At 44.6% G+C, this 144,179-nt stretch overlaps 5 protein-coding genes, 4 long non-coding RNA genes and 2 pseudogenes across 11 annotated transcripts; 10 read left to right on the forward strand and 1 right to left on the reverse strand.

Moving 5' to 3' along the window:
- Positions 1-5,230: 5,230 nt before the first annotated feature.
- LOC115543096 (uncharacterized) lies at positions 5,231-8,300 on the reverse strand. Its single transcript, XR_003976662.1, has 3 exons — positions 8,116-8,300; positions 5,455-5,518; positions 5,231-5,271 (listed from the first exon to the last, which is right to left on the reverse strand). It is a non-coding gene; the product is annotated as an uncharacterized LOC115543096 (long non-coding RNA).
- Positions 8,301-35,038: 26,738 nt separating this feature from the next.
- On the forward strand, positions 35,039-38,141 carry LOC115542136 (uncharacterized). The gene is made up of 3 exons (XR_003976469.1): positions 35,039-35,373; positions 37,443-37,575; positions 38,081-38,141. It is a non-coding gene; the product is annotated as an uncharacterized LOC115542136 (long non-coding RNA).
- Positions 38,142-42,391: 4,250 nt separating this feature from the next.
- Positions 42,392-73,540, forward strand: LOC115542082 (zinc finger protein 271-like). Its single transcript, XM_030354177.1, has 3 exons — positions 42,392-43,617; positions 60,018-60,976; positions 69,613-73,540. Exons 1-3 carry the CDS (start codon positions 42,470-42,472, stop codon positions 70,752-70,754), a joined length of 3,249 nt encoding a protein of 1,082 aa, XP_030210037.1. The 5' UTR covers positions 42,392-42,469; the 3' UTR covers positions 70,755-73,540.
- Positions 48,510-49,876, forward strand: LOC115542087 (uncharacterized). Its single transcript, XR_003976459.1, has 3 exons — positions 48,510-48,686; positions 49,188-49,301; positions 49,394-49,876. It is a non-coding gene; the product is annotated as an uncharacterized LOC115542087 (long non-coding RNA).
- A 1,857-nt stretch (positions 73,541-75,397) lies between the features above and the next one.
- On the forward strand, positions 75,398-86,093 carry LOC115542074 (piggyBac transposable element-derived protein 4-like). Of its 2 annotated transcripts, none has more exons than XM_030354168.1 (5): positions 75,398-75,698; positions 80,728-80,794; positions 81,390-81,673; positions 83,408-83,571; positions 84,109-86,093. In XM_030354168.1, the coding sequence occupies exons 1-5, from the start codon at positions 75,645-75,647 to the stop codon at positions 85,922-85,924; spliced, it is 2,385 nt and encodes a 794-aa protein (XP_030210028.1). In that variant the 5' UTR covers positions 75,398-75,644; the 3' UTR covers positions 85,925-86,093. The 2 variants fall into 2 exon arrangements, with proteins under 2 accessions (XP_030210028.1, XP_030210029.1); XM_030354169.1 differs by having other exon boundaries at positions 75,399-75,698; positions 80,731-80,794.
- Positions 86,094-87,605: 1,512 nt separating this feature from the next.
- LOC115542076 (zinc finger protein 431-like) lies at positions 87,606-91,935 on the forward strand (annotated as a pseudogene).
- A 2,265-nt stretch (positions 91,936-94,200) lies between these two features.
- On the forward strand, positions 94,201-104,922 carry LOC115542075 (piggyBac transposable element-derived protein 4-like). Of its 2 annotated transcripts, none has more exons than XM_030354171.1 (5): positions 94,201-94,385; positions 99,570-99,636; positions 100,232-100,515; positions 102,249-102,412; positions 102,938-104,922. In XM_030354171.1, the coding sequence occupies exons 1-5, from the start codon at positions 94,332-94,334 to the stop codon at positions 104,751-104,753; spliced, it is 2,385 nt and encodes a 794-aa protein (XP_030210031.1). In that variant the 5' UTR covers positions 94,201-94,331; the 3' UTR covers positions 104,754-104,922. The 2 variants fall into 2 exon arrangements, with proteins under 2 accessions (XP_030210031.1, XP_030210032.1); XM_030354172.1 differs by having other exon boundaries at positions 99,573-99,636.
- A 1,921-nt stretch (positions 104,923-106,843) lies between these two features.
- On the forward strand, positions 106,844-110,011 carry LOC115542077 (zinc finger protein 84-like). The gene is given in 3 exon segments (XM_030354173.1): positions 106,844-108,288; positions 108,291-108,442; positions 108,444-110,011. Coding segments are annotated over 3 exon segments (1,578 nt in total). The 5' UTR covers positions 106,844-106,934; the 3' UTR covers positions 108,516-110,011.
- A 5,814-nt stretch (positions 110,012-115,825) lies between these two features.
- LOC115542084 (uncharacterized) lies at positions 115,826-120,580 on the forward strand. The gene is made up of 3 exons (XR_003976455.1): positions 115,826-117,597; positions 120,088-120,220; positions 120,517-120,580. It is a non-coding gene; the product is annotated as an uncharacterized LOC115542084 (long non-coding RNA).
- A 3,940-nt stretch (positions 120,581-124,520) lies between these two features.
- LOC115542079 (zinc finger protein 271) lies at positions 124,521-126,494 on the forward strand. Its single transcript, XM_030354174.1, has one exon. The coding sequence runs from the start codon at positions 124,536-124,538 to the stop codon at positions 125,937-125,939; it is 1,404 nt and encodes a 467-aa protein (XP_030210034.1). The 5' UTR covers positions 124,521-124,535; the 3' UTR covers positions 125,940-126,494.
- Positions 126,495-140,842: 14,348 nt separating this feature from the next.
- The window catches only part of LOC115542078 (zinc finger protein 226-like), a 4,083-nt pseudogene continuing 746 nt past the window's right edge, over positions 140,843-144,179 (forward strand).

A 144,179-nucleotide genomic window follows, 5' to 3' on the forward strand; every position in this document is an offset into this window, starting at 1 on the left:
AAGAAATGCACTATTCAGGTTGACCCAGAGAAGAAGATTAATCCTAATTAGAGTATATTATCCAATCAGCAGCCGGTTATTATTAGTAGGTATTTGATTGAGGAGGAGGAGGAGGAGGAGGAGGAGGAAGAGTTGGTTGGTGAGGAAAGAGATGTCACGGGGCTGGTGGTAAAAACAGAAACAGACCCCTATCAGTGCTTACGTTAATTTGTAAAGTGGGAGGTCCCGGAGCGCAGAGGGGGGGTGGATCCAGTGACTCAAAACGGGGGTTGGTAACGGAATACACTGCCTACGTAGCTTCTCCGACTAAAAAAACCTAAACAACGCTGTGTGTACATCCGGGCAATGTTTATTTTAATTACAGAACATTTAACACTAAACTGCATGGGTGGGAAATGCGAAAAAAAAAAGAATACAAGGCAGCAATTATCTATGAGACTATTAAATTAACCAGGATCACTGGATTGTTGCGTGCGCGCCGCGGTGCACCGTCTACGACATGCACACTGCCGTGCACGGACAGTAATGTGCACGCCGCGGTGTACGGACCCGGACCGCAAGGTGCGCGTCTCAGCTTGTATTTTGGGTTAAACTGCGTTTCTTTGATGTTGTGGATTAGAAAATAATCCATTATTTGACCTTTATTATCAAACTAAATTAATCCACTGTCAAATATGGATCTTGTTAAAACTCGAACGGGAGATTTTACTGGGGCACAGCAGGTCAATACTGGGGCACAGCAGATCAATACTGGTCCTCTGATGGGGAAATTGTGGTGGAACTGTTTGACCATTGAGTGAAACTGACCTGAGAGTTTCCAGTGTACATTGTGGACTCCCCAGTCCAGCAGAGAGCAGCTTCACTCCTGAATCCTTCAGCCGATTGGTACTCAGGTTTAGCTCTCTCAGACTAGAGCTGGAGCTGAGAACTGAGGCCAGAGCTTCACAGCATCTCTCTGACAGATGACAGCCATTCAGGCTGCACACACAATAAACAGAACACGTTAAAGTAACTTAGATCTTTTAATTTCAACATAATGAAGGACTTGTGTTGAAAATCTTAAATTTGAGTCGATGTCTTATTAATTTAACTAATATATACATTAGATCTTTATGTTTATTCAATATTGGAGTTTTTTGCAGTGTTTGAGACTCGTATAGTATATTAATTTTACTTTTTATTGAAGTATTATGTATCTTTTGTGTTGTATTGTAATACATGCTATAGTTCATCTACAGAGATGTTTTGTTTATTAGGGTTACAACCAGCGGCGGTTACAAGGGGAGGGGGCTAGCGGGGGCTTGAGCTCCCCTGAAACAGGCCAAGCCCCCCCTCCCAAAACCCCAAGTCATTTTGTTATGACTAATATTTAATTTAATTTTAAAATATGTTTTTAATAATAATGTGGCGAGAAGCACGGGAACGACCAGACAGGAGCCTATGTTATAAGAGTCTGACACTCTCGTGTCCCATTATCCACACCACCCTGAGAGAGACTTTATGTAAACACACACACCTGAAACACACATCCTATCGCCCACAACCACGACTGCCTCAGTGCCGCCGACCCTCCCAGGATCAAATGCGGCACGTGGTGAAGCCGGCCATGATCGCCACAATAATATAATAATAATATATATATTTATATATATCATTAATGAAGACATCGAACTGACTTATATGTAACAAAACTGAACGATGAAATCATGTTTTTCATTTGTGTAAGTGTTGATGACCGTTGCTGCTTGTTGTGTGATTTGAATGTTTGATTCGTATCATATTGTAGTGTGTAGTAATATTTTTTGCGTCAAAATATATCAGCCTCTGCTATAAACAATCTAGCCCCCCGTAGCTCCTGCAATCATAATTATATGGTGCTGCTACTGGTTACAACTAATAAGTAAATGCTTAAATATCATTTAGCTGGGCGATCTCTACAAAGGATTAAGTACCCTCCTCCTTTGTCTCTTCCCTCTCTCTCCTTTTACCTGCTCACTCATGACCTCTCACCCTTCCCCCAGATGACCCGGACGTCTCTGTGTCAACGCATCCTACCGGTTAAACCCAAACAGTGTCCATATAGCCAAACGTAGTGAACAAGGTTAAAATGTTTTAAAATAATGGGTTACCTGTTATTAATAATAAACGTATATTTATGAATCTATGCGTATCAATAATTATTTATATATATAGCTACATATTTAAATACAGCTGTATTTAATTATTATTAAACAATATTCATTTTTCTTTCCTTATTTCTTAATTCATAATAAATAGTTTTTGAGTTTGACTTTTCAACCTTGTTACACGATATAACGTTGTGCATATTGAGATACATGGTATAAGATAACCTCAAAAGATGTTTTCTATGTCATCATAACTTTTATATTCTACTATAAGGTATAATGTGTTGGGAGTATTGTGATACATGTTTATAGTGAACCTACAGAGACGTTTTAAAGGCTTTGACCACTGGCAGCAGCCTCAGAAGACCCTTCTCTGAAGCAGAGTATTTCTTCAGGTCAAACACGTCCAGCTCCTCTTCTGATGTCACTAGGATGAAGGCCAGAGCTGACAGTTGAGCAGGAAAGAGAGATCTTCCGGAGAAACTTCCTGATGTCAGGTACTGTTCGATCTCCTTCACTAGAGAACGGTCGTTCAGCTCACTCAGACAGTGGAACAGGTTGATGCTTCTCTCTGGAGAGAGATCTCCATCTATCTTCTCCTTGATGTAAGACACTGTTTTTGTATTGGTCACTGAGCTAGTTCCTGTCAGTCGCAGCAGACCAGTTTTAATCTGAGTGGTCAGTGATCTTTTTTTCTGTCCCAGCAGACCTCGTAGGACAATCTGATTGGTCTCCAGAGAGAGGCCAAGGAGGAAGCGGAGGAACAAGTCCAGTTGTCCGTTCTCACTCTGTAAGGCCTTGTCCACAGCATTCTGGTAGAGGAGGAGGAGTTTATCTTCCCCAGAGGTGGGTTGTTCTTTTGAGAGCAGATTGACACCATCGTTGATGAAGGTCAGAAAGACATGAAGGGCAGCCAGAAACTCCTGGAGGCTCAGATGGACAAAGCAGAACACCTTGTCCTGGTACATCCCGCACTCCTCTTTAAAGATCTTGGTGAACACTCCTGAGTACACTGAGGCTGCTCTGATATCGATGTGACACTCTGCCAGGTCTGCCTCGTAGAAGATCAGGTGGCCTTTCTCCAGCTGGTTAAAAGCCAGTTTTCCCAAAGAAACAATAATCTTCTTGCTCTCTGGACCCCAGTATGGATCCGTTTCAGCTCTCCCATGGTACTTCCTGTCCCCCTGTATCGACTGAACCCAAAGGAAGTAGCTGTACATCTGAGTCACGGTCTTGGGCATCTCTTCTATCTGGGATTTATTTAAGATGTCCTCCAGAACTGTAGCAGTGATCCAACAGAAGACTGGGATGTGACACATGATGTGGAGGCTTCGTGATTTCTTGACGTGGGAGATGATTGTGTTGGCCAGCGTCTCCTCTCTGAATCTCTTCCTGAAGTACTCCTCCTTCTGTGGGTCAGTGAACCCCCTCACCTCTGTCACCATGTCAACACACTCAGCAGGGATCCGATTGGCTGCCGCAGGGCGTGTGGTTATCCAGATGCGCGCGGAGGGAAGCAGGTCGCCCCTGATGAGGTTTGTCAGCAGCACGTCCACCGAGGACGGCTCTTTGACATCAGTCCAGGTCTGGTTGTTCTGGAAGTCCAGAGGAAGTCGACACTCATCCAGACCATCCAAGATGAAGAGAACTTTGAACCGGTCATATCTGCAGATTCCTGCTTCTTTGGTCTCAATAAAGAAGTGATGAAGAAGTTCCACCAAGCTAAACTCTCTCTCTTTAAGTAAATTCAGATCTCTGAAAGTTAAGAGAAATGTGAAGTGTATGTCCTGGTTGGCTTTGCCTTCAGCCCAGTCCAGAGTGAACTTTTGTGTTACGATGGTTTTACCAATGCCGGCCACTCCAGTTGTCATTATTGTTCTGATTGGTTGATCTCGTCCAGGTAAGGGTTTAAAGATGTCTTCACATTTGATTGGTGTTTCTTCCTTGGCTGGTTTCCTGGCAGCTGTTTCAATCAGTCTGACCTCATGCTCTTTGTTGACCTCTCCACTGCCTCTCTCTGTGATGAAGAGCTCTGTGTAGAAGTCATTCAGACCCGTTTGAGTTCCTGCTTTAGGGATTCCCTCAGACACACACTTTAACTTCTTCTTCAAATGAGACTTGATTTTACGTTGGCACTCAACAGCAGCAGATCCTACATGAGAATGAACAGAAGACATCAGATAGTGGATGGTGACATCAGTTGAAGCATGTTAATATTTCCTGTAAAATGATCAACTTCATAATATTTACTGACTTCATTACTTGTGGTTCGAGAAGCTGGACGTGACAAGGAATGGATACATATTTTTTTTTGTTTGTTATTTACACATCAAAATCAATGGTCCAATGATAATAACAATGATAGTGAATCCGTGGAAAGAGACTTCATATGCTGATATAACAAGATAGTGCTGCATCTCTTCCACTTATTCCACTTATAATTATTCTGCTGTTGATTTGCCATTTATTCTTTTAACATTTTTTATCCTGATGGACGCACCATAACCTTTCATATCTGGATCAAACCATTTAACTTCATACCCAACCATAACCCTACATATCTGGACCAAACCATTAACCTGATCGAACCACAATAACCCTATATATCTGGATCAAACCATTTAATCTGATCGACCGACAATAACCGTTCATATCTGGACCAAACCATTAACCTGATCGAACCACAATAACACTATATATCTGGATCAAACCATTGAACGCCCAAGAAGAAAGATATCTCCACATTGATGAATTATTAATGAAGAAATCACTGAACACTAAATTAGATTATGTTATTTCTAAGCAGAACAAAGAAGAGGCTCATACTACTCTAAATATACATATTCATTCTGTTTTCAAGATAAGAGTCTTCCGCGCTTCAAAATAATAGTCTCCTCTGTCTTCAAAATAAGAGTCTCTTACCGCCCCACAGTGTGTCAGCCAGTTCCTCCTGGTTCATCTCCATCAGGCAGAGCTTTGTGATGTCCACCACTCCCTGTATGGCGCGCCTCCTCTGCTCCTCCTTCTTACCATCCTCCTCCTCCTCCCTCTGACTCTCTGAGCATTGTGGGTAATCTGAGAAGAGATCCCTCCAGAGCTTCTTCAGCTCCTTGTCTAGGAAAGCGTGTGCGTTCTCCTCAGCCCTCTGGAACAGAACAAACATCAAGGAGAACTTTACTCTGAACTCACTGAGGACATCAGAAGCATCTGTCCTGGATTCACGTCCGCTGGTCAAAGAGGGAAGCCTGGAGACTATGAGCTCCACAAGAGATGCTTTCTAATGATCATGTAGAGCTGAAGTCAGATGTCTTGGTGGACATTTACACACCTTGATCAGCTCTGTTTGATGCTGCTGTACAGGCCTGGTAACCTTTGAATTCTTCTGGTTTGGTCTGTGAGGAACACAAATACACACACACTCACAAACTATTAATTGTTCTTTCCTGACCTGTACACACAGTAGCGTACCGTGGGGTTTAAGTCAGGGCCTTCAGTGATGAACTCCACCAACGGCCAACCCCCAAACACTCACACATGCACACAAATTTCATATTAGGTGCCAATACAGCCAACACAACCACAATATGCGCTGCTGCATAACACCCACAACAAGACAGTTGATCTTCAGCAACAACAACAGCGCACACGGACACCACTTTGCATTACCGCAGAGCTAGAGTAATGCAGCATCACCATCAGATCTTTCCTTATGTCACTCTCACACATGACACAAAAACAAAAAAGCCGCAGTAGTTCACTATCAACTCTCTCACTACCGCCAACGATTCAAAATTCACTGATGACATCACCGGGGGCCAGCTCCGGCATATTGCTGGGCCCTGGGGCCGTTCTATTACTACACATCAACCATTGATTGGCTGATTACACACGTCAGTCAAATGTATTATCCAATGGGAGGAGGCCGCTTCAGCGAAAGGCTAGCAATACTTTTAGAGCTGCCCCCACTGGTCCATGTAACCGAGCTGTGAGGCGTTATTCACCTGAGCTCAGCCTTACAAAAAACGGTTTTCCTTATGGAATTAATTATTTTGTTGTAAGTTCTGAAATACATATGGAATTAATATGCACTCAGACACAAATTAATGTAACTTTAAAAAAATAAAAAAAAGTATATATAAATTATTTAGATTTTGTCAGGGCCAGCAGAGAAGGCCCTGCTGGCCTCACGGCCCACCACTGTGTAAACATCAGTATCAGTAGAGTCTGATTACAACCAACCGCTCTGTTTTCATCGTCTGTTTGAAACTCCTACCTCTCCTCTCTGGAGGGGCGTCGTTTGAAAGACATTGAACCTTTAAACATTAAACCTGTAAAGTCTGCTACAAGTCGTCTTAATATTAATTTCATGAATTTGATCGCTGGGTCCAGGGGAGACACACACACACACACACACACACATGCACACACACGGACACGCACGCACACGCAAACGCACACACACACACACACACGCACACTCTATTGTTTCCTCCTGACCTGTAAACATCAGTATCAGTAGTCTGATAACAACAAACCGGTCTGTTTTCATCGTCTGTTTGAAACTCCTACCTCTCCTCTCTGGAGGGGCGTCCATCTTGAAGGTTAGGAGGTATACCTATAGACCAGTCACTCTTCATGGAGACACAGCTGGGTCCAGGGGAGTCTGCTCTCTGCTGCTGCTCTGGGCTTCAACACAACACACACACACACACAGCTGTTACCAAGACTAATGATGGAGTCATGATTAGGGATGGGGATCATTAAAATTTATTGATATCGATACCATTTTCGATACTCCTTAACGATCCAAGTCTTTATCGATACCACTATCTATACGTTTCTATTAATTGGTGGAAATATGAAGCGTTTTAAGTGATGAGGAAATATTTAGGAAATAAATAATTGCATTTTAAATGAAATATGTAATTCTTAATAAATATTGACATCAGTAGTTTTAGTTATATAAACTAAAATGATTAGAGCACTATACAACTGTATTAGTAACACAGAAACATGAGTAATACAGTATTACTCATGTATCTCACCAAAAACTCAATTACCGTTTCTTTATGCTACATTTGAACGCATCATGATAACAGTCGTCTAACTGAGCCAACCTCAACACATCATCACGCAGCACAGCTGAAACTTTATTTACTATTTAAGATAACTAGCTTGTATGCTACCGATTACAACACCGATTTCACGATTGGATTACTATTTTTAACTGACGGGACTATAGCGACAATGTCTGTGTGTGCGATTACCGCTGGTAGTTTGAGTGGATGATTGAGACGGGCCCGTCTGTGGTGCGACAGGAGAAGGAGACAGTCTTATCAACTCGGAGACAGTCGAAGGTACTTCAGTTGGTCTTTATTTGATGCACAATGCTAATGTGCTGGGCCATTGAGGTTGTGTTCCCCCCTTTACAATAAATGATTTTCGCCCGTTCAGCCATCCTCGCGAGCAAAGTTAACCGCCAGACTTCACTTGTTTTACTTGTAATACCTGTTTGCTTACAATTCCATTCAAAAACATTGGTGGACACGCTGCAGTGATTGGATTGATTTGATTTAAATGCTGTGACGCGACTGAAGGGACACAACATTACGTTACAGGACCTACGGGACAAAAAAAGATATAAATGAAGGACGGGACTCGATAGTGGTATCGATAAGCACAAACACTAAAGAGTTTCGGGTTTTGAAAACAGTGGAACCGGGTCTTTGATAGAACCGGGTTTAGATCCCCATCCCTAGTCATGATATATCACTGCTGAGCTCTGAGATGGAACGCACGCACACACACACACACACACACACACACACACACACACACACACACACACACACACACACACACACACACACACACACACACACACACACACACACAATATCTATTGTTCTTTCCTGACCTGTAAACATCAGCATCAGTAGTCTGATAACAACAAACCGGTCTGTTTTCATCGTCTGTTTGAAACTCCTACCTCTCCTCTCTGGAGGGGCGTCCATCTTTAAGGTCAGGAGGGTTATCCATGGACCAGTCACTCTTCATGGAGACACAGCTGGGTCCAGGGGAGTCTGCTCTCTCCTGCCTCCTTCTGAAAAACAAGAACCATCAAGTTACGATTTGTGGATGTCGTTTCAATGATCATTTATTGCAGGACTACTCAACTACTTTCTCATGACTTTTGATTTCAATAACCTTTGTCATCTTATTGAAATGGAAATTTAAGGAGGGGGGGGCAGAAAAAGTTATTATGGCACTTAAGCACTTACATGTCGACATAAAAGCACACAAGTACCCTTCGTACTGTGCATACAGAGGCGCCGCATCCCATTAGGCATACCAGGCAACTGCCTGGGGCCCCGCAATTGTTTGGGGGCCCCGGGCCACAGGGGGGGCCCCCTAGAGGCCAAAAAAAAAAAAAAAAAAAAAAAACCCCCCCCCCCCCCCCCCCCCCCCCCCTCAACAATCCTCTGCCTAGGGCCCCCACACTACCTAGAATCGCCCCTGTGTGCATAGTGTTTATTCACAATGTGTTTAGCTAACATAGAAAATAGAGCAGTACGTTTCTACATTTCTACACAGACCTGTGTTATTCTTCATGGATAATTTGTTTCAACAAATCACTTCACCTCCAAAGTTAAATTCAAACAGATTCAATAAATGGGCCGCTGTGTGTGTGTGTGTCGATGCTTGCACTGATAGTGGCCTATTGGGGCATAAGTATGTGACACTCAAGTTGTTTCAGGGTGTTTTGATGAACTACAACATCGCAGGATGGGATCATTATGTGAATTGATACAAATCCACCAGTGGCAGCATTGGACTTTGAAAGCTGGTGGGCAGCATGTCTTGGACTACAAGGGCAGAAGGAAAGGATGCAAAGCCAATTAGTCAAATCAGGCCTACTCTTGATTTGTAAAACTAAATAAAAAATCTGGGCCGATCATTGGGCCTATTTTTGCCCTCAATGACTGAAGCTATTGGTTGTTATTTGGCTATGTTTATTTTCAGCTACAATTGCTTTAAGAAAAATAAAGAAACAATACCAAAAGTGATGCCACTTAAAATGCAACATGCTCTGAATCATTCACGTGCATCCATTACATAATATCAAACAGAACGGTCAGAGTAACGAACAATTAAAAGAACAACAAGAACATTATTTCACAACTATTTACATGGGTTGCAAGCACACATTGGCTGTTATGTTACGTCCCTCAGAGAGTGAACGCTGATTGGCTGTTATGTTACGTCCCTCAGAGAGGGAACGCTGATTGGCTGTTATGTTACGTCCCTCAGAGAGTGAACGCTGATTGGCTGTTATGTTACGTCCCTCACTGGGTGAACACTGATTGGCATTGTGGGAGTTTTCGTCTTCAATCCACAGCTATCAAAAAGTCTCTGTGCCTTTTCTCGGTCAAGAAGGCACAAAATTTGAAATTCGTGTGACAATTTGATTACATATATGACCCACTTTCAATGCAGATTAATTTCTACACTGGTGTAATTCTCCTTTAATAAAATGTGTAATTTTACTTGGATACATTTCCCCTTTGCATCTCCGTTACTCGCTACAAAATAGAAGCTGAATAAATTAGAACTATCATGTTGTGGGAAGTGGGAACAGCAGGTTTGGCCAATCAATGGTAGTCCTAGCGAGATTGCTGACCTTGATTGACAAGCGCTCTCAACCCACCACAGTTACATTTTGTTCAGACTCAAGGCAAGAACAGCATGTTGCCAGATTGGCAGGTTTTCTGCCCCGTTTCAATAACGTTAGTATTAAGGGTGGGAGAAGGGCACCTGTCCAATAGTAATTTGGGGCGAAGGAGGGTCTTCAGACGTGTCACTCAAACCTCCACGCAAGTTGTGAGGAGATTTTATTCAAGACTTATAAGTCGAGCTGGCATTGACTGGTCATAGTTCTTGTACGATTCTTTCGAGTTGAAGTTCTACAAAAAATGTAATGTTAATGTAATGTTAATGTAAATGTTGATTTATTTTAGCTCATGTACCGAACATACATTTTCTGTGGCTGTGTCCAGGCACACGGAGCGTGCGTGCGTGCGTGCGTGCGTGTGTGTTTGTCTGTGTCTGTGCGTGTTTGTGTGTACGTTAGCTAAATGGTTAATATTGCTAGAACGCCTTATCATCGAATGAAATGAAAGATAAAATTAAAAATTAAACGATGATGTCAATTAAGAACAGGGTCGTTACTGTAAGCGAAGGAGGGAGGATTGTGTGGATTCTGGGAAACAAAGGTTTTTGGATGTAGGAGAGACAATGTATTTCTATAATTTCTGATAAATCCTTACCTTTGTCTATGCATTGGCTTCTCCTTCTTCCTCTTTGTGAACAGGTTACGCATGCTATTCATGCTGCATGCACAGCTGGGTCCAGGGGAGTCTGCTCTCTGCTGCTGCTCTTGGCTTCAACACACACACACAGCTGTTACTCAGACTAATGATGGAGTCATGATGTATCACTGCTGAGCTCTGAGATGGACAACAGTCACAGACAGAGAGATCCTCTTCTTACCTCTTAGCTTTGCTCCGGCGGCCATGTTCCCCAGACAGAGTGGTCTTAGAGGTAGGACCCCTCTCCTCTATCTCCTCATCCATAGTAGACTGGAGACCTGGACACAAACACAACTACATATTGTTTCTGTGGATTGTATTTTGTACCCGATGGGAAATTCTTGTGGAAAAGACTGTATATCCTCCTCCTCTCTGACACACACACACACACACACACACACACACACACACACACACACACACACACACACACACACACACACACACACACACACACACACACACACACACACACACACACACACACACACAATCTATGTCTAGATAAGATAGATACACTCGATCACTATCTATGCCTAGATTAGATAGATACACTCTATCACTATCTATCTCTAGGTGACATAGATACACACTTTATCACTATCTATGTCGAGATCTCATACACACTCTATCACTATCTATGTCTAGATTAGATAGATACACTCGATCGCTATCTATGTCTAGATTAGATAGATACACACTTTATCACTATCTATATCTAGATCAACACACTCTACCACTATCTATGTCTAGAACTACACACTCTACCACTATCTATGACTAGATCTACACACTCCATCACTATCTACCACGAACTGATGGTCTACCCAGCCCAAGAGACAATCACCCATTGTTAACTCTCCGTGCGGAGATTAAGTAAGAGCTGGGACATACTGAATACAAAGTGGGGATCCATATTAAGGTATGAATACCCACATCATCTATTATTGCTATTAAATAAAAAGGAACCATTCACAAAGTAAAAATATTAATAAAACATATTTCCATTTTTGAAGTAAATGCAACATTGAAAAAGGTCTACCGTTCCCCCCTTTTATCTGCCGGAGGGTACAGTCTGACCATGACAGACTGCTGACCTGCGAGCAGTTGATAACACAGTGTCCTATCAGAGATGGCCGACTGTGATTAGTGTGGGAGGAAATGTTGGCCCCTCACCAGGGCCGGCTCTGACCAATTTGGTGCCCTAGGCAAGATTTTTGCTGGTGCCCCCTACCCCTTTTAACTGCGGTCATGCCAGCCGACTCATCGAGATCGGCGGTCATGCCAGCCGACCCAGTTTTTTGCCGTACCTGTATATACTAGCCATTACGGTAATAGCGTCTCAGAACTAGTTTAAAATAAAAGCATTCGTCGTGTACATACAAAAAGACAGTCAATAAAAGCAAATACTATCAAAGGAAGTGTACGGCCGTTGTGGTATTTACTTTAAAAATAAAAGCCCATCAAACATTCACCAAACATTGGAATTCTTGGTGGGCTTTTATTTTGAAACTCCACATCAGAATGTTCTGAAACTTCGTGGGTTACCCTATGGGGTTATGAACTATAGCCCTGAAGTGAAATGAGCCTGGAATAACAGGGCGTTTTTCTTTTAAATTGAATCCAAAATCATTGTAATATGTCTCATATTGGAATCTGGGCTTTTATTTTGAAACTCCACATCAGAATGTTCTGGAACTTCTTGGGTGACCCTATGGGGTTGTGAACTATAACCCTGAAGTGAAATGAGCATGGAATAACAGGGCATTTTCTTTTAAATCGAATCCAAAATCATTTGTAATATGTCTCAGATTGGAATGTTTGGTTGGCTTTTATTTTGAAACTAAATACCACAACGGCCGTACACTTCCTTTGATAGTATTTGCTTTTATTGACTGTCTTTTTGTATGTAGGCTACCCGACGAATGCTTTTATTTTAAACTAGTTCTGAGACGCTATTACCGTAATGGCTAGTATATACAGGTACGGCAAAAAACTGGGTCGGCTGGCATGACCGCCGATCTCGATGAGTCGGCTGGCATGATCGCAGTTAAAAGGGGTAAGGGGCACCAGCAAAAATCTTGCCTAGGGCACCAAATTGGTCAGAGGCGGCCCTGGTGAGGGGGCAACATTTCCTCCCACACTAATCACAGTCGGCCATCTCTGATAGGACACTGTGTTATCAACTGCTCGCAGGTGAGCAGTCTGTCATGGTCAGACTGTACCCTCCGGCAGATAAAAGGGGGGAACGGTAGACTTTTTCAATGTTGCATTTACTTCAAAAATGGAAATATGTTTTATTAATAATTTTACTTTGTGAATGGTTCCTTTTTATTTAATAGCAATAATAGATGATGTGGGTATTCATACCTTAATATGGATCCCCACTTTGTATTCAGTATGTCCCAGCTCTTACTTAATCTCCGCACGGAGAGTTAACAATGGGTGATTGTCTCTTGGGCTGGGTAGACCATCAGTTCGTGGTAGATAGTGATGGAGTGTGTAGATCTAGTCATAGATAGTGATAGAGTGTGTAGTTCTAGACATTGATAGTGATCGAGTGTGTAGATCTAGACATAGATAGTGATAAAGTGTGTATCTATGTCACCTAGAGATAGATAGTGATAGAGTGTATCTATCTAATCTAGACATAGATAGTGATAGAGTGTGTATGAGATCTCGACATAGATAGTGATAAAGTGTGTATCTATGTCACCTAGAGATAGATAGTGATAGAGTGTATCTATCTAATCTAGACATAGATAGTGATAGAGTGTGTATGAGATCTCGACATAGATAGTGATAGAGTGTGTAGATCTAGACATAGATAGTGATAGAGTGTGTATCTATGTCACCTAGAGATAGATAGTGATAGAGTGTATCTAGAATCCCATATTTTCGGCGCCCCCGGCGGATGGATGCGCCCGTAGAATTCGCCTATACTGCCTATGCCCAGAGCCGGGCCTGCCCCTCACAACGGGAACCACTGAAACGTCTCTTCCACAGAGTGGAGTCACTGGCATTAAGAGTGCAAAGATCAGGGTACTGAACCGTTATCGATGCTCATAAAAACAACAATAAGACACTTATGTTACCAATAAACCTCCACAACACACTACACGCACACAGTCCAAGAGATTGTCACAACTCGTCCTTTCTGCACAAAACAGGGAATGTTTGAATCCAAACCGTTTTCCATTGGAATCCAATGTGAGTTCTGTTCCCCTTCTGGACCAGAGGTTCCTTATGAAAACACCCCCAACACATTGAAACTAGTTAATGATGTTCCGACCAATATTCCTTTATTCAGACAGATTGTCTCTCTTAGATCAATATCTCTTTTACAGCAGAAACTAGGGAACACTTAACTTGGACTGGAAACTGATTCATTTAGAATATATTAATACAGTGAGAAGATATGACCAACAATCTTAAGAAAACATGAAATTAAGCAAACTGTACCTTAGCCTCTCTTCGATGAAAACGTGTGCTGCCCCGTGTCGTATGAAAATATAAAAGCACAAAAGATGGAAAGTAAGATCCGTTGAATGAAGAGATTCAGGTATTCGCCAAATCACAAAGGAAGTATTCTGTACCGAGACAGAACGTGAACACGGTTCTAAAGGTTCTGAGAGTAAAGATTGAGCTGCTGGGCTCCTTAGTGAAGACCGATGGAATGAGGAAGGAGCCTTAAACAATATCTAACTACACCTAAAACCTTTATGATGGTCAGGGCTGGGCTTCACCAGAACACACACCCATAACCGTATCAAGTGATAAGATAAGAGGAGCAAAGGTTTGAGGACGCCACTATAAAGCCATAAATCCAACATGTCTCAGTAATGAGGTTCGAGGTTAAAACAGCGGAACTAAAGTTACGTCAAGGGTATTAAGTTCTGCTGTACTTTGTATCGTCTGCTGTGAACTCATGTGACTCCCAACAAATCAAAATACAATCTGATGAAAAGCTAAGGAAACATTTGTATTACTTTGAAGAAGAAGAAAACGACCAAAGACTTTTCAGAGTTAGGAAAAAGACATCGACAACAAACCAAATAAACATAGTAAAGACATCTTATCCACGCTGTCAGAAACACCTCAGATCAGGACCCGACCCGGACCTGAGTGAGAGCTGTCAGTAAAACCATCAATCATTAACTAACTGATTTACCTGTACCAACTCCACGCGCACACACACACACACACACACACACACACACACACACACACACACACACACACACACACACACACACACACACACACACACACACACACACACACACACACACACACACACACGATTAACTGTATTAATCCTAAAAGGGGGATCTTCATTGTTCCAGCGAATATTCGACCAATCATCGAAAGAAAATATGATTTAGCAAGCTGTACCTTAGCTTCTCTTTGATGAAAACATGTCGTGACCCGTGTTGTATGAAAATATAAAAGCACAAAAGAAGGAAAGTAAGATCCGTTGAAGGAAGAGATTCAGTTGTTCACAAAACACAAAGTAAGTGTTCAGAACGGAGACAGAACGTGAACCCGGTTCTAAAGGTTCTGAGTGAAGACTGAGCTGCTGGGCTCCTCAGTGAGGACAGATGGAATGAGGAAGGAGACTTCGAACACAGCTCACTACGTGTAAAGCCGTTATGATGAGGCCAGGGCAGGGCTTCACCAGAACACACACGCAGAACCTTATCAAGTGATAAGATAAGACGGAGTAAAGGTTTGATGAGGTCCCTATAAAGCTATGAAGCACCAGGTGTCACGATGTTGGAGGTTATAAGAGTGGAACTAAAGTGACTTCTGGTCTACAAAGTACAATTGTATCGTCTGCGGTGAAATCATGTCACTCCCAACGTATCAAAATACAGACAACACCTAACCCCTAACCCTAATTGTGAGAAAAGCTAAGGGAACACTTCTAATTTGAAGGACAACAAAACCACTTTTCAGAGTTAGGAAACAGACAGGACAACAAACCAAACAAACATAGTAAAGAGATCTTTAGGAGAGTATCCACGCTGCTCGGATCAAATCAGGAAACGAGCTGGACCTGAGGAAGAGCTGTCAGTAAAACCATCAATCATTAACTTACTGAGGAGGACAACTGGTTTACCTGTAGCCCACAGACTCTCTCTCTCTCTCTCTCTCTCTCTCTCTCCCCCTCTCTCTCTCTCTCTCTCTCTCTCTCTCTCTCTCTCTCTCTCTCTCTCTCTCTCTCTCTCTCTCTCTCTCTCTCTCTCTCCCCCCCCCCCCCTCTCTCTCTCTCTCTCTCTCTCTCTCCCCCCCCCCCCCCCCCCCTCTCTCTCTCTCTCTCTCTCTCTCTCTCTCTCTCTCTCTCTCTCTCTCTCTCTCTCTCTCTCTCTCTCTCTCTCTCTCTCTCTCTCTCTCTCTCTCTCTCTCTCTCTCTCTCTCTCTCTCTCTCTCTCTCTCCCTCTCTCCCTCCCTCCCTCCCTCCCTCCTATTAATCCCAAAGGGATAAGAGTCAAAAGTAGAGCAAAGAGAGATTTAGTGATAAATACAAGTATAAAATATAATAAAAATAAATTAAAGATTCAAATAAAGATAAAAAACGATGGACACTGTATACATATCGTTTATATGCTCGGTATAATTGCATATGATCATTTGTGTATGCATCAATATGAATAAATCAAGTTAAACATAGACTCCTAAATAATACCCCACCAAACAGACAGTCAGTCATAGTTAGATATTATAATATCAACCCCACCTAAATAGAAAGTCAGTTGTATCGATTATATTATAATATAAAGTAAAGACAAACAGAACAAACAGGCCAAACAAAAAAGAAGGTATAAACAATATACATTTAAAATGAGTGTAAAATGTAAAGTGTAAATGATAAAGTCGCAAAGCACATGGGCGTCAGTTTGGTTTGAGGGACAGAGACGCATTCGGAAGTGCATTTTCAGAAGTGCTGGGTACAAGGAGGATGCCCTCTTATTTCTCTCTCTCGTGCCGGTAATGAAAGCTTCTGAAAGACGGCATACCCATGGAGCTAATTACTAAGGAATGAAATGTAAAATCTGTCTGGCACGCTTTATGAAGAATAAGTTTCCAAAAAGCATCGGACATATGACCCTCTATGTTCTGCTCCATGTATCCAATGTTGACAACGTGACATGACATGGCTAAGCTAACAACATAAACAAGAGGAGTTATGAAAGGATATTAACGGCGTGTTTAAGTTCAGAAGGGCCAAAGGTGTGGCTACACACAGCACTACAAAAGTCGTCAAGATTGAAAAATAAAAATATATTTGTTGCACAGCTGAACGCTGTATCACATCGTGAGCTGGCTGTTCTCAATTCACAACACGCATTCCATCCAATCTAGCCTACATCAGGCCTTCTGACCAAACCTCATGCACTCCCCCCCAAAATTATTCCAGAATTCAAGCAAAGCAAGAATGACTAGAAGCAGGGGTCATTCTAGGGTCAGAGGTTTAGGGGTGCTGAGCACCCAATGAGCCCCACTGCCACCACCCACCATTTTTTCCACACAAAAAAGAAAATATGTCAAAAAATAACTTTCATTTTAACATTGGTTAAACTAACTCCAAAATACAGATTATTTCTATTTTTTTTAGCCCTTTCCAGAACACCAGCTTTATTGTGCCAGTTCACACAGACAGCCCCCTGACCGTTAACTCCAAGTGCCTCCTTTTGTATCAACAGTCATTCGATTAGATTATATTATATTCAACTTTATTGTCATTGAACAAAGTACTATGTACAAGGGACTTGGACAACCAATCTTCTGTTAATTATTTACGGATGGCCATCTCTATTCTACTTGGTTGCACACCTATCTGAACTTTCATAAACCAATATAAGTCATCAATAATTGATAATAATACATGCTTCACATCAAGAGCAAAAAAAAAGAATAAAAAGAAGGTCAACCCAAAAAGCCCAAAAAATCTATGTCGCCGCACTTTGAGGGTGGCAAACCTGTCAATGACCCTTTGGTGTTCAATTCTTTCAAGCAACTCCTTCGCAATGGACATCACAGCTAGGTGCTGGAGTCTGCTTTGGCCTGTGGTCCTCCTGAGCCATGTATGGAGCCGACGCAAGGCACTAAAAGACGGCTCACATGTACAGCTGCTGCGTCTCTTGCGGCGGCGCCGCCTGCGCCTCCGCAAGAGACGCCGCCGCCGCCGCCGCCGCAAGAGACGCCGCCGCCGCAAGAGACGCCGCCGCCGCCGCAAGAGACGCCGCCGCCGCCGCCGCCGCCGCCGCCGCCGCCGCCGCCGCCACCGCCGCCGCAAGAGACGCAGCCGATTCTAGGTTTCATAAACATCCGGGACTTAGCCCAGAGGGAAAAGAAAAGTATCCCTTTGGGCATACAAAAAAGCAGCTTTAAATAGCTACCTGACTGCTTTGCTGCTTATCCCCAAAGATCTAAAGTTCTATTCAATCTATTTCAGAGTAAAATGAATGGAAGTGGGTCTAATATATATATATGTATATATGTATATATATGTATATATATATATATATATATATATATATATATATATATATATATATATATATATATAGAGAGAAAAATATTCTTTTATTTTACTTATTTTACCCAAAAATTATGTTCAGGGCTAATTAAATAATATCCGGCGCTTTAGCCCCGAATAAAACAGCCTTGTGACGCCACCGAGTATAAGTACACAGGACACCGCCTAAGTATGAGTATAAGTACCCAGGATACTGGCTCAGTATGAGTATAAGTACACAGGTTAGTGGCTCAGTATAAGTACACAGGATACTGGCTCAGTATGAGTACAAGTACACAGGATACTGGCTCAGTATGAGTACAAGTACACAGGATACTGGCTCAGTATGAGTATAAGTACACAGGTTACTGGCTCAGTATGAGCATATAAGTACACAGGTTACTGGCTCAGTATGAGTATAAGTACACATGTTACTGGCTCAGTATGAGTATAAGTACACAGGTTACTGGCTCAGTATGAGTATAAGTACACATGTTACTGGCTCAGTATGAGTATAAGTACACAGGTAACTGGCTCAGTATGAGTATAAGTACACAGGTTACTGGCTCAGTATGAGTATAAGTACACAGGATACTGGCTCAGTATGAGTATAAGTACACAGGATATTGGCTCAGTATGAGTATAAGTACACAGGATACTGGCTCAGTATGAGTATAAGTACACAGGATACTGGCTCAGTATGAGTATAAGTACCCAGGATACTGGCTCAGTATGAGTATATGTACACAGGTTACTGGCTCAGTATGAGTATAAGTACACAGGATACTGGCTCAGTGTGAGCTGGAGTGGGGGGCGTTGGAGGCCCTTTGTGGCCCCCTGTCATCGGTCGGACCCCGTCCTCCGCCAACTGACGTCCGGCCCGTCTATGGAAACGCCGTCGACGGCAGGGGTGTTTCTAGGTCTCATAAACATCCGGGGCTTAGCCCAGACGGAAAAATAAAAAGCCAAAATTATTTCTATGCTTTAATTTGCATGAAAAAAAAATCATAATGCTTCACATAAATCAACAAAATATGCAGTTTATTTTAGCATAAAATAGCTACCTGACTGCTGTGCTGCTTATCCACAGAGTTATTTGCAGACAAACAAGACCAGCACATGAACATTTTAAAATGTAAATACACAGACATCCCTGTATAATTAAGGTGTATGACAGCTCCCTCTGCTGGACAACAGTCTCGCACCAAACTACATTTTCCGTTTGAACCAACGTAGCTATAGTACATTGATGTGAGATGGGTTGGTGGTTTGAAAGTGTTGTAGTAGCAGAGAATGGCCTGCAGGGCAGTATGTACATTGTTAAATACATGAATAGGCTTGAATTTTGTAGTAATATTGAGGTTTCATATTTTTACTAAATGGATTATGTGAACATTGCTGAATATCAATCATGTATATTAAATGTATTGCAGGAGTTTAGCTTGACATTAACCAAGTTAAAGGACAATAAAATGAACCGCACCAAACATGTAGAAGTCAATGTGGGATTTTAATATATAAACAAAAACACTTGACAGAAGTTAAATACAATTTTGTAAAGGGAAGCAGATGAAAACATTTTCCCGAATGAATCTTTTCAAAATGTCACCACCATTCCGAAAGCAAGTGAAGAGGTTTGTGTAAAAGCAGTCCTCCCTGACCAGCTCTGTCCCTGACTCTAAACCCTGACTCTCAACCCTAACGCTGAACCCTCTGAGGGCAGGATGACGTGCCTTCAGTGTAAAGGTTCGAACCACAGAGAAGGAAGAAAAGAGGAAGCAGTAGAGAGTAGTGAAGTAGTGAGGTTAGTGACAAACGTGAGGGAAAGGCGTGTGGAAGCACACGGTTACATGTGGGGTCAAGAAGATCACTCCCACTGGAGGTCATTGATCCATCAGCCTCAGACTGCTGAGCTCAGCAGGTCTTCTGGAGGAGGAGGCTCAGATGAACTGAGGAGACGGGACCAGCAGGATGTCAGGATCAGGGCGGGTTCAGCTCAGGTGTGTCTGCCCGGACCAAACAAGGACATTGATTAGATTCAATATTCAAAAGATGCAACATTTTCTGAACCAAAGACAAGTAATTAATGAGCAGGCAGGCTTTAGGGCGCCTTGCTCAAGGACGCATCACTGTATTCTGAGGACTTGAACCCGGCACCATTGGTTTGAGAGTTTAACCCCCAACCCCCTACCTAGTCCACTATGTCCAGATCTTGCAAACTTACGAGGAATCCTTAATGGTAGAGTCCTGGTGGTCCTCAGGATCTGCCTTCTATATGTACGGCTTCTCCATCAGTCCTCCAGATTCCTGTTCTGGTTACAAACGTAATTGGTCTCTGATGTAAAGTAACAAACACAGTAGTAATTTGTAATTAGAGTGATGTCATCCTCCAGATTTGCGGCTCCCCAACCAACTTGCCTCCGCACCAGAAACACATTCTAGTAAGAAAACACAGCGGTAGTTGGTTAACGCATGTCAAAGTAACAGCTGTATTTTGCCCTTTAAGTCAACCATGTAAGTAAATACAAACTTACAAGGAATCCTTGTTGGTCGATTCCTAGTCGTCCTCCAGCATCTCTCCTCAGACAGAGTCCTGGTCTGGAACAAACAGCAGAAGTCTTGCTTCAACATGTGGTAAAACAGATGTAGTCGTCTGGTATATATGGTACAAACGCCGGTAGTTTGTGGTAGCAGTATTCTACGAGAAGTGGCAGTGAGTGTGATGATCACTTCAGAGTCAGGCTCCATCTACCCCACGACGGACGTCCTTCACCAGGCAGGTCCTTCACCAGACAGGGCCTCCACCAGCTCCTCCACCAGGCAGGGCCTTCAGCACGGCTCCTCCACCAGGCAGGGCCTCCATCAGCTCCTCCACCAGGCAGGGCCTTCAGCACGGCTCCTCCACCAGGCAGGGCCTCCATCAGCTCCTCCACCAGGCAGGGCCTCCATCAGCTCCTCCACCAGGCAGGGCCTTCAGCACGGCTCCTCCATCAGCTCCATCAGCCATGGATTTCTGGTCTGGTTACAAACACAGAAGTTTAATACATATTTTTGTAAAGGAAAGCAGAGGAAAACATTTTCCCAAATGAATCTTTTCAAAATGTCACCACCATTCAGAAAGCAAGTGAAGAGGTTTGTGTAAAAGCAGTCCTCCCTGACCAGCTCTTTCCCTGACTCTCAACCCTAACGCTGAACCCTCTGAGGGCAGGAAGACACTCCTTCAGAGTAAAGGTTCAAACCACGGAGAAGGAAGAAGAAGGAGAAGGAGTAGAGAGTAGTGAAGTAATGAGGTTAGTGACAGACGTGAGGGTAAGGCGTGTGGAAGCATACGGGTACATGTGGGGTCAAGAAGATCACTCCCACTGGAGGTCATTGATCCATCAGCCTCAGACTGCTGAGCTCAGCAGGTCTTCTGAAGGACGAGGCTCAGATGAACTGAGGAGACGGGACCAGCAGGATGGCCGGATCAGGGCGGGTTCAGCTCAGGTGTGTCTGCCCCCGACCAAACAGGATCAGGTGAGGTTCAGCTCAGGTGTGTCTGCCCTGACCAAATGGACATGGATTAGGTTCAATATTCAAAAGATGCAACATTATCTGAACCAAAGAGACGTCATTAAGGAGCAGGCAGGCTTTAGGTCGCCTTGCTCAAGGACGCATCACTGTATCCTGAGGACTTGAATGCCGGCACCATTGGTCTGAGAGTTGAACCCCCAACCCCCTGCCTAGTCCACTATATCCAGATAATGCAAACTTACGAGGAATCCTTGATGGTAGAGTCCTGGTCGTCCTCAGGATTTGCCTTCCGGATGTACGGCTTCTCCGTCAGTCCTCCAGATTCCTGGTCTGGTTACAAACGTAATTTGTCTCTAATGTAAGGTAACAAACACAGTAGTAATTTGTCTCTAATGAAAGGTAACAAACACAGGAGTAGTTGGTCTCTAATGTAAGGTAACAAACACAGTAGTAGTTTGTCTCTAATGAAAGGTAACAAACACAGTAGTAGTTTGTCTCTAATGTAAGGTAACAAACAGAGGAGTAGTTGGGCTCTAATGCAAGGTAACAAACACAGTAGTGGTTTGTCTCTAATGTAAGGTAACAAACACAGTAGTAGTTGGGCTCTAATGTAAGCTGTAGTTTGTCTGGTAAACAACCACAGTAGTATGTCGTAACTTTTACTGGACAAACTAATCCTGCGTTCCAACAAGTCCACTCTTTTTACTTTATGCAAACTTACGAGGATCCTGTTTGGTAGAGTGATGTCGTCCTCCAGAGTCTTGGCTCCTCCATCAGCTCTCCTCAGCCAGAGTCCTGGTCTGGAACAAACAGTGCAAGTCTGGCCCCAACGTCTGGTAACAAACATGTAGTTAGTCTTATTTTTAAGCCCTTTATTTCCACTTTGTTAGGTTAATACAAACTTACAATCCTTGTTGGTAGAGTGATGGTCATCCTCCAGATTTGCGGCTCCCCTACCAACTTGCCCCCGCTCCAGAAACACGTTCTAGTAAGAAAACACAGCGGTAGTTGTGCATGTCAAAGTAACAGCTGTATTTTGCCCTTTAAGTCAACCATGTAAGTAAATACAAATTTACGAGGAATCCTTGTTGGTCGATTCCTAGTCGTCCTCCAGCAGCTCTCCTCAGACAGAGTCCTGGTCTGGAACAAACAGCGGAAGTCTTGCTTCAACATGTGGTAAAACAGATGTAGCCGTCTGGTATATATGGTGCAAACGCCGGTAGTTTTTTAACCGTATTCTACTAGAAGTGGCAGTGAGTGTGATGATCACTTCAGAGTCAAGCTCCATCTACCCCACGACAGACGTCCTTCACCAGGCAGGGCCTCCACCAGCTCCTCCACCAGGCAGGGCCTTCAGCACGGCTCCTCCATCAGCTCCTTCAGCACACCTTACCTCCTCAGCTGAAGAGCACACTAGTTGGAGTTCCCAGATTGGTTCTGATTTAAGGAAACCAATCGTTCAGCTAGTCCTGTCCGAAACAAATACAGTTCAGCCTGAGAAGACATGCAACTGAGAAAAAGACAAGATCCACAGGGCTCTCCATCAATCCAGCCTGTTAGGAAGAGCCGTCTCATTACAGGTCTGAAGGTCATCTTGAATATCCAATTAGGTCCCTTTCCAACATCAGAGTCTCCTTTTGGAATTCCTTTAGGTGTCCATCCTCCATTGATCCTGATTGGTGAAGTCCTAGATTGAAGTCACTGATCTGAACATGCCGCTTGCATCCTTTTGCACTTGAGTTGGATACTCTCCTTCCTGCCCAGTGTGTTGCATCTCGCTCCGCAGCGTCGCTCTGGGCTCTTCATGTCTACTGGAGGCCCTTAAATAAACATGTGGCCGTCCATCAGGGATGATTTATTTGACCATTCCAATATCCCAAGCCAATCACACAGACCTCCGTATGAACATTATCACTGTCAAAGCAAGCCGGACACACACACACACATAGAACCAATGATTCGCACGTGGAACCCCATGCCAGGTGTGAGTGGGAGACACACACAGTAGAACCCTTGCGATGCTCAATAATCATCCATCTCATGTCAAACCCAAACAAACACACACCACTGAGCCACAAAAGGCCAAACAATCATGCAGGGTAAAAACCTCATGCCAAATAATAGTCCATCATCCAACCCCAGCTCTCCTGCCAGGGCACCCAGAACAGAACAACCAATGTCTCCAGAGAAGTAAATGATGTGCAACATTCTTCAGTGGCGTCCCACATTGGTGATGGATTATGCTTGGCGTCTCCAAAATGTCTCCAAGGTTGATTCAACGTCTCTGAATTCATGTCTTTGTAGTCCAGTGGTTTCCTGAATGAGGGGCCTTCACAGATGCAAACGGTGCAGCTTTAGTCAGCTTGAGGACAGGAAGGAGGTCATCTGTTCAGAAGACCACCCAGTGGAGGGGGTGGCTCTTGAGGAGCAGGATCCATATGGGGATGGCCCCTAAAAAGACCTTCTTGGAAATGAAACTGTTCCTGAGGAGTCACGATGCCTGGAGGGGCTGTTGAACGTGTTCCATGGTTCTCTGTGTCGGAGTGAAGTTGTGTTTTAGTCGTTGAGAAGAGGAGTCCCCTCATCTCCCCCTGGTGTTTCTCCTTCTGAATCCCTGTCTCCATCTTAAAGAACATTCCAGTCCATGTAACTGACGTCACAACAGTTTCTCAAACACTCGGTTTCCCTTGAAGGGGCATATCTACAGACCTGTAGACTTCAGACAGCTCTGTATCCCAGTATGCACCTCTGCTCACTCAGACCACACCCTCCTCAGTCAAGCAACACTCATTTGATGAAGATGCAGAGCTCAGGAGAGTAGCTGGAAAGAAGACTGAAGATATCAGAACCCAACCCATTACTCCAGCTTACAACAATAACTTGGAGCCTGTAACCATTTTAACAATCCATTAAAACCAACATAAACCAAACACCTCAGTAACCCATGAACTAATAAAACATTTTTACTACTCAGATCAAACTTCAGGTAACGGGTTAACTCGCCAGGAAGCCAAAATACATCAATGTGCCCAAGAGTAATGAGAAACGTATGACTTACAGTTTGCAGTTCAACTTCATGGTCAAGTTGGGATACTCACAGAACTGCAGTTACATGTCCATGATAGACCTTTGAAGGAAGGAACAGTTTACTCATGGTCCCCAAACTTGGGCACTGTCCCACAGTTCAACATCTACCATCTCCATTAAATCAGATAAATGAATGACAATACAAATTCAGGGCTTTTAGGATCATCCAACCTTTAAATAATGATTAAGATAATTACCTAATCCAGCTTTTTAATATAAGTTATACTAATTATTTGACTGTCATTACTCAAGAGTGATCTAACTCTTACTTTGACAAGTTTGAATGTATAGTCTCTAAAATGTTACTTTCAGGTAGAATCAATGCATACATTTCAAATGAGAGTTAAACAACCACAATCCCCGATTTCCTTCACTCATTATCGGTGATTTATATAAAACATACAAGTCACGTCAGTTGTGCTTTGCCACACAATTCTACTCAAATCAGGAGCAGTTGGTCTCTAATGTAAGGTAACAAACACAGGAGTAGTTTGTCTCTAATGTAAGGTAACAAACACAGGAGTAGTTGGGCTCTAATGTAAGGTAACAAACACAGTAGTAGTTTGTCTCTGATATCAGGTAACAAACACAGGAGTAGTTGGGCTCTAATGGCGCGTAACAAAGTAGTAGTTCGTCTGGTAAACAACCACAGTAGTATGCCGTAACTTTAACTGGAAAACTAATCCTGCGTTACAAGTCCACTCTGTTTATTTTATGCAAACTTACGAGGATCCTGGTTGGTGGAGTGATGTCGTCCTCCAGATTTGCGGCTCCCCTACCAACTCGCCTCCGCTCCAGAAACACATTCTAGTAAGAAATCACAGCGGTAGCTGGTTAACGCATGTCAAAGTAACAGCTGTATGTTCCCCTTTAAGTCAACTATGTAAAGTCAATACAATCTTACGAGGAATCCTTGTTGGTCGATTCCTAGTCGTCCTCCAGCGTCTCAGCTCCTCCAGCAGCTCTCCTCAGACAGAGTCCTGGTCTGGAACAAACAGCGGAAGTCTTGCTTCAACATGTGCTAAAACAGATGTAGTCATCTGGTATATGTGGTACAAACGCCGGTAGTTTGTGGTAGCAGTATTCTACGAGAAGTTGCAGTGAGTGTGATGATCACTTCAGAGTCAAGCTCCATCTACCCCACGACAGACGTCCTTCACCAGGCAGGGCCTCCACCAGCTCCTCCACCAGGCAGGGCCTTCAGCACGACACCTCCATCAGCTCCTTCAGCACGGCTCCTCCATCAGCTCCTCCATCGGCTCCTTCAGCACGGCTCCTCCATCAGCTCCTTCAGCCATGGATTCTTGGTCTGGTTACAAACAGTTGGTCTCAGCAGTAAATCACCTGGGGACGCAACACACCCCACCTCCTGCATCTGAGGTTCACTTGTAAAATTGAAGTCAAATTTAAACACTTAAATTAGACAACGTCTGCAGAATGTCACGTTCAGCAATTCATCCACTACGGTCGTAGCAGCACTAGTAACATTAATGGCTATTATTACTACAATAATTTAGAGGAATAAGATGATCAAAACCAGACCTAAACTACCGTGGATTTTAGTGTTTCAGATGAGCTTGGTGATGGTTACCCTCTGGTCCGGTGCTGCAGGCCCCTGGTCTCCAGCCTCAGTCTCCGGTCCATCCTGCCACCACAAGCCTCCGGTCTCCAGCCTCTCAGCCTCGCCTTTCAGCTACAGCAGGAGGTTTAGATCAGCATTTGCCCAACAATAAACTTAATTGACTCATCCGAAACCAAGTTACACGATTAATTTAACTATTATTTTATAACTCAAGGCTAGAAAAGACTTGAGACCAGACATGAGCATGCCGTTTTTGGGAATGAAGACAGAGCAGTCCATAAGTTTAAAGAAGTGGTTCAGCCCAAGCATTGAAACTGACCTGAGAAGACTCTACTCACAGAGCACTGACCTGTTCTGGAGGACTTCTGACAGGAGGTGGAGGTCTGGCTCTGGGTGAGGAGGTGGAGGTCTGGCTCTGGGTGAGGAGGTGGAGGTCTGGCCCTGGGTGAGGAGGTGGAGGTCTGGCTCTGGGTGAGGAGGCAGACACCTTGGGAGAAACTACACGTTACCTTTTTAACCTTGTACAGTTCTATAGTATCTTCTACTGTAACATGTGGGAAGGACGGCCATTATTTTAGCTTTGATATTATCCAGTTGGTAACTCTGCACCAAAGTCGTTGTTTAGCGTCATTCCATTTGGTAGGGTTTAACTTCTGTGGCAATTAATGACAGCAGATTTTTAGAACGTACAAAAGCTGAAGTAACGAAGAACACTAAGCAGTATCGATATTAAATTAAATATACTCAGCCATATTTAGGTGCTGGGTTCCGTTGAAGAAATGTCAAATTGTCTTCCACCTTGAAACGATTTTCAGCCTTCTCCGATGTCAAAAATGGGCCCCAAATAGAACGCCGTTTTGTACGCAGCGAGAGTCCGGTCACGTCATTGTGGTTAAAAGTACGGCGCAACCATCGGAAATTATCAACATATTGTACGACGTACGTGTCTGTCAGTATGTATTAAATATCAAAGTTAAGTTGTTTAAGATACGGGGAAACAATTCCCGATGGAAACGACTGAAAAAAAAAATTCCGTTGGCAACGGCTCAAGGTTACGCAAATACAATCGAGAACGTTCTGCCAGATTCCCTCAGGGGACTCCCGTCCAACTAACTGCCAGGTGGTTTCTTATGGTCGTCAAGACTACAACGTTCTATGCTAACCATTGGGACTAAATCAAGTGACCCCACTCAGAACCTTCCACGGCGGGAAGCACAAACCGTCCGACCGGAATCCGAACATTCCGGCCGGAACCAACCAAAGAAAAAACAGAACCAGCGCCTCACCTTGAGTTGAGCGGAGGAAGATCCTGAAGTCCCGCGATGATCTTCATTAAAACACAGCCAACAGACTTACCTTGAGGAGATCTGTTTGTTGCTGTTGGTCATTACTACTATTCAATGTACCTTTACATTATTATGCACCCAGTGTGTACAAGTTATCACTCAAAAACGTAAGAAGAACCAAAACTACCATGTACGTCCCACAACAACTTTAAAGCTAAAATCATTCAATACAAAACGGTGTCTACATTTTACAATTATCTAGATTATTCAGGGTACAAACCATACAGAGCAAATCTAAACGTTGAGCTCACAGAGAGCCGACCATAGCCCTGCAACGTCACCCTGACTGACACATCACCAACAGCAAATCATGCCAGCCAGCCAACACATGTACAGGTCCAGTGAGAAGTTGGCATCTGAGCGAAAGGACTGCCCATAATAAAAAGAAGCCCAATTCCTGAACTATCCAACCATCCTCATGGTTTAAAGATTTACAGACTTTACATGCCATTGTGTTCTAATCACCTTCGTCTGCTCCCTCGTTACTTATAAAATTCTACATCTCCATCACTAGAGCGTTGCATCCTACTCATTGGGGTGCGGTCTGAGTGAGCAGAGATGCATGCTGGGATACAGTGCTGTCTGAAGTCTTCAGTTCTATAGACACGCCCCTCAGGAGAAACCAAGTGTTTGAGAATCTGTCGTGACATCAGTTACATGAGCAGGATTATCCTTCAAGATGGCGCCAGGATTCTCAGAGGAGAAAGGCCAAGAGGAAGATGTGAGGGTTCTTCCTCTCAGCCAGTGGAACACAACAACGGTCTTTATCAGAGTACCATGGAACACTTTGAAACATCCTCCTCTTTACACCTTGAAGCCTCAGTGAGGGTTTCCTTACCTCCTCAGCTGAAGAGCACAACTTCAGCTCGAAGAGGGCACTAGCTGGAGTTCCCGGATTGGTTCTGATTTAAGGGAACAAATCATTCAGCTAGTCCTGTCCGAAACAAATACGGTTCAGCCTGAGTAGACGTGCAACTGAGAAAAAGACAAGATCCACAGGGCTCTCCATCAATCCAGCCAGGTAGGAAGAGCCATCTCATTACAGGTCTGAAGGTCATCTTGAATATCCATTTAGGTCCCTTTCCAACGTCAGTCTCCTTTTGGAATTCCTTTAGGTGTCCATCCTCCATTGATCCTGATTGGTGAAGTCCTAGTGTGAAGTCACTGATCTGAACACGCCGCTTGCATCCTTTTGCACTTGAGTTGGATACTCTCCTTCCTGCCCAGTGTGTTGGATATTGCTCCGCAGCGTCGCTCTGGGCTCTTCATGTCTACTGGATGCCTTTAAGTAAACGTGTGGCCGTCCATCAGGTATGATTTATTTGACCATTCCGATATCCCAAGCCAATCACACAGACCTCCGTATGAACATTATCACTGTCAAAGCAAGCCGGACACACACACACACACATAGATCCAAGGATTCACACGTAGAACCCCATACCAGGTGTGAGTGGGAGACACACACACACACACACACACACAGTAGAACCCTAGGGATGCACAAAAATCATCCATCTCATGTCAAACCCAAACACACACACCACCGAGCCATAAAAGGCCAAACAATCATGCAGGGTAAAAACCTCATGCCAAACAACGTTCCATCATCCAACCCCAGCTCTCCTGCCAGGGCACCCAGAACAGAACAACCAATGTCTCCAGAGACGTAAATTATGTACAACATTCTTCAGTGGCGTCCCACATTGGTGATGGATTATGCTTGGCGTCTCCAAAATGTCTCCAAGGTTGATTCGACTTCTATGAAGTCATGTCTTTGTAGTCCAGTGGTTTCCTGAATGAGGAGCATTCACAGATGCAAGCGGTTTTGCTTTAGTCAGCCTGAGGACAGGAAGGAGGTCATCTGTTCAGAAGACCACCCAGTGGAGGGGGGTGGCTCTTGAGGAGCAGGATCCATCTGGGGATGGCCCCAAATAAGACCTTCTTGGTAATGACACTGCTCCTGAGGAGTCAGGATGCCTGGAGGGGACTGTTGAATGTGTTCCATGGTTAGGTATCAGACTGAAGTTGTGTTTTTGTCGTTGAGATGAGGAGTCCCCTCATCTCCCCCTGGTGTTTCTCCTTCTGAATCCCTGTCTCCATCTTAAAAGAACATTCTAGTCCATGTAACTGACATCACGACGGTTTCTCAAACACTTGGTTTCCCCTGAGGAGGCGTGTCTACAGACCTGTAGACTTCAGACAGCTCTGTATCCCAGTATGCACCTCTGCTCACTCAGACCACACCCTCATCAGTGACGCAACCCTCATGTGATGAAGATGCAGAGCTCAGGAGTGTAGCTGGAAAGAAGACTGAAGACATCAGAACCCAAACCATTACTCCAGCTTACAACAATAAATTGGAGCCTGTAACCATTTTAACAAATCATTAAAACCAATATAAACCAAACACCTAAGTAACTCATGAACCAATAAAACATCCTTACTACTCAGATCAACCTTCAGGTAACGGGTTAACTCACCAGGAAGCCAAAATACATCAATGTGCCCAAGAGTAATGAGAAACATGTGACTTACAGTTTGCAGTTCATCTTGATGGTTAAGTTGGGATACTCACAGAGCTGCAGTTAAATATCCATGATAGACCTTTGAAGGAAGGAACAGTTTACACATGGTCCCCAAACTTGGGCACTGTCCCACAGTTCAACATCTACCATCTCCATTAAATCAGATAAATGAATGACAATACAAATTAAGGGCTTCTGGGATCATCCAACTTTTAAATAATGATTAAGATAATTAACTAATCCAGCTTTTTAATATAAATTGTACTAATTATTTGACTGTCATTACTCAAGAGTGATTTAGCTCCAACTTTGAATGTATAGTCTATAGTATTTATTTATTTATTTCCACAATGTCTTGTTTTTTAAACGATTTATGATCACTATATTCTCTGTAAGGTGACCTTGGGTGTCTTGAAAGGCGCCTCTAAATTAAATGTATTATTATTAATTAAAATGTTACTTTCATGTATAATCCACACAATTCTACTCACATCTGGTTCAGATGAGATGCTCCTCTTTACTTCAAAAAGTCTTTAACCTGTGAAACAGGAAGAGCTGTCAAATAAGTCACAACAGACTTTTGCCAAACAGTGGAGGACTCCAACGTGCTGTCCGGCTCCCTCTTAAGTGAAACGCACCAGATGCAACCAATTAACTGATTAAGAAAACCACTTTGCAGGCGAGCTGCGGCAGGGGAGCTAATTAGAAAAACTCAATGCAGGTTCGGCGCCCTGTGGTCGCACTTGGTAACAGTGCGAGGCTATTTCAGCTCCGTGTTCGATCTTAAATGACCTCCCTCATTTTAATTAAAGGGATGAGTCTGATTTGACTGATTTAGATTCATACATCAAAACGAAAAAAGTCTTCATTCAATTCACCTTACTGTCTGTCTGTCTGTGTGTGGTTAGATGTGAAGTTGGTGAAAAGGTATTCACCTGCGATCTTGCGTCCATGTGTGTGTAGTGAGCGGATGTGGACAGCAGAGGGAGATGTTACCACACAAGAATCCGCTCTGCGAGATACCGTCTCCATTGGAACCGTAACTTGGCAGCATCCTGAACGGCCCTTTGAGGAGTGAGAAGGAAACTTTCATCAAAGAGACCAGAGAGACTCGTTCACTGGTGACACACACACACACACACACACACACACACACACACACACACACACACACACACACACACACACACACACACACACACACACACACACACACACACACACACACACACACACCTTCTCCCCTCTAATCCTTTTATCATCTCCTTCCTCCCTTCTCCGTCTCTCTTCCACGTATATCGCATATTTATTGCCTCTACTCAAGAGAATAGATTTGGATGGGGATTTCTAGGTTTCATAAACATCCGGGGCTTAGCCCAGAGGGAAAATGAAAATGCTGGGCGCCAAATTCATCTGTATGCTTTATTGTGCATGCAAACTTTTTCATAATGCTTTATCTAAATAAACGAAATACACGGTTTATCATAGCTTTAAATAGCTACCTGACTGCTGTGCTGCTTGTCCCCAAACATCTGAAGTTCCATTCAAGTTATTGCAGAGTAAAATGAGTTAAAGCGAATTCCCTAAATTATAGAATAGGCCTAAGGCAGGTTGGACGTATTATTATAGGACCCTATTGTTTCTGCAACGGTTTTTTTTCAGACGCATATAAAACCCCTCTAATCCTAAATGAGCTTCGTAGTACCATTTAACTCTGATCGTGAGTTGCGTCTCTGGCTGGGTATGTTCAGCGAGGTTCGTAGTAGGCCTATACCCCGCCGGTCTGTTGTCTGGCCAGGCTCCTGCAGCACCGTCCGTCCACACCTGCAGACAATCTCCTAAGTAGGAGGGGGAGAAACACACGCATACACACAGCAGGGGCGGGGTCAAAGACCCGACTGGGTCCTCACGGTGCGTGTGCGTGCGTGTGCGTGCGTGTGCGTGCGTGTGCGTGCGCGTGTGTGCGTGTGTGTGTGTGTGTGTGTGTGTGTGTACGTGCCCCCTAGTGGTTCCACATGCAATAACAGAGCCTCATCAAAGAGGAACCTGTAAGTTCAACAAACCACCAATAAGAACCAATGCAGAAGGGTTAAAAAAATAATGGAAAGAAAACAAGGTATTATTTGCATCAAGCCTGTATTTCTTGCTTAGGATCCTGAGGATCGCATTGCATCAACAAGTTCAAGAAAAAATACGAGTTGGGTCTGTCTGCGTCCTGCAAGACGGAGGCGTAACTTGTAGTAGGAGGCGTAACTTGTAGTCGGAGGAGGCGTAACTTGCACTAGGAGGCGTAACATGTAGTCGGAGGCGTAACTTGTAGTCGGAGGCGTGTCTAGTACTTTTCTAAATCGCGGAAGTGATCTGTAATGTATGTAGCAGTGGTGCGCGGGTACATAAATGCCCTCAACTCGGACCTCAAATATTAGGCCTTATATAAAAATAATGCACCCGAACCGCTCATTTAAAAATATGCTCTTGATTAGCTTAATCTTGATATGCTCTTGATTAGTTTAATCATAGCCTTACGTGAAACTGACATCCCGAGTCATATGCATTTAAGAAAAGAAGCCTAAAATTACAATTTTACAATGACATATAATGCATATAGCAGTTTAACGTGGGGAACCTGCTTAAGTTTAGCCTACTTTATCCCTTTAACAAAAAGACAGCAGATAAATAATTAAAGAATTAAAGACAGCAGTTTAATAATTCAAATAATTTTATTGAATACATATTGAAATTGATCGCTTGCTGCATGTTTTCAAGGTCCTGCATGAGATAGAAAACAATGAATTAAACTAAATATTACTGATGGAAACAAGACAAGAACAATGCCAATAACAGGAGGATAGTTATGAGAAAGCCTTCATATTATAGCGTTCACATTACAAGCCTTCATTTTATATATATTTGCCGGTCTTCAATACATGGATTTCTCAGGGACGTCATCACTGTTGCACTGTTCAAACTCGGGGCAGAAAGAAGCAAGCAACATCTACTAGCCTGAGTATTAAGTGACTGTTCAGTGTGCATCTCAAACGTGTGCATCGCAAATGTGGCAGGTCGTAAAGTAATGTAAGCACAGCTAGCACCTTAGAAAGCAGCTTTCATCTTAAAGTCAAATAATTAGATAGACAAAGGCTCAAATATCCAAAAGGTATGTTTGGGAATATGTTGAGGGTGTGTCTGCAAGCCTTCCTGGCTATAGACGGGGGATTAGTAGGCTAACCACAACTAATAAACAATACATTTAAACGGGGCTTTCTGATAGTCATTCTATAATGGTAGATGACTTTCTGCCCCGGATTGGCGTGCCCAGGCGCAAAACCTGCTCAAAGCCTGAAACAGACAACACAAACTTGTTTGAATTTTCAGAATCTTTTGGACTAGAAACCTTATTTGATGATAACAAAGAAAACTGACATTGGGGTCTGGCTCGGATCCATACGGAAGCCGAGAACGGCCATCGATTATTTATTTTTTTTATGCACTGTTATCTCGTGATAACGACTTATTATCTCGTTATCTCGATATAACAAAGATCGTTTTCTCGTGATAACGAGATATTTTAAATGTCGAGGACTAATCGGAAAGCCATCTCTTACAGAAAGGCACAATGCAATTTCTGCCTGTGTTAGACCTTGGTTGAAGTAGGCATGATGCGTTGATCAATAATGTGATCTGCCATTTTCACCTCCCTGGGACACACCTGGATCAGACAGTGGAAGCTCTCGTAGGCTGAAATCAGCACGATCACATTAACCGGCGCCAAAAGTCTGTCTGTTATATCGAGATAACGAGATAATTAATTCGTTATCACGAGAAAACGACCTTTGTTATATCGAGAAAACGAGATTATTAATTCGTTATCACGAGAAAACGACCTTTGTTATATCGAGAAAACGAGATAATTAATTCGTTATCACGAGAAAACGACCTTTGTTATATCGAGAAAACGAGATAATAAGTCGTTATCACGAGATAACAGTGCATAAAAAAATTAATAATCGATGGCCGTTCTCGGCTTCCGTACTTCCACGCTCATGTAGTGATGTTATGGTTTGCGTCGAGGCATCGGGGCGTGTGTCGAGTAGGCCTACCTCGGCTCCTCCCCCAGCGAAGCTCCGTATCGAGTAGGATTCACATAGGCGAAATGACGTAGCGTGTGACGTTCGAGGCTTCATCTCGGGCTGTTCCGCGATATGGCACATTTTTACAAAAAGAAGACCCTACCCAGTTCCAAGATCACTTTTATGGCTATGTAATTAATCACACTCATTCCCAGTCATCATGCAGTTCTATTATTACAATTATTAGTAGCCTACTGTAGTTATAAGACAATCTATTTTGCCCGCGATGACTTGAAATCTTTGTCAAATGATTTATTCTCTACCATGAGCTCGGGAGATATTTATGAACGGCACACTCACACGTATCACTGAAATGACTTTAATTCTTAAACGTTTTGATGTTGTACGAAGCAAACATCACATCATCACAGGAAACTCTTTCTTTCATCATAATTTCATTCACCACTAAGTGTCCCTAGCGTACTCATTTAAAGCTTCGAGGTCGAACCACTTTGATGGTTCATCTGGCTGCGAGGCTTTGACGTTTCATGAGGCATCATCTCGGCACCACTACGCTCATGGCCTGATAGAATACAAAGGCATAGTTACAAAGGCAGAGTTACAACAGATATGTTCATGTTTAAGACCCGACTTCAATGAAGCTCTCGTGTGAACCGTGATTTACAACGCATTTTGTTTACCGCGAAAAGAGAAAGATCTCGCGTGGACGCGATTTAGAAAAGAACAAGTTACGCCTCCTAGTACAAGTTACGCCTCCTACTACAAGTTACGCCTCCGTCTTGCAGGACGCAGACAGATACTATTGGAGTTTACAGGGAAAGGTTACCTCCCCTTTCTCTGCTTTGCCCTCCCACAGAATTTGTCCCGACCGCCCATGAGAAAATGAGCTACGGCCGCGTGAGCTCAGCCCACATAGTTCTTTCCTGGAGAGACATCATGTCTTGCAAACGAGCGAAGCATGGCAGTTGCTCAGTGTTCGGATGTAGTACAAATGAACACAAAAGTTTATTTGTACTTCCTTCATCCGAGCCTCTGAAGAAGCAGTGGGTTGATTTCATTTTCTCTGGAAATGAGAAAGTCTGCGCCAAACATTTCACCGACGACTGCTTCCTCAACTTGGTCCAATACAAAGATGGACTTGCTGAACGTCTGGAAATGGAGTCCGGTTCAGTACCAACTCTCCTCGGCTCAGCGACAAATCTCGAACAAGTAGGTGAACTACCGCTATATCATTGTGTTGCTTTACTGTATATGGTTACCTTGTTACCCTAGCATTAGCTCTACAGCTACCAGCCCAGTTACTGTGTCTAATGTAAGGTAGATGGCATCAGGTATGTTTGTGAATACACACACTGTAATGCGAGTGTTGTACACTTCTTTCTTCGTTGCAATATTGAGGAACCTTATGTCGGAGAGTGGCTTAGAAAAATGTATTCACGCTTTCATTTCAAGCAGGATAGACTACGGTAATGCCCTTTTAACTGGGACTCCCCAAAAAACTATATAGCAACTATAAACTATACAAAATGCTGCTAACTAGGACTAAAAGAAGTGAGCACATTACCCCTATCCTAAGGTCCTTACACTGGCTTCCAGTTAGGCCTATTTATAGAATTGTTTTTAAAGCACTAAATGGCATTGGACCATACTACATACATGACATGTTCACACAGCACAACCAAGCCAGATCTATGAGGGGCCGCATGGGACATTATTCAGAATAAGCATGCACATACACATATGAAACCAAACTCATTCACATACTATACTGAAAAACTCGAACACATACAAGTGAAAAGCTTTTACATACACAGCTGAAACACTCTCACACAAACAACTGAAAAATGATATGCTCACATACACAACTGAAAAGCTTGCATAAAACCCAGTGAAACCTTTTACATGGACTACTGAAATGCTTTCACACATACTGGTAAAATGTTCTCATATACACAGCTGAAAAATGTCCTCTCACACATATGAAACCATTCACATACTATACTGAAAACCTCACACATACACAAGTAAAAGCTTTTACATACACAACTGATGCACCTTCACTCAATCAACTGAAAAGCTCTTATAGATTATTTGAATGGTTTCATATGTGTGTATGTGAGAGGACATTTTTCAGCTGTGTTTATGAGAACATTTTACCAGTATGTGTGAAAGCATTTCAGTAGTCCATGTAAAAGGTTTCACTACGTTGTATGCAAGCTTTTCAGTTGTGTATGTGAGCGTATCATTTTTCAGTTGTTTGTGTGAGAGTGTTTCAGTTGTGTATGTCAAAGCTTTTCACTTGTATGTGTGCGAGTTTTTCAGTATAGTATGTGAATGAGTTTGGTTTCATATGTGCATGCTTATTCTGAATAATGTCCCATACGGCCCCTCATAGAGATCACTGGGGTCTCAAAACAAACATCTTTTGGTTCAAACTACGGCCAAAACAAAATGTGGTGAGTCAGCCTTTAGTGTTTATGCAGCTAAACTTTGGACCAAACTGCCAGAAGAAATTAAAAAAGAATCAAGAAATTACGGCACAACTTGTATTTTTAAATCCAAACTAAAGGCTAAGCTCTTCAGTGATGCATACTATTAACTTTTCTAATGTTTTCCGTCTCTTTTTTATTTTTATTCTAATCGATCTATACTTATTCATACTACTTATATCTGAAGGTCTTTTTATTCCTTTTTATCTTTTTCTCCCTTTTATTATGTGTCATTTCATAGAAGTACTTTCATTATATTGTTTGCATGTACTTCGTCACTATAAATGATACTGTTGTTTTTTGTATTCTGTAAAGCACATTGAACTGCTTGATGTAAGAAATGCGCTATACAAATAGAATTGCCTTGCTTACGTGACCACAGTAGTTCTTGCGTTTTACTGATGAGGAGATAATTATGGCCCGTTAACTCCTCCTAAGTGTCCCTGGAACGCAGCATAATGTTATACATCGATCTGATACGAGTTCACAGGTAGTGAGTTGCGGGTTGGACTGCCATTCCAGGGCCCACTCATATTTTCCCCATCACACCTGATTCAAATCAATGGGTTATTAGCAGATTTCTGCAGAGCTTGATGTAATTGTATTGAGATGATGTGATGAACTTTTAAGATATATGTGACATAATTTTATCATTTCTTAGATCTCATTTTAAGTTAGGCTAATGGAATTCACTAAACATGCTTATCTTATGTCTTCTTCCAACTTGCACCTGGAATATATACAAAGTAATACATTGAGTACTAATGTGACCTTTTTGTCTCTACACAGATCAGCACATCAAGTGCTTACATTCAGCTGCTTCTCACAAGGGATGTTGCCTGCCATACCGACCACCCGGAAACACGTACTGTAGGCACACAGCTATCCTTAAAGACTTTGCCGCCCCACTTTACAAGTGCAGGTTTGTACTTTCCAGCATAAGTACATTTACTTTTGATGTAGTAGATTCTAGACAGCATAGATTCGAGGTTGATGCTAGATTTTACCTAAAAAGCCTGGTCCTCTTTGGAAAAGCATCATGACCAGTGCCCTGCCAAAACACGAGACAAACTTGGGAGTTGCATTTCAAAGATGGAATCAGTCAAGAGCCCCAGAAGGGTTTCAACTCAAGACAGATTCCCCATAAGCTGGTTTATTATTCTCAAGCATCAATGAATAAAAAAATTATATGTTAGCTAATGAGCTTACAGGGAAGGACACGGTGTCACTTAGTATTATCAAAATAGAATAATTGGGCTTATGTCGTATTGTGCTCGGATCATTTTGCGCTGGTGTTCGTTCAGTGTCCTCCACCTGGCCCCCACTTGAGCTTTGAGTCTAGGGGGGAGGGGGCTGGAGGAGACATCCCTCTCCAAAACTAAATCTTTGTCTGCATTACACATTTTAAACCCTCTGTGTCTGCGAAGCCTTTGGAGACCGTAGCACGCAGCGCGGCGCCACCTCGGAGAGTCTGGGTGTGGACGGCCCTGGCTCCTCCCACATGTCCAGTCACGGCGGGGAGCTGAAGATCCTGAGCGTCTACGGTAAAGGGGAGGGCCCACTGGCGGTGGACGGCCATGACACCCTCTTCACCACGTCAGAAGTGGAGGCCCTGAACTCGCTGTCTGCGGACCACAGCGTGGCCAAGAGCCTGGAGCGCGGCGAGCGGCTGGTCTGCCACGAGGAGCTGAGTGTGCAGGTTGGAAATCATCTTCTTATTCAGCATCCAAATGAGAGGCTTCCTCTGTTACAACTCCAGCACACACCCTTATAAAGCACACTCCTTTATGATTTAATGAGTCGTAAGTGGGGATTAAAAACTATACTGTTCAAATGAAATATTGTCTTGTGTGTGTTTCCTTCTTTATGTGGAAAGCAGCAGACCCCAGACACCATTTCAATCAAGGTTGAAGAGGATATTGGTGGAGGCATGCCCGCTGTAGGTTAGTAATACACATTGCATCCATGCAAGCAAACAACCTGGATCAACTGAGAATGTACTCGATTCTAACTGCGCTGAAAAGCCTGGTCCTCTTTGGAAAAGCATCATGACCAGCGCCCTGTTAAACACGAGTCAAACTTGGGAGATGTATTTCAAAGATGGAATCAGTCAAGGGCCCAGAAGGGTTTCAAGATAAATATCACATGAGCTGGTTTATCATTCTCAAACATCAATGAATTCATAATGTATAAATGTTAGCTGATTAGCTTAAAGGGAAGGACACGTTGTCGCTTGTTATTGTCAAAATAGAGTAATTGCGCTTGTCTCTCATGTCATGTTGTGCTCAGATCATTTTGCGCTGGTGTTCGTTCAGTGTCCTCCACCTGGCCTCCGCTTGAGCTTTGAGTCTAGGGGGGAGGGTGCTGGAGGAGACATCCCTCTCCAAAACTCTGAATCTTTGTCTGCAGTACACATTTTAAACCCTCGGTCTCAATGTTACATAAACATTAGGGCTGTAACAATAAACAAACTCACGATTCGGTTTGTATCAAGATTTTTGACCCACGGTTCGATACATCCCACTACTTTTTTTAATCTTAAACAACACTTGTATAACAATAAACTTAATGTAACATTTAATAAAAAATATTTTGGAACACTGATCAGATTTGAACAGAAAGAATACTATTAATGTATCGCTAAATTAAATAAATAACCATAGATTACCGTTGGAGGATGCTTGCAGGTAGGCAAAAACCCTCAACTAGTTTTGTGGTTTAGTCAAATATCCTATTATGGATTCTTATTAGGCTATGTAGCTTAAATAATGATATAATCAGGCCGTATAGAATGCAACATGTTTAATAGCCTAACTTTCAAATAGATGGGGAAAGAACATGAACGTCTGATTCGCGATAACGAGGCAGTGTTACGAGAAGCGTATGTGTGAGTGACGTCAGCGAGTGAGTGGACGAGCGAGGAGAGCGAGCGGTAGCGTGTGTGTGTGTGTGTGTGTGTGTGTGTGTGTGTGTGTGTGTGTGTGTGTGTGTGTGTGTGTGTGTGTGTGTGTGTGTGTGTGTGTGTGTGTGTGTGTGTGTGTGTGTGTGTGTGTGTGTGTGTGTGTGTGGTGAAGAAACAAACGAGTCCGGTAGAATAACGTACCTATCCTGTAAATAATCGGTGGCCGCTTCATTCCGACCTATAAGCAGACCAACTGCCGTTCAAAGCACACAAAACACTAGAGACAGGATCACACAGGCTATTTTTTCGCATTTGTCCCACTCTGGATAAATGTCGTTCATATCGCATATGAGGACTTCGACGGCTGTGGAGAAATGCAATCCTCCGTAGCCACGGAGAGCGGTCATCACAGAGAGGGCATCTCGTCGCAGATTTAGGGCATCGATAAGAGGAGCGGTGTCAGCAGACTATTATTTAGACAGATTATTAGCAAATTTCCATCTGACAATTTGACCGGAGAGTTAGAAAGGGCGTGTCGTGCTTCTGCCTTCTCGCACTGCGAGACAGGTTTGTGATTTTGAGTGTCATGATTCCGGTTTCGATATGCGTATCGTTACAGCCCTAATAAACATGCATTTAAAAAGTTTATTTCATGTGTACAAATTAGAGCTGTCAGTTAAACGCGTTATTAACGGCGTTAACGCAACCCAAATTTAACGGCGTTAATTTTTTTATCGCGCGATTAACGCAATTATTTTATAAAAAAAAAAAAAAAAACTTTTTTTTTTTGTTTTTCTTTGGCTCAAAACAAAGAAGCAGTAGCCTGACTGCTATGTTCAAATGACATTTGTTCAAAGCAGTCGTTTAATTGCACTATAGGCTCTTTTTTTGTATCGTCCTGTTTTGATCAGTGTATATGCCAATGTTGTTATCAATAAAAAATCATTTGCACAAGGCAAGCCGATGCACTTCACCATGTTAATAAGAGAATTAAAATGAGAAGAATTATGGGACAAAAAAATCAAGGGATATTTAGCATAGAAAAAGAATTTGCGATTAATCGCGATTAATTAGAGTTAACTATGACATTAATGCGATTAATCACGATTAAATATTTTAATCGCTTGACAGCTCTAGTACAAATACACACTTACTCTTTTTATACAAACAGTGTATCAAAACAATTACTTGGTCTTTTTTTTCTCCCTCTGCAGAAGACTGTGATGGCTTTGGAGACCGTAGCACGCAGCGCAGCGCCACCTCGGAGAGTCTGGGTGTGGACAGCCCTGGCTCCTCCCACATGTCCAGTCACAGCGGGGAGCTGAAGATCCTGAGCGTCAACAGTGAAGGGGTGGGCCCACTGGCGGTGGGCGGCCATGACACCCTCTTCACCGCGTCAGAAGTGGAGGCCCTGAACTCGCTGTCTGCGGACCACAGCGCGGCCAAGAGCCTGGAGCGCGGCGAGCGGCTGGTCTGCCGCGAGGAGCTGAGTGTGCAGGTTGGAAATCATCTTCTTATTCAGCATCCAAATGAGAGGCTTCCTCTGCTACAACTCCAGCACACAGCCATAGAAAGCACACTCCTTTAGGATTCAATCAGTCGTATGTGTAGCCTGGTTATTGCCAGACGCGTTGGTCTGGGGAAGCTGCTGTCATTGTCTTCAGCACAAGAGGCTTGATCAACTTGTTCAACTGACTCTGTACGCAAATGTCTGCTTGCTGTCGCTTCCCTGTCGTCATTGTGTTTAACTAGCCAATAGGGTGCCAGGGGGAGAAGCCAACTTGGTGATTGGCGCTGTCGAACCAAAATTGTACCGGGGGCGAAAATCACGAGTGTACGTTGCTAGGCAGGTTTCAAAAAACTTTCGCTCTGATGTTGCCAAAGAAGAAATAACAGAAAATAATACAGTAAATAATACGGACAACACTTTTTTTTACTTTATATTTGTAATGTATTGAATATAGCTAGTAAATTGAGTGTTTTAAAGTGTATCATAGTCTAGCTAGCTTGTGTTAATACACTCAGTTTACTAGCTAAATGCCATTTAACAATTACATCCAATGCAAATATAAAGTTAGCACCGCTAATAAATGTCATTTGAAAAATAAGTGTTATCTGCTCAATGTTATTTCGTCTTGTGACGCTCAATGAATGAGCGCAAATGTTTGTGAATATTCATGAACCTTCCTACGTCATCGTTCGACGCGATCGTCCGTTGCGTGGCAACGTTCGACACGTTCATCCGTTGCCAGGCAGGTTTGGAAATTTCGAACGCAGATCACGTAGGCGGTACAAGTTTCGCCCCCGGTACAATTTGGGTGTGACAGCTTCTCCAAAAACGTATCGGAAGCAAAAAGATATGAAATTCTCTTCTCCAGACCCTTATGAAGGGCGAATTCAAATCGCCGTCAGAACAGGTTGGGGGCACCCAGTCTATCGTAGGGGGGGATTAACAACTATTCTGTGCAAATGAAAGGAAATGAAAATGTGTTTCCTTCTTTATGTGGAAAGCAGGAGACCCCAGACACCATTTCAATCAAGGTTGAAGAGGATATTGGTGGAGGCATGCCCGCTGTAGGTTAGTAATACACATTGCATCCATGCAAGCAAACTGACCTACCAACTGAGAATGTACTGGATTCTAACTGTGCTGGTCCTCTTTTGAAAAGCATCATGACCGGCATCCTGCAAAAACACAAGGTCTACTATACAGTTTATAGTAGGATGATTTACATCTTCTTCAGTGTGTAAAAGTACATGCTGTATCCCTTTGTGCAAATAATTAATTCAAACCATTACTTTCTCTGTCTTTGTTTTCCTCTCTGAAGAAGACGGCAATGACATCAGAGACCGCAGCACGCAGCGCGGCGACACCTCGGAGAGTCTGCGTGTGGACGCCCCTGGCTCCTCCCACATGGCCAGTCACAACGGGGAGCTGCGGATCCTGAGCGTCTACGGAAAAGGGGAGGGCCCACTGGTGGTGGACGGCCATGACACCCTCTTCACCCCGTCAGAAGTGGAGGCCTTGAGCTCGCTGTCCGTGGACCGCAGCGTGGCCAAGAGCCGGAACTGCAGCGTGCGGCTGGTCCGCCTTGAGGAGCTGCACATGAGGACCCGACCAGACGAGAAGCCGTACGGGTGCGACCAATGCAAGAAGAGCTTCAGTCAAAGTGAACACCTGAAGAACCACATGAGGACTCACACCGACGAGATGCCCTATGGGTGCGACCAATGCATCAAGCGCTACAGATGGAAAGATTCCCTGAGGATCCACAAAATGACTCACTCCGGGGAGAAGCCCTACAGCTGTGACCAATGCACGAAGCGCTTCAGTCAGAAAAGCAAGCTGAAGAACCACATGAAGACTCACACCGGGGAGAAGACCTACAGCTGTGACCAATGCACGAAGTGCTTCAGTCAAAGTGAACACCTGAATAGCCACATGAGGACTCACACCGACGAGAAGCCCTACAGGTGTGACCAATGCGCAAAGCGCTTCAGTTATAGCTGCTACCTGAAGAACCACATGAGGACTCACACCAGGGAGAAACCCTACAGCTGTGACCAATGCACGAAGAGCTTCAGTCAGAAAGGCAACCTGAAGATCCACATGAAGACTCACACCGACGAGGAGCCCTACAGGTGTGACCAATGCGCAAAGCGCTTCAGTTATAGCTGCTACCTGAAGAACCACATGAGGACTCACACCAGGGAGAAACCCTACAGCTGTGACCAATGCACGAAGAGCTTCGCTCAGCATGGCACCCTGAACGTCCACATGAGGACTCACACCGGCGAGAAACCCTACGGGTGTGACCAATGCATCAAGCGCTTCAGATGGAAAGATTCCCTGAGGATCCACAAAATGACTCACTCCGGGGAGAAGCCCTACAGGTGCGACCAATGCACGAAGCGCTTCAGTCGAAATGAAAGCCTGAAGAACCACATGAAGACTCACAGCGGCGAGAAGCCCTACGGGTGTGACCAATGCATCAAGCGCTTCAGATGGAAAGATTCCCTGAGGATCCACAAAATGACTCACTCCGGGGAGAAGCCCTACAGGTGTGACCAATGCACGAAGTGCTTCAGTCAGAGCTACTATCTGAAGATCCATTTGAGGACTCACACCGGCGAGAAGCCCTACAGGTGTGACCAATGCACGAAGCGCTTCAGCCAGAGCTCGTCCCTGAGGATCCACATGAGGACTCACACGGGGGAAAAGCCCCACAGTTGCGACCATTGCACTAAGCGCTTCGCTCAGCATGGCGCCCTGTACGTCCACAGGAAGACTCACACCGGCGAGAAGTAGGGCTGGGCGATATGACCAAAATATCATATCTCGATATAGGTCATTCATATCCCGATAACAATATATATCACGATATAGCACATTTTCTGTAAATTCGATGAATAAATACTGTATTTTCCGCACTATAAGGCGCACCGGAGTATAAGCCGCAGCAGCTAAATTGAATGATGTGTACATAAGCCGCACTGGACTATAAACCACAGGTGTTTTAATGTTTAATTACCATTAGGGCTGGCCCAAATGCCATTTTTCAGGCTTCAAATACCTGTGGTTTTTCCGGGCGAATATTCGAATACTCGTTCAAGAAAAAAACACCATCAAAAACAACATTAATAATCCCTATATACTCCCTGGAACCGATTTTGACAGTATCTGCATATTTTGTTGAAGATTTAATAGCTTTTAAAGGTTGATTAGTAGGCCTAAGTAGGTTGAAGTTCCTTAGTTTTTCCCCGTGAAAGCGAACAGCTGTTGTCCCATTCCAAATCAGCTGTCCTCTGCCGCACCGTTATATAAGCCGCAGAATCTGAGAAAAAAAAGAAGAAAAAAAAAGGCGCGTCTTATAGTCCGAAAATTATGGTAGTTTATATAAAGTGACCACATGGAAAGGCCTATTTCGTAGCCCCTCTTTAAGGTATGAACTCACTTTGTCTTGGCTGGTTGTTGGAGTCCTTCTCCTATTCAGAATTGTCACGTTCACTCTCCTCCATGTTTGTTTGTGTTGCGTTCATGTATTCATGTATTTTACGTGTGTCCAAATGACGTAAAATATTACCGTGAAGAGTGTGATTTGCGACAAGACGATTTAAACGATAGAGGATAATATGAAACGATAGACATTTTTATATCATCACACGATATATATCGTCATATCGCCCAGCCCTAGCGAGAAGTTTAATTTCTAACGCAAGGTTAGTTTTATTTCTAACATTATCAGAATCAGGCCCTTTGTCCAAAATTCCAAACTACCCCTTTAAAGGGATTCTTTGACACCTGTATCCAGGTGCTGCTTTTTTTTTTCATCATGATTAAACTCTTTCCAACTTTTGATTCGCCATGTTTTTATTTTTGAGAAATGATATCTGTGTGATGACGAATGACTTAGTTCTAGGACACTTCTGACTGCAAAACATTTTAATTTTAGAGCTTAATCATGGGAAGAAACCGGCAGCAAAGTTACCAAGCTTTCGTTCAGTAAGTTCAATTGCAAATGCGAACTATCTTAACACCTTCCTATTAGAGGAGACGGAAGGTAGCTCTAGGTCCAAGGAGAATGTATATAAATTACTTTTAATTGACTAATTATATAAACAGGGTTTATATCATTTGTATACAATTGTATATTGGAGTTACGTTCGATATTTCCACAACTATGTCATTCCCTCTACCTTTGTTATTAGAAAAAGCCTGTGTAGCAATGTAGAAGCATTTCTCAACGGTGTTGAACATAGTGCTCTTGAACACAGCATGAAAATGGCCCAGTCCCCTAATCAAGCCCCTTATATAAAGCAGGTGTGATGTGGCTCAGTATGGCTTTGTCTCTGCTGTGGCTGGTGACCATCTTTAGGATATCCCCCTGTGACCGAGTGACTTTCATGCTTACCCCCACACCCGTGGTTGTGAGTAGTTTGTAGGCAACACCGATTGATCTACGTATGCAGCATAGTGAGCCGTACTTAATTATAAAAAGTGTAGGTGGTAAAAGGTACATGTTAGTTATTGACAGGTTCAGCAGATGGGTAGAAGCAGTCCCATCAAAAGACCTAAGTGCAGCTACAGTAATCTAATTTTCTGACTAGAGAAGTCATGCCGAGGTTTGGAATTCCGTCAGAAGTAAGCTGAGACAATGGGACAGCGTTTATTCAGAAAACACTCAAACAAGGGATTCAGCATTTGCATGTCAAACAAAGACTAGTTTGCGTCTAGCATCCTCAATCGTAAGGTATGGTGGAAAGAGTGAATGGGAAGCTCAAGACAAAAGTCCATAAAGATTTGTGCAAGCACTAAATTGAATTGGATTGATGCACTGGCACTAATGAGCTATCGAATGCAAGCTAACAGAACGACGCATCGTACACCGCATGAAATGCTTACGGGTCGACCCATGCCTTCACCTATCATTCGAGGGCCCCATAAGGGACCTCCGTTAGAACAGTTGGAAACGGAATCAAGACGGTATATAGGACAGCTAACTGGCATACACAGGCTTATATTTCAACAGGAAAAAGGCTGAATTCCAGAGTAGGAGTAGGAGCACCAAGAGAGTCGGAGCCAGGTGACCAGGTGTACCTAAGGGGAGTTCAGGAGGGGGTGGAACCAGCCCAGGAGAGAAGGACCATACAAAGTCACCAACGCAACACCAACAGCCATCCAGGTGGAAGGCAGTGCCACGTGGTATCACCTCAACCACTGCACAGAAGCCGCTCAACCCAAAACCAGGGAATATTGTGAGGAGGAACCAGATGTAGACACGCCTGGGGCTGACCAACTACCCGAGGACCAGACCCAGCCGAGCAAGGAGCAACAGACACACGACGATGCTGAAAATGGCGAGCCTACTCCTGATCCTCTACGGGTTGAGCCAGATTCCGCTGGCTCAAGGACAGATCCTGGGGAAGGATGAAACTACAGAGACAACACGGAGCTGGAACAGCCAGGAATCAGGAGCTGGTACTGAAGGAAGCGTAAGAGAGACCCACGACAATCCAGCCCGACACATTCAGGAATAGTTAAAAAGGTAGAGAGAAGAGTCTTGTATGCTCAGATACCACCGCAAAACCGAGTTAATGAACAAATTATGTTTTCTGTTATGTCTGGTGACCAATTGTTATGTGCATTAACTTTCCATCGGTTGTATGAACTAGCTTGGAGGAATAGTCAGTGTAAAGTGAACAGGTCATACTCAGAAAATTAGAATATTGTGCAAAAGTTCATTTATTTCAGTAATTCAACTAAAAAGGTCATACTAATACATTATGTAGACTCATTACATGTCAAGTGAGATATTCCAAGCCTTTATTTGTTATAATTTTTAAGATTATGGCTTCCACCTTATGAAAACCCAAAATTCAAAATCTCAGAAAATTAGAATATTACATGAAATCAATAAAAAAAGGATTTCAAATAAGGAAATGTTGGCCCTATGAAAAGTATAATCATGCATATGTACTCAGTAGTTGGTTTGGGCCCCTTTTGCATGAATTACTAATGCGGCGTGGCATGGATGCTATCAGCCTGTGGCACTGCTGAGGTGTTATGGAAGACCAGGGTGCTTCAATAGCGGCCTTCAGCTCTTTGGCATTGTTCGGTCTCATGTCTTTCATCTTTCTCTTGGCAATGCCCCATAGATTCTCCATGGGGTTCAGGTCAGGCGAGTTTGCTGGCCAATCAAGGACAGTAATCCCGTGGTCATTGAACCAGGTTTTTGTAGTTTTGGCAGTGTGGGCAGGTGCCAAGTCCTGCTGGAAAATGAAGTCGGCAGCCCCTTAAAGATGGTCCGCTGAAGAAAGCATGAGGTGCTCTAAAATGTCCTGGAAGACGAATGCGTTGACTCCGGTCTTAATAAAGCACAGTTGACCAACACCAGCAGATGATATGGCACCCCAAACCAACAGACTGTGGTAACTTCACACTGGACTTCAAGCATCTTGCATTCTGTGCCTCTCCAATCTTTCTCCAGACTCTGGGACCTTGGTTTCCGAAAAAAGGACTTTGGACCATTGAGCAACAGATCAGTTTTTTTTTTTTTAGCCCAGGTAAGACGCTTCTAACGTTTTTTGTTCAGGAGCCAACACTTTTCTCCAACACTTTTGAAAGGCCTTTTGCGCACAATCCTCTCCAGGCTGCGGTCATCCCTTCTGCTTGTGCAATTTTTTCTTCCACAATTTGCCCTTACACTTAACTTTCTATTAATGTGCTTTGATGCAGCACTTGGCGAACATCCAACTTCTTTTGCAATTACCTTCTGAGGCTTTCCCTCCTTGTTGAGGGTGTCAATGATGGTTTTCTGCACAACTGTCAGGTCAGAAGTCTTCCCCATGATTGTGAATCCTACTGAAGCAGGCTAAGGAACTCTTTTCTGGTGTTTTGGATTAATTAGCTGATTAGAATGTGACACTTTGAGCCTACAATATCGAACCTTTTCACAATATTCTACTTCTCTGAGATTTTGAATTTAGGGTTTTCATAAATTGTAAGCAATAATCTTCAAATTTATAACAAATAAAGGCTTGGAATATCTCACTTTGCATATAATGAGTCTACATAATGTATTAGTATGACCTTTTAAGAAATACAAATAAAAATAGAAACACCGATTCAACTTCTAATTGCATAAGTACAGAGCCTTTAAAGTTCAGGCTCTGAAATTAAGTATAAGTACTGTAACCCTGTAAAAGACGTCTCTGGCCCCATATGCATATATTTTATTAAAGCAAAATATAAATGATGCCAAAATAGACATCAACATTTGTTGCCTTGGCAGAAGCTGCTTCTCAAAATTCTGACTCATTTCTGTGTCCAATGTAATGTGAGAGCTCTAAATTCTACTAATTATTCATTTTTATGATCCCAGTACCTGAATTTCATAATGGAACAGTCTTTTTTCTAAATTGCCAGTTCATTTTTCTGAAGTTCCAATCTCAAATCAATATCAATATTTAAAATGCACATACAGGTTTTTTTTTTTTTAGCTACAATGACTCAGCCGATGTTCTCTTCCTGCTGCGGGACCATGGCGGGGTGTAAATTCTGCGTAGATGAATGGAAGAAAACGTCCGATCACTGCCTCAAGTGCAGGGAAGACCTGCCCATGTATACAGAGGTAGCTGGACTCTGCAGCACTGGACAGCTTGAAGTCCCTTCCATAAAGAACACTAGGCTAGCTTCCTGCATGTTGGTCGAGGTTTTTTTTTGACGTTCTTATGATGTTCTAATGTCTTTTTCTTTTCTTTAATGTGTTTGGAAATTACCTTTAGTGATGTTAACTAGATCTTATAAATGGCCTAAACACATAACATTTGTATATACAGTAGATAAAACACACTGATACAGTCGTTTGCAGTAAAGCACCACATCTCATAGGAGTTGTATATAAGTTGGCTGTTTACAAAGTAAATCTGCCTTCTTTCGTATGTTTTTGTCGCATGTTGTTCTAATGTGCCGGCAACTCTAAAACTCGACTCCTCAGCAGTGAATAAGCCAAGTTGGCAATTTAACGTTGTATATACTGCGTTCTATATACGTTTGCTGTTATCAGTGTTTCACGATGTTTCACGTGTGTTAGTTTGATATTAAAATCTTTATTGAACGTATCGCATTTCAGACTCAAACGACGTCTGCTGCAGCTTTGTTCTCGTCGTCAGAAGATGAGGAACACCAGTCAGCACCAATGATGTCAACACCAGTCAAGCATCCTCCCTCTGGCCAAGCACCGTTTGTAAGTTTGTACAGCATATTGTCTCTAATTAAATTGTAAAACTACTGTAATCTGTTGAATTTAACATTGAAAATAAACCTCTTGTTTTACAGTCACCAGGCCTCAATACCAGTGCCAGTAGCCATGAAGTTGGTGAAACCGACGAAAGCTATCAGCCTGAGTCAACCCTCACGCCCACACCGGCGTCGTCATCACAAGATGAAGGTGTAAAGGACTGCCGTGAAAAGATTATTGGCAATGAATTCAGCCTCATGTCACTATTCAAATGCAAACATACTTGTGAGAATAGATGGCCCTTTTCTCTCGCATATTAACAGCCAAGTTAACGGCAATACACTATGGGGGAGGTGGACATGTCTGCAAGGAACAACAATCTACACAACAAAGTATTCAGTCGATTGGCCTGGCCTTAGTATCAGACTTAATGGCTCCAGTGGGAATGCATATGTGAACTATCTTTATGGGGTCAGAACAGTCTCATTAATAATGAATGCACAGAGAAGGATTCACAAATGTATTTTCTACCCATGACACAATTCTTTCATTTGTGAATAAAAAATACAATGTAACTCCTGCTTTGTCGACACCAAAGTTCAACATTATAAACTTACAAGGAGGTAATTGATAGGCAGCTAACTTATAGTGCAATTTAGACTTATAATACTTAATAAAAATGATGTATGACCGTTATTCTGACAGGGCCTATTGTTTTCATCTAAGGCAACAGTAGCTTAGTAGCTCCGCTTGTGAAACATTGGTCGTCCAATAATATTATTTCTCGAATATACACTTGGAGCAACACTCCTACAACAACAACGTGCATATGAACCATTTATTACAGGAAATATAAACAAAAAAATATGTAAACAATGAAACTTAAAGTTCCTCCGGAGGGTCGTCAGCTTCTTGGTGCCCGCACTACTGGCCGTCTGGAGCTGGATATTTTAGTCGGATGGTCTGCACGACGCAAGTAGGTAGAACGACACGACAGCCTCGGCCCAATCTCTCGCCTTGCAGGACCCATTCCAGAAAGTCCCGGAAGGCTGTTAGGCGATATTGTCTAGACAAAACATTGAGCACACAGATAGCGAAATATGTTTCTTTACCGTTCAAAAATATGACTTGGTTTCGATACAAAGATTAATGAAGATGGGTGAAATTTCCATTTAAACATGGTCAATAAAAAAGAAGGATAAAATAACGGGGAAAGGTTACCTCCCCTTTCTCTGCTTTGCCCGCCCACAATATGTCCCGACCGCCCATGAGAAAAGGAGCTACGACCGCGTGAGCTCAGCACACACACAGTTCTTTCCTGGAGAGACATCATAGCTTGCAAGCATGGCAGTTGCTCAGTGTTGGGATGTACAAATGATCACAAAAGTCTATGTTTAGTTCCTTCATCCGAGCCTATTTTCTCTGGAAACGCGCCAAACATTTCACCGACTTCCTCAACTTGGTCCAATACAAAGCTGGACTTGCTGAACGTCTGGAAAAGGAGTCCGGATCACTACCAACTCTCCTCGGCTCAGCTACAAACCTCGGACAAGTAAGTCAACTACCGCTATATCATTGTGTTGCTTTACTGTATATGGTTACCTTGTTACCCTAGCATTAGCTCTACAGCTACCAGCCCAGTTACTGTCTCTAATGTAAAGGTAGATGCCATCAGGTATGTGTGTGAATACACGAACTGTAATGCGAGTGTTGTACACTTCTTTGTTATTTGGATAACCGTTCTGTCTGAGCGTGCACCTCTGCAAACCAGGGGGATCACACGAGAATGGGCAAAGTTCAGCAAAGGGGGTACAGGCACTGATCTCTGCTGCTTAGATACCAAGAGAATGTCCCGAATCTTTAAGAATGTCTGCTCACCCTTCTACAAATGAATACAACTGTCTTTTACCAGCTACGTGACCGCAGTAGTTGTAGCGTTTTCACAACCCGCTACCATCACCTTGTTTTCACTTTGAGCACTCCCCTCCCTCTACCCCTTAAAGAGCGAAATAGCTCTTTTCAGGCTGCGCTTGAAAATAAGAATTTGGTTTTTAATTTGCTTGCCTGGGTAAATAAAGGTTGATAATAATAATGACCGCCGTTACAGCTCGTAACTTACGGTCTAAAATGTGTCCCCGGATGCAGCATAATGCTATACATCGATCTGGTACGAGTTCACAGGTAGTGAGTTGCGGGTTGGACTGCCATTCCAGGGCCCACTCATATTTTCCCCATCCCACCTGATTCAAATCAATGGGTTATTAGCAGATTTCTGCAGAGCTTGATGTAATTCTATTGAGATGATGAGATGAACTTTTCAGACAAACGAAATATGCAAACAAATAAATTATATAAATTCATCTGATCATTTCATAGATCTAATTTTAAGTATTAGGCTAATATAATTCACTAAACATGCTTATCTTATGTCTTCTAACAACTTGCACCTGGAATGCATACAAAGTAAATTGAGTACTAATTTGACCTTGTTGTCTCTACACAGGCCAGCTCATCAAGTGCTTACATTCAGCAGCTTCTCTCAAGGGATGTTGCCTGCCATACAGACCACCTGGAAACACATAGGAAACACACGGCTATCCTTAAAGACTTTGCGGACCCACTTTACAAGTGAAGGTATGTACTTTCCACCCTGAGTACATTTACTTGATGTAGTAGATTCTAGGCAGCATAGATTGTTGGCTGATGCTAGACTCTAACTGCGCTAAAAAGCTCTTTGGAAAAGCATCATGACCAGCGACCTGTTAAACACGAGTCAAACTTGGGAGTTGCATTTCAAAGATGGAATCAGTCAAGAGCCCAGAAGGTTTTCAGGACAGATGCCACATGAGCTGTTTATTATTCTCAAACATCAATGAATTCAAAATGTATAAATGTTAGCTGATCAGCTTACCGTTGCCGCTTGAGCTTTGAGTCTAGGGGGGAGGGTGCTGGAGGAGACATCCCTCTCCAAAACTGTGAATCTTTGTCTGCATTATACATTTTAAACCCTCTATGTCTGCGAAGCCTTTGGAGACCGTAGCACGCAGCGCAGCGCCACCTCAGAGAGTCTGGGTGTGGACGGCCCAGGCTCCTCCCACATGTCCAGTCACAGCGGGGAGCTGCGGATCCTGAGCGTCTACGGTAAAGGGGAGGGCCCACTGGCGGTGGACGGCCATGACACCCTCTTCACCGCGTCAGAAGTGGAGGCCCTGAACTCGCTGTCTGCGGACCACAGCGCGGCCAAGAGCCTGGAGCGCGGCGAGCGGCTGGTCTGCCGCGAGGAGCTGAGTGTGCAGGTTGGAAATCATCTTCTTATTCAGCATCCAAATGAGAGGCGGCCTCTGTTAGAACTCCAGCACACACCCTTATAAAGCACACTCCTTTATGAATTAATGAGTCGTAAGTGGGGATTAAAAACTATTCTGTGCAAATGAAATAATGTCTTGTGTGTGTTTCCTTCTTTATGTGGAAAGCAGCAGACCCCAGACACCATTTCAATCAAGGTTGAAGAGGATATTGGTGGAGGCATGCCCGCTGTAGGTTAGTAATACACATTGCATCCATGGAAACAAACGACCTGGATAAACTGAGAATGTACTCGATTCTAACTGCGCTGAAAAGCCTGGTCCTCTTTGGAAAAGCATCATGACCAGTGCCCTGTTATGTTAGCTGATCAGCTTACAGGGAAGGGCACGTTGTCGCTTGCTATTGTCAAAATAGAATAATTGTGTTTCTCTCGCATGTTGTGCTCAGATCATTTTGCGCTGGTGTTCGTTCAGTGTCCTCCACCTGGCCTCCGCTTGAGCTTTGAGTCTAGGGGGGAGGGTGCTGGAGGAGACATCCCTCTCCAAAACTCTGAATCTTTGTCTGCAGTACACATTTTAAACCCTCGGTCTCAATGTTACATGAACATTAGGGCTGTAACAATAAACCAACTCACGATTCGGTTTGTATCAAGATTTTTTGACCCACTGTTCGATACTTCCCACGATTTTTTTTTAATCTAAAAAGCTTTTTATTTAAACAACACTTATGTAACAATAAACTTAATTTAACATTTGATAAAAAATATTTTGGAACACTGATCAGATTTGAAAAGAAAGAATACTATTAATGTATCGCTTCATTAATAAATAAATAACCAAAGATTACAGTTGGAGGATGCTTGCAGGTAGGCAAAAACCCTCAACTAGTTTGGTGGTTTAGTCAAATATCTAAAATTCTTAAAATTCTTATTAGGCTATGTAGCTTAACTAATGACATAATCAGGCCGTATAGAATGCAACATGTTTAATAGCCTAACTTTCAAATAGATGGGGAAAAAACATGAACGTCTGGTTCGCGATAACGAGGCATAGTGTTACGAGTAGCGTAATTTGTGTGTGTGTGTGTGTGTGTGTGTGTGTGTGTGTGTGTGTGTGTGTGTGTGTGTGTGTGTGTGTGTGTGTGTGTGTGTGTGTGTGTGTGTGTGTGTGTGTGTGTGTGTGTGTGTGTGTGTGTGTGTGTGTGTGTGTGTGTGTGTGTGTGTGTGTGGTGAAGAAACAAACGAGTCCGGTAGAATAAAGTACCCATCCTGTCAATAATCGGTGGCCGCTTCATTCCGACCTATAAGCAGACCAACTGCCGTTCAAAGCACACAAAACAATAGACGCCAGCCCAACACGCAGGCTATTTTTTCGCGTTTGTCCCACTCTGGATAAATGTCGTTCATATCGCATATGAGGACTTCGCAGGCTGTGGAGAAATGCAATCCTCCGTAGCCACGGAGAGCGGTCATCACAGAGAGGGCATCTCGTCGCAGATTTACGGCATCGATAAGAGGAGTGGTGTCAGCAGACTATTATTTGGACAGATTATTAGCAAATTTCCATCTGACAATTTGACCGGAGAGTTAGAAAGGGCGTGTCGTGCTTCTGCCTTCTCACACCGCGAGACAGGTTTGTTGTTTTGAGTGTCGTGATTCCGATATGCATATCGTTGCAGCCCTAATAAACATGCATTTATAAAGTTTATTTCATGTGTACAAATACACACTTCCTCCTTTTATGCAAACAGTGTATCAATACAATTACTTGTGTTTTTTTCTCCCTCTGCAGAAGACTGCGATGCCTTTGCAGACCGTAGCACGCAGCGCGGCGCCACCTCGGAGAGTCTGGGTGTGGACGGCCCTGGCTCCTCCCACATGTCCAGTCACAGCGGGGAGCTGAAGATCCTGAGCGTCTACGGTAAAGGGGAGGGCCCACTGGCGGTGGGCGGCCATGACACCCTCTTCACCGCGTCAGAAGTGGAGGCCCTGAACTCGCTGGCTGCGGACCACAGCGCGGCCAAGAGCCTGGAGCGCGGCGAGCGGCTGGTCCGCCGCGAGGAGCTGGGTGTGCAGGTTGGAAATCATCTTCTCATTCACCATCCAAAAGAGAGGCTTCCTCTGTTACAACTCCAGCACACACCCTTAGAAAGCACACGCCTTTATCATTTAATGAGTCGTGAGTGGGGATTAAAAATCTATTCTGTGCAAATGAAATAATGTCTTGTGTGTTTCCTTCTTCATGTGGAAAGCAGCAGACCCCAGACACCATTTCAATCAAGGTTGAAGAGGATATTGGTGGAGGCATGCCCGCTGTAGGTTAGTAATCAGAGCTGCAAACTTGTCGCTTTTCGGCGACAATCGCCGTTTTCTTGGTCAATTTGGTCATTCACGTGAATCGTGTAGAACCGGAGAGTTTTTTTTTTTTTTTTGGGGGGGGGGGGGGGGGTCCAGAATTGCGAAAAATTATTGGATCGTTCTTATAATTGACATTTCTCTGGGCCAATCGGAATCTCAGCACTTGCTTCAGAATCTTTCTTATAATTGACATTTCTCTGGGCCAATCGGAATCTTGAAGCACACAGCGCCAACTGAGCTCGCCATTGGATGAGACGGTCGCCTACCGCTCATGCGCGCCAAACAACGCAAGAGAGCTTGCGAAACCCTCGTCCAGAGGGGTGTTCCACGAACGGAGGTTTAACAAACACTGAGTTAACGCTGAACTCTAGGTTGATTTACCCTGTGCCGACTAACCCAGAGTTTTCGGTTCCACAGCAGCGGTTATGCATTAGTTCAATCAACTCGGGGTTGGTTAACACAGGGTTGTGCGCGTCACCGCCAAACCTAAAAAGACGTGATGTATGGATCATGGAAACCCTGTTCGAAATGGCGAAACGGGCCGCTTATTTCAATGAAATGGAACTTCAGGTTCTCCGGAGAGCTATGAAGAGGAGAAGGACATTATTACAAGAAAAGGGAACGCTAAAGCCTCTGCAACCCGGAGAACCAAAGCCTGGCAGCGGATCGCTGACCGCGTAAATGCGTTAGTTACACCTCAAAAGCATGATCCTTAATATTTGAGCCATGAATATATAAATATCCCAGTTAAGCATTCTTAAAGATCCTACCACATAACCCCTTTCTTCTAAAAAAAATATGTACTCCGATGGCTTCCAAGCGGTCAGCGGATCAAGTATAGAAATGAAGTATAAAAAAACATAAAAACTGGTAAGCTTTTGCCACCATCGTATTGGTATAAATTTAAATTAGCCATTTTTTTAAGCAAATCGTCAATAGGCCGACAGTCGGCAGACTGGATCTGGCCCTCAAATTATCTTGACCCCGGTGGAGGAGCTGTTAATAAACATAAATTCAGGGCGCCCTGGCATGGAGGTGGTACCTGGAGGTACCTACCTCCTCAGAGAGTCAGGGGCCATACCCCACACTGGTTGAATGTAGGTTTTTGTGTTTTCTTGTATTTTAGATTTTTTTTGCCTTCGAAGTAACACATGCAAACCATGTGCTTGCCACAGCGCATACTATTCCAAATGTTTCTTTTTTTGGTAACTGGGTAGAAAACCTAAAAGTGACAATTCATCAACTTCACAGAATAATAATTATTTTTTGTCTCTCCAATAATAAGAGACAAAAAAAAATGGTGACAGTTGTAAATAAAATATTTTTTATAAGCCTTAAGGATGTTTTGACATTGATTTTTGATAAAGAGTTTTGTTAAGTCACGCTTAGAGTAGTGTCATTTGTATATTACAATAAAAAAAAAATCCCCCCGTGACACTGTCACCTTTTTTCCTCTGAGGAGTTTGCAGGTCTGAGTAATACACATTGCATCCATGCAAGCAAACAACCTGGATCAACTGAGAATGTACTCGATTCTAACTGCGCTGAAAAGCCTGGTCCTCTTTGGAAAAGAATCATGACCAGCGCCCTGTTATGTTAGCTGATCAGCTTACAGGGAAGGACACGTTGTCGCTTGTAACTGTCAAAATAGAATAATTGGGCTTATCTCGCATGTCATGTTGTGCTCAGATCATTTTGCGCTGGTGTTCGTTCAGTGTCCTCCACCTGGCCCCCGCTTGAGCTTTGAGTCTAGGGGGGAGGCTGCTGGAGGAGACGTCCCTCTCCAAAACTCTGAATCTTTGTCTGCAGTACACATTTTAAACCCTCGGCCTCAATGTTACATAAACATTAGGGCTGTAACAATAAACCAACTCACGATTCGGTTTGTATCAAGATTTTTGTCCCACTGTTCGATACTTCCCACGATTTTTTTTAATCTTAAACAACACTTGTATAACAATAAACTTAATGTATCATTTAATAAAAAAATATTTTGGAACACTGATCAGATTTGAACAGAAAGAATACTATTAATGTATCGCTAAATTAATAAATGAATAACCAAAGATTGCAGTTGGAGGATGCTTGCAGGTAGGCAAAAACCCTCAACTAGTTTGGTGGTTTAGTCAAATATCCTATTATGGATTCTTATTAGGCTATGTAGCTTAAATAATGACATAATCAGGCCGTATAGAATGCAACATGTTTAATAGCCTAACTTTCAAATAGATGGGGAAAAAACAAGAACGTCTGGTTCGCGATAACGAGGCATAGTGTTACGAGTAGCGTATGTATGTGTGTGTGTGTGTGTGTGACGTCAGCGAGTGAGTAGGAGAGCGAGCGGTAGCGTGCGTGTGTGTGTGTGTGTGTGTCTAGTGAAGAAACAAACGAGTCCGGTAGAATAAAGTACCCATCCTGTCAATAATCGGTGGCCGCTTCATTCCGACCTATAAGCAGACCAACTGCCGTTCAAAGCACACAAAACACTAGAGACAGGATCACACAGGCTATTTTTTCGCATTTGTCCCACTCTGGATAAATGTCGTTCATATCGCATATGAGGACTTCGCAGGCTGTGGAGAAATGCAATCCTCCGTAGCCACGGAGAGCGGTCATCACAAAGAGGGCATCTCATCGCAGATTTACGGCATCGTTAAGAGGAGCGGTGTCAGCAGACTATTATTTAGACAGGTTATTATCAAATTTCCATCTGACAATTTGACCGGAGAGTTAGAAAGGGCGTGTCGTGCTTCTGCCTTCTCACACCGAAAAAGATAGGTTTGTGGTTTTGAGTGTCATGATTCCGGTTTCGATATGCATATCGTTACAGCCCTAATAAACATGCATTTAAAAAGTTTATTTCATGTGTACAAATACACACTTCCTCCTTTTCTGCAAACAGTGTATCAATACAATTACTTGGTCTTTTTTTTCTCCCTCTGCAGAAGACTGTGATGCCTTTGGAGACCGTAGCACGCAGCGCGGCGCCACCTCGGAGAGTCTGGGTGTGGGCGGGGAGCTGCGGATCCTGAGCGTCTACGGAAAAGGGGAGGGCCCACTGGCGGTGGGCGGCCATGACACCCTCTTCACCGCGTCAGAAGTGGAGGCCCGGTATTCGCTGTCTGCGGACCACAGCGCGGCCAAGAGCCTGGAGCGCGGCGAGCGGCTGGTCTGCCACGAGGAGCTGAGTGTGCAGGTTGGAAATCATCTTCTTATTCAGCATCCAAATGAGAGGCTTCATCTGTTACAACTACAGCACACATCCATAGAAAGCACACACCTTTATGATTTAATGAGTCGTACGTGTAGCCTGGCTATTTCCAGACTCGTTGGTCTGGGGAAGCTGCTGTCATTGTCTTCAGCACAAGAGGCTTGATCAACTTGTTCAACTGACTCTGTACGCAAATGTCTGCTTGCCGTCGCTTCCCTTTCGTCATTGTGTTTAACCAGAGAATAGGGTGCCAGGGGGAGAAGCCAACTTGGTGATTGGCGCTGTTGCACCAAAATTTTACCACCTACGTAATTCGCGTTCGAAGCATTGCGTCATCGTTCGACACGATTGTCCGTTGCTAGGCAGGTTTCAAAAAACGTTTGTGCTGATGTTGCCAAAGAAGAAATAACAGTAAATAATAGACAACACTTTTTTTTACTTTATATTTGTAATGTATTGAATATAGCTAGTAAATTGAGTGTTTTAAAGTGTATCATAGTCTAGCTAGCTTGTGTTAATACACTCAGTTTACTAGCTAAATGACATTTAACAATTACATCCAATGCAAATCTAAAGTTAGCAACGCTAATAAATGTCATTTGTAAAATAAGTGTTATCTGCTTAATGTTATTCCGTCTTGTGACGCTCAATGAATGAGCGCAAATGTTTGTGAATATTCATGAACCTTCCTACGTCATCGTCCGTTGCCAGGCAGGTTTGGAAATTTCGAACGCAGATTACGTAGGCGGTACAAGTTTTGCCCCCGGTACAATTTGGGTGTGACGGCTTCTCCAAAAACGTATCGGAAGCAGAAAGAAATGAATTGCTCTTCTCCAGACCCTTCTACAGGGCGAATTCAAATCGCCGTCAGAACAGGCTGGGGGCACCCAGTCTATCGTAGGTGGGGATCAACAACTATTCTGTGCAAATGAAAGGAACTGAAAATGTGTTTCCTTCTTTATGTGGAAAGCAGGAGACCCCGGACACCATTTCAATCAAGGTTGAAGAGGATATTGGTGGAGGCATGCCCGCTGTAGGTTAGTAATACACATTGCATCCATGCAAGCAAACTGACCTACCAACTGAGAATGTACTCGATTCTAACTGTGCTGGTCCTCTTTTGAAAAGCATCATAACCGGCACCCTGCAAAAACACAAGGACTACTATACAGTCTATAGTAGAATGATTTACATCTTCTTCAGTGTGTAAAAGTACATGCTGTATCCCTTTGTGCAAATAATTAATTAATACCATTACTTTCTCTGTCTTTGTTTTCCTCTCTGAAGAAGACGGCAATGATATCAGAGACTGCAGCGCGCAGCGCGGCGACACCTCGGAGAGTCTGGGTGTGGACGCCCCTGGCTCCTCCCACATGGCCAGTCACAACGGGGAGCTGCGGATCCTGAGCATCTACGGAAAAGGGGAGGGCCCACTGGCGGTGGACGGCCATGACACCCTCTTCACCACGTCAGAACCGGAGGCCTTGAGCTCGCTGTCCGTGGACCGCAGCGTGGCCAAGAGCCTGAACTGCAGCGTGCGGTTGGTCCGCCTTGAGGAGCTTCACATGAGGACCCGACCAGACGAGAAGCCGTACGGGTGCGACCAATGCATCAAGCGCTACAGATGGAAAGATTCCCTGAGGATCCACAAAATGACTCACTCCGGAGAGAAGCCCTACAGCTGTGACCAATGCACGAAGAGCTTCAGTCAAAGTGAACACCTGAAGAACCACATGAGAACTCACACCGACGAGATGCCCTACGGGTGCGACCAATGCATCAAGCGCTACAGATGGAAAGATTCCCTGAGGATCCACAAAATGACTCACTCCGGGGAGAAGCCCTACAGCTGTGACCAATGCACGAAGCGCTTCAGTCAGAAAAGCAAGCTGAAGAACCACATGAAGACTCACACCGGGGAGAAGACCTACAGCTGTGACCAATGCACGAAGTGCTTCAGTCAAAGTGAACACCTGAATAGCCACATGAGGATTCACACCGACGAGAAGCCCTACGGGTGTGACCAATGCGCAAAGCGCTTCAGTTATAGCGGCTACCTGAAGAACCACATGAGGACTCACACCAGGGAGAAACCCTACAGCTGTGACCAATGCACGAAGAGCTTCAGTCAGAAAGGCAACCTGAAGATCCACATGAAGACTCACACAGGGGAGGAGCCCTACAGGTGTGACCAATGCGCAAAGCGCTTCAGTTATAGCTGCTACCTGAAGAACCACATGAGGACTCACACCAGGGAGAAACCCTACAGCTGTGACCAATGCACGAAGCGCTTCGCTCAGCATGGCACCCTGAACGTCCACATGAGGACTCACACCGGCGAGAAACCCTACGGGTGTGACCAATGCATCAAGCGCTTCAGAGGGAAAGATTCCCTGAGGATCCACAAAATGACTCACTCCGGGGAGAAGCCCTACAGGTGTGACCAATGCACGAAGCGCTTCAGTCGAAATGAAAGCCTGAAGAACCACATGAAGACTCACACCGGCGAGAAGCCCTACGGGTGTGACCAATGCATCAAGCGCTTCAGATGGAAAGATGCCCTGAGGATCCACAAAATGATTCACTCCGGGGAGAAGCCCTACAGGTGTGACCAGTGCACGAAGTGCTTCAGTCAGAGCTACTATCTGAAGATCCATTTGAGGACTCACACCGGCGAGAAGCCCTACAGGTGTGACCAATGCACGAAGCGCTTCAGCCAGAGCTCGTCCCTGAGGATCCACATTAGGACTCACACGGGGGAAAAGCCCCACAGTTGCGACCATTGCACAAAGCGCTTCGCTCAGCATGGCGCCCTGTACGTCCACAGGAAGACTCACACCGGCGGGAAGTAGGGCTGGGCGATATGACCAAAATATTATATCTCGTTATAGGTCATTCATATCCCGATAACAATATATATCACGCTATAGCACATTTTCTGTAAATTCGATGAATAAATACTGTATTTTCCGCACTATATGGTGCACCGGAGTATAAGCCGCAGCAGCTACATTTAATGATGTGTACATAAGCCGCACTGGACTATAAACCACAGGTGTTTTAATGTTTAATTACCATTAGGGCTGGCCCAAATGCCATTTTTCAGGCTTCAAATACACGTTGGTTTTTCCGAGCGAATATTCGAATACTCGTTCAAGAAAAAAACACCATCAAAAACAACATTAATAATCCCTATATACTCCCTGGAACCGATTTTGACAGTATCTGCATATTTTGTTGAAGATTTAATAGCTTTTAAAGGTTGATTAGTAGGCCTAAGTAGGTTGAAGTTCCTTAGTTTTTCCCCGTGAAAGCGAACAGCTGTTCCGTTCCAAATCAGCTGTCCTCTGCCGCACCGTTATATAAGCCGCAGAATCAGAGAAAAAAAAAGAAGAAAAAAAAAGGCGCGTCTTATAGTCCGAAAATTATGGTAGTTTATATAAAGTGACCACATAGAAAGGCCTATTTCGTAGCCCCTCTTTAAGGTACGAACTCACTTTGTCTTGGCTGGTTGTTGGAGTCCTTCTCCCATTCAGTTCACTCTCCTCCTTGTTTGTTTGTGTTGCGTTCATGTATTCATGTATTTTACGTGTGTCCAAATGACGTAAAATATTACCGTGATGAGTGTGATTTGCGACAAGACGATTTAAGCGATGGAGGATAATATGAAACGATAGACATTTTTATATCATCACACGATATATATCGTCATATCGCCCAGCCCTAGCGAGAAGTTTAACGCAAGGTTAGTTTTATTTCTAACATGAGAATCGGGCCCTTTGTCCAAAATTCCAAACTACCCCTTTAAAGGGATCCTTTGACACCTGTATCCAGGTGCTGCTTTTTTTTTTCATCATGATTAAACGCTTTCCAACTTTTGATTCGCCATGTTTTTATTTTTTTGAATTGATGTCAGTGTGATGAAGAATGACTTGGTTCTAGGACACTTCTGACTGCAAAACATTTTAATTTTAGAGCTTAATCATGGGAAGAAACAGGCAGCAAAGTTACCAAGCATTCGTTCAGTAAGTTCAATTACAAATGCAAACTATCTTAACACCTTTCAATTAGAGGAGACGGAAGGTAGCTCTAGGTCCAAGGAGAATGTATATAAATTACTTTAAATTGACTAATTATATAATCAGGGTTTATATCATTTGTATTGTATATTGGAGTTATGTTCGATATTTCCACAACTATGTCATTACCTCTACCTTTGTTATTAGAAAAAGCCTGCAAAGTTCACCTGTGAAATAGACTGCAATTAAACCACACATTATACATGATTGTGTTCGTTTCACTTACCTTTTGGCATGTCCTTAATGCCAACTACCTCTTGTTTTGACTTTCTAATCGTTCTCTTTCTGCTGCCATTATTTTCTAGTTCATATCTTGTATCACAATAGGCAATCGTGGTTGAAGAGGATCCACTTTAAAAGGTCCCTGGTTAAATGTCTAGATCTCAGTGATGCTTGAGTCAGTTCATGCCGGTCCTCCTAGAGTGCAGCATTATTCTATGGGACGGAGTCAGAAGATTCGTAGCAGTGGTCCCCCTTCACTCCTTGTTTGCCGTGGCTGCTGGTGATCAAATGTGTGGGATGGGTGCAGTAATGAACGGGGGTAGACAATTTTGAATTTGGTAAATTTTATTTTCTGTATTCTGGTGCATTTCTGAGATGCCCCCTAGCTTAAAAATCATAGCCTACACCCTGACTTGCAGGGCCTGGACAAGCTTACACTGCGTCACCTACTATATTGCATTGGGAGTCCAATTCCTCCACTGAAAAGGGTGGAAAAGCTCCTTACCATCCAGCAGAGAAATTCCAACTCTAGCAGAGTTGTAATTTGCAACTCTCTGCTAGTTATCTATCTCTTTTCTCTGCATGCAGTTGTGTTGCGCGATTGCTGCTGAGGGAGGTAGCCTATTTGATTGATTCGCTGAATGGTCCAATCATGTGGTGTTAATAAAATATGAAAAACAATAGACCTCTGAAGAGTAAGTCCCGCGTCCGAGGCTGCGGTTCCCTCATCGTACATAGCAGCTCTGTAGGTGGCGAACAAGATAATCTCAGTCAAATTATGAGACGCACACACACGCACGCACACACACACGCACTTTAAACACACCGACTTTAAACACACACACAGACTTTAACCATACACACAGACTTTCAACACACACACACACACACACACACACACACACAGACTTTAAACACACTGGCAAAGCAATAGGAGCCTGCATTGGCTAAAGTTTTTGGGATACACGTTATTTTATAACACAGGGAGGGGCAAAGTTGTGCATTACAATGCAAACACGACAATAATTGGCAACATTCTTGCGCACTCAGAACATGAACTGAATAAATGCCAGGTATAGCATATCGGAGACGGGCGCACAATCAGTGCACTTGCAAATGAGAGCCTGCAGTATGACTTATCTTTTGACATTATTTAACCATCCATCTACAGCTAATACGAACAGACAGATACATCATTGATCACATATAAGCCCACAACAAGCCCAACATCACCACGGCAGGTGCGCTCTCTCTCGCACATTCACACAATCACTCCAACTTCTCCAACTCCAAGGCAAGGCTGTTTCACTAAGACCACAAACAACCACAACTAACCAGCCTACATATCCACAACAATGCACAACAATCAGTTCTATACATTGCGTCTATCTTCTGTTTGCCGCACATGGCTAATTTGCATACTAGTCTAGCACAGGACTGTCGGCTCCGCTTGGCAAAAAATGTGTGAATAAATGCTTTGAATTCTGAATACTGGACATGGTGAGCTTAAATACATTTAAGTTACCATTAGTGAGATGGCCTATGCCGCTATGTCAAGACCGCCACTGTGTGTGTGTGTGTGTGTGTGTGTGTGTGTGTGTGTGTGTGTGTGTGTGTGTGTGTGTGTGTGTGTGTGTGTGTGTGTGTGTGTGTGTGTGTGTGCGTGTGCGTGTGTGCGTGCGTGTGTGCGTGCGTGCGCGCGCGCCCCCTAGTGGTTCCTTCAACCAACCACCAATAAGAACCAATGCAAAGGGTTAACCTTTAACACTATAACAAATCTAACAGAACTCTTCAAAAAGGAAATAATGAAAGAGAAATGCATTATTTGAACTGTATTACCTAACCCTATATTTGTTGCTAAGGATCCTGAGGATCTCATTGATCCTCATTACATTGGTTATGTTATTTCTTGCATTTTATCGCTCATTCTTTTGTTTGTATTATCTATAAACGTGTTCAATAAAAAAGAAAAGAAAAATACGGGGAGAGGTTACCTCCCCTTTCTCTGCTTTGCCCGCCCAGAGAATTTGTCCCGACCGCCCATGAGAAAATGAGCTACGACCGCGTGAGCTCAGCACATATAGTAAGTTTCACCGACGACTGCTTCCTCAACTTGGTCCAATACAAAGCTGGACTTGCGGAACATCTGGAAATGGAGTACGGTTCAGTACCAACTCTCCTCGGCTCAGCTACAAACCTCGGACAAGTAAGTGAACTACCGCTATATCATTGGGTTGCTTTACTGTATATTACTTTGTTACCCTTATAATGTTGTTGTAGCATTAGCTCTACAGCTAACAGCCCAGCTATTGTGTCACTGTCTAATGCAAAGGTAGATGGTATCCGGTATGTGTGTGAATACACGCACTGTAATGCGAGTGTTGTACACTTCTTTGTTATTTGGATAACCGTTCTGTCTGAGCGGGCACCTCTGCAAACCAGGGGGAGAACACGAGAATGGGCAAAGTTCAGGAAAGGGGGTACAGACACTGATCTCTGCTGCTTAGATACCAAGAGAATGTCCCGAATCTTTAAGAATGTCTGCTCATATGGAATAAGTTAACAAACTATGATTATCAGGCCTATATCATATAAATACATTAACAGTGGAAATGAGGTTTTAAACGGCGCAGCGGAGTCGGGTCCCTCTGTTCCTAGCTTGTGTAGCTACTGCCAGGTGTAGGGTCCAAGGGGTCAAGATGAACAGACTTCAAACTTCGGCTGCACTTTGAAAAATGTGCTGAAAAGCACAAGCACCTGGAAAAAATCATGTTATGTAAATCAATAATGTTGGGTAAGGATTGGATATATAAGGAGCCGAAGTCGAGAACGTCGGCAGTGACTTTGCAAACCACTCGGAGGCTTTGTGTTGCCTGTTCACGGGTAGTGGGGGATTTAGTAGTGATTCGTTTCCGTGATTCAGTTCGCTTCGGTCAGTTCGCCAAGACGAGTCGATCGGGAATCGTTCGTTCGTTCAGTCGAGTTTCCGGTAGCGGTGAATCGAATCAAGGAATGCACGGTTCTCAAACTCAGCTCCTCCCTCGTTCTCATTCTCAATCGTCAACATTATAACTTTAACCAAACACAGCGGGATTGGGAGTGTAGTTGATTATTGAATGTTTAACATATCAGCAAGATAATAGACTTGATTTAGCAATGATGTTGGGGGTCCCGGGTGTTTTAGGCTCGCATAAACAGAACCCTGTGCAGCCCAAGACTAAATCTACAATGGATGCCAAAATTAACACTGCCTTCAAAATTAGAGCTGGTACATTTTGAAAAATGCATTAAACTAATCAGAAAACGCGGTTATATGCTATAGACCCTATAGTATCTGTGGTATAAAGGCTGGTATGACTTTGAAATTTCAAATATGTGCATTTTATGTTGAAATTATATACCGTCATTATTCCCATTGGAACGAATGGCGTGGTGACTTCACAACGAGAGCTGGTGGGTTGTAAAAATGTTATTAAACTGTAAAAAGACAACGCGCCTATAAAATTGAACAAGGTCCCGTAACTAAAAATTCCTTCCAAGAAAGGTCCGAAGTTACTGCTTAGGCCTAAAAAAAAATAAAGTTTGGTTCCTGTTGGTTGTCAGTTGAGGTCATGGGTAGGTAGGGAATTTATTTTATTTTTTTATTTTATTTTTTCCAGCGGCAGCGAATGATAGGTAGGTTGTTTTCATTTAAAAACGAGAAAATTCGCAAAACGTAATTACATTAAGAATTTTTTTTTTTTTTTTTTTTTATAAAACTCATAAAATAATTTGGGTCGCACATAAATTGACAGGGTCGGTCGGAAACCGGTACCAAACAAAATTTTTTTTTGGGCCTTACATGGTCTGTAGTCAACATATAAGATAGATCGGGCGGCGTATTGCATTGCGTATCCGACACCCCGACGGAGAACTGCTGAGGGGTCTCCGTAGTTACGGAGTCGGATTACGGAGTCGGAGTTGTATACTTTGGCTAAACGGTCCGGGTGGAACTCCGACCATATTAACCCTATGTACGCCGCATTTACAAACCGCGGTACACCTCTGTAACCGCACGAGGTGCCTGTACCGTGACGGTTCGGTACAAATACGTGTACCGCTACACCCGTAGTAGAGAGGTGTTGCTGCGTTGTCTCTACAACAGAGACAACGCAGCGATATCAACATGAGTTGTTCTAACTGGAGGGATACTGATATCCGCAAGCTGCTGACCATCATGGGAGAGAAGGTGATGCAGTCGCATTTAATGAAGACGGGGAAAGATGGTACGTTCAACGGGAAAGTAGCAGAAGAACTTTCCTTACGATGCTTGGTCAGCAAAATAAAGCATATGTTGTCGTTTTTGCACTTGTTGTTTTATCCTACACTGAGATGTAAACTCATTCTTGCATGAGTGTCTTGAATTTTAAAAAAAAACATTCAGAGTATGCAATTTATCGATAAGACGTGTACTCTCCGTGCATAGCCCCGCCTTCTCCAGTGAACCAAGAAAGCTGGCTCTGTGATGAAGGGGGATTTTACCCCCTCTGTTGTACACAGGCAAGACAATGAATTTGCAGGGCGTGCAAAGCCGCGAACGAACCGGCTTGGCAGTGTAAAAATGCATAATGTGTCCTTCGTGGGGATTGAAAACTACTATGTGCAAATGAAAGAATATGTCTTGTGTGTGTTTCCTTCTTTATGTGGAAAGCAGCAGACCCCAGACACCATTTCAATCAAGGTTGAAGAGGATATTGGTGGAGGCATGCACGCTGTAGGTTAGTAATACACATTGCATCCATGGAAGCAAACAACCTACCAACTGAGAATGTACTTGATTCTAACTGCGCTGAAAAGCCTGGTCCTCTTTGGAAAAGCATCATGACCAGCGCCCTGTTAAAACACGAGTCAAACTTGGGAGTAGCATTTCAAAGATGGAATCAGTCAAGAGCCCAGAAGGGTTTCAAGACAGATTCCCCATAAGCTGGTTTATCATTCTCAAACATCAATGAATTCAAAATGTCTAAATGTTAGCTGATCAGCTTACAGGGAAGGACACGTTGTCGCTTGTTATTGTCAAAATAGAATGATTGCGCTTGTCTCACATGTCGTGTTGTGCTCAGATCATTTTGCGCTGGTGTTCGTTCAGTGTCCTCCACCTGGCCTCCGCTTGAGCTTTGAGTCTAGGGGGAGGGTGCTGGAGGAGACATCCCTCTCCAAAACTCTGAATCTTTGTCTGCAGTACACATTTTAAACCCTCTGTGTCAATGGTACATTTAAATAGTTTATTTCATGTGTACAAATACACACTTCCTCCTTCTATGCAAACAGTGTATCAAAACAATGACTGTCTTTTTTTTCTCCCTCTGCAGAATACTGCGATGCCTTTGGAGACCGTAGCACGCAGCGCGGCGCCACCTCAGAGAGTCTGGGTGTGGACAGCCCTGGCTCCTCCCACCTGGCCAGACACAGGGAGGAGCTGAAGATTCTGATCATCCATGAAAAAGGGGAGGGTAGACTGGCGATAGACGGCCATGACACCCTCTTCACCGCGTCAGAAGTGGAGGCCCTGAACTCGCTGTCTGCGGACCACAGCGCGGCCAAGAGCCTGGAGCGTGGCGAGCGGCTGGTCTGCCACGATGAGCTGAGTGTGCAGGTTGGAAATCATCTTCTTATTCAGTATCCGAATGAGAGGCTGCCTCTGTTACAACTCCAGCACACACCCTTATAAAGCACACCCCTTTATGAATTAATGTTCCGTAAGTGTAGCCTGCCTATTGCCAGACCAAGCTCAATCGTAGATTGAGCTTAGGTCTGGGGAAGCTGCTGTCATTGTCTTCAGCACAAGAGGCTTGATCAACTTGTTCAACTGACTCTGTCCCCAAATGGCTGCTTGCCGTCGCTTCCCTGTCGTCATTGTGTTAAACCAGCCAATAGGGCGCCAGGGGGAGAACTAACCAACTTGGTGATTGGCTTCTCCAAAAACGTATCGGAAGCAGAAAGAAATGAATTGATCTTCTCCAGACCCTTCTACAGGGCGGGTTCAAATCACAGTCAGAACAGGCCGGGGGCACCCAGTCTATCGTAGGGGGGGATCAACAACTATTCTGTGCAAATGAAAGAATTTGTCTTGTGTGTGTTTCCTTCTTTTTGGAAAGCAGCAGACCCCAGACACCATTTCAATCAAGGTTGAAGAGGATATTGGTGGAGGCATGCCCGCTGTAGGTTAGTAATACACATTGCATCCATGCAAGCAAACAACCTACCAACTGAGAATGTACTCGATTCTACCTACGCTAAAAAGCCTGGTCGTCTTTTGAAAAGAATCATGACCAAAGCCCTCCTAAAACACACGGACTACTATACAGTTTACAGTAGAATGATTTACATCTTCTTCATGGCAGGTGTCAGGAATGCTGAATCCGCTCTGATTCCCAGTATAACTACAGTATTGGTAAAGCAGGTGATAGGAAACAACAGATGACCTGGGTTGTGTCTTGATGACCTCCCCACCTCCTTAAAGGGCGGAGCCGTAGCTGTGCCTTTTCAGCTGGAGCCTTTGACCCTTGACCCCCCGAAGGGGAACAAGGGAAATGCATAATAAACAAAAAGACGTTAGAAAGAAAGTGTCAAAATATACTTCCTATACATCAGTGTGTAAAAGTACATGCTGTATCCCTTTGTGCAAATCATGAATTCAAACCATTACTTTCTCTGTCTTTGTTTTCCTCTCTGAAGAAGACGGCAATGACATCAGAGACCGTAGCACGCAGCGCGGCGACACCTCAGAGAGTCTGCGTGTGGACGCCCCTGGCTCCTCCCACATGGCCGGTCACAACGGGGAGCTGCGGATCCTGAGCGTCTACGGAAAAGGGGAGGGCCCACTGGCGATAGACGGCCATGACACCCTCTTCATCACGTCAGAAGTGGAGGCCTTGAGCTCGCTGTCCGTGGACTGCAGCGTGGCCAAGAGCCTGAACTGCAGCGTGCGGTTGGTCCGCCTTGAGGAGCTGACTGGGCATCGGGGCGGCCGCAAGGGCCGGCCCGGTGTCTTGTGTGGAAAGGTTATTCCCAACAATGCCAATATGATCGTCCACATGAGGACAAAACCCGGCGAGAAGCCGTACGGGTGTGACAAATGCACGAAGAGCTTCATTGGGAAAGTACACTTGGAGATCCACATGAGGACTCACACCGTAGAGAAGCCCTACAAGTGTGACCAATGTGCAAAGTGCTTCAGTCAAAGTGGTCAACTGAAGAGCCACATGAGGACTCACACAGGCGAGAAACCCTACAAGTGCGACCAATGCATGAAGCTCTTCAGTCTGAACTGTCACTTGAAGAGGCACATGAGGACTCACACCGGGGAGAAACCCTACAAGTGCGACCAATGCATGAAGCTCTTCAGTCTGAACTGTCACTTGAAGAGCCACATGAGGACTCACACCGGGGAGAAGCCCTACAGGTGCGACCAATGCATGAAGTTCTTCATATCGAAAACGCACTTGAAGAGCCACATGTGGACTCACACCGGCGAGATGCCCTACAAGTGTGACCAATGCGCAAAGCGCTTCGGACAGCCAAGCCAGCTTAAGAGGCACATGTCGACTCACACCGGGGAGAAGCCCTACAAGTGTGACCATTGCGCAAAGAGCTTCGGGCAGACATGCCATCTTAAGAGCCACATAAGGACTCACACCGGCGAGATACCCTACAAGTGTGACCAATGCGCAGAGCGCTTCAGAGAGTCAAGCCAGCTTAAGAGTCACATGTGGACTCACACCGGGGAGAAGCCCTACAAGTGTGACCAATGCGCAAAACGCTTCTCAACGACAAGCCACCTTAAGAGCCACATGTGGACTCACACCAGTGAGAAGCCCTACGAGTGTGACAAATGCGCAATGCGCTTCGAACAGACAAGCCCCCTTCAGATCCAGATCCACATGAGGACTCACACCGGGGAGAAGCTCTACAAGTGTGACCAATGTACGAAGCTCTTCATTCGGAAAGACAAGCTGAAGATCCACATGAGGACTCACACCGGGGAGAAGCCCTTCAACTGTGACCAATGCGCAAAGCGCTTCAGACAGAGAGGCAGCCTAAATGTCCACATGAGGACTCACACCGGCGGGAAGCCCTACAGGTGTGACCAATGCACGGAGCGCTTCATTTATAAAGCCTGCCTGAAGAGCCACATGAAGACTCACACCGGAGAGAAGCCCTACAGGTCTGAACAAATGCACGAAGCTCTTCAGTCAGAAAAGGCACCTGGAGGACCACATGTGTTATGTATTTTAAGCACATAAGCTGCCCCCACATAGCCACTAGGAAGCAGGATCGAACACAAAAGCTGCATTACCCCCACACAGCCACAAGGGCGCAGGATCGAACACAAAAGCTGTAATATCTACCCCAGCCACAGAAGGCAGCATCTTTAAGACAGACGCGGAAGCTGCAGCTAAGAGCTAGACCACGCCCACTTCACATAAGCCACGCCTACTTGGTCAATTTTCAGCGACCGGAGCCAGCGGAGGTCAGAGAATCATAGGCGCCCCGCAGAGAGCCTCGGGCCTAAGCCCGGGGCTCGAAGTAGCTCACGGTATTTCTCTCTACTAGTGTTGGATACTATTCCCTCCCTTTTGCTTCATAGTTACCATACCGAAATACTTAAACAAATAAAGTGAGTTAAAAGCCACCCGTTTCAAACTACTTTCAACAAGAGCACGACAATTGCCACATGAGGACTCACTCCGGGGAGAAGCCCTACATGGGTGACCAATGCGCAAGGCGCTTCAGTCATGGCTCCAAGCTGAAGATCCACGTGAGGACTCACACCGGGGAGAAGCCCTGCGTGTGTCTTACTACCGCCCAGTAGCTCGAACACCTGTGATCATGAAATGCTTTGAAAGGCTGGTCTTTCACCACATTAAAGATGAACTGAACTGAAATAATAAACATCGTCAACGTTTTAGTGATGACCATTATAAAAAAATAAAATAAAATGACACTAAAAAAAATATTTAAAAAGTCAATATATAGCTTTTTTTTTAGCAACAAAAGATAATGCGTCTTTTATTATTAGTGTGCCGATTACGTCACTGGCATGGTACAACTAGGTCTTTGCTGCAGGCACGCGAATGTCTTATTCACTCCATGGTTGAAAATTCTCAATTTTAATATGGCTGGTTACGAGTTTGAGCCTATGAGGGACATGCCTCATAGGCTCAAACTCCCATCCCCTCATTTTGTTTTATTTATATTTTTTCCACAATGTCTTGTTTTTTAAAAAAATGTATGATGACTATATGCTCTGTAAGGTGACCTTGGGTGTCTTGAAAGGCGCCTCTAAATTAAATGTATTATCATTATTATTATTATTATTATTATGCCTGTAGTGTCCGACTGCCACCCGTTGGAGAGGGATCAATTTCAGGCTCCAGCTCCACCTTCGGATCATGTGGGTGTGACTGGTGTGCGTGTGGGTGCTGCCGGAGCATGGACACTGCCATTGAATCGGTCTGCTGCAGAGAGGTCCCGGTCAACCTTGACCATCTAATGGTGGGATTAGGTTGCATAACCATGCACAGGGCATTTCGATTGCTGTGCGGTGAGAGAGGGTTTGGAAGTGGCCAAGCTCTCTCTACGGGACGTCCTAGCGGAGACACTGGAGCGCCCCATAAATAGCAACCAAGTAACAAGGCGAAAACAATCTTTCCCCCTCCGTTTTCCTTTGATGCGTTTGAGGAATATCTGTGTAAAGACGGACTCATTGCGGAAACGCAACGAGCTGTACAAACGCTGTAGTACCTACATATTCAAGGCGCTGGTTCTCCACAAAAATAAGAGGAGCGCATCCAGCCTGCGCGCATCCAGCCTGAGCGCTGTATAAAAAGGTTCAAGTCGAGGCGGAGATAGTTGTTGTTTAACCTTTTAGATTGAGTAGAAATAGTTTTTAATGTACAGTTAGTAATTAAGTTGACCAAGGGGCTGTATTTAAAGCTACAAAAAAAATAAATAAATCCACGCAACTCTAACGGCGTCCACACAAATCCTAACACGAAACCGCATAGGTCCGGTTTTATTTGAAACCACCATGGGACCATGGACCTATTAAAGAACGTGGTTTATTATCTGGCTAATAACATGGTTATTAAAGACATGGATTCGCAAAAATATCGGCTCCGGGTGGACAGGACAGGACTTTGGGAGATACATCCGCGGATGTGCATAGATGCGAGGCGGATTCACGAGTGTCACGTTTACTTTAGGTGGTTGTTGAAGGTTTACTTTCTGGTGGATGTTGATGGATAATGCACAGATAAATCTTACTATGAAACTACTCCTTTGTGTTTAATAGCCCCATTAATGAATGGGGCTGATTTACATCGGAGGGTTAGTCGGTTTTAAGGCTGCCAGCCATGTATTTAGGGCTTGTTTCCTATTCAAAGGTAGCCTGTGGAAATGTATGATTACCCAAGCTGCCTTGGCCCTATATAATTCATTAATGAAGCCAGGGGCAATGCAGTATGATCCTCCTGTAGACCTGGTTGTTTTATTTTCCGTAGCCATTTCAGCGAGCCTCAGAGCCTGACTCATTACCTGCTATGGCTGCTAGAGCCACAGAGTAGGAGTAGGTTACCATGCCAGTGACGTAGCTGATTGTTGAAATCCAACATGGCGGCGCCCTGTAACACTTTCACCCCTTCACCGGACAATTTAATCCCTTTTAGCAAGTTCAGCCCTTTTTATTTATTGTACCAATGAGAAGGCAGACGATACATCTGTTATATCAGCTAAACTTCAGATCTCAGCTCAGTTCATCTTTAAAGCCCGCCTCCCACCCAGCTTCGACCCCCACCAGTTTACCTATCGATCAAATGGATCAACGGAGGACGCCATAGCCGTAGTTCTACCTTGTAATGACAAAGTATTCTATTCTATAAACAGGGTTTATATCATTTGTATATAATTGTATATATTAAACTTACGCTTGATATTTCAACACTGTCGTTACCTCTACCTTTGTTATTAGAAAAAGCCTGCAAAGTTGACCTGTGAAATAGACTGCAATTAAACCCCACATTATACATGATTGTGTTCGTTTCACTTACCTTTTGGCATGTCCTTAATGCCAACTACCTCTTGTTTTGACTTTCTAATTGCTGTCTTTTTGCTGCCATTCTTTTCTACTTCATACCTTGAATCACAATAGGCAGTTAATTTCTTTCAGATCTCAAAAGAAAATTGTTTGAATTTAACGTTTTCTATCGTTTCCATGGTGGTTGATACCCTTCAGACCCGTTTACCCTAAAACTACTTACAGTACATAGATACATGTGATTCAAGGAGTAGGTAGGGGTTAGACAGTGAATAAGGATACATGTGATGAAGCAGTAGGTAGGGGTTAGACAGTGAATAGGGATACGATGAAGCAGTAGGTAGGGGTAGACAGTGAATAAGGATACATGTGATGAAGCAGTAGGTAGGGGTTAGACGGTGAATAAGGATACATGTGATGAAGCAGTAGGTAGGGGTTAGACAGTGAATAAGGATACATGTGATGAAGCAGTAGGTAGGGGTTAGACGGTGAATAAGGATACATGTGATGAAGCAGTAGGTAGGGGTTAGACGGTGAATAAGGATACATGTGATGAAGCAGTAGGTAGGGGTTAGACGGTGAATAAGGATACATGTGATGAAGCAGTAGGTAGGGGTTAGACGGTGAATAAGGATAGATGTGATGAAGCAGTAGGTAGGGGTTAGACGGTGAATAAGGATGCATGTGATGAAGCAGTAGGTAGGGGTTAGACGGTGAATAAGGATACATGTGATGAAGCAGTAGGTAGGGGTTAGACAGTGAATAAGGATACATGTGATGAAGCAGTAGGTAGGGGTTAGACAGTGAATAAGGATACATGTGATTAAGCAGTAGGTAGGGGTTAGACGGTGAATAAGGATACATGTGATGAAGCAGTAGGTAGGGGTTGGACGGTGAATAAGGATACATAAGGATATAGGGAGGTCGGTAGGGGCCCCCCCACTACGGGGCCACAAGCGGCCGCGGCCTATGCCTCTATGTCAAGACGTGTGTGTGTGTGTGTGTGTGTGTGTGTGTGTGTGTGTGTGTGTGTGTGTGTGTGTGTGTGTGTGTGTGTGCGCGCGTCCAATAAGAACCAATGCAAAGGGTTAAAATTGACCACTCTGTCAAATCTAACAAAACTCTTTAAAAAGGAAATAAGGAAAAAAAAAATATGTATATTTGAACTGTATTACCTAAGCTAAGGATCCTGAGGATCTCATTTGTTCGTTTTTACTTTATTTCTTGCTTTTTATCGCTCATTCTTTTGTTTGTATTATCTATAAACATGTTCAATAAAAATGAAGAAGAAAAATACAGGGAGAGATTACCTCCCCTTTCTCTGCTTTGTCCGTCCAGAGAATTTGTCCCGACCGCCCATGAGAAAATGAGCTACGACAACGTGAGCTCAGCACATATTAGTTGGTGCCGAGATGATGCCTCATGTAACGTCATAGCCTCGCAGCCAGATGAACCGTCAAAGTGGTTCGACCTCGAAGCTTCAAATGAGTACGCTAGGGACACCTACTGGTGAATGAAATGTTGATGAAAGAGTTTCCTGCGATGATGTGATGTTTGCTTCGTACAACATCAAAACATTTGAGAATTAAAGTCATTTCATTGATAGGCCAACGTGTGAGTGTGCCGTTCATAAATATCTCCCGAGCTCATGGTAGAAAACAAATAATTTGACAAAGATTTTAAGTCATCCCGGGCAAAATAGATAAGTTGTCTTATCAACTACAGTAGCCTACTAATAATTGTAATGATAGAACTGCATGATGACTGAGAATGAGTGTCATTAATTAGGCTACATAGCCATTCAAGTAATCTTGGAACTGGGTAGTGTAGTGTCGTCTTTCTGCCAATTGTGAACCCATATCGCGGCACAGCTCGAGATGAAGCCTCGAACGTCACACGCTACGTCATTACGCTACGTCATTTCGCCTACGTGAAGCCTACTCGATAGGGAGCTCCGTTGGGGGGAGGAGCCGAGGTACTCGACACGCGCCCCTATGCCTCGACGCAAACCATAACTTCACTACATATAGTAAGTTTCACCGACGACTGCTTCCTCAACTTGGTCCAATACAAAGCTGGACTTGCGGAACGTCTGGAAATGGAGTCCGGTTCAGTACCAACACTCCTCGGCTCAGCTACAAACCTCGGACAGGTAAGTCAACTACCGCTATATCATCGTGTTGCTTTACTGTATATGGTTACCTTGTTACCCTAGCATTAGCTCTACAGCTACCAGCCCAGTTACTGTCTCTAATGTAAAGGTAGATGGTATCAGGTATGTGTGTGAATACACGCACTGTAATGCGAGTGTTGTACACTTCTTTGGTATTTGGATAACCGTTCTGACTGAGCGGGCACCTCTGCAAACCAGGGGGATCACACGAGAATGGGCAAAGTTCAGCAAAGGGGGTACAGGCACTGATCTCTGCTGCTTAGATACCGCAAGAGAATGTCCCGAATCTTTAAGAATGTCTGCTCATATGGAAGAAATTAACAAACTATGATTATTATCCGGCCTATATCATATAAATACATTAACAGTGGAGATGAGGTTTTAAACGGCGCCGCGGAGACGACGCTGAAGTTGGCATCCGATTCGCAGCATCCGATTCGGCTTGAAAACCACTTAGAATCTTCAAATCGGTCCTGATTGAAAACCACTACACCTATACTCTTCAAATCTGGACTACATTATCACAGTGAGGTTATACATTATGTAAAACATAGTTTCAGATTTTTGAAACCTTTACCCTATTTGTGAAAATGCAATGCGGTCTGGACCCCTATATGAGCCTGTATTGCATTTTCACAAGTCTGAAAATATGTTTTACATAATGTATAGCCTCACTGTGATAATTTAGTCCAGATTTGAAGAGTTTAGGTGTAGTGGTTTTTAATCAGGATCAGTTCTAATGCGGTCTGGACCCCTAAAAAGCATTAAAATGTGCCTTTATTGCATTTTCACAAATAGGGTAAAGGTTTCACAAATCTGAAACTATCTTTTACATAATGTATAGCCTCACTGTGATGATTTAGTCCAGATTTGAAGAGTCTGGGTGTAGTGGTTTTCAAACAGGACCGATTTAAAGTGGACCAGCTGCCGAATCGGATGCTGCGAATCGGATGCCAACTTCAGCGTCGTGCCGCGGAGTCGGGTCCCTCTGTTCCTAGCTTGTGTAGCTACTGCCAGGTGTAGGGTCCAAGGGGTCAAGATGAACAGACTTCAAACTTCGGCTGCACTTTGAAAAATGTGCTGACATGCACACAGTACACACACAGTACACGAACAACACTGTTCGTGTGTACTGTGTGCACTCATGCAAGAATGAGTTTACATCTCAGTGTAGGATAAAACAAGTGCAAAAACGACAACATATGCTTTATTTTGCTGACCAAGCATCGTAAGAAAAGTTCTTCTGCTACTTTCTCGTAGATCGTACCAGCTTTCCCCGTCTTCATTAAATGCGACTGCATCACCTTCTCTCCCATGATGGTCAGCAGCTTGCGGATATCAGTATCCCTCCAGTTAGAACAACTCATGGTGATATCGCTGCGTTGTCTCTGTTGTAGAGACAACGCAGCAACACCTCTCTACTACGGGTGTAGCGAGACACGTATTTGTACCGAACCGTCACGGTACAGGCACCTCGTGCGGTTACAGAGGTGTACCGCCCGGGACGGCTATATATATATATATATATATATATATACATACACAGGGACGGCTGGTATTAATGGGCAACGCTGTTCGTGTGTTCTGTATGCATTAATAATAAATGAAATTCATATAGCGCTTAATATGGTACTCTAAGACGCTTTACATATTGCTCTATCAAAACTGTAAGACAGACTAGGAATAAAAGAAAAACAGGTTAAACATGAAGAATAAGGTGGGAGTTAGGTGGAGAAGGCTAGTGTAAAAAGGTATGTTTTGAGTGCAGCTTTGAAAGAAGAGAGGGGTGGAGAGACTTTGATGTGGGAGGGGAGTGAATTCCAAAGGGTGGGGGCAGCAACTGAGAAGGCCCGATCCCCCCCAAGTCCGTCGCTCAGTCCGTGGAACTTGTAGCAGGTTGGCAGAGATGGACCTGAGGAATCGGGAGGGGGCGTGGTGATGGAGGAGGTCGGCAAGGTAGTTCACGGAGGACAGGTGTGATGTGTTCTCTGGAGCGAGTACCAGTGAGGAGGCGTGTGTAAATCAATATGTTATGCAAGGATTGGATATATAAGGAGCCGAAGTCGAGAACATCGGCAGTGACTTTGCAAACCACTCGGAGGCTATGTGGTGCCTGTTCACGGGTAGTGGGGGATTCAGTAGTGATTCGTTTCCGTGATTCAGTTCGCTTCAGTCAGTTCGCCAAGACGAGTCGATCGGGAATCGTTCGTTCGTTCAGTCGAGTTTCCGGTAGCGGTGATTCGAATCAAGGAATGCACGGTTCTCAAACTCAGCTCCTCCCTCGTTCTCATTCTCAATCGTCAACATTATAACTTTAACCAAAAACAGCGGGATTGGGAGTGTAGTTGATTATTGAATGTTTAACATATCAGCAAGATAATAGACTTGATTTAGCAATGATGGTGGGGGTCTCGGGTGTTTTAGGCTCTCATAAACAGAACCCTGTGCAGCCCAAGACTAAATCTACAATGGATGGCAAAATGAACACTGCCTACAAAATGGGAGCTGGTAAATTGTGAAAAATGCATTAAACTGTAATCAGAAAACGCGGTTATATGCTATAGATAGACCCTATAGTATCTGTGGTATAAAGGCTGGTTCGACTTTGAAATTACAAATATGCACACTTTACGTTGAAATTATAGACCGTCACTATTCCCATTGGAACGAATGGCGTGGTGACTTGTCTTCACAACAAGAGCTGGCGGGTTGTAAAAATGTTATTAAACTGTAAAAAGACAATGCGCCTATAAAATTGAACAAGGTCCGGTAACTAAAAATTCCTTCCAATAAAGGTCAGAAGTTACTGCTTACATGGTCTGTAGTCAACATCTGAGATAGATCGGGCGGCGTATTGCATTGCGTATCCGACATCCCGACAGAGAACTGCTGAGGGGTCTCCGTAGTTACGGAGTCGTATTACGGAGTCGGAGTTGTATACTTTGGCTAAACGGTCCGGGTGGAACTCCGACCATATTAACGCTATGTACGCCGCATTTACAAACTGCGGTACACAGTGACGGCTGGTGGTGATTTTGGGTGGGTGGGCTAACGAATGCATTACATTTATCAATACTTCACAGGGCTCCAGACGCCATGAGGTCACCTTTATATCTCTGTTCATAACTTTCATATAATGTGAATGATTTTTAAACAAGAATAAGGTGTAGAGAAAGGCGTGTCTTTATTTGAGGCACAATTATAAATAAAAAGAAAAATAAGGTGTTCAAAGTGCTTCACTGAGCTGAAATTGAACATTTCGAACTAAACCATTAAGCAAAATACAACTTTTTTTTGTTTTTAAAGTATTACACAATTAAAGTGTTGACCGGTCTCCCTTTGCACAAAATGCGGCTGTAGACGATCACACACTTTTTGGTAGAGACGTCTGTGTCCCCGTCAATCATGAAGGACATGTATGTGGCGTTTCCGACGTCCGCAGCTGTCTTTTGCTTTAAGGTGTCGCCTATTACTGCAATGAATTGTGCACATGCCATCTCATTGCTATACGTCGGGTTGACGTTTAATCCATTTTTCTTCATGAGAATAATTTCGGATTTAAATTTTGTGAATGGCAACTCCTCTTTGGCAATGTTATATGCAACATTAAATTCGATCATTTCCGATTCCTTAGAGAACCTTATTGTTACTGCCTGTCGCTGAAATGCAGTTGGGAGAGGGGCCACTTTCTCTACACACTTGTCACGTTATGTTGGGTTATTTAGACATAGGCTTTTTTAATGTTTCGATAGGAAACGTTGTTGACCCGCTTACAAATGCACTATTACCGGCCATATTCTGACCGCACTCCTGACAGTAAATCTGTACATCGTTTGGTTGATGTGTCCCCAATCTCTTCACTTCCATTTTTTCCTCCAAAGACATTAAAGAAAACCGATTAGAAAGTAAATAATGCACTTCGTTCATTTTCATGCTAACGCCCGCCATACTGCACTTGCGCTACTGTGCTGTGATTGGTCGAGGGTCACTGTACTGTAGCTACTGTGCTAGGTCAGCCTTTGGGCTAAACTAATTTAGCCCAAATGGGAAGCATATGATGGGGGCGTGTCAGGGCACCAGTCAATCAAACGTCAATGGAAGCTTACGCTACTGCGCTTGGGCTGAATGAAATTAGCCTAAATGGGGGCGTGTCACGACACCTGTGAATCACAATAAAATGGCCGCTTACGCTTGGGCTGAATTACTTTAGCCCAAATGGGAAGCATATGAAGGGGGCGTGTCACGATACCTGTCAATCAAAATAGAATGGAAGCTTACGCTACTCCGCTTGGGCTGAATACAATTAGCCCATTCACAGGAAAAAACCGAAGATATGTCATTTATCCTGGGTTCTTCTGTCACTTTTTGTTGCTGTTGCTGCTTTAGGTTCTACCAAAATTTAAACAATATGTTTAATTATATTTTTTAATTTTTACTGTAAAAGGTAGGGAGGGCTTAGCCCTGTTAGCCCATTTATACCAGCCGTCCCTGTTTGTATGTATATATATATATATATCTAGCCGTCCCTGGCGGTACACCTCTGTAACCGCACAAGGTGCCTGTACCGTGACGGTTCGGTACAAATACGTGTCCCGCTACACCCGTAGTAGAGAGGTGTTGCTGCGTTGTCTCTACAACAGAGACAACGCAGCGATATCACCATGAGTTGTTCTAACTGGAGGGATACTGATATCCGCAAGCTGCTGACCATCATGGGAGAGAAGGTGATGCAGTTGCATTTAATGAAGACGGGGAAAGCTGGTACGATCTACGAGAAAGTAGCAGAAGAACTTTTCTTACGATGCTTGGTCAGCAAAATAAAGCATATGTTGTCGTTTTTGCACTTGTTGTTTTATCCTACACTGAGATGTAAACTCATTCTTGCATGAGTGTCTTGAATTAAAAAAAATAACATAAAAATGCATAATGTGTCCTTCGTGGGGATTGAAAACTATTCTGTGCAAATGAAAGAATATTGTCTTGTGTGTGTTTCCTTCTCTGTGGAAAGCAGCAGACCCCAGACACCATTTCAATCAAGGTTGAAGAGGATATTGGTGGAGGCATGCCCGCTGTAGGTTAGTAATACACATTGCATCCATGGAAGCAAACAACCTACCAACTGAGAATGTACTCGATTCTAACTGCACTGAAAAGCCTGGTCCTCTTTGGAAAAGCATCATGACCAGCGCCCTGTTAAAACAAGAGTCAAATTTGGGAGTAGCATTTCAAAGATGGAATCAGTCAAGAGCCCAGAAGGGTTTCAAGACAGATTCCCCATAAGCTGGTTTATCATTCTCAAACATCAATGAATTCAGAACGTATAAATGTTAGCTGATCAGCTTACAGGGAAGGACACGTTGTCGCTTGCTATTGTCAAAATAGAATGATTGTGCTTGTCTCACATGTCGTGTTGTGCTCAGATCATTTTGCGCTGGTGTTCGTTCAGTGTCCTCCACCTGGCCCCCGCTTGAGCTTTGAGTCTAGGGAGGAGGGTGCTGGAGGAGACATCCCTCTCCAAAACTCTGAATCTTTGTCTGCAGTACACATTTTAAACCCTCTATGTCAATGGTACATTTAAATAGTTTATTTTATGTGTACAAATACACACTTCCTCCTTCTATGCAAACAGTGTATCAAAACAATGACTGTCTTTTTTTTCTCCCTCTGCAGAAGACTGCGATGCCTTTGGAGACCGTAGCACGCAGCGCGGGGCCACCTCAGAGAGTCTGGGTGTGGACAGCCCTGGCTCCTCCCACCTGGCCAGACACAGGGAGGAGCTGAAGATTCTGATCATCCATGAAAAAGGGGAGGGTAGACTGGCGATAGACGGCCATGACACCCTCTTCACCGCGTCAGAAGTGGAGGCCCTGAACTCGCTGTCTGCGGACCACAGCGCGGCCAAGAGCCTGGAGCGCGGCGAGCGGCTGGTCTGCCACGAGGAGCTGAGTGTGCAGGTTGGAAATCATCTTCTTATTCAGCATCCAAATGAGAGGCTTCCTCTGTTACAACTCCAGCACACACCCTTATAAAGCACACTCCTCTATGAATTAATGTTCCGTAAGTGTAGCCTGCCTATTGCCAGACCAAGCTCAATCGTAGATTGCACTTTGGTCTGGGGAAGCTGCTGTCATTGTCTTCAGCACAAGAGGCTTGATCAACTTGTTCAACTGACTCTGTCCCCAAATGGCTGCTTGCCGTCGCTTCCCTGTCGTCATTGTGTTAAACCAGCCAATAGGGCGCCAGGGAGAGAACTAACCAACTTGGTGATTGGCTTCTCCAAAAACGTATCGGAAGCAGAAAGAAATGAATTGATCTTCTCCAGACCCTTCTACAGGGCGGATTCAAGTCACCGTCAGAACAGGCTGGGGGCCCCCAGTCTATCGTAGGGGGGGATCAACAACTATTCTGTGCAAATGAAAGAATTTGTCTTGTGTGTGTTTCCCTCTTTTTGGAAAGCAGCAGACCCCAGACACCATTTCAATCAAGGTTGAAGAGGATATTGGTGGAGGCATGCCCCCTGTAGGTTAGTAATCCACATTGCATCTACGGAAGCAAACTACCTGGATCAGCTGAGAATGTACTCGATTCTACCTGCGCTAAAAAGCCTGGTCCTCTTTGGAAAAGCATCATGACCAGCGCCCTGTTAAAACAAGAGTCAATTTTGGGAGTAGCATTTCAAAGATGGAATCAGTCAAGGGCCCAGAAGGGTTTCAAGACAGATTCCCCATAAGATGGTTTATCATTCTCAAACATCAATGAATTCAAAATGTATAAATGTTAGCTGATCAGCTTACAGGGAAGGACACGTTGTCGCTTGTTATTGTCAAAATAGAATGATTGCGCTTGTCTCACATGTCATGTTGTGCTCAGATCATTTTGCGCTGGTGTTCGTTCAGTGTCCTCCACCTGGCCCCCGCTTGAGCTTTGAGTCTAGGGGGGGAGGGTGCTGGAGGAGACATCCCTCTCCAAAACTCTGAATCTTTGTCTGCAGTACACATTTTAAACCCTCTGTGTCAATGGTACATTTAAATAGTCTATTTCATGTGTAGAAATACACACTTCCTCTTTCTATGCAAACACTGTGTCAAAACAATGACTGTCTTTTTTTTCTCCCTCTGCAGAAGACTGCGATGCCTTTGGAGACCGTAGCACGCAGCGCGGCGCCACCTCAGAGAGTCTGGGTGTGGACGCCCCTGGCTCCTCCCACATGTCCAGTCACAGCGGGGAGCTGAAGATCCTGAGTGTCCACGGAAAAGGGGAGGGCCCACTGGCGGTGGACGGCCATGACACCCTCTTCACCGCGTCAGAAGTGGAGGCCCTGAACTCGCTGTCTGCGGACCACAGCGCGGCCAAGAGCCTGGAGCGCGGCGAGCGGCTGGTCTGCCGCGAGGAGCTGAGTGTGCAGGTTGGAAATCATCTTCTTATTCAGCATCCAAATGAGAGGCTGCCTCTGTTACAACTCCAGCACACACCCTTATAAAGCACACTCCTTTATGAATTAATGTTCCGTAAGTGTAGCCTGCCTATTGCCAGACCAAGCTCAATCGTAGATTGCACTTTGGTCTGGGGAAGCTGCTGTCAGTGTCTTCAGCACAAGAGGCTTGATCAACTTGTTCAACTGACTCTGTCCCCAAATGGCTGCTTGCCGTCGCTTCCCTGTCGTCATTGTGTTAAATTTTGTTGCACAGCTTTGGCCATTTACAACGGTGAAAACAACGAAGAAAACCAAATATTATACTCATGAAGAAGCCCTCACGTTGATTTTGGCTTCATCCGAGGACAGCGAAGACAGCCAATATGACTCTGAGAGAGAGGAGATGTTCGAACAACAATTAGACGACGTCTTAGATCGGTGAGTGACGCCATCTTTGTGTATTTTTGTGTGTGGGTTTTTATGCTTACAGTGAACAATACAGTATAGTTATATAGTATACATTATATATATAAATGAAAAAATGATATAATATAAATATAAATATATATATATATATATATAGCCGTGAGTGAAATCTGAAAGAAAGTTAGTGTGTGGGGGGTGTAGCTTACAAAAGACACCAACACAGACCCTTTGTTCACAAGTCTAGCATTTAATGAATGATGCTAAATGGGTAGCCATTTAGCACCACTTATGCTAAATGGTTAACCATTTAGCATAATTTAGGAAATGCTAAACTTGTGAACAAAGGGTCTTTGTTTTGCTGCTAATTGCAGCAAGGCTAGCAATACAGTCATTCTGTTTATGTACAGTTATTTCCTGTTGATTTGTGTAGTATGTAATATCATATATCGGTGTTTTTTTGTTTTCTATGTAAATAACACCCCATTGAATTGCATTTATATATTTCTTCATTATATTTGGTGACATTTGTGCATTGCATTGTGTTTGTAGGTCAATGTCTGAGGACAGTGATGCAGATTGGGAGCCGCAAAGCCAGACAGGCAGACCCCCGGCCCCCACTCCTACTGAAGGTGGTCGTCAGAAGCGTCAGAGATCGCACTCTGCAGCCACCAGTGCTACCTCCCCCGCTGCGTCGTCCACCGCCACACCAACGACTGGCCGTTCCCGTGCTGCACGACGTGTCCGGGGGAGGGGCAGGAGAGGAGGATACCGAGGAGCCTCTCGAGGACCCTCTCGAGCACCCAGCGCCGCCACAGGGGAACAACAGTGGCGTGATGTGGGGGATCACGACGTCGAGCCTGCCCTCCTTGACTTCGTGCCGGTGAGACAGCCTGGACCACAGCAGCAGACCAGAGTGGCAACCAGTCCACTCGAGTTTTTCAGACTGTTCTTTACCGACGCTGTGCTCAACACTTTGACGGCGAACACCAACGCCTACGGAGCCAAGAGGCACGACGGAAAGCAAGTGGTCTGGCACAACATCTGCAGAGCGGACATTTACTCCTACCTCGCCATGGTGATCTACATGGGGATGGTCAAATGCTCCACGCTGCTGGACTACTGGAGAGGGTCCCGTCTCTACAGCCTTATATTCCCCCCCTCTGTGATATCCCGAAACAAGTTCCTGAGGATTTCCCGGGCTCTCCACATGAGCGACATCACAGCAGACGAGGAGAACGTGGCTAAGAGGGGGACGCCGGCTTACGACCGCCTGTGCAAGATCAAGCCCCTTTACAGCCACATCGTCGAAGCCTGCAAAGCCCACTTCCAGCCGGGGCGACACATCTCTATCGACGAAAGGATGGTTGCATCCAAGGCCAGAATCTCCCTAAAACAATACATCAAGAGCAAGCCCACTAAGTGGGGATATAAGCTGTTTGTTTTGGCAGATTCTGGCACTGGATACACCTGGAATTTCTTTGTGTATGAGGGCAAGTCACCTGGTTATGGAAATGGGCTGAGCTATGACTCCGTCATGTCACTCTTGGACTTTGATCTCCTTGGTACAGGTTATCAACTTTACGTTGATAACTTCTACACAAGCTCCCACCTTTTTCTGGACCTGTTGAAGAAGAAGATGGGGGCTTGTGGTACCATTCGTGCGAACCGGGTTGGTTTCCCCAAGACCACAATCAATGACTTCACAAGGGGCACTCCTCGGGGCGCCATCAAGTGGATCAGGGACAGTGAACTGCTTTTTGTGAAATGGATGGACACTAGAGAAGTGGTCATGTGTTCCACCATTCACAAGGCGTTCACCGGCGACACGGCCCAAAGGAGAGTGAAGACGGCTGGAGCGTGGGAGGTCGTCCATGTCCCCATTCCAGCAGCAGTCAAGGACTACAATCAGCATATGGGGGGGGTGGACCTGTCGGACCCACTGATTGGGTATTACAGCGCTTCACATAAGACGATGAAATGGTACAAGACATTTTTTTACCATTTTTTGGACATTGCTATTGTGAACGCTCACATATTGTACCAGCAGTGTCAGAGGGGATCGATGACTCAGAAGGAGTTTCGTCACGCCCTCATCGAGGAGCTTGCGGACCTAGGAACACCATCCACATCCAGGCCATCCACCTCACAGGTCGCTGCACCCCCAAACCCAGCAGCATCCCACAAGCCGCAATACTTGGATGAACAGGATGAGGCTAAGCGGGACTCTGCGGGCCGGGCCGGCAGACGGATCTGCAAGCTGTGTCACAGAAAGACACCAGTCGGGTGTTCGACGTGTGGCGTTCCCTTGTGTTTTGTTGCCACAAGGGACTGTTATAATGAGTGGCACACACAACAAGGGATGTAGAACGGCCCAAAGTGTCCTGACAGCGCACTGTACTGATTTTGTGTGGTACTGTCTTGTCATATTTTCTTATCATATTTTTTGTATATAGTTCACTCATTTTTCATATTTTGTTATTGGCACAAGTAGTAATAGTATATTGCAGAATAATAAAATCCTTGTTTGAAATTCAGTCCAGTATATTCTGTCATTTTTCTATGATGTTTACTATCCGGTAGTGTCTCATCACATGACAATATCTCAATATGGCCATATCAAATGAATGTGTGAAAAAATTATGTTTTGAATCATGGAGAAAGGTTTTATAGTCACCAAAATGCTTCAGTAATTTTTCCAGTGTCACAGAAGTGAGTAAATGCATTTGGCACAATTTGGCCACTAGGAGACATTTTGGAGAGGTTTGTGCCGCCAGTGACAACACACCATAAAAACTCCATTAACTCCCAAAGGTTTAGGCCTAGAACTCCAAAATTTCTTCCAGGTGTAGTTGGCATGATGTAGAAGGTATTTGGCATATTGCCATATGCCTTACATAAAGCACATCCTAGTTATTGTAGTTCAATTATGACCTATTATTTTCGAAGACAAAAAAATTGCTTTAGAGCCATGTTTGAACTGATGTCATTTAGGTTGTGTGTATGATACATGCCAAATCTACAGAAACTAGAGCTTGTCAGCTTTCAAATGAAGTATCATACATCCATCTAGGACTTAGGGTTACTGTGTTATAAGCTTTTCCATTTGGGTATGTGTATAGGCGAAAAAAACCAAAATACTGCCGAGACAGAACAGGTTAAACCAGCCAATAGGGCGCCAGGTGGAGAACTAACCGACTTGGTGATTGGCTCCTCCAAAAACATATCGGAAGCAGAAAGAAATGAATTGCTCTTCTCCAGACCCTTCCACAGGGCAAATTAAAATCACCGTCAGAACAGGCTGGGGGCCCCCAGTTTATCGTAGGGGGGGATCAACAACTATTCTGTGCAAATGAAAGGATTTGTCTTGTGTGTGTTTCCCTCTTTTTGGAAAGCAGCAGACCCCAGACACCATTTCAATCAAGATTGAAGAGGATATTGGTGGAGGCATGCCCGCTGTAGGTTAGTAATACACATTGCATCCATGCAAGCAAACAACCTACCAACTGAGAATGTACTCGATTCTACCTACGCTAAAAAGCCTGGTCCTCTTTTGAAAAGAATCATGACCAAAGCCCTCCTAAAACACAAGGACTACAATACAGTTTATAGTGGAATGATTTACATCTTCTTCATGGCAGACGTCAGGAATGCTGAATCCGCTCTGATTCCCAGTATAACTACAGTATTGGTAAAGCAGGTGATAGGAAACAACAGATGACCTGGGTTGTGTCTTGATGACCTCCCCACATCCTTAAAGGGCGGAGACGTAGCTGTGCCTTTTCAGCTGGAGCCTTTGACCCTTGACCCCCCCAAGGGGAACAAGGGAAATCCATAATTAACAAAAAGACGTTAGAAAGAAAGTGTCAAAATATACTTCTTCCAATACATCAGTGTGTAAAAGTACATGCTGTATCCCTTTGTGCAAATAATTAATGAATACCATTACTTTCTCTGTCTTTGTTTTCCTCTCTGAAGAAGACGGCAATGACATCAGAGACTGTAGCACGCAGCGCGGCGACACCTCGGAGAGTCTGGGTGTGGACGCCCCTGGCTCCTCCCACATGGCCGGTCACAACGGGGAGCTGCGGATCCTGAGCGTCTACGGAAAAGGGGAGGGCCCACTGGCGGTGGACGGCCATGACACCCTCTTCACCACGTCAGAAGTGGAGGCCTTGAGCACGCTGTCCGTGGACCGCAGCGTGGCCAAGAGCATGAACTGCAGCGTGCGGTTAGTCCGCCTTGAGGAGCTGACTGGGCATCGGGGCGGCCGCAAGGGCCGGCCCGGTGTCTTGGGTGGCAAGGTTATTCCCAATAATGACAATATGATCGTTCACATGAGGACAAAACCCGGCGAGAAGCCGTACGGGTGCGACCAATGCATCAAGGGCTTCAGTCGGAAAAGCAAGCTGAAGATCCACATGAGGACTCACACCGGAGAGAAGCCCTACAGGTGTGACCAATGCACGAAGCGCTTCATTGGGAAAGTACACTTGGAGATCCACATGAGGACTCACACCAGAGAGAAGCCCTACAAGTGTGACCAATGCGCAAAGTGCTTCGGTCAAAGTGGACACCTGAAGAGCCACATGAGGACTCACACCGGTGAGAAACCCTACAAGTGCGACCAATGCATGAAGCTCTTCAGTCTGAAATGTCACTTGAAGATCCACATGAGGACTCACACCGGGGAGAAACCCTACAAGTGCGACCAATGCATAAAGCTCTTCATATCGAAAACGCACTTGAAGAGCCACATGTGGACTCACACCGGGGAGAAGCCCTACAAGCCCTACAAGTGTGACCATTGCGCAAAGCGCTTTGGACAAAACAACGCCCTTCAGATCCACATTAGGACTCACACCGGGGAAAAGCCCTACAGGTGCGACCAATGCATGAAGCTCTTCATATCGAAAACGCACTTGAAGAGCCACATGTGGACTCACACCGGGGAGAAGCCCTACAGGTGCGACCAATGCATGAAGCTCTTCATATCGAAAACGCACTTGAAGAGCCACATGTGGACTCACACCGAGGAGAAGCCCTACAAGCCCTACAAGTGTGACCATTGCGCAAAGTGCTTTAAACAAACATACGCCCTTCAGATCCACATTAGGACTCACACCGGGGAGAAGCCCTATAAGTGTGACCATTGCGCAAAGCGCTTCGCACAGACAAGCCAGCTTACGGGCCACATGAGGACTCACACCGGGGAGAAGCCCTACAAGTGTGACCATTGCGCAAAGGGCTTCGGACATTCAGGCCATCTTAAGAGCCACATGAGGACTCACACCGGCGAGATGCCCTACAAGTGTGACCAATGCGCAGAGCGCTTCAGAGAGTCAAGGCAGCTTAAGAGGCACATGTGGACTCACACCGGCGAGATGCCCTACGAGTGTGACCAATGCGCAAAGTGCTTCTTAACGACAAGTCGCCTTAAGACACACATGTTGACTCACACCGGGGAGAAGCCCTACAAGTGTGACCAATGTACGAAGCTCTTCATGCGGAAAGACAAGCTGAAGATCCACATGAGGACTCACACCGGGGAGAAGCCCTTCAACTGTGACCAAAGCGCTTCAGACAGAGAGGCAGCCTAAATGTCCACATGAGGACTCACACCGGCGAGAAGCCCTACAAGTGTGACCAATGCACAGAGCGCTTCATTTATAAAGCCTGCCTGAAGAGCCACATGAAGACTCACACCGGAGAGAAGCCCTACAGGTCTGAACAAATGCACGAAGCTCTTCAGTCAGAAAAGGCACCTGGAGGACCACATGTGTTATGTATTTTAAGCACATAAGCTGCCCCCACATAGCCACTAGGAAGCAGGATCGAACACAAAAGCTGCATTACCCCCACACAGCCACAAGGGGGCAGGATCGAACACACAAGCTGTAATATCTACCCCAGCCACAGAAGGCAGCATCTTTAAGACAGACGAGGAAGCCGCAGCTAAGAGCTAGACCACGCCCACTTCACATAGACCACGCCTACTTCTTCCATTTTCAGCGACCGGAGCCAGAGGAGGTCAGAGAATCATAGGCGCCTCGCGGAGAGCCTCGGGCCTAAGCCCGGGGCTCGAAGTAGCTCACGGTATTTCTCTCTACTAGTGTTGGATACAATTCCCTCCCTTTTGCTTCATAGTTACCATACCGAAATACTTAAACAAATAAAGTGAGTTAAAATCCAGCCGTTTCGAACTACTTTCAACAAGAGCACGACAATTGCCACATGAGGACTCAATCCGGGGAGAAGCCCTACATGGGTGACCAATGCGCAAGGCGCTTCAGTCATGGCTCCAAGCTGAAGATCCACGTGAGGACTCACACCGGGGAGAAGCCCTGCGTGTGTCTACTACCGCCCAGTAGCTCGAACACCTGTGATCATGAAATGCTTTGAAAGGCTGGTCTTTCACCACATTAAAGATGAACTGAACTGAAATAATAAACATCGTTAACGTTTTGGTTAAAAAATTACACACATTTTTTTTTTTTAAGTCAATATATAGCTTTTTTTTTAGCAACAAAAGATAATGCGTCTTTTAGAATTAGAGCGCCGATGACGTCACTGGCATGGTACAACTAGGTCGTTGCTGCAGACTCGCGAATGTCTTATTCACTCCACTGTTGAAATATGGCTGGTTACGAGTTTGAGCCTATGAGGGACATGCCTGTACTGTCCGACTGCCACCCGGTGGAGGGGGATCAATTTCAGGCTCCAGCTCCACCTTCGGATCATGTGGGTGTGACTGGTGTGCGTGTGGGTGCTGCCGGAGCATGGACACTGCCATTGAATCTGTCTGCTTCCGAGAGGTCCCGGTCAACCTTGACCATCTAATGGTGGGATTAGGTTGCATAACCATGCACAGGGCATTTCGATTGCTGTGCGGTGAGAGAGGGTTTGGAAGTGGCCATGCTCTCTCTACGGGACGTCCTAGCGGAGACACTGGAGCGCCCCATAAATAGCAACCAAGTAACAAGGCGAAAACAATCTTTCCCCCTCCGTCTTCCTTTGATGCGTTTCAGGAATATCTCTGTAAAGACGGACTCATTGCGGAAACGCAACGAGCTGTACAAACGCTGTAGTACCTACATATTCAAGGCGCTGGTTCTCCACAAAAATAAGAGGAACGCATCAAGCCTGCGCGCATCCAGCCTGAGCGCTGTATAAAAAGGTTCAAGTCGAGGCGGAGATAGTTGTTGTTTAACCTTTTAGATTGAGTAGAAATACTTTTTAATGTACAGTTAGTAATGAAGTTGACCAAGGGGCTGTATTTAAAGCTACAAAAAAAAAAAAAAAATCCACGCAACTCTAACGGCGTCCACACAAATCCTAACACGAAACCGCATAGGTCCGGTTTTATTTGAAACCACCATGGGACCATGGAGCTATTAAAGAACGTGGTTTATTATCTGGCTAATAACATGGTTATTAAAGACATGGATTCGCAAAAATATCGGCTCCGGGTGGACAGGACAGGACTTTGGGAGATACATCCGCGGATGTGCATAGATGCGAGGCGGATTCACGAGTGTCACGTTTACTTTAGGTGGTTGTTGAAGGTTTACTTTCTGGTGGATGTTGATGGATAATGCACAGATAAATCTTACTATGAAACTACTCCTTCGTGTTTAACAGCCCCATTAATGAATGGGGCTGATTTGCATCGGAGGGTTAGTCGGTTTTAAGGCTGCCAGCCATGTATTTAGGGCTGGTTTCCTATTCAAAGGTAGCCTGTGGAAATGTATGATTACCCCAGCTGCCTTGGCCCTATATAATTCATTAATGAAGCCAGGGGCAATGCAGTATGATCCTCCTGTAGACCTGGTTGTTTTATTTTCCGTAGCCATTTCAGCGAGCCTCAGAGCCTGACTCATTACCTGCTATGGCTGCTAGAGCCACAGAGTAGGAGTAGGTTACCATGCCAGTGACGTAGCTGATTGTTGAAATCCAACATGGCGGCGCCCTGTAACACTTTCACCCCTTCACCGGACAATTGAATCCCTTTTTAGCAAGTTCAGCCCTTTTGATTTGTTGTACCAATGAGAAGGCAGACAATACATCTGTTACATCAACTAAACTTCAGCTCTCAGCTCAGTTCATCTTTAAAGCCCGCCTCCCACCCAGCTTCGACCCCCACCAGTTTGCCTATCGATCAAATGGATCAACGGAGGACGCCATAGCCGTAGTTCTACATTGTATAATGACAAAGTATTCTATTCTATAAACAGGGTTTATATCATTTATATATAATTGTATATGTTAAACTTACGCTTGATATTTCGACACTGTCGTTACCTCTACCTTTGTTATTAGAAAAAGCCTGCAAAGTTCACCTGTGAAATAGACTGCAATTAAACCCCACATTATACATGATTGTGTTCGTTTCACTTACCTTTTGGCATGTCCTTAATGCCAACTACCTCTTGTTTTGACTTTCTAATTGCTGTCTTTTTGCTGCCATTATTTTCTAGTTCATACCTTGTATCACAATAGGCAGTTAATTTCTTTCAGATCTCAAAAGAAAATTGTTTGAATTTAACGTTTTCTATCGTTTCTATGGTGGTTGATACCCTTCAGACCCGTTCACCCTAAAACTACTTACAGTACATAGATACATGTGATTCAAGGAGTAGGTAGGGGTTAGACAGTGAATAAGGATACATGTGATGAAGCAGTAGGTAGGGGTTAGACAGTGAATAGGGATACGATGAAGCAGTAGGTAGGGGTAGACAGTGAATAAGGATACATGTGATGAAGCAGTAGGTAGGGGTTAGACGGTGAATAAGGATACATGTGATGAAGCAGTAGGTAGGGGTTAGACAGTGAATAAGGATACATGTGATGAAGCAGTAGGTAGGGGTTAGACGGTGAATAAGGATACATGTGATGAAGCAGTAGGTAGGGGTTGCAGTGAATAAGGATACATGTGATGAAGCAGTAGGTAGGGGTTAGACGGTGAATAAGGATACATGTGATGAAGCAGTAGGTAGGGGTTAGACGGTGAATAAGGATACATGTGATGAAGCAGTAGGTAGGGGTTAGACAGTGAATAAGGATACATGTGATGAAGCAGTAGGTAGGGGTTAGACAGTGAATAAGGATACATGTGATGAAGCAGTAGGTAGGGGTTAGACGGTGAATAAGGATACATGTGATGAAGCAGTAGGTAGGGGTTAGACGGTGAATAAGGATACATGTGATGAAGCAGTAGGTAGGGGTTAGACAGTGAATAAGGATACATGTGATGAAGCAGTAGGTAGGGGTTGCAGTGAATAAGGATACATGTGATGAAGCAGTAGGTAGGGGTTAGACGGTGAATAAGGATACATGTGATGAAGCAGTAGGTAGGGGTTAGACGGTGAATAAGGATACATGTGATGAAGCAGTAGGTAGGGGTTGCAGTGAATAAGGATACATGTGATGAAGCAGTAGGTAGGGGTTAGACGGTGAATAAGGATACATGTGATGAAGCAGTAGGTAGGGGTTAGACGGTGATTAAGGATACATGTGATGAAGCAGTAGGTAGGGGTTAGACGGTGATTAAGGATACATGTGATGAAGCAGTAGGTAGGGGTTAGACAGTGAATAAGGATACATGTGATGAAGCAGTAGGTAGGGGTTGGACGGTGAATAAGGATACATAAGGATAGAGGGAGGTCGGTAGGGGCCCCCCCACTACGGGGCCACAAGCGGCCACGGCCTATGCCTCTATGTAAAGACGTGTGTGTGTGTGTGTGTGTGTGTGTGTGTGTGTGTGTGTGTGCGCGTCCAATAAGAACCAATGCAAAGGGTTAAAATTGACCACTCTGTCAAATCTAACAAAACTCTTTAAAAAGGAAATAAGGAAAAAATATATATATATATTTGAACTGTATTACCTAAGCTAAGGATCCTGAGGATCTCATTTGTTCGTTTTTACTTTATTTCTTGCTTTTTATCGCTCATTCTTTTGTTTGTATTATCTATAAACATGTTCAATAAAAATGAAGAAGAAAAATACAGGGAGAGATTACCTCCCCTTTCTCTGCTTTGTCCGTCCAGAGAATTTGTCCCGACCGCCCATGAGAAAATGAGCTACGACAACGTGAGCTCAGCACATATTAGTTGGCGCCGAGATGATGCCTCATGTAACGTCATAGCCTCGCAGCCAGATGAACCGTCAAAGTGGTTCGACCTCGAAGCTTCAAATGAGTACGCTAGGGACACCTACTGGTGAATGAAATGTTGATGAAAGAGTTTCCTGTGATGATGTGATGTTTGCTTCGTACAACATCATAACATTTGAGAATTAAAGTCATTTCATTGATAGGCCAACGTGTGAGTGTGCCGTTCATAAATATCTCCCGAGCTCATGGTAGAAAACAAATAATTTGACAAAGATTTTAAGTCATCCCGGGCAAAATAGATAAGTTGTCTTATCAACTACAGTAGCCTACTAATAATTGTAATGATAGAACTGCATGATGACTGAGAATGAGTGTCATTAATTAGGCTACATAGCCATTCAAGTAATCTTGGAACTGGGTAGTGTAGTGTCGTCTTTCTGCCAATTGTGAACCCATATCGACGCACAGCTCGAGATGAAGCCTCGAACGTCACACGCTACGTCATTACGCTACGTCATTCCGTTGGGGGGAGGAGCCGAGGTACTCGACACGCGCCCCTATGCCTCGACGCAAACCATAACTTCACTACATATAGTAAGTTTCACCGACGACTGCTTCCTCAACTTGGTCCAATACAAAGCTGGACTTGCGGAACGTCTGGAAATGGAGTCCGGTTCAGTACCAACACTCCTCGGCTCAGCTACAAACCTCGGACAGGTAAGTCAACTACCGCTATATCATCGTGTTGCTTTACTGTATATGGTTACCTTGTTACCCTAGCATTAGCTCTACAGCTACCAGCCCAGTTACTGTCTCTAATGTAAAGGTAGATGGTATCAGGTATGTGTGTGAATACACGCACTGTAATGCGAGTGTTGTACACTTCTTTGGTATTTGGATAACCGTTCTGACTGAGCGGGCACCTCTGCAAACCAGGGGGATCACACGAGAATGGGCAAAGTTCAGCAAAGGGGGTACAGGCACTGATCTCTGCTGCTTAGATACCGCAAGAGAATGTCCCGAATCTTTAAGAATGTCTGCTCATATGGAAGAAATTAACAAACTATGATTATTATCCGGCCTATATCATATAAATACATTAACAGTGGAAATGAGGTTTTAAACGGCGCCGCGGAGACGACGCTAAAGTTGGCATCCGATTCGCAGCATCCGATTCGGCTTGAAAACCACTTAGAATCTTCAAATCGGTCCTGATTGAAAACCACTACACCTATACTCTTCAAATCTGGACTACATTATCACAGTGAGGTTATACATTATGTAAAACATAGTTTCAGATTTTTGAAACCTTTACCCTATTTGTGAAAATGCAATGCGGTCTGGACCCCTATATGAGCCTGTATTGCATTTTCACAAGTCTGAAAATATGTTTTACATAATGTATAGCCTCACTGTGATAATTTAGTCCAGATTTGAAGAGTTTAGGTGTAGTGGTTTTTAATCAGGATCAGTTCTAATGCGGTCTGGACCCCTAAAAAGCATTAAAATGTGCCTTTATTGCATTTTCACAAATAGGGTAAAGGTTTCACAAATCTGAAACTATCTTTTACATAATGTATAGCCTCACTGTGATGATTTAGTCCAGATTTGAAGAGTCTGGGTGTAGTGGTTTTCAAACAGGACCGATTTAAAGTGGACCAGCTGCCGAATCGGATGCTGCGAATCGGATGCCAACTTCAGCGTCGTGCCGCGGAGTCGGGTCCCTCTGTTCCTAGCTTGTGTAGCTACTGCCAGGTGTAGGGTCCAAGGGGTCAAGATGAACAGACTTCAAACTTCGGCTGCACTTTGAAAAATGTGCTGACATGCACACAGTACACACACAGTACACGAACAACACTGTTCGTGTGTACTGTGTGCACTCATGCAAGAATGAGTTTACATCTCAGTGTAGGATAAAACAACAAGTGCAAAAACGACAACATATGCTTTATTTTGCTGACCAAGCATCGTAAGAAAAGTTCGTCTGCTACTTTCTCGTAGATCGTACCAGCTTTCCCCGTCTTCATTAAATGCGACTGCATCACCTTCTCTCCCATGATGGTCAGCAGCTTGCGGATATCAGTATCCCTCCAGTTAGAACAACTCATGTTGATATCGCTGCGTTGTCTCTGTTGTAGAGACAACGCAGCAACACCTCTCTACTACGGGTGTAGCGGGACACGTATTTGTACCGAACGTCACGGTACAGGCACCTCGTGCGGTTACAGAGGTGTACCGCCCGGGACGGCTATATATATATATATATATATATATATATATATATATACATACATACATACATACATACATACATACATACATACATACATACATACATACATACATACATACATACATACATAGGGACGGCTGGTATTAATGGGCAACGCTGTTCGTGTGTTCTGTATGCATTAATAATAAATGAAATTCATATAGCGCTTAATATGGTACTCTAAGACGCTTTACATATTGCTCTATCAAAACTGTAAGACAGACTAGGAATAAAAGAAAAACAGGTTAAACATGAAGAATAAGGTGGGAGTTAGGTGGAGAAGGCTAGTGTAAAAAGGTATGTTTTGAGTGCAGCTTTGAAAGAAGAGAGGGGTGGAGAGACTTTGATGTGGGAGGGGAGTGAATTCCAAAGGGTGGGGGCAGCAACTGAGAAGGCCCGATCCCCCCCAAGTCCGTCGCTCAGTCCGTGGAACTTGTAGCAGGTTGGCAGAGATGGACCTGAGGAATCGGGAGGGGGCGTGGTGATGGAGGAGGTCGGCAAGGTAGTTCACGGAGGACAGGTGTGATGTGTTCTCTGGAGCGAGTACCAGTGAGGAGGCGTGTGTAAATCAATATGTTATGCAAGGATTGGATATATAAGGAGCCGAAGTCGAGAACATCGGCAGTGACTTTGCAAACCACTCGGAGGCTATGTGGTGCCTGTTCACGGGTAGTGGGGGATTCAGTAGTGATTCGTTTCCGTGATTCAGTTCGCTTCAGTCAGTTCGCCAAGACGAGTCGATCGGGAATCGTTCGTTCGTTCAGTCGAGTTTCCGGTAGCGGTGATTCGAATCAAGGAATGCACGGTTCTCAAACTCAGCTCCTCCCTCGTTCTCATTCTCAATCGTCAACATTATAACTTTAACCAAAAACAGCGGGATTGGGAGTGTAGTTGATTATTGAATGTTTAACATATCAGCAAGATAATAGACTTGATTTAGCAATGATGGTGGGGGTCTCGGGTGTTTTAGGCTCTCATAAACAGAACCCTGTGCAGCCCAAGACTAAATCTACAATGGATGGCAAAATGAACACTGCCTACAAAATGGGAGCTGGTAAATTGTGAAAAATGCATTAAACTGTAATCAGAAAACGCGGTTATATGCTATAGATAGACCCTATAGTATCTGTGGTATAAAGGCTGGTTCGACTTTGAAATTACAAATATGCACACTTTACGTTGAAATTATAGACCGTCACTATTCCCATTGGAACGAATGGCGTGGTGACTTGTCTTCACAACAAGAGCTGGCGGGTTGTAAAAATGTTATTAAACTGTAAAAAGACAATGCGCCTATAAAATTGAACAAGGTCCGGTAACTAAAATTTCCTTCCAATAAAGGTCAGAAGTTACTGCTTACATGGTCTGTAGTCAACATCTGAGATAGATCGGGCGGCGTATTGCATTGCGTATCCGACATCCCGACAGAGAACTGCTGAGGGGTCTCCGTAGTTACGGAGTCGTATTACGGAGTCGGAGTTGTATACTTTGGCTAAACGGTCCGGGTGGAACTCCGACCATATTAACGCTATGTACGCCGCATTTACAAACTGCGGTACACAGTGACGGCTGGTGGTGATTTTGGGTGGGTGGGCTAACGAATGCATTACATTTATCAATACTTCACAGGGCTCCAGACGCCATGAGGTCACCTTTATATCTCTGTTCATAACTTTCATATAATGTGAATGATTTTTAAACAAGAATAAGGTGTAGAGAAAGGCGTGTCTTTATTTGAGGCACAATTATAAATAAAAAGAAAAATAAGGTGTTCAAAGTGCTTCACTGAGCTGAAATTGAACATTTCGAACTAAACCATTAAGCAAAATACAACTTTTTTTTGTTTTTAAAGTATTACACAATTAAAGTGTTGACCGGTCTCCCTTTGCACAAAATGCGGCTGTAGACGATCACACACTTTTTGGTAGAGACGTCTGTGTCCCCGTCAATCATGAAGGACATGTATGTGGCGTTTCCGACGTCCGCAGCTGTCTTTTGCTTTAAGGTGTCGCCTATTACTGCAATGAATTGTGCACATGCCATCTCATTGCTATACGTCGGGTTGACGTTTAATCCATTTTTCTTCATGAGAATAATTTCGGATTTAAATTTTGTGAATGGCAACTCCTCTTTGGCAATGTTATATGCAACATTAAATTCGATCATTTCCGATTCCTTAGAGAACCTTATTGTTACTGCCTGTCGCTGAAATGCAGTTGGGAGAGGGGCCACTTTCTCTACACACTTGTCACGTTATGTTGGGTTATTTAGACATAGGCTTTTTTAATGTTTCGATAGGAAACGTTGTTGACCCGCTTACAAATGCACTATTACCGGCCATATTCTGACCGCACTCCTGACAGTAAATCTGTACATCGTTTGGTTGATGTGTCCCCAATCTCTTCACTTCCATTTTTTCCTCCAAAGACATTAAAGAAAACCGATTAGAAAGTAAATAATGCACTTCGTTCATTTTCATGCTAACGCCCGCCATACTGCACTTGCGCTACTGTGCTGTGATTGGTCGAGGGTCACTGTACTGTAGCTACTGTGCTAGGTCAGCCTTTGGGCTAAACTAATTTAGCCCAAATGGGAAGCATATGATGGGGGCGTGTCAGGGCACCAGTCAATCAAACGTCAATGGAAGCTTACGCTACTGCGCTTGGGCTGAATGAAATTAGCCTAAATGGGGGCGTGTCACGACACCTGTGAATCACAATAAAATGGCCGCTTACGCTTGGGCTGAATTACTTTAGCCCAAATGGGAAGCATATGAAGGGGGCGTGTCACGATACCTGTCAATCAAAATAGAATGGAAGCTTACGCTACTCCGCTTGGGCTGAATACAATTAGCCCATTCACAGGAAAAAACCGAAGATATGTCATTTATCCTGGGTTCTTCTGTCACTTTTTGTTGCTGTTGCTGCTTTAGGTTCTACCAAAATTTAAACAATATGTTTAATTATATTTTTTAATTTTTACTGTAAAAGGTAGGGAGGGCTTAGCCCTGTTAGCCCATTTATACCAGCCGTCCCTGTTTGTATGTATGTATATATATATATATATATATATATATATATATATATATATATATATATATATATATATATATATATATATATATATATATATATATATATCTAGCCGTCCCTGGCGGTACACCTCTGTAACCGCACGAGGTGCCTGTACCGTGACGGTTCGGTACAAATACGTGTCCCGCTACACCCGTAGAGAGGTGCTGCTGCGTTGTCTCTACAACAGAGACAACGCAGCGATATCACCATGAGTTGTTCTAACTGGAGGGATACTGATATCCGCAAGCTGCTGACCATCATGGGAGAGAAGGTGATGCCGTCGCATTTAATGAAGACGGGGAAAGCTGGTACGATCTACGAGAAAGTAGCAGAAGAACTTTTCTTACGATGCTTGGTCAGCAAAATAAAGCATATGTTGTCGTTTTTGCACTTGTTGTTTTATCCTACACTGAGATGTAAACTCATTCTTGCATGAGTGTCTTGAATTAAAAAAAATAACATAAAAATGCATAATGTGTCCTTCGTGGGGATTGAAAACTATTCTGTGCAAATGAAAGAATATTGTCTTGTGTGTGTTTCCTTCTCTGTGGAAAGCAGCAGACCCCAGACACCATTTCAATCAAGGTTGAAGAGGATATTGGTGGAGGCATGCCCGCTGTAGGTTAGTAATACACATTGCATCCATGGAAGCAAACAACCTACCAACTGAGAATGTACTCGATTCTAACTGCACTGAAAAGCCTGGTCCTCTTTGGAAAAGAATCATGACCAGCGCCCTGTTAAAACAAGAGTCAAATTTGGGAGTAGCATTTCAAAGATGGAATCAGTCAAGAGCCCAGAAGGGTTTCAAGACAGATTCCCCATAAGCTGGTTTATCATTCTCAAACATCAATGAATTCAGAACGTATAAATGTTAGCTGATCAGCTTACAGGGAAGGACACGTTGTCGCTTGTAACTGTCAAAATAGAATGATTGTGCTTGTCTCACATGTCGTGTTGTGCTCAGATCATTTTGCGCTGGTGTTCGTTCAGTGTCCTCCACCTGGCCCCCGCTTGAGCTTTGAGTCTAGGGGGGAGGGTGCTGGAGGAGACATCCCTCTCCAAAACTCTGAATCTTTGTCTGCAGTACACATTTTAAACCCTCTATGTCAATGGTACATTTAAATAGTTTATTTTATGTGTACAAATACACACTTCCTCCTTCTATGCAAACAGTGTGTCAAAACAATGACTGTCTTTTTTTTCTCCCTCTGCAGAAGACTGTGATGCCTTTGGAGACCGTAGCACGCAGCGCGGCGCCACCTCAGAGAGTCTGGGTGTGGACAGCCCTGGCTCCTCCCACCTGGCCAGACACAGGGAGGAGCTGAAGATTCTGATCATCCATGAAAAAGGGGAGGGTAGACTGGCGATAGACGGCCATGACACCCTCTTCACCGCGTCAGAAGTGGAGGCCCTGAACTCGCTGTCTGCGGACCACAGCGCGGCCGAGAGCCTGGAGCGTGGCGAGCGGCTGGTCTGCCACGAGGAGCTGAGTGTGCAGGTTGGAAATCATCTTCTTATTCAGCATCCAAATGAGAGGCTGCCTCTGTTACAACTCCAGCACACACCCTTATAAAGCACACTCCTTTATGAATTAATGTTCCGTAAGTGTAGCCTGCCTATTGCCAGACCAAGCTCAATCGTAGATTGAGCTTGGTCTGGGGAAGCTGCTGTCAGTGTCTTCAGCACAAGAGGCTTGATCAACTTGTTCAACTGACTCTGTCCCCAAATGTCTGCTTGCCGTCGCTTCCCTGTCGTCATTGTGTTAAACCAGCCAATAGGGCGCCAGGGAGAGAACTAACCAACTTGGTGATTGGCTTCTCCAAAAACGTATCGGAAGCAGAAAGAAATGAATTGATCTTCTCCAGACCCTTCTACAGGGCGGATTCAAGTCACCGTCAGAACAGGCTGGGGGCCCCCAGTCTATCGTAGGGGGGGATCAACAACTATTCTGTGCAAATGAAAGAATTTGTCTTGTGTGTGTTTCCCTCTTTTTGGAAAGCAGCAGACCCCAGACACCATTTCAATCAAGGTTGAAGAGGATATTGGTGGAGGCATGCCCCCTGTAGGTTAGTAATCCACAGTGCATCTACGGAAGCAAACTACCTGGATCAGCTGAGAATGTACTCGATTCTACCTGCGCTAAAAAGCCTGGTCCTCTTTGGAAAAGCATCATGACCAGCGCCCTGTTAAAACAAGAGTCAATTTTGGGAGTAGCATTTCAAAGATGGAATCAGTCATGGGCCCAGAAGGGTTTCAAGACAGATTCCCCATAAGATGGTTTATCATTCTCAAACATCAATGAATTCAAAATGTATAAATGTTAGCTGATCAGCTTACAGGGAAGGACACGTTGTCGCTTGTTATTGTCAAAATAGAATGATTGCGCTTGTCTCACATGTCATGTTGTGCTCAGATCATTTTGCGCTGGTGTTCGTTCAGTGTCCTCCACCTGGCCTCCGCTTGAGCTTTGAGTCTAGGGGGGGAGGGTGCTGGAGGAGACATCCCTCTCCAAAACTCTGAATCTTTGTCTGCAGTACACATTTTAAACCCTCTGTGTCAATGGTACATTTAAATAGTTTATTTCATGTGTAGAAATACACACTTCCTCTTTCTATGCAAACACTGTGTCAAAACAATGACTGTCTTTTTTTTTCTCCCTCTGCAGAAGACTGCGATGCCTTTGGAGACCGTAGCACGCAGCGCGGCGCCACCTCAGAGAGTCTGGGTGTGGACGCCCCTGGCTCCTCCCACATGTCCAGTCACAGCGGGGAGCTGAAGATCCTGAGTGTCCACGGAAAAGGGGAGGGCCCACTGGCGGTGGACGGCCATGACACCCTCTTCACCGCGTCAGAAGTGGAGGCCCTGAACTCGCTGTCTGCGGACCACAGCGCGGCCAAGAGCCTGGAGCGCGGCGAGCGGCTGGTCTGCCGCGAGGAGCTGAGTGTGCAGGTTGGAAATCATCTTCTTATTCAGCATCCAAATGAGAGGCGTCCTCTGTTACAACTCCAGCACACACCCTTATAAAGCACACTCCTTTATGAATTAATGTTCCGTAAGTGTAGCCTGCCTATTGCCAGACCAAGCTCAATCGTAGATTGAGCTTGGTCTGGGGAAGCTGCTGTCAGTGTCTTCAGCACAAGAGGCTTGATCAACTTGTTCAACTGACTCTGTCCCCAAATGGCTGCTTGCCGTCGCTTCCCTGTCGTCATTGTGTTAAATTTTGTTGCACAGCTTTGGCCATTTACAACGGTGAAAACAACGAAGAAAACCAAATATTATACTCATGAAGAAGCCCTCACGTTGATTTTGGCTTCATCCGAGGACAGCGAAGACAGCCAATATGACTCTGAGAGAGAGGAGATGTTCGAACAACAATTAGACGACGTCTTAGATCGGTGAGTGACGCCATCTTTGTGTATTTTTGTGTGTGGGTTTTTATGCTTACAGTGAACAATACAGTATAGTTATATAGTATACATTATATATATAAATGAAAAAATGATATAATATAAATATATATATATATAGCCGTGAGTGAAATCTGAAAGAAAGTTAGTGTGTGGGGGGTGTAGCTTACAAAAGACACCAACACAGACCCTTTGTTCACAAGTCTAGCATTTAATGAATGATGCTAAATGGGTAGCCATTTAGCACCACTTATGCTAAATGGTTAACCATTTAGCATAATTTAGGAAATGCTAAACTTGTGAACAAAGGGTCTTTGTTTTGCTGCCAATTGCAGCAAGGCTAGCAATACAGTCATTCTGTTTATGTACAGTTATTTCCTGTTGATTTGTGTAGTATGTAATATCATATATCGGTGTTTATTTGTTTTCTATGTAAATAACACCCCATTGAATTGCATTTATATATTTCTTCATTATATTTGGTGACATTTGTGCATTGCATTGTGTTTGTAGGTCAATGTCTGAGGACAGTGATGCGGATTGGGAGCCGCAAAGCCAGACAGGCAGACGCCCGGCCCCCACTCCTACTGAAGGTGGTCGTCAGAAGCGTCAGAGATCGCACTCTGCAGCCACCAGTGCTACCTCCCCCGCTGCATCGTCCACCGCAACACCAACGACTGGCCGTTCCCGTGCTGCACGACGTGTCCGGGGGAGGGGCAGGAGAGGAGGATACCGAGGAGCCTCTCGAGGACCCTCTCGAGCACCCAGCGCCGCCACAGGGGAACAACAGTGGCGTGATGTGGGGGATCACGACGTCGAGCCTGCCCTCCTTGACTTCGTGCCGGTGAGACAGCCTGGACCACAGCAGCAGACCAGAGAGGCAACCAGTCCACTCGAGTTTTTCAGACTGTTCTTTACCGACGCTGTGCTCAACACTTTGACGGCGAACACCAACGCCTACGGAGCCAAGAGGCACGACGGAAAGCAAGTGGTCTGGCACAACATCTGCAGAGCGGACATTTACTCCTACCTCGCCATGGTGATCTACATGGGGATGGTCAAATGCTCCACGCTGCTGGACTACTGGAGAGGGTCCCGTCTCCACAGCCTTATATTCCCCCCCTCTGTGATATCCCGAAACAAGTTCCTGAGGATTTCCCGGGCTCTCCACATGAGCGACATCACAGCAGACGAGGAGAACGTGGCTAAGAGGGGGACGCCGGCTTACGACCGCCTGTGCAAGATCAAGCCCCTTTACAGCCACATCGTCGAAGCCTGCAAAGCCCACTTCCAGCCGGGGCGACACATCTCTATCGACGAAAGGATGGTTGCATCCAAGGCCAGAATCTCCCTAAAACAATACATCAAGAGCAAGCCCACTAAGTGGGGATATAAGCTGTTTGTTTTGGCAGATTCTGGCACTGGATACACCTGGAATTTCTTTGTGTATGAGGGCAAGTCACCTGGTTATGGAAATGGGCTGAGCTATGACTCCGTCATGTCACTCTTGGACTTTGATCTCCTTGGTACAGGTTATCAACTTTACGTTGATAACTTCTACACAAGCTCCCACCTTTTTCTGGACCTGTTGAAGAAGAAGATGGGGGCTTGTGGTACCATTCGTGCGAACCGGGTTGGTTTCCCCAAGACCACAATCAATGACTTCACAAGGGGCACTCCTCGGGGCGCCATCAAGTGGATCAGGGACAGTGAACTGCTTTTTGTGAAATGGATGGACACTAGAGAAGTGGTCATGTGTTCCACCATTCACAAGGCGTTCACCGGCGACACGGCCCAAAGACGAGTGAAGACGGCTGGAGCGTGGGAGGTCGTCCATGTCCCCATTCCAGCAGCAGTCAAGGACTACAATCAGCATATGGGGGGGGTGGACCTGTCGGACCCACTGATTGGGTATTACAGCGCTTCACATAAGACGATGAAATGGTACAAGACATTTTTTTACCATTTTTTGGACATTGCTATTGTGAACGCTCACATATTGTACCAGCAGTGTCAGAGGGGATCGATGACTCAGAAGGAGTTTCGTCACGCCCTCATCGAGGAGCTTGCGGACCTAGGAACACCATCCACATCCAGGCCATCCACCTCACAGGTCGCTGCACCCCCAAACCCAGCAGCATCCCACAAGCCGCAATACTTGGATGAACAGGATGAGGCTAAGCGGGACTCTGCGGGCCGGGCCGGCAGACGGCTCTGCAAGCTGTGTCACAGAAAGACACCAGTCGGGTGTTCGACGTGTGGCGTTCCCTTGTGTTTTGTTGCCACAAGGGACTGTTATAATGAGTGGCACACGCAACAAGGGATGTAGAACGGCCCAAAGTGTCCTGACAGCGCACTGTACTGATTTTGTGTGGTACTGTCTTGTCATATTTTCTTATCATATTTTTTGTATATAGTTCACTCATTTTTCATATTTTGTTATTGGCACAAGTAGTAATAGTATATTGCAGAATAATAAAATCCTTGTTTGAAATTCAGTCCAGTATATTCTGTCATTTTTCTATGATGTTTACTATCCGGTAGTGTCTCATCACATGACAATATCTCAATATGGCCATATCAAATGAATGTGTGAAAAAAGTATGTTTTGAATCATGGAGAAAGGTTTTATAGTCACCAAAATGCTTCAGTAATGTTTCCAGTGTCACAGAAGTGAGTAAATGCATTTGGCACAATTTGGCCATTTGGAGACATTTTGGAGAGGTTTGTGCCGCCAGTGACAACACACCATAAAAACTCCATTAACTCCCAAAGGTTTAGGCCTAGAACTCCAAAATTTCTTCCAGGTGTAGTTGGCATGATGTAGAAGGTATTTGGCATATTGCCATATGCCTTACATAAAGCACATCCTAGTTATTGTAGTTCAATTATGACCTATTATTTTCGAAGACACAAAAATTGCTTTAGAGCCATGTTTGAACTGATGTCATTTAGGTTGTGTGTATGATACATGCCAAATCTACTGAAACTAGAGCTTGTCAGCTTTCAAATGAAGTATCATACATCCATCTAGGACTTAGGGTTACTGTGTTATAAGCTTTTCCATTTGGGTATGTGTATAGGCGAAAAAAACCAAAATACTGCCGAGACAGAACAGGTTAAACCAGCCAATAGGGCGCCAGGGGGAGAACTAACCGACTTGGTGATTGGCTCCTCCAAAAACATATCGGAAGCAGAAAGAAATGAATTGCTCTTCTCCAGACCCTTCCACAGGGCAAATTAAAATCACCGTCAGAACAGGCTGGGGGCCCCCAGTTTATCGTAGGGGGGGATTAACTTTCCTTACGATGCTTGGTCAGCAAAATAAAGCATATGTTGTCGTTTTTGCACTTGTTGTTTTATCCTACACTGAGATGTAAACTCATTCTTGCATGAGTGTCTTGAATTTTAAAAAAAAACATTCAGAGTATGCAATTTATCGATAAGACGTGTACTCTCCGTGCATAGCCCCGCCTTCTCCAGTGAACCAAGAAAGCTGGCTCTGTGATGAAGGGGGATTTTACCCCCTCTGTTGTACACAGGCAAGACAATGAATTTGCAGGGCGTGCAAAGCCGCGAACGAACCGGCTTGGCAGTGTAAAAATGCATAATGTGTCCTTCGTGGGGATTGAAAACTATTCTGTGCAAATGAAAGGATTTGTCTTGTGTGTGTTTCCCTCTTTTTGGAAAGCAGCAGACCCCAGACACCATTTCAATCAAGATTGAAGAGGATATTGGTGGAGGCATGCCCGCTGTAGGTTAGTAATACACATTGCATCCATGCAAGCAAACGACCTACCAACTGAGAATGTACTCGATTCTACCTACGCTAAAAAGCCTGGTCCTCTTTTGAAAAGAATCATGACCAAAGCCCTCCTAAAACACAAGGACTACAATACAGTTTATAGTGGAATGATTTACATCTTCTTCATGGCAGACGTCAGGAATGCTGAATCCGCTCTGATTCCCAGTATAACTACAGTATTGGTAAAGCAGGTGATAGGAAACAACAGATGACCTGGGTTGTGTCTTGATGACCTCCCCACATCCTTAAAGGGCGGAGACGTAGCTGTGCCTTTTCAGCTGGAGCCTTTGACCCTTGACCCCCCCAAGGGGAACAAGGGAAATGCATAATTAACAAAAAGACGTTAGAAAGAAAGTGTCAAAATATACTTCTTCCAATACATCAGTGTGTAAAAGTACATGCTGTATCCCTTTGTGCAAATAATTAATGAATACCATTACTTTCTCTGTCTTTGTTTTCCTCTCTGAAGAAGACGGCAATGACATCAGAGACCGTAGCACGCAGCGCGGCGACACCTCGGAGAGTCTGGGTGTGGACGCCCCTGGCTCCTCCCACATGGCCGGTCACAACGGGGAGCTGCGGATCCTGAGCGTCTACGGAAAAGGGGAGGGCCCACTGGCGGTGGACGGCCATGACACCCTCTTCACCACGTCAGAAGTGGAGGCCTTGAGCTCGCTGTCCGTGGACCGCAGCGTTGCCAAGAGCATGAACTGCAGCGTGCGGTTAGTCCGCCTTGAGGAGCTGACTGGGCATCGGGGCGGCCGCAAGGGCCGGCCCGGTGTCTTGGGTGGCAAGGTTATTCCCAATAATGACAATATGATCGTTCACATGAGGACAAAACCCGGCGAGAAGCCGTACGGGTGCGACCAATGCATCAAGGGCTTCAGTCGGAAAAGCAAGCTGAAGATCCACATGAGGACTCACACCGGAGAGAAGCCCTACAGGTGTGACCAATGCACGAAGCGCTTCATTGGGAAAGTACACTTGGAGATCCACATGAGGACTCACACCAGAGAGAAGCCCTACAAGTGTGACCAATGCGCAAAGTGCTTCGGTCAAAGTGGACACCTGAAGAGCCACATGAGGACTCACACCGGCGAGAAACCCTACAAGTGCGACCAATGCATGAAGCTCTTCAGTCTGAAATGTCACTTGAAGATCCACATGAGGACTCACACCGGGGAGAAACCCTACAAGTGCGACCAATGCATAAAGCTCTTCATATCGAAAACGCACTTGAAGAGCCACATGTGGACTCACACCGGGGAGAAGCCCTACAAGCCCTACAAGTGTGACCATTGCGCAAAGCGCTTTGGACAAAACAACGCCCTTCAGATCCACATTAGGACTCACACCGGGGAAAAGCCCTACAGGTGCGACCAATGCATGAAGCTCTTCATATCGAAAACGCACTTGAAGAGCCACATGTGGACTCACACCGGGGAGAAGCCCTACAGGTGCGACCAATGCATGAAGCTCTTCATATCGAAAACGCACTTGAAGAGCCACATGTGGACTCACACCGAGGAGAAGCCCTACAAGCCCTACAAGTGTGACCATTGCGCAAAGTGCTTTAAACAAACATACGCCCTTCAGATCCACATTAGGACTCACACCGGGGAGAAGCCCTATAAGTGTGTCCATTGCGCAAAGCGCTTCGCACAGACAAGCCAGCTTACGGGCCACATGAGGACTCACACCGGGGAGAAGCCCTACAAGTGTGACCATTGCGCAAAGGGCTTCGGACATTCAGGCCATCTTAAGAGCCACATGAGGACTCACACCGGCGAGATGCCCTACAAGTGTGACCAATGCGCAGAGCGCTTCAGAGAGTCAAGGCAGCTTAAGAGGCACATGTGGACTCACACCGGCGAGATGCCCTACGAGTGTGACCAATGCGCAAAGTGCTTCTTAACGACAAGTCGCCTTAAGACACACATGTTGACTCACACCGGGGAGAAGCCCTACAAGTGTGACCAATGTACGAAGCTCTTCATGCGGAAAGACAAGCTGAAGATCCACATGAGGACTCACACCGGGGAGAAGCCCTTCAACTGTGACCAAAGCGCTTCAGACAGAGAGGCAGCCTAAATGTCCACATGAGGACTCACACCGGCGAGAAGCCCTACAAGTGTGACCAATGCACAGAGCGCTTCATTTATAAAGCCTGCCTGAAGAGCCACATGAAGACTCACACCGGAGAGAAGCCCTACAGGTCTGAACAAATGCACGAAGCTCTTCAGTCAGAAAAGGCACCTGGAGGACCACATGTGTTATGTATTTTAAGCACATAAGCTGCCCCCACATAGCCACTAGGAAGCAGGATCGAACACAAAAGCTGCATTACCCCCACACAGCCACAAGGGGGCAGGATCGAACACACAAGCTGTAATATCTACCCCAGCCACAGAAGGCAGCATCTTTAAGACAGACGAGGAAGCCGCAGCTAAGAGCTAGACCACGCCCACTTCACATAGACCACGCCTACTTCTTCCATTTTCAGCGACCGGAGCCAGAGGAGGTCAGAGAATCATAGGCGCCTCGCGGAGAGCCTCGGGCCTAAGCCCGGGGCTCGAAGTAGCTCACGGTATTTCTCTCTACTAGTGTTGGATACAATTCCCTCCCTTTTGCTTCATAGTTACCATACCGAAATACTTAAACAAATAAAGTGAGTTAAAATCCAGCCGTTTCAAACTACTTTCAACAAGAGCACGACAATTGCCACATGAGGACTCAATCCGGGGAGAAGCCCTACATGGGTGACCAATGCGCAAGACGCTTCAGTCATGGCTCCAAGCTGAAGATCCACGTGAGGACTCACACCGGGGAGAAGCCCTGCGTGTGTCTACTACCGCCCAGTAGCTCGAACACCTGTGATCATGAAATGCTTTGAAAGGCTGGTCTTTCACCACATTAAAGATGAACTGAACTGAAATAATAAACATCGTTAACGTTTTGGTTAAAAAATTACACACATTTTTTTTTTTTAAGTCAATATATAGCTTTTTTTTTAGCAACGAAAGATAATGCGTCTTTTAGAATTAGAGCGCCGATGACGTCACTGGCATGGTACAACTAGGTCGTTGCTGCAGACTCGCGAATGTCTTATTCACTCCACTGTTGAAATATGGCTGGTTACGAGTTTGAGCCTATGAGGGACATGCCTGTACTGTCCGACTGCCACCCGGTGGAGGGGGATCAATTTCAGGCTCCAGCTCCACCTTCGGATCGTGTGGGTGTGACTGGTGTGCGTGTGGGTGCTGCCGGAGCATGGACACTGCCATTGAATCAGTCTGCTGCCGAGAGGTCCCGGTCAACCTTGACCACCTAATGGTGGGATTAGGTTGCATAACCATGCACAGGGCATTTCGATTGCTGTGCGGTGAGAGAGGGTTTGGAAGTGGCCAAGCTCTCTCTACGGGACGTCCGAGCGGAGACACTGGAGCGCCCCATAAATAGCAACCAAGTAACAAGGCGAAAACGATCTTTCCCCCTCCGTTTTCCTTTGATGCGTTTCAGGAATATCTCTGTAAAGACGGACTCATTGCGGAAACGCAACGAGCTGTACAAACGCTGTAGTACCTACATATTCAAGGCGCTGGTTCTCCACAAAAATAAGAGGAACGCATCAAGCCTGCGCGCATCCAGCCTGCGCGCTGTATAAAAAGGTTCAAGTCGAGGCGGAGATAGTTGTTGTTTAACCTTTTAGATTGAGTAGAAATACTTTTTAATGTACAGTTAGTAATGAAGTTGACCAAGGGGCTGTATTTAAAGCTACAAAACTTTCCACGCAACTTTAACGGCGTCCACACAAATCCTAACACGAAACCGCATAGGTCCGGTTTTATTTGAAACCACCATGGGATCATGGACCTACTAAAGAACGTGGTTTATTATCTGCCTAATAACATGGTTATTAAAGACATGGATTCGCATAAATATCGGCTCCGGGTGGACGGGACCCGAAAGACACATCAGATGCGTTAGATGCGAGTTGGATTCACGAGTGTCACGTATACTTTATGCAGATGTTGGAGGTTTACTTTCTGGTGGATGTTGATGGATATTGCACATATGGATATTGCACAAATAAATCTTACTATGAAACTACTTCGTCGAGTTTAACTCCCTCTGCATCGGCAATCGGGTAATAATAATAATAATAATGCATTTTATTTATAAAAGCGCCTTTCAGGTCACTCAAGGACACTGTACATCACACACATTAAAACACACAATGAAATATACAAAAAACGTGATAAAATAGACATAGAAAGGACAACATAATAAGTTAAAATACATAGGGCAGAATGGCAGGAAACATGGAGGTTAGAGAGAGTAGGCAGTCCGAAACAGGTGGGTTTTTAGTTGTGCTTTGAAAATGGGGAGAGAGTCACAGTTTCGGAGGTCGGGTGGTAGAGAGTTCCAGAGCTGGGGAGCAGAGCGACTGAAGGCTCTGCCCCCCATAGTGCTGAGGCGGGCAGGGGGCACAGAGAGGTGGATGGAGGAGGAGGATCGAAGGGAACGGGTGGGGATGTTAATGTGCAGGAGATCAGAGAGGTAGGGAGGGGCGAGGTTGTGGATGGCCATGAATGTAAACACTAGGAGTTTGTAGTTAATGCGGTGGGTTACGGGGAGCCAGTGGAGCTGCTGGAGGACAGGGGTGATGTGATGGTATGAGGGGGTCTTTGTGATGATGCGGGCGGCAGAGTTTTGGACCAGTTGTAGTTTGCGGAGGGACTTGTGGGGGAGGTCGAAGAGGAGAGAATTGCAGTAGTCCAGACGGGAGGTGACGAGGCTGTGAACAAGGATGGCGGTGGTGTGGGGGGTGAGGGAGGGGCGGAGTTTGGGTAGTCGGCGAACAACAGGAGTAGAAAGGGACATTTGTGGAACTTCTGTTTACTCACCCGCCGTAGTTTAATTAGCAGCTTGGAAACATCTGTAATATCGTCTGAGCAATAGTTTATACACTTTATGGTCGGAGTGCTAGCTTGTGGAGATTGACATGACAGGGGCTGATTTACATCGGAGGGTTAGTCAGTTTTAAGGCTGCCAGCCATGTATTAAGGGCTGGTTTCCTATTCAAAATGAGCCTGTGGAAATGTATGATTACCCCACTGCCTTGGCCCTATATAATTCATTACTGCAGCTTATATCATTTATATATAATTGTATATATTAAACTTATGCTTGATATTTCGACACTGTCGTTACCTCTACCTTTGTTATTAGAAAAAGCCTGCAAAGTTGACCTGTGAAATAGACTGCAATTAAACCCCACATTATACATGATTGTGTTCGTTTCAATTACCTTGTGGCATGACCTTAATGCCAACTACCTCTTGTTTTGACTTTCTTATTGCTGTCTTTCTACTGCCATTATTTTCTAGTTCATACCTTGTATCACAATAGGCAGTTAATTTCTTTCAGATCTCAACAGAAAATTGTTTGAATTTAACGTTTTCTATCGTTTCTATGGTGGTTGATACCTTTCAGACCCGTTCACCCTTAAACTACTTACAGTACATAGATACATGTGATTCAAGGAGTAGGTAGGGGTTAGACAGTGAATAAGGATACATGTGATGAAGCAGTAGGTAGGGGTTAGACAGTGAATAAGGATATATGTGATGAAGCAGTAGGTAGGGGTTAGACAGTGAATAAGGATACATGTGATGAAGCAGTAGGTAGGGGTTAGACAGTGAATAAGGATACATGTGATGAAGCAGTAGGTAGGGGTTAGACAGTGAATAAGGATACATGTGATTCAAGGAGTAGGTAGGGGTTAGACAGTGAATAAGGATACATGTGATGAAGCAGTAGGTAGGGGTTAGACAGTGGATACATGTGATGAAGCAGTAGGTAGGGGTTAGACAGTGAATAAGGATACATGTGATGAAGCAGTAGGTAGGGGTTAGACAGTGAATAAGGATACATGTGATGAAGCAGTAGGTAGGGGTAGACAGTTAATACAGATACATGTGATGAAGCAGTAGGTAGGGATAAGATGGTGAATAAGGATACATGTGATGAAGCAGTAGGTAGGGGTAAGACAGTTAATACAGATACATGTGATTCAAAGAGGAGGTAGGGGTTAGACAGTGAATACAGCTCCATGTGATTAAGCAGCAGGTAGGGGTTAGACAGTGAATACAGATAACTGGTAATAGTACGGATGAATATAACCCTACATTTTATGGTAAACTACGATTATTATTAGGCCTTTATACAACGGGTGGCTTAAATCCAGCGATCTGATTGGTTCCTAACTGTTGTATAATGAGCGTATAGGATAACTGCTATGACGCCCAATCACTTTGTGAAAGTTTGCATATCACTCCGCGCCTGGAAGTAGTTACAAAGTAAAACATGTTGAACTAGAACTGCAAGCAGTTATGCAGGGGTCCAAGAAGTGTGCATTTCGCCGGCACAACGCGAAGCATGTGTTCGAAACTGAGAAACGGCGTATGCCAAAAGATGCAACTGACTCCAGTGAATCTGTGGATACAAAGGTTTTGACTGTGGGAGGTTCGGTGTGGGAGTTTTAGCCCAAAACGCGTTTTCAGAACATTCCATTGGCGATTAGGAGATGTATTATTTCGTCGTTTTTTTGCGCCCTCTTGTGGCGAAATTTTGCAAAGACAATTTTCCTTTTCCAAATAACTCCCGCCCACATTAATAATTCTTGACCATAATTTTTATATAGACTCGGGTTTGCCCCGTGATGGTTCCCTCATAGTTTGAAGAACATTCCTTTGGCCAATTAGAAGATATACAATTTCCTCGTTTATGGCGCCCCCTAATGGCGACATTTTCCGAAATTTTTATCGTACGACATTAAGGTTAGCACCAACATGTGTGTAAAATTTGGACTCGTTCCGATGTCTAATTTTGGATTTCTTTGGATTTTTGATTTTCCACGTCTAATTTAGCTCATAAACCAATATTCAAAACGCTACCGTTTCGTCGTCGAAGGTCGGATCAAAAAAGTGTTCTAGCATTCTTTGCGTGTGCGTCTGAAGATGCCGTGTGCAAAGTTTGGTGTCGATTGGTCAAGAAATGTGGGAGGAGTAGGGAAAAAACTGTTTTGCGGTTTTCGCGATTTTGCGAAAAAAAATTCTAGACGCAAATGGGCGTGGCCTATGCCAATAGATGCAGCAGACTCCAGTGAATATGTGCGTACAAGTTTTTGACTGTGGGAGGTTCGGTGTGGGAGTTATAGCCCCAAACGCGTATTCCTTGGTATAGCGCCACCTAGTGGCCGGCATGTCTGGATTTTGTCGTCTGCGTAGTCCCCACGGATCTGGATCTAATCATGCAATTGGCGTGTCGGCACCATTTACGGTTTGGGCTGTGGGCACAGTTTCAGGGAGGTAAGTATAATAATAACTAGAACTGCAAGCAGTTATGCAGGGGTCCAAGAAGTGTGCATTTCGCCGGCACAACGCGACAAGAAATGTGCGTTTCGCCGGCAGAACGCGAAGCAAGTATTCAAATCGCTACCCTGAACCTGTGGATATAAAGGTTTTGACTGTGGGAGCTTCGGTGTGGGAGTTATAGCCTAAAACTCGTTTTCAGAACATTCCATTGGCCAAATAGGAGATAGACAATGTCGTCGTTTTTTGGCGCCGCCCTGTGGCGACATTTTCCAAAGACAATTTTCCTTTGCCAAATAACTCCCGCCCACATTAATAATTCTTGCCCATATTTTCTATATAGACTCGGGTTTGCCCCTTGATGGTTCCCTTATAGTTTGAATAACATTCCTCTGGCCAATTAGAAGATATACAATTTCCTCGTTTATTGCGCCCCCTAATGGCGAAAAATTCTGTTTTTTTTATTCAACGCCAATAAGGGTAACACTGACATGCGTCTAAAATTTGGGCTTGATCCGATGTCTAATTTTGGTATTTTTTGAATTTTTGCGTTTCGGCGTAAAACGTAGCTAATAAACCAATGTTCAAAACGCTACCGTTTCGTCGTCGAGGGTCGGATCAAAAAAGTGTTCGAGCATTCTTTGCGTGTGCGTCTGAAGATGCCGTGTGCAAAGTTTGGTGTCGATTGGTCAAGAAATGTGGGAGGAGTAGGGAAAAAACAGTTTTGCGGTTTTTGCGATTTTGCGAAAAAAAATTATAGACGCAAATGGGCGTGGCCTATGCCAAAAGATGCAGCAGACTCCAGTGCATATGTGCGTACAAGTTTTTGACTGTGGGAGGTTCGGTGTGGGAGTTATAGCCCCAAACGCGTATTCCTTGGTATAGCGCCACCTAGTGGCCGGCATGTCTGGATTTTGTCGTCTGCGTAGTCCCCACGGATCTGGATCTAGTCATGCAATTGGCGTGTCGGCACCATTTACGGTTTGGGCTGTGGGCACACTTTTAGGGAGGTAAGTATAATAATAATAATAAACACTACAAAAACAATAGGGATCCAACCTGTTGGCTTGGACCCCTAACTAGAACTGCAAGCAGTTATGCAGGGGTCCAAGAAGTGTGCATTTCGCCGGCACAACGCGACAAGAAATGTGCGTTTCACCGGCAGAACGCGAAGCAAGTATTCAAAACACTACCGTGAACAACATGTGGATATAAAGGTTTTGACTGTGGGAGGTTCGGTGTGGGAGTTATAGCCCAAAACGCGTTTTCAGAACATTCCATTGGCGATTAGGAGATGTATTATTTCGTCGTTTTTTTGCGCCCTCTTGTGGCGAAATTTTGCAAAGACAATTTTCCTTTTCCAAATAACTCCCGCCCACATTAATAATTCTTGACCATAATTTTTATATAGACTCGGGTTTGCCCCTTGATGGTTCCCTCATAGTTTGAAGAACATTCCTTTGGCCAATTAGAAGATATACAATTTCAACATTTATGGCGCCCCCTAATGGCGACATTTTCCGAAATTTTTAGCGTACGACATTAAGGTTAGCACCAACATGTGTGTAAAATTTGGACTCGTTCCGATGTCTAATTTTGGATTTCTTTGGATTTTTGATTTTCCACGTCTAATTTAGCTCATAAACCAATATTCAAAACGCTACCGTTTCGTCGTCGAAGGTTGGATCAAAAAAGTGTTCCAGCGTTCTTTGCGTGTGCGTCTGAAGATGCCGTGTGCAAAGTTTGGTGTCGATTGGTCAAGAAATGTGGGAGGAGTAGGGAAAAAACTGTTTTGCGGTTTTCACGATTTTGCGAAAAAAAATTCTAGACGCAAATGGGCGTGGCCTATGCCAAAAGATGCAGCAGACTCCAGTGAATATGTGCGTACAAGTTTTTGACTGTGGGAGGTTCGGTGTGGGAGTTATAGCCCCAAATGCGTATTCCTTGGTATAGCGCCACCTAGTGGCCGGCATGTCTGGATTTTGTCGTCTGCGTAGTCCCCACGGATCTGGATCTAGTCATGCAATTGGCGTGTCGGCACCATTTACGGTTTGGGCTGTGGGCACACTTTTAGGGAGGTAAGTATAATAATAATAAACACTACAAAAACAATAGGGATCCAACCTGTTGGCTTGGACCCCTAATAATAAACACTACAAAAACAATAGGGATCCAACCTGTTGGCTTGGACCCCTAATGATGGAGAGGGTGTAAATGTTGTTACTCCGGGAGTGAGCAAGGCGATGGAGAGACTAACGAAAGCTTAGGCACACGGCGAGTGAACTGCTCCATAGGATAAATAACCGGGGAACCGCTCTAGCCGAGCGGTTTAATGTAGGCTACCTACCGTGTGACTTTCGTTTTGCCATAATAGTAACCGTTGAATAAAAGCAATAGCTCACTTCAGTCTGTGGTATGTGCTCATTATACCTCTGTGAAGAGGGTCGCCAATAATTCCGCTAATAACAGAGTCCTATGTCATTGACGTCTTCTCACAGGTCTTCACCTAGCGCCACTTCCCAGCTAGCTGCTGTAGCAGCATGTTCAACGCTTTGGACGTTGCTGTTCCTGTCTGTATCCCCAACAGTAGCCGTAAAACTGTGTCATCTTTGGCTGTGTTGCCAAATACTTACCGGCGTTATTTAGCTTTTTAGGGTAACTTTAATTCCTAACCCTTTTCCTAAACCTTAATTTTATTTTGCTTTGTCTCTGTTTGTGTATTGTTTGGGGGGGAGGTCGGTAGGGCCCCCCCCCCCCACTACGGGGCCACAAGCGGCCGCGGCCTATGCCTCTATGTCAAGACGTGTGCGTGTGTGTGTGTGTGTGTGTGTGTGTGTGTGTGTGTGTGTGTGTGTGTGTGTGTGTGTGTGTGTGTGTGTGTGTGTGTGTGTGTGTGTGTGTGTGTGCGCCCAATACGAGCCAATGCAAAGGGTTAAAATGTACCATTATATCAAATCTAACACAACTCTTCAAAAAGGAAATAATGAAAAAAAAAAAAAAAAGTATTATTTGAACTATATTACCTAAGCTAAGGATCCTGAGGATCTAATTTGTTCGTTATGAGTTATCGCTCATTCTTTTGTCTGTATTATCTATAAACATGTTAAATAAAAAAGAATAAGAAAAATACAGGGAGAGGTTACCTCCCCTTTCTCTGCTTTGTCCGTCCAGAGAATTTGTCCCGACCGCCCATGAGAAAATGAGATACGACAACGTGAGCTCAGCACATATTAGTTGGTGCCGAGATGATGCCTCATGTAACGTCATAGCCTCGCAGCCAGATGAACCGTCAAAGTGGTTCGACCTCGAAGCTTCAAATGAGTACGCTAGGGACACCTACTGGTGAATGAAATGTTGATGAAAGAGTTTCCTGTGATGATGTGAAGTTTGCTTCGTACAACATCAAAACATTTGAGAAAAGTAATTTCATTGATAGGCCTACGTGTGAGTGTGCCGTTCATAAATATCTCCCGAGCTCATGATGTCCTTGGGTGTCTTGAAAGGCGCCTCTAAATTAAATGTATTATTATTATTATGGTAGAAAACAAATAATTTTACAAAGATTTTAAGTCATCCCGGGCAAAATAGAATGTCTTATCTACTACAGTAGCCTACTAATAATTGTAATTATAGAACTGCATGATGACTGAGAATGAGTGTCATTAATTAGGCTACATAGCCATTCAAGTAATCTTGGAACTGGGTAGTGTCTTCTTTCTGCCAATTGTGAACCCATATCGCGGCACAGCCCGAGATGAAGCCTCGAACGTCACACGCTACGTCATTTCTGAGCTCCGCTTGGGGGAGGAGCCAAGTTACTCGACACACGCCCCGATGCCTCGACGCAAACCATAACATCGCTACATACAGTAAGTTTCACCGACGACTGCTTCCTCAACTTGGTCCAATACAAAGCTGGACTTGCGGAAGGTCTGGAAATGGAGTCCGGTTCAGTACCAACTCTCCTCGGCTCAGCTACAAATCTCGGACAAGTAAGTCCACTACCGCTATATCATCGTGTTGCTTTACTGTATATGGTTAGCTTGTTACCCTAGCATTAGCTCTACAGCAGGGCTGCCCAACCTTTTTTGACCCAAGATCTACTTTTCAAATAGCCAACCTCCCGAGGTCTATCAGTCTAGTGTCAACATTGCAAACCTACCTTCAAGGGGGGGGGGTCGAATCAAGGAATGCACTGTTCTCAAACTCAGCTCCTCGTTCTCATTCTCAATCGTCAACATTATAACTTTAACCAAACACAGCGGGATTGGGAGTGTAGTTGATTTATTGAATGTTTAACATATCAGCAAGATACTAGACTTGATTTAGCAATGATGGTGGGGGTCCCGGGTGTTTTAGGCTCTCATAAACAGAACCCTGTGCAGCCCAAGACTAAATCTACAATGGATGGCAAAATGAACACTGCCTTCAAAATGAGAGCTGGTAAATTGTGAAAAATGCATTAAACTGTATTCAGAAAACGCGGTTATATCCTATAGACACCCTATAGTATCTGTGGTATAAAGGCAGGTACGACTTTGAAATTACAAATATGTACGCTTTATGTTGAAATTATAGAGTCACTATTCCCATTGAAACGAATGGCGTGGTTACTTGTCTTCACAACGAGAGCTGGCGGGTTGTAAAAATGTTATTAAACTGTAAAAAGAAATGAGCTTACTTTTAGCCATGAAAAACTAGTAAGACAAAGTAACACATATTAACATTTCAAGTAAACAAAACAGGTACATTAGGCCTGCATTTCAAGTCAATATAAAAAGTGCATAAGGCCTACATGTCAAGTAAGCAGAACAGGAACACTAGGCCTACACTTCAAATCAACAAAAAAAAAGCATTAGGCCTTCATTTAAAGTAAGCAAAACAGGTACACCAGGCCTACATTTCAAGTAAGCAAAACAGGTACCCCATCAGTAGTGACTGATACAACCTTTGTTAGATCAATCCCCCTCTTTAACAGCATCTCCTTAATAGCCTCATAAATATCTTCTCGTCTTGTGTGTGTCTCAAGTAGTGTTGGACCCAACAGGTCCTCACAGATTTCTTTCTTGTCTTGATGAAACAATCGCACATAAACCAAAAGCTGGGCATTATCCGTTACATCTGAAGACTCATCAATGGCCAAGGATGGGGCACTCTGAACAGCCGCATCAAGCTGTGACAGTGCGTCATCTGATAACGTTTCGGATTTTCAGGCTGTCGTTGCAGCTCACATTGGGATTTGCTTTATTTTTTCACGCAATTCATCCCTTTGTTTACCTTCAAGTAAAAGCACTTCAAGCACTCCTTCACAACAGTCGTGTCACTGAAAGTTTTTTTATGTTGCCCCAAAATCCATGCAATCTTAAGTGAGCATTCATTTGCGAGCCATTTTCTCATTCCAAATTATGCTTTTTTTTTTTAAATTATTACTATTTTAAATTGGTCATGGGTCCGGATAGGACCGTCACTTGGTCCGGACCCAGACCACGGTCTGCCGTTTGGAGATGCCTGCCCTAGAGTATCTGGTATACAGGCAGGGACGAATTTCGAATTATAAATATGTACAATGTATCATTCAAATTCGTCCATGCAACAGATGGCCAATGTGAATAATAGATAGCCTACGTGTGGACCGATGAAAAGGTAAAACTGTCAGCGAGTCAGCGACTAGTGGGTCTGGGAGGAATCGAGTCTTGAGAACGAACGAGACAAATGAGACGAACGAGACGAACGAGTGAGTGGAATCGGTTTGGTTCGATCGTCTTAAAGATTCGTTCATTCAAACTGATTTGTTCGCGAACGAGTCAACGCTAATCACTGGTAACAATAAAGTCTTCTGTCATACTTGCTCCGGACTCCTCGATTCCTCAAGCTCTCTTATTTAGTTGAAGTGATAGAATTCGGTTATTTTCTACTACACTCGTCACCATACTACAAACTAATACAGCTGTATTTTAACAGCGACGTGACCGCAGTAGTTCTAGCGTTTTACTGATGAGGAGATAATCATACATATGATGCGATCCAGGCAACCCGTAACCCGTGTTTTCACAACCCTCTACCAGATCGATGACCTCCGTTACAGCTCATAACTTACGGTCTAAAAAGTGTCCCTGGAACACAGCAGAATGTTATACATCGATCTGGTACGAGTTCACAGGTAGTGAGTTGCGGGTTGGACTGCCATTCCAGGGCCCACTCATATTTTCCCCTTCGCACCTGATTCAAATCAATGGGTTATTAGCAGACTTCTGCAGAGCTTGATGTAATTGTAGTGAGATGATGAGATGATCTTTTACGTTGTATGAAATATGCAAACAAATGAATGTAACATCATTTGATCACCTCATAGATCTAATTTTAAGTATCTGGCTAATGTAATTCACTAAACATGCGTACCTTATATGTTCTTACAACTTGCACCTGGAATACATTGAAAGCAATACATTGAGTACTAATTTGACCTTGTTGTCTCTACACAGGCCAGCCCATCAATTGGTAACATTCAGGTGTTTCTCTCAAGGGATGTTGCCTGCCATACAGACCACCTGGAAACACATACTGTAGCCACACGGCTATCCTTAAAGACTTTCCGGCCCCACTTCACAAGTAAAGGTATGTACTTTTCAACTTGAGTACATTTACATTTGATGTAGTAGATTCTAGGCAGCAAAGACCCACCTAAAAGATCCTACCTAAAAAGCCTGGTCCTCTTAGGAAAAGCATCATGACCAGCGCCCTGCAAAGAGACAAACTTGGGAGTTGTCTGCAGTACACATTTTAAACCCTCGGTCTCAATGGTATATACATACATTTAAATAGTTTCAAATGTACAAATACACAGTTCCTCCTTTTATGCAAACAGTGTACCGAAACAATTACTTTCCGTCATTTTTTTTCTCCCTCTGTAGAAGACTGCGATGCCTTTGGAGACCGTAGCACGCAGCGCGGCGCCACCTCGGAGAGTCTGGGTGTGGACGCCCCTGGCTCCTCCCACATGTCCAGTCACAGCGGGGAGCTGAAGATCCTGAGTGTCTACGGTAAAGGGGAGGGCCCACTGGCGGTGGGCGGCCATGACACCCTCTTCACCGCGTCTGAAGTGGAGGCCCTGAACTCGCTGTTTGCGTACCACAGCGCGGCCAAGAGCCTGGAGCGTGGCGAGCGGCTGGTCTGCCGCGAGGAGCTGAGTGTGCAGGTTGGAAATCATCTTCTTATTCAGCATCCAAATGAGAGGCTTCCTCTGTTACAACTCCAGCACACACCCCTAGAAAGCACACCCCTTTATGATTCAGTAAACGCTGCCAAATATGCCCGTCTTATGCCCACCTTTTTCCTTGCATGATCCGCGCGTTCACACTGACCGTGGTCATTTACCGGCTTGATTTCGCACCCCAATTTACCTTCTCAGACCCTACACATATTGGCGCTTTTCATTTAGATGTAAATGTGAATAGACAGCTTTGCGGTTCCAGGGAAGGGACTTGGGTAGAGGTGTTGCTGCATTGTCTCTATAACAGAGACAACGCAGTGATTTCAACATGAGTAGTTATAACTGGAGGGATGCTGATATCTGCAAGCTGCTGACCGTCATGGGAGGGAAGGTGATGCAGTCGCATTTAACGAAGACGGTGAGAGAGTGCGATCTAAGAGAAAATACCAGAAGAACTTTCCTTACGATGCTTGGTCAGCAAAGTGGTCAGCCAAACAAAGAATATGTTGTTGATTTTGCGCTTGTAAATAGTGAATCGCGTTTTAGTCTACACTCAGATGTCAACTTATTCTTGCATGCTAGAATGAGTGAATCGAAAGAAAAAAGACATTCGGAGTATGCAATTTATTGATAAGACGTGTACTCTCCGTGCATAGCCCCGCCATCTCCAGTGAACCAAGAAAGCTGGCTCCGTGATGAAGGGGGATTTTACCCCCTCTGTTGTACACAGGCAAGACAATGAATTTGCAGGGCGTGCAAAGCCGCGAACGAACCGGCTTGGCAGTGTAAAAATGCATAATGTGTCCTTAGTGGGGATTGACAACTATTCTGTGCAAATGAAAGAATATGTATTTTGTGTGTTTCCTTCTTTATGTGGAAAGCAGCAGACCCCAGACACCATTTCAATCAAGGTTGAAGAGGATATTGGTGGAGGCTTGCCCGCTGTAGGTTTGTAATACACATTGCATCCATGCAAGCAAACAACCTGGATCAACTGAGAATGTACCCGATTCTAACTGCGCTGAAAAGCCTGGTCCTCTTTGGAAAAGAATCATGATCAGCGACCTGTTAAAAATGACTCAAATTTGGGAGTTGTATTTCAAAGATGGAATCAGTCAAGGGCCCAGAAGGGTTTCAAGACAGATTCCCCATAAGCTGGTTTATCATTCTCAAACATCAATGAATTCAAAATGTATAAATGTTAGCTGATCAGCTTACAGGGAAGGACACGTTGTCGCTTGTTATTGTCTTTGCTTGTTATTTCTTGTTATCGCATGTCATGTTGTGCTCAGATCATTTTGCCCTGGTGTTCGTTCAGTGTCCTCCACCTGGCCCCCGCTTGAGCTTTGAGTCTAGGGGGGAGGGTGCTGGAGGAGACATCCCTCTACAAAACTCTGAATCTTTGTCTGCAGTACACATTTTAAACCCTCTATGTCAATGGTACATTTAAATTTCATGTGTACAAATAAACACTTCCTCCTTCTATACAAACAGTGTGTCAAAACAATGACTGTCTTTTTTTTTTCCCTCTGCAGTAGACTGCGATGCCTTTGTAGACCGCAGCACGCAGCGCGGCGCCACCTCGGAGAGTCTGGGTGTGGACGCCCCTGGCTCCTCCCACAGGTCCAGTCACGGCGGGGAGCTGAAGATCCTGAGCGTCTACGGTAAAGGGGAGGGCCCACTGGCGGTGGGCGGCCATGACACCCTCTTCACCTCGTCAGAAGTGGAGGCCCTGAACTCGCTGTCTGCGGACCACAGCGCGGCCAAGAGCCTGGAGCGCGGCGAGCGGCTGGTCTGCCACGAGGAGCTGAGTGTGCAGGTTGGAAATCATCTTCTTATTCAGCATCCAAAAGAGAGGCTGCCTCTGTTACAACTCCAGCACACACCCTTATAAAGCACACACCTCTATGATTTAATGAGTCGTAAGTGTAGCCTGGCTATTGCCAGACTCGTTGGTCTGGGGAAGCTGCTGTCATTGTCTTCAGCACAAGAGGCTTGATCAACTTGTTCAACTGACTCTGTACGCAAATGTCTGCTTGCCGTCGCTTCCCTGTCGTCATTGTGTTTAACCAGCCAATAGGGTGCCAGGGGGAGAAGCCAACTTGGTGATTGGCGCTGTCGAACCAAAATTGTACCGGGGGCGAAAATCACGATTGTCCGTTGCTAGGCAGGTTTAAAAAAAAAAATGTTGCCAAAGAAGAAATAACAGTATAATAATACAGTAAATAATACAGGCAACACTTTTTTTTACTTTATATTTGTATTGTATTGAGTGTAAATTGAGTGTTTTAAAGTGTATCATAGTCTAGCTAGTGTAGAATGTTGGTGTATTTTAGTGTCTCTCTTTTGTTCACATTTCTAGTCTAGGGACAGGCCAGGGCCTCTCTTACTGATACAAGGTGTTCCCCAACATTCTGCCATTGTTATGTCTCAACAAGGTTGAACCGACCAGGTCCTCCGGGACATAGCCAGGGCCAGATACCTTATCAAGGCTGAGAGTGCGTCTGTCTACGTGTTATTCATGTATCCCCTTTTTGTATAATACTCGCCCCAACCCTTTGGTTCGACGAGAAGAGGGTTCGACAGCCAAGGAACAAGTCATCAAACGGCTCCTCAATGGGTCCACTATAGATTATTCAACCTAAGTCTGTATCTCGCTGTATTACATCCTGGAATAAACCATCTATTCAACCCTCTGATCCAGCCTGTCAAGTTGGTTTGATTTCGACTTCAAGAATTACTACTACGACGAAAAATACACAACGCAGAGTCTGTCCGAACAGTTTAGAAATAAGCTGAAATCGAACACTAGCTTGTGTTGATACACTCAGTTTACTAGCTAAATGCCATTAAACAATTACATCCAATGCAAATATAAAGTTAGCAACGCTAATAAATGTCATTTGTAAAATAAGTGTTATCTGCTTAATGTTATTTCGTCTTGTGACGCTCCATGAATGATCGCAAATGTTTGTGAATATTCATGAACCTTCCTACGTCATCGTTCAACGCGATCGTCCGTTGCCAGGCAACGTTTGATCGATCGTCCGTTGCCAGGCAGGTTTGGAAATTTCGAACGCAGATCACATAGGCGGTACAAGTTTCGCCCCCGGTACAATTTGGGTGTGACAGCTTCTCCAAAAACGTATCGGAAGCAGAAAGATATGAATTGCTCTTCTCCTGACCCTTATGAAGGGCGAATTCAAATCGCCGTCAGAACAGGTTGGGGGCACCCAGTCTATCGTAGGGGGGGATCAACAACTATTCTGTGCAAATGAAAGGAAGTGAAAATGTGTTTCCTTCTTTATGTGGAAAGCAGGAGACCCCGGACACAGTTTCAATCAAGGTTGAAGAGGATATTGGTGGAGGCATGCCCGCTGTAGGTTAGTAATACACATTGCATCCATGCAAGCAAACTGACCTACCAACTGAGAATGTACTCGATTCTAACTGCGCTGGTAACTCTTTTGAAAAGCATCATGACCGGCACCCTGCAAAAACACAAGGACTACTATACAGTTTATAGTAGAATGATTTACACCTTCTTCAGTGTGTAAAAGTACATGCTGTATCCCTTTGTGCAAATAATTAATTCAAACCATTACTTTCTCTGTCTTTGTTTTCCTCTCTGAAGAAGACGGCAATGACATCAGAGACTGCAGCGCGCAGCGCGGCGACACCTCGGAGAGTCTGCGTGTGGACGCCCCTGGCTCCTCCCACATGGCCAGTCACAATGGGGAGCTGCGGATCCTGAGCGTCTATGGAAAAGGGGAGGGCCCACTGGCGGTGGACGGCAATGACACCCTCTTCACCCCGTCAGAAGTGGAGGCCTTGAGCTCGCTGTCCGTGGACCGCAGCGTGGCCAAGAGCCTGAACTGCAGCGTGCGGCTGGTCCGCCTTGAGGAGCTGCACATGAGGACCCGACCAGACGAGAAGCCGTACGGGTGCGACCAATGCAAGAAGCGCTACATACAGGAAGACTTCCTGAAGATCGACATGAGGACTTGCTCTGGGGCGAAGCCCTACAGCTGTGACCAATGCACGAAGCGCTACAGACGAAGTGCTCACCTGAAGAGCCACATGAGGACTCACACCGGCGAGAAGGCCTACGGGTGCGACCAATGCACGAAGCGCTTCAGTCATAAAGGCCAACTGAACTTCCACATGAGGACTCATACCGGCGAGAAGCCCTACAGCTGTGACCAATGCATGAAGCGCTTCAGTGAAAGTGGACACCTGAAGAGCCACATGAGGACTCACATCGGCGAGAAGCCCTACGGGTGTGACCAATGCACGAAGCGCTTCAGTGAAAGTGGAAACCTGAAGAACCACATGAGGACTCACACCGGCGAGAAGCCCTACGGGTGTGACCAATGCAACAAGCGCTACGGACGGAAAGATGCCCTGAGGATCCACAAAATGACTCACTCCGGGGAGAAGCCCTACAGCGGTGACAAATGCACGAAGAGCTTCAGTCACCAATGCGAACTGAAGAACCACATGAGGGCTCACACCGGCGAGAAGCCCTACGGGTGCGACCTATGCATCAAGCGCTACAGTCAGAAAGGCCAACTGAAAATCCACATGAGAACGCACTCCGGGGAGAAGCCCTACAGGTGTGACCAATGCACGAAGCGCTTCAGTGAAAGTGGAAACCTGAAGAGCCACAAAATGACTCACTCCGGGGAGAAGCCCTACAGCTGTGACCAATGCACAAAGAGCTTCAGTCGAAGTCAACGCCTGAAGAACCACATGAGGACTCACACCGGTGAGAAGCCCTACAGGTGTGACCAATGCACGAAGAGCTTCAGTCGAAGTGAACACCTGAAGAGCCACATGAGGACTCACACCGGGGAGAAGCCCTACAGCTGTGACCAATGCACGAAGAGCTTCAGTCAGCTACACGTACTGAAGATCCACATGATGACTCACACCGACGAGAAGCCCTACGGGTGCGACCAATGCACGAAGCTCTTCAGTCAGAAAGGCACGCTGAAGAGCCACATGAGGACTCACACCGGAGAGAAGCCCTACCGGTGTGACCAATGCACGAAGCGCTTCAGTCAGAAATGCAATCTGAAGAACCACATGAAGACTCACACCGGCGAGAAGTTTAATTTCTAACGCAAGGTTAGTTTTATTTCTAACATTATGAGAATCGGGCCCTTTGTCCAAAATTCAGAACTACCCCTTTAAAGGGATGCTTTGACACCTGTATCCAGGTGCTGCTTTTTTTTTTCATCATGATTAAACGCTTTCCAATGTTTGATTCAACATCTTTTTATTTTTTTGAATTGATGTCAGTGTGATGAAGAATGACTTGGTTCTAGGACACTTCTGACTGCAAAACATTTTAATTTTAGAGCTTAATCATGGGAAGAAACAGGCAGCAAAGTTACCAGGCATTTGTTCAATAAGTTCAATTGCAAATGCAAACTATCTTAACACCTTTCAATTAGAGGGGACGGAAGGTAGCTCTAGGTCCAAGAAGAATGTATATAAATTACTTTAAATTGACTAATTATATAAACAGGGTTCATGTAATTTGTATACAATTGTATATTGGAGTTATGTTTGATATTTCCACAACTATGTCATTACCTCTACCTTTGTTATTAGAAAAAGCCTGCAAAGTTCACCTGTGAAATAGACTGCAATTAAACCACACATTATACATGATTGTGTTCGTTTCACTTACCTTTTGGCATGTCCTTAATGCCAACTACCTCTTGTTTTGACTTTCTAATTGCTGTCTTTCTACTGGCATTATTTTCTAGTTCATATCTTGTACCACAATAGGCAATCGTGGTTGAAGAGGATCCACTCAAAAAGGTCCCTGGTTAAATGTCTAGATCTCAGTGATGCTTGAGTCAGTTCATGCCGGTCCTCCTAGAGTGCAGCATTATTCTAGTGGGACAGAGTCGGAAGATTCCGAGCATTGGTCACCCTTCACTCCTTGTTTGCCGTGGCTGCTGGTGATCAAATGTGTGGGATGGGTGCAGTAATGAACGGGGGTAGACAATTTTGAATTTGGTAAATTTTATTTTCTGTATTTTGGTGCATTTCTGAGATGCCCCCTAGCTTAAAAATCATAGCCTACACCCTGACTTGCAGGGCCTGGCCAAGCTTACACTGCATATACAGACCTACTATATTGCTTTGGGAGTCCAATTCCTCCACTGAAAAAGGGTGGGAAAGCTCCTTTCCATCCAGCAGAGAAATTACAACTCTAGCAGAGTTGTAATTTGCAACTCTCTGTTAGTTATCTATCTCTTTTCTCTGCATGCAGTTGTGTTGCGCGATTGCTACTGAGGGAGGTAGCCTATTTGATTGATTCGCTGAATGGTCCAATCATGTGGTGTTAATAAAATATGAAAAACAATAGACCTCTGAAGAGTAAGTCCCGCGTCCGAGGCTGCGGTTCCCTCATCGTACATAGCAGCTCTGTAGGTGGCGAACAAGATAATCTGAGTCAAGTTTGGAGACACACACACACAGACTTTAAACACACACACGCACACAAACTTTAAACACACTGGTAAAGCAATAGGAGCCTGCATTGGCTAAAGTTTTTGGGATGCACGTTATTTTATAACACAGGGAGAGGCAAAGTTGTGCATTACAATGCAAACACGACAATAATTGGCAACATTCTTGCGCACTCAGAAGAACATGAACTGAATTAATGCCAGGTATAGCATATCGGAGACGGGCACACAATCAGTGCGCTTGCAAATGAGAGCCTGCAGTATGACCGATCTTTTCACATTATTTAACCATCCATCTACAGCTAATACGATCAGACAGATACATCATTGATCACATATAAGCCCACAACAAGCCCAACATCACCACGGCAGGTGCGCTCTCTCTCGCAGATTCACACAATCACTCCAACTTCTCCAACTCCAAGGCAAGGCTGTTTCGCTAAGACCACAAACAACCACAACTAACCAGCCTACATATCCACAACAATGCACAACAATCAGTTCTATACATTGCGTCTATCTTCTGTTTGCCGCACATGGCTAATTTGCATACTAGTCTAGCACAGGACTGTCGGCTCCGGTTGGCAAAGAATGTGTGAATAAATGCTTTGAATACTGGACATGGTGAGCTTAAATACATTTAATGGCGCGTTTCCACTGCAGGGTGCGGAACGGATCGGATCGCAAAGGTGCGGGTCGGGTCGCGTTTCCACCGCCAAAAGTGGGCGTGACCCGGACTTTGAGTGACCATTAGTGAGATGGCCTATGCCTCCATGTCAAGACCGCCACTGTGTGTGTGTGTGTGTGTGTGTGTGTGTGTGTGTGTGTGTGTGTGTGTGTGTGTGTGTGTGTGTGTGTGTGCGTGTGTGCGTGTGTGCGTGTGTGCGTGTGTGCGTGTGTGCGTGTGTGCGTGTGTGCGTGTGCGCGTGTGCGTGTGTGTGTGTGTGTGTGTGTGCGTGTGTGCGTGTGTGCGTGTGTGCGTGTGCGCGTGTGTGTGTGTGTGTGTGTGTGTGTGTGTGCCCCCTAGTGGTTCCTTCAACCAACCACCAATAAGAACCAATGCAAAGGGTTAACATTTAACACTATATCAAATCTAACAAAACTCTTCAAAAAGGAAATAATGAAAGAGAAATGTATTATTTGAACTGTATTACCTAACCCTATATTTGTTGCTAAGGATCCTGAGGATCTCATTGATCCTCATTACATTTGTTATTTTATTTCTTGCATTTTATCGCTCATTCTTTTGTTTGTATTATCTATAAACATGTTCAATAAAAAAGAAAAGAAAAACACGGGGAGAGGTTACCTCCCCTTTCTCTACTTTGCCCGTCCAGAGAATTTGTCCCGACCGCCCATGAGAAAATGAGCTACGACCGCGTGAGCTCAGCGCATATAGTAAGTTTCACCGACGGCTGCTTCCTCAACTTGGTCCAATACAAAGCTGGACTTGCGGAACATCTGGAAATGGAGTCCCGTTCAGTACCAACTCTCCTCGGCTCAGCTACAAACCTCGGACAAGTAAGTCAACTACCGCTGTATCATTGTGTTGCTTTACTGTATATGGTTACCTTGTTGTTACCCTAGCATTAGCTCTACAGCTACCAACCCAGTTACTGTCTCTAATGTAAAGGTAGATGGCATCAGGTATGTGTGTGAATACACGCACTGTAATGCGAGTGTTGTACACTTCTTTGTTATTTGGATAATCGTTCTGACTGAGTGGGCACCTCTGCAGTCCAGGACTGCGGTCAACCCAGCCGACTCATCAAGATCGGCGGTCAAGCCAGCCGACTCCGTTTTTTGCCGTACCTGTATATACTAGCCATTACGGTAATAGCGTCTCAGAACTAGTTTCAAATAAAAGCATTCGTCCGGTACATACAAAAAGACAGTCAATACAAGCAAATACTATCAAAGGAAGTGTACGGCCGTTGTGGTATTTACTTTCAAAATAAAAGCCCACCAAACATTCCAATATGAGACGTATTACATATGATTTTGAATACGATTTAAAAGAAAATGCCCTGTTATTCCAGGCTCATTTCACTGCAGGGCGATAGTTCAAGACCCCACAGGGTCACCCAAGAAGTTTCAGGACATTCTAATGCGTAGTTTCAAAATAAAAGCCCACCAAATATGAGACATATTACATATGATTTTGGATTCGATTTAAAAGAAAATGCCCTGTTATTCCAGGCTCATTTCACCTCAGGGTCATAGTTCACGACCCCATGGGGTCAGGCAAGAAGTTTCAGAACATTCTGATTTGGAGTTCCAAAATAAAAGCCCACCAAAGTTTCCAATATGAGACATATTACATATGATTTTGGATTCAATTTAAAAGAAAATGCCCTGTTATTTCAGGCTCATTTCACTTCAGGGTTATAGTTCAAGACCCCATGGGGTCACGCAAGAAGTTTCAGAACATTCTGATGTGGAGTTTCAAAATAAAAGCCAACCAAAGTTTCCAATATGAGACATATTACATATGATTTTGGATTCAATTTAAAAGAAAATGCCCTGTTATTTCGGGCTCATTTCACTTCAGGGTTATAGTTCAAGACCCCATGGGGTCACGCAAAAGGTTTCAGAACATTCTGATGTGGAGTTTCAAAATAAAAGCCAACCAAAGTTTCCAATATGAGACATATTACATATGATTTTGGATTCAATTTAAAAGAAAATGCCCTGTTATTTCAGGCTCATTTCACTTCAGGGTTATAGTTCACGACCCCATGGGGTCACGCAAAAGGTTTCAGAACATTCTGATGTGGAGTTTCAAAATAAAAGCCAACCAAGATATCCAATATGAGACATATTACATATGATTTTGGATTCAATTTAAAAGAAAATGCCCTGTTATTTCAGGCTCATTTCACTTCAGGGTCATAGTTCAAGACCCCATGGGGTCACGCAAGAAGTTTCAGAACATTCTGATGTGGAGTTTTAAAATAAAAGCCCACCAAAAATTCCAATATGAGACATATTACATATGATTTTGGATTCAATTTAAAAGAAAATGCCCTGTTATTTCAGGCTCATTTCAGTTCAGGGTTATAGTTCACGACCCCATGGGGTCACGCAAAAGGTTTCAGAACATTCTGATGTGGAGTTTCAAAATAAAAGCCAACCAAGGTTTCCAATATGAGACATATTACATATGATTTTGGATTCAATTTAAAAGAAAATGCCCTGTTATTTCAGGCTCATTTCAGTTCAGGGTTATAGTTCACGACCCCATGGGGTCACGCAAAAGGTTTCAGAACATTCTGATGTGGAATTTCAAAATAAAAGCCAACCAAGGTTTCCAATATGAGACGTATTACATATGATTTTGGATTCAATTTAAAAGAAAATGCCTTGTTATTTCAGGCTCATTTCACTTCAGGGTTATAGTTCAAGACCCCATGGGGTCACACAAGAGTTTCAGAACATTCAGATGTGGAGTTTCAAAGTAAAAGCCAACCAAAACCTCCAATATGAGACATACTACATATGATTTTGGATTCAATTTAAAAGAAAATGCCCTGTTATTTCAGGCTCATTTCACTTCAGGGTTATAGTTCACCACCCCATGGGGCCACGCAAAAGGTTTCAGAACATTCTGATGTGGAGTTTCAAAATAAAAGCCAACCAACGTTTCCAATATGAGACATATTACATATGATTTTGGATTCAATTTAAAAGAAAATGCCCTGTTATTTCAGGCTCATTTCAGATCAGGGTTATAGTTAAAGACCCCATGGGGTCACACAAGAGGTTTCAGAACATTCTGATGTGGAGTTTCAAAATAAAAGCCAACCCTATGGGGTCGTGAACTATAACCCTGAAGTGAAATGAGCCTGAAATAACAGTGCATTTTCTTTTAAATTGAATCCAAAATCATATTTAATATGTCTCATATTGGAATTTTTGGTGGGCTTTTATTTTGAAACTCCACATCAGAATGTTCTGAAACTTCTTGGGTGACCCTTTGGCGTCGTGACCTATAACCATGAAGTGAAATGAGCCTGGAATAACAGGGCATTTTCCCTTTAAATTGAATCCAAAATCATTGTAATATGTCTCATATTGGAATTTTTGGTGGGCTTTTATTTTGAAACTCCACATCAGAATGTTCTGGAACTTCTTGGGTGACCCTATGGGGTTGTGAACTATAACCCTGAAGTGAAATGAGCATGGAATAACAGGGCATTTTCTTTTAAATCAAATCCAAAATCAATTGTAATATGTCTCAGATTGGAATGTTTGGTGGGCTTTTATTTTGAAAGTAAATACCACAACGGCCGTACACTTCCTTTGATAGTATTTGCTTTTATTGACTGTCTTTTTGTATGTACCCTACGAATGCTTTTACTTTAAACTAGTTCTGAGACGCTATTACCGTAATGGCTAGTATATACAGGTACGGCAAAAAACTGGGTCGGCTGGCTTGACCGCCGATCTCGATGAGTCGGCTGGCATGACCGCAGTAAACCAGGGGGATCACACGAGAATGGGCAAAGTTCAGCAAAGGGGGTACAGGCACTGATCTCTGCTGCTTGGATACCAAGAGAATGTCCCGAATCTTTAAGAATGTCTGCTCATATGGAATAAATTAACAAACTATGATTATTATCAGGGTCGGGTCCCTCTGTTCCTAGCTTGTGTACTGCCAGGTGTAGGGTCCAAGGGGTCAAGATGAACAGACGTCAAACTTCGGCTGCTCTTTGAAAAATGTGCTGACAAGCACACACTACACACCAACGCTGCTCGTGTGTTCTGTATGCATTGTGATCCATGTACGCTCTGACCTGGAAAAAATCATGTTATGTAAATCAATAATGTTGGGTAAGGATTGGATATATAAGGAGCCGAAGTCGAGAACATCGGCAGTGACTTTGCAAACCACTCGGAGGCTTTGTGTTGCCTGTTCACGGGTAGTGGGGGATTTAGTATTGACTCGTTTCCGTGATTCAGTTCGCTTGGTCAGTTCGCCAAGACGAATCGATCGGGAATCGTTCGTTCGTTCAGTCGAGTTTCCGGTAGCGGTGAATCGAATCAAGGAATGCACGGTTCTCAAACTCAGCTCCTTCCTCGTTCTCATTCTCAATCGTCAACATTATAACTTTAACCAAACACAGCGGGATTGGGAGTGTAGTTGATTATTGAATGATTAACATATCAGCAAGATAATAGCCTTGATTTAGCATTAGCAATGATGATGGGGGACCCGGGTGTTTTAGGCTCTCATAAACAGAACCCTGTGCAGCCCAAGACTAAATCTACAATGGATGGCAAAATTAACATTGCCTTCAAAATGAGAGCTGGTCAATTTTGAAAAATGCATTAAACTGTAATCAGAAAACGCGGTTATATGCTATAGACCCTATAGTATCTGTGGTATAAAGGCTGGTACGGCTTTGAAATTACAAATATGTACACTTTATGTTGAAATTATATACCGTCACTATTCCCATTGGAACGAATGGCATGGTGACTTCACAACGAGAGCTGGCGGGTTGTAAACATTTTATTAAACTGTAAAAAAAGACAACGCGCCTATAAAATTGAACAAGGTCCAGTAACTAAAAATTCCTTCCAAGAAAGGTCCGAAGTTACTGCTTACATGGTCTGTACTGTAGTCAACATATAAGATAGATTGGGCGGCGTATTGCATTGCGTATCCGACATCCCGACGGAGAACTGCTGAGGGGTCTCCGTAGTTACGGAGTCGGATTACGGAGTCGGAGTTGTATACTTTGGCTAAACGGTCTGGGTGGAACTCCGACCATATTAACGCTATGCACGCCGCATTTACAAACCGCGGTACACCTCTGTAACCGCACGAGGTGCCTGTACCGTGACGGTTCGGTACAAATACGTGTCCCGCTACACCCGTAGTAGAGAGGTGTTGCTGCGTTGTCTCTACAACAGAGACAACGCAGCGATATCACCATGAGTTGTTCTAACTGGAGGGATACTGATATCCGCAAGCTGGTGACCATCATGGGAGAGAAGGTGATGCAGTCGCATTTAATGAAGACGGGGAAAGCTGGTACGATCTACGGGAAAGTACCAGAATAACTTTTCTTACGATGCTTGGTCAGCAAAATAAAGCATATGTTGTCGTTTTTGCACTTGTTGTTTTATCCTACACTGAGATGTAAACTCATTCTTGCATGAGTGTCTTGAATTTAAAAAAAATCTTTCGGAGTATGCAATTTATTGATGAGACGTGTACTCTCCGTGCATAGCCCCGCCATCTCCAGTGAACCAAGAAAGCTGGCTCTGTGACGAAGGGGGATTTTACCCCCTCTGTTGTACACAGGCAAGACAATGAATTTGTAGGGCGTGCAAAGCCGCGAACGAACCGGCTTGGCAGTATTAAAATGCATAATGTGTCCTTAGTGGGGATTGGCAACTATTCTGTGCAAATGAAAGAATATGTATTTTGTGTGTTTCCTTCTTTATGTGGAAAGCAGCAGACCCCAGACACCATTTCAATCAAGGTTGAAGAGGATATTGGTGGAGGCATGCCCGCTGTAGGTTAGTAATACACATTGCATCCATGGAAACAAACAACCTGGATCAACTGAGAATGTACTCGATTCTACCTGCGCTAAAAAGCCTGGTCCTCTTTGGAAAAGAATCAAACGTATAAATGTTAGCTGATCAGCTTACAGGGAAGGACACGTTGTCGCTTGTTATTGTCAAAATAGAATAATTGCACTTCTCTCTCATGTCGTGTTGTGCTCAGATCATTTTGCGCTGGTGTTCGTTCAGTGTCCTCCACCTGGCCTCCGCTTGAGCTTTGAGTCTAGGGGGGAGGCTGCTGGAGGAGACATCCCTCTCCAAAACTCTGAATCTTTGTCTGCAGTACACATTTTAAACCCTCGGTCTCAATGTTACATAAACATTAGGGCTGTAACAATAAACCAACTCACGATTCGGTTTGTATCAAGATTTTTGACCCACTGTTCGATACATCCCACGACTTTTTTTAATCTTAAACAACACTTGTATAACAATAAACTTAATGTAACATTTAATAAAAAATATTTTGGAACACTGATCAGATTTGAACAGAAAGAATACTATTAATGTATCGCTACATTAATAAATAAATAACCAAAGATTGCAGTTGGAGGATGCTTGCAGTTATACAAAAACCCTCAACTAGTTTTGTGGTTTAGTCAAATAACCTATTATGGATTCTTATTAGGCTATGTAGCTTTAATAATCACATAATCAGGCCGTATAGAATGCCACATTTTTAATAGCCTAACTTTCAAATAGATGGGGAAAAAACATGAACGTCTGATTCGCGATAACGAGGCAGTGTTACGAGTAGCGTATGTATGTGTGTGTGAGTGACGTCAGCGAGTGAGTGGACGAGCGAGGAGAGCGAGCGGTAGTGTGTGTGTGTGTGTGTGTGCGTGTGCGTGCGTGCGTGCGTGCGTGCGTCTAGTGAAGAAACAAACGAGTCCGGTAGAATAAAGTACCCATCGTGTCAATCGGTGGCCGCTTCATTCCGACCTATAAGCAGACCAACTGCCGTTCAAAGCACACAAAACAATAGAGACAGGATCACACAGGCTATTTTTTCGCATTTGTCCCACTCTGGATAAATGTCGTTCATATCGCATATAATAATAATAATTCATTTTATTTGTTGAGCACTCTTCATTCTAGCAGAATCTCAGAGTGCTAGTATACAATTTTTAAAAAGTAGGAAATGCCTTTATGAATAAAAAGGTTTTTAGGCCAGTCTTAAAACAGGCTAGTGTTTGTGTTGCCCTTAAGTGGTCCGGGAGGCTGTTCCACAGTCGAGGGGCTGCAGCGGCGAAGGCCCGGTCGCCCATGGTGCGTAGCCTGGTGTTTGGGATCTGCAGGGACAGACTGTTATTGGATCTGAGGGGGCGGGTTGATGTTTGGGGAGTGATGAGTTCTTGCAGGTAAGGGGGGGCATGACCGTTTATGCATTGGTAGGATGACTTTGTAGTTGACGCGGGATGAGACAGGGAGCCAGTGCAGTGAGTGTAAAATGGGGGTTATATGGTTGTATTTCCTGACTCTCATCAGGATCCTGGCAGCGCTGTTCTGGATGTACTGCAGCTTTTGGATGTTCCTGCCAGTGATCCCGGTGAACAGTGAATTGCAGTAGTCCAGTCTTGAGGAGATGAAGGCGTGGACGAGCTTCTCAGCATCTGGCAGGGTTAAAGTGGGGCGGAGCTTGGCGATGTTTTTGAGTTGGTAGAAGGAGATTTTGCACAGATGCTTTATATGATCGTTGAAGGTGAGGTGAGGGTCAAACCTAACTCCTAGATTTGTTACTGTGGTGGAGAGGGGTATGACCTGACTGTCGAAAGTGAGATGAGTTATGGAGGATGACTGAACTTGGTGTGGAGTGCCAACAAGAAGGGCCTCGGTTTTGCTGCTGTTTAGCTGGAGAAAGTTGTTTCTCATCCATGCCTTTATCTCCCCAAGACAGGCAGTGAGACATGACATGGCAGCAGAGGGGTTTGGGGCAGTTTTGATGTACAGCTGTGTGTCATCGGCATAGCAGTGAAAGGACATCCCATGTCTGCTGACAACACAGCCGAGGGGGAGCATGTAGATAATGAAGAGGATGGGGCCGAGGACAGACCCTTGTGGAACACCACAGGAGACAGGGAGCTGTCTGGAATTGCATCTTCCCAGTAGGGCTGTCAAAATTGCTCAAAAATGACATTCGAATGTTCGTTTGGAAAAAAATCACGAATTCGAACTATTCGAATATCTGGTTGCCTATTTTACGCAGTTGCCGTCAATATGTCAATAATGCGACAAAACCATGGTTCAAATTAGTGGGATATATATATATCCTATAAACAGCCCAGTAACGTGGAGGCCTAATCATGAAAAGCCACAACTTTGTATCGCTTGCATTTCACCACCACACCTGCAAGCGCGCAAACTATAGTAATCTGAAGAAGACGCCCGCTTCTGAATGTTACAAAGTATGCTAGTGGTAACGTTCCTTGCTTTGCTTACCATTATCGAGAAGGCCTATTAAAATCGATAAAGAAAAAAATGCATGTCGCCTACGTCTTTCACCATGCCAGCGAAAGGGCCAGCACTACGCACCGTTCGGATTCATGAAAAAAAAGCTGTCTCGGACTTTGCCGAGAACATTGCGTTATAGCAGCTTTCACCAGCCAGACTACTAGCTCCCTGAGCTCTACTACGGATGCTTATTGAATGGCATAGCCGAGCTGGAATACCTATATCCAAGTACGGAAACCCCGAGGGGATAAAATACATTCGCTCTTCACAATACTAGTCTGTTACACTTGTACCGCGGGAGTGTTTTTTCACATTCGAATATTATGAGGGACATCGCGAACAGACAGAGGCTCATTCACAAAGCAGATAGAGGCGCTTGTACCGCGGGAGTGTTTTTTCACATTCGAATATTAACTTTCACGTTCGAATTCGCGTTTTTGGATACATTTCGAACGAATATTCGAACTTCGAATATTCGTTGACAGCCCTACTTCCCAGTGAGACATACTCAGTTCTGCCAGATAGATATGACTGGAACCACTTGAGTGCAGAGCCTGACAGTCCAATGGTGGTGTGGAGGCGCTCTAGGAGGATTGTGTGATCCACTGTGTCGAATGCAGCAGTCAGATCCAGGAGGATGAGGAGCGAGGGTGATCCTGCATCGGCTGTCATCAGCAGGTCATTCGTCACCCTGAGCAAGGCGGTTTCAGTGCTGTGGGCTAAACGGAATCCTGACTGGAATTTTTCAAACAGGTTGTTGTGTTTGAGGTGGTCCTGAAGTTGAGAAGCAACTACCTTCTCTAGCACTTTGGACAGGAAGGCAAGGTTGGAGATAGGCCGGTAGTTGGCTAGGACCTCCGGGTCCAGGGTGGGCTTCTTGAGAAGGGGACGGATGACAGCGACCTTGAGAGCCGGCGAGACACAGCCTGACTGAAGGGAAAGGTTGACAATTTTGGTGATGAGAGGACTGAGAGTGGGGATGTGTGACTTGAGCAGAGCAGTGGGAATGGGGTCCAGGGTACAGGTACAGGGTTTCATTTTCCTGATGATTTCCTCAACATGGCTCTCCTGAACCTCAGCAAGATGCAGGGGAGACAACACACTTGCAGATAGGGTGTTGGCGTCAGAGGGAAGCAGAGATGGAGAGCTGGACATCTCAGAGCGAATGCTGTCGACCTTTGATCTAAAAAAGTCGATGAAGCTGTTACATTGCTCTTCTGTAGCTTCAGTTGAGGAGGATGGTTGTGGTTTCAGGAGATGCTTTATGGTGGAAAAAAGCTGTTTAGAGTTTCCAGGGTTTTCATTTATTAGGCTGGAGTAGAACTGTGAGCGAGCATCTTTAAGGGAATTTGAGTATGCCTTTTGATGCTCACGGAAGGCCAGCTTATGGACTGTGAGCCCAGAGTGCCTGCATCGCCGTTCCAAGACACGCCCAGCTGTTTTCATTTTCCTCAGTTCATGAGTGAACCATGGAGCAGACCGTGAGAAATTAACAATACGTGATTTGACCGGGGCATGGAGATCAAAAACACTGCTCAGTGAGGTATTATAGATCTCCACTAATTCATCCGCTGAGGCAGATGCTGGGCAGGTGATGAGCTGGAGATCCATGCTCATAGTGGCTGCGTCAATTTTTTTCCAGTTGCGAAAAGACATTTGACGCAAAGTTAAGTGTAGTGGTTGGCAGCATAAAAGTAAAGGCCATTGAGACCACCTTGTGGTCAGATACACCAAGATCGTAGACCTGTGTTATTTATTAGGGCAGTGTCAGTAATGACCAGATCCAGAGTGTGCCCCTTGGTGTGAGTAGGGACCTCAACATGCTGCTGCAGGCCAAGACACTCAAGCACATTCAGGAAATCTGCTGCAAACAGACAGGAGGGGTTGTCGACATGGATATTAAGATCACCAACAATGACAATGTTTGTTGAGATACTGCAGAGTGAGGTCAGCAGATCACTTATCTCTGGTATAAACGATGAGTTTGGCTTTGGAGGACGGTAAATGAGAAGCACTGTCATGGGGTATGGATGTTTGCATTTGAAGGCCAGACATTCCATAGAGGAAAGGTCAGGCATTTGCAGAGGAGATAGTTTTAGTTCCGCCCGGTGTATGATGGCCAGTCCACCACCACGACCAGAGCTGCGGGCTTTCTCCATGTAGTTGTATCCAGGTGGGCATGCTTCATTGAGCACGTAGTAGTCCGCTGGTTTATGCCAGGTTTCAGTTAGGCACATGAAGTCAAGCCTTTTCTCTATAATATGGTCATTTATGAGGAGGGATTTATTTGTGAGGGATTGTGCATTAAACAGCTCCATGGTGATAGGAGACAGAGCTGAGGGTAGAAGTCTCTGCAAGCTCCTTAATACGCGGCGATGACCTCCATATTTTCCACTTTGCCTAGTCTTGGGTATTTTTCTATTTGTTGTCAATGCCGGAATGGGCCAGCAGAGGGCGCTAGATGCTGTAAGCTGCAGGGGGATCGTAGTTTCCACAGGAGAGGAGCGGAAGTCAGAGGCAGGAAGTCATTTCTGTGCATGGCGACTGCATCTGGATGTGAGGACATGAGGACTTCGCAGGCTGTGGAGAAATGCAATCCTCCGTAGCCACGGAGAGCTGTCATCACAGAGAGGGCATCTCGTCGCAGATTTACGGCATGATAAGAGGGGGCGGTGTCAGCAGACTATTATTTAGACAGGTTATTAGCAAATTTCCATCTGACAATTTGACCGGAGAGTTAGAAATGGCGTATCGCCTTTCTGCCTTCTCACACCGCGAGACAGGTTTGTGGTTTTGAGTGTCGTGATTCCGGTTTCGATATGCATATCGGTACAGCCCTAATAAACATGCATTTAAATAGTTTATTTCATGTGTACAAATACACACTTCCTCCTTTTATGCAAACAGTGTATCAATACGATTACTTGGTCTTTTTTTTCTCCCTCTGCAGAAGACTGTGATGCCTTTGGAGACCGTAGCACGCAGCGCGGCGCCACCTCGGAGAGTCTGGGTGTGGACGCCCCTGGCTCCTCCCACATGTCCAGTGACGGCGGGGAGCTGCGGATCTTGAGCGTCTACGGTAAAGGGGAGGGCCCACTGGCGGTGGACGGCCATGACACCCTCTTCACCGCGTCAGAAGTGGAGGCCCTGAACTCGCTGTCTGCGGACCACAGCGCGGCCAAGAGCCTGGAGCGCGGCAAGCGGCTGGTCTGCCACGAGGAGCTGAGTGTGCAGGTTGGAAATCATCTTCTTATTCAGCATCCAAATGAGAGGCTTCCTCTGTTACAACTCCAGCACACACCCTTATAAAGCACACTCCTCTATGAATTAATGTTCCGTAAGTGTAGCCTGACTATTGCCAGACTCGTTGGTCTGGGGAAGCTGCTGTCATTGTCTTCAGCACAAGAGGCTTGATCAACTTGTTCAACTGACTCTGTCCCCAAATGGCTGCTTGCCGTCGCTTCCCTGTAGTCATTGTGTTAAACCAGGCAATAGGGCGCCAGGGGGAGAACTAACCAACTTGGTGATTGGCTCCTCCAAAAACGTATCGGAAGCAGAAAGAAATGAATTGCTCTTCTCCAGACCCTTCTACAGGGCGGATTCAAATCACCGTCAGAACAGGCCGGGGGCACCCAGTCTATCGTAGGTGGGGATCAACAACTATTCTGTGCAAATTAAGAATTTGTCTTGTGTGTGTTTCCCTCTTTTTGGAAAGCAGCAGACCCCAGACACCATTTCAATCAAGGTTGAAGAGGACATTGATGGAGGCATGCCCGCTGTAGGTTAGTAATACACATTGCATCCATGCAAGCAAACGACCTACCAAGTGAGAATGTACTCGATTCTACCTACGCTAAAAAGCCTGGTCCTCTTTTGAAAAGAATCATGACCAAAGCCCTCCTAAAACACAAGGACTACTATACAGTTTATGGTAGAATGATTTACATCTTCTTCATGGCAGGTGTCAGGAATGCTGAATCCGCTCTGATTCCCAGTATAACTACAGTATTGGTAAAGCAGGTGATAGGAAACAACAGATGACCTGGGTTGTGTCCTTATGACCTCCCCACATCCTTAAAGGGCGGAGACGTAGCGGTGCCTTTTCAGCTGGAGCCTTTTCCCTTGACCCCCCCCAAGGGGAACAAGGGAAATGCATAATAAACAAAAAGACGTTAGAAAGACAGTGTCAAAATATACTTCTTCCAATACATCAGTGTGTAAAAGTACATGCTGTATCCCTTTGTGCAAATCATGAATTCAAACCATTACTTTCTCTCTCTTTGTTTTCCTCTCTGAAGAAGACGGCAATGACATCAGAGACTGTAGCACGCAGCGCGGCGACACCTCAGAGAGTCTGGGTGTGGACGCCCCTGGCTCCTCCCACATGGCCAGTCACAACGGGGAGCTGCGGATCCTGAGCGTCTATGGAAAAGGGGAGGGCCCACTGGCGGTGGACGGCCATGACACCCTCTTCACCACGTCAGAACCGGAGGCCTTGAGCTCGCTGTCCGTGGACTGCAGTGTGGCCAAGAGCCTGAACTGCAGCGTGCGGTTGGTCCGCCTTGAGGAGCTGACTGGGCATCGGGGCGGCCGCAAGGGCCGGCCCGGTGTCTTGTGTGGCAAGGTTTTTCCCAATAATGACAATATGATCGTTCACATGAGGACAAAACCCGACGAGAAGCCGTACGGTTGTGACCAATGCACGAAGAGCTTCATTGGGAAAGTACACTTGGAGATCCACATGAGGACTCACACCGTAGAGAAGCCCTACTAGTGTGACCAATGCGCAAAGTGCTTCAGTCAAAGTGGACAACTGAAGAGCCACATGAGGACTCACACCGGCGAGAAACCCTACAAGTGCGACCAATGCATGAAGCTCTTCAGTCTGAAATGTCACTTGAAGAGGCACATGATGACTCACACCGGGGAGAAACCCTACAAGTGCGACCAATGCATGAAGCTCTTCAGTCTGAACTGTCACTTGAAGAGCCACATGAGGACTCACACCGGGGAGAAGCCCTACAGGTGCGACCAATGCATGAAGCTCTTCATATCGAAAACGCACTTGAAGAGCCATATGTGGACTCACACCGGCGAAATGCCCTACAAGTGTGACCATTGCGCAAAGCGTTTTCGACAAACATACGCCCTTCAGATCCACATTAGGACTCACACCGGGGAGAAGCCCTACAAGTGTGACCATTGCGCAAAACGCTTCAGACAGACAAGCCAGCTTACGGACCACATGAGGACTCACACCGGGGAGAAGCCCTACAAGTGTGACCATTGCGCAAAGGGCTTTGGATATTCAAGCCATCTTAAGAGCCACATGAGGACTCACACCGGCGAGAAGCCCTACAAGTGTGACCAATGCGCAAAGCGCTTCGGACAGCCAAGGCAGCTTAAGAGGCACATGTGGACTCACACCGGGGAGAAGCCCTACAAGTGTGACTATTGCGCAAAGAGCTTCGGGCAGACATGCCATCTTAAGAGCCACATAAGGACTCACACCGGCGAGATACCCTACAAGTGTGACCAATGCGCAGAGCGCTTCAGAGAGTCAAGCCAGCTTAAGAGTCACATGTGGACTCACACCGGGGAGAAGCCCTACAAATGTGACCAATGCGCAAAGCGCTTCTTAACGATAAGCCATCTTAAGAGCCACATGTGGACTCACACCAGGGAGAAGCCCTACAAGTGTGACCAATGCGCAATGCGCTTCGAACAGACAAGCACCCTTCAGATCCAGATCCACATTAGGTCTCACACCGGGGAGAAGCCCTACAAGTGTGACCAATGTACGCAGCTCTTCATTCGGAAAGACAAGCTGAAGATCCACATGAGGACTCACACCGGGGAGAAGCCCTTCAACTGTGACCAATGCGCAAAGCGCTTCAGACAGAGAGGCAGCCTGAAGATCCACATGAGGACTCACACCCGCGAGAAGCCCTACAAGTGTGACCAATGCACGGAGCGCTTCATTTATAAAGCCAGCCTGAAGAGCCACATGAAGACTCACACCGGAGAGAAGCCCTACAGGTCTGAACAAATGCACGAAGCTCTTCAGTCAGAAAAGGCCCTTGGAGGACCACATGTGTTATGTATTTTAAGCACATAAGCTGCCCCCACATAGCCACTAGGAAGCAGGAACACACAAGCTGTAATATCTACCCCAGCCACAGAAGGCAGCATCTTTAAGACAGACGCGGAAGCTGCAGCTAAGAGCTAGACCACGCCCACTTCACATAAGCCACACCTACTTGGTCAATTTTCAGCGACCGGAGCCAGCGGAGGTCAGAGAATCATAGGCGCCCCGCAGAGAGAGTCGGGTCTAAGCCCGGGGCTCGAAGTAGCTCACGGTATTTCTCTCTGCTAGTGTTGGATACTATTCCCTCCCTTTTGCTTCATAGTTACCATACCGAAATACTTAAACAAATAAAGTGAGTTAAAAGCCACCCGTTTCAAACTACTTTCAACAAGAGCACGACAATTGCCACATGAGGACTCACTCCGGGGAGAATCCCTACATGGGTGACCAATGCGCAAGGCGCTTCAGTCATGGCTCCAAGCTGAAGATCCACGTGAGGACTCACACCGGGGAGAAGCCCTGCGTGTGTCTACTACCGCCCAGTAGCTCGAACACCTGTGATCATGAAATCCTTTGAAAGGCTGGTCTTTCACCACATTAAAGATGAACTGAACTGAAATAATAAACATCGTCAACGTTTTAGTTATGACCATTATAAAAATAAAAAAATGACACAATTTTTTTTTTTTAAAGTCAACATATAGCCTTTTTTTTAGCAACAAAAGATAATGCGTCTTTTAGAATTAGAGCGCCGATGACGTCACTTGCATGGTACAACTAGGTCGTTGCTGCAGACTCGCGAATGTCTTATTCACTCCACGGTTGAAAATAGTGATTTTAATATGGCTGGTTACGAGTTTGGGCTTGTGAGGGACATGCCTGTAGTGTCCGACTGCCACCCGGTGGAGAGGGATCAATTTCAGGCTCCAGCTCCACCTTCGGATCGTGTGGGTGTGACTGGTGTGCGTGTGGGTGCTGCCGGAGCATGGACACTGCCATTGAATCGGTCAGCTGCCGAGAGGTCCCGGTCAACCATGACCATCTAACGGTGGGATTAGGTTGCATAACCATGCACAGGGCATTTCGGATGCTGTGCGGCGAGAGAGGTTTTGGAAGTGGCCATGCTCTCTCTAAGGGACGTCCGAGCGGAGACACTGGAGCGCCCCATAAATAGCAACCAAGTAACAAGGCGAGAACGATCTTTCCCCCTCCGTTTTCCTTTGATGCGTTTCAGGAATATCTCCGTAAAGATGGACTCATTGCGGAAACGCAACGAGCTGTACAAACGCTGTAGTACCTACATATTCAAGGCGCTGGTTCTCCACAAAAATAAGAGGAACGCATCAAGCCTGCGCGCATCCAGCCTGAGCGCTGTATAAAAAGGTTCACGTCGAGGCGGAGATAGTTGTTGTTTAACCTTTTTAGATTGAGTAGAAATACTTTTTAATGTACAGTTAGTAATTAAATAGATGCGAGGCGGATTCACAAGTGTCACGTTTACTTTAGGTGGATGTTGGAGGTTTACTTTCTGGTGGATGTTGATGGATATTGCACAGATAAATCTTACTATGAAACTACTTCGAGTTTAACTCCCTCTGCATCGGCAATCGGGTAGTCGGCGAACAACAGGGTGAGTAGAAAGGGACATTTGTGGAACTTCTGTTAACTTACCCGCCGTAGTTTAATTAGCAGCTTGGAAACTTAGATCTGTGATATCGTCGGAGCAATAGTTTATACACTTTATGGTCGGAGTGCTAG

This window comes from Gadus morhua, chromosome 4, assembly GCF_902167405.1.
Source record: "Gadus morhua chromosome 4, gadMor3.0, whole genome shotgun sequence".
Classification (NCBI taxonomy): domain Eukaryota; kingdom Metazoa; phylum Chordata; class Actinopteri; order Gadiformes; family Gadidae; genus Gadus; species Gadus morhua.

Excerpts from the sequence above, each read along its gene's own strand:
- LOC115542075 (XM_030354171.1), top strand. The coding sequence starts at position 94,332 with ATGGAGTCCGGTTCAGTACCAACACTCCTCGGCTCAGCTACAAACCTC. Across the intron at positions 94,386-99,569 it reads CAGCTACAAACCTCGGACAG|CAGCAGACCCCAGACACCAT; the intron begins GTAAGTCAACTA and ends CTCTGTGGAAAG. Across the intron at positions 99,637-100,231 it reads TGGAGGCATGCCCGCTGTAG|AAGACTGTGATGCCTTTGGA; the intron begins GTTAGTAATACA and ends CTCCCTCTGCAG.
- LOC115542079 (XM_030354174.1), top strand. The coding sequence starts at position 124,536 with ATGGCCAGTCACAATGGGGAGCTGCGGATCCTGAGCGTCTATGGAAAA.
- LOC115542082 (XM_030354177.1), top strand. The coding sequence starts at position 42,470 with ATGGCCAGTCACAACGGGGAGCTGCGGATCCTGAGCGTCTACGGAAAA. Across the intron at positions 43,618-60,017 it reads TCCGGGGAGAAGCCCTACAG|CTGTGACCAATGCACGAAGC; the intron begins GTGTGACCAATG and ends GAAGCCCTACAG. Across the intron at positions 60,977-69,612 it reads AAAGCGCTTCGCTCAGCATG|TACACTTGGAGATCCACATG; the intron begins GCGCCCTGTACG and ends TCATTGGGAAAG.
- LOC115542074 (XM_030354168.1), top strand. The coding sequence starts at position 75,645 with ATGGAGTCCGGTTCAGTACCAACACTCCTCGGCTCAGCTACAAACCTC. Across the intron at positions 81,674-83,407 it reads ACGAGGAGCTGAGTGTGCAG|CTTTGGCCATTTACAACGGT; the intron begins GTTGGAAATCAT and ends TTTGTTGCACAG. Across the intron at positions 83,572-84,108 it reads TTAGACGACGTCTTAGATCG|GTCAATGTCTGAGGACAGTG; the intron begins GTGAGTGACGCC and ends TTGTGTTTGTAG.